This window comes from Aquarana catesbeiana, linkage group LG05, assembly GCF_042186555.1.
Source record: "Aquarana catesbeiana isolate 2022-GZ linkage group LG05, ASM4218655v1, whole genome shotgun sequence".
Classification (NCBI taxonomy): Eukaryota; Metazoa; Chordata; class Amphibia; order Anura; family Ranidae; genus Aquarana; species Aquarana catesbeiana.
Window position 1 is genome coordinate 236,398,848 of NC_133328.1, and position 144,179 is coordinate 236,543,026.

At 44.5% G+C, this 144,179-nt stretch overlaps 1 protein-coding gene across 1 annotated transcript; it reads right to left on the reverse strand.

Moving 5' to 3' along the window:
• Positions 1 to 21,692: 21,692 nt before the first annotated feature.
• Positions 21,693 to 100,962, reverse strand: LG05H7orf57 (linkage group 05 C7orf57 homolog). Its single transcript, XM_073630630.1, has 8 exons — positions 100,748 to 100,962; positions 76,200 to 76,268; positions 53,470 to 53,658; positions 52,393 to 52,501; positions 37,294 to 37,459; positions 33,342 to 33,454; positions 30,065 to 30,189; positions 21,693 to 23,019 (listed from the first exon to the last, which is right to left on the reverse strand). The coding sequence occupies exons 2-8, from the start codon at positions 76,246 to 76,248 to the stop codon at positions 23,009 to 23,011; spliced, it is 762 nt and encodes a 253-aa protein (XP_073486731.1). The 5' UTR covers positions 76,249 to 76,268; positions 100,748 to 100,962; the 3' UTR covers positions 21,693 to 23,008.
• Between the last annotated feature and the right edge of the window lie 43,217 nt (positions 100,963 to 144,179).

Consider the following 144,179-nt stretch of genomic DNA (forward strand, 5'->3'; position numbering starts at 1 on the left):
AAGAACTGGACATCCCTCCAAAATTGATAAAAAGACGAGAAGAAAATTGGTCAGGGAGGCTGACAAGAGGCCTACAGCAACATTTAAGGAGCTGCAGGAAAATCTGACGAGTACTGGCTGTGTGGTACATGTGACAACAATCTCCCGTATTCTTCATATGTCTGGGCTATGGGGTAGAGTGGCAAGACTTTTCTTATGAAGAAAAAAACAAAACCTGGCTAAATATTGCAAAAACACATTTGCAGTCTCCCAAAAGCATGTGGGAAAATGTGTTATGGTTTGATGAAACCAAGGTTAAACTTTTTGGCCATAATTCCAAAAGTTATGTTTGGTGCAAAAACAACACTGCACATCACCAAAAGAACACCATACCCACCGTGAAGCATGGTGGTGCCAGCATCATGCTTTGGGGCTGTTTTTCTTCAGCTGGAAAAGGAGCCTTAGTCAAAGTAGAGGGAATTATGAACAGTTCCAAATACCAGTCAATATTGACACAAAACCTTCAGGCTTTTGCTAGAAAGCTGAACATGAAGAGGAACTTCATCCTTTAGCATGACAATGACCCAAAGCATACATCCAAATCAACAAAAGAAATGGCTTCACCAGAAGAAGATTAAAGTTAATGGCCCAGCCAGAGCCCAGACCTGAATCCAATTGAAAATCTGTGGGGTGATCTGAAGAGGGCTGTGCACAGGAGATGCCCTTGAGTGCCGGTTCACACAGGGGCGACTTGTCAGGCGACCTAGTTGCCTGACAAGTCGCCTCCCGTTCTGTACAATGGAACCATTCTAATAGGAGCGACGCAAGTCGCTCCGACTTAGAAAAAGGTTCCTGTACTTCTTTTGGGGCGACTTGAGGCGACTTGCATAGACTTCTATACAGAAGTCGTTTTGCAAGTCGCCGTGGATGTCGTGTGCAGGTCGCCTCGGTGAGGCGACCTGCAAGTCGTGCCGCCCCTAGTGTGAACCGAGCCTAAGTGCTGTAATAAAATCAAAAGGTGCTTTAACAAAGTGTTAGTTTAGGGTGTGCACACTTATGCAACCATATTATTTTAGTTTTTTTTATTTTAACTTCCCTCCACCTAAAAGATTTCAATTTGTTGTTCAATTGAGTTGTACAGTTTATAGATCACATTAAAGATGGAAAAAGTTCTGAAATTATTTATCTTTGTCTCATTTTTTTACATCACAGAAACCTGACATATTAACAGGGGTGTGTACACTTTTTATATCCACTGTACATACAATGTAAAACCAGGTATGATCAGCAAAGGGCTGGGTATGAGTCCTGGTGGAATTGTGCACATATACCCGGCTATTTATAGTTATTGTAGAGATACCTCCATATGAATTTTGCAGAAAACCCCACTTGTAGGGGCCCCCGAGAATGACTGCAATGCAGCATTTAGCAAGACTAGATCTGCAGTGATAGGGAGACCCTCCAGCCACTGTCTAACCAGCCTGAAACTGGTGTGGCACTGGAACACAGAGTCAGCCTATCTACTCTTGGCTCAAATCCTTAGTAGTTTCTAATCTGCTATGCAACTGGATTTCTAACTACCAGAAGTGGCCATCGGATGCCTAACCTGGCTCGAGCCTATGCCGGTTATTAGAATCCCAGACCAGAATGAACAGGGTTAACTAAAATAGCAGGGGCCGTACATAAACGCTACTGCAATAAACGGGTCACCCACCAATACACTGGAAGGTGACCACTACACACATGCAGTGGCACAGACCTAGCTATCTGGCATTGTACATGTAAGATAATAACAATTGTACAGAAATAAGTCTGCCACAAGGATTTAGATACACACTCAAGATGCTAGGGGCAGATGTAGTTAAACAATTAGAAGACAAGAATACCTGCCTAATGGCCTTTGCTTCTGGTCTAGGTAAAAATACAGCAGCAGTAGCAGCCCCTGTGTGTATAAGGTCACATGGCTCAGTTCTCTGTCTCTATTTCTCTACTTCTTCCTTCTGGGGTTTCTGACCCAGACACCACAGACAGGAAATTATGTACATAAATAATCTCTGTAAACATTAAGCAGCAAAGCCACTTACATAATTGCCTGGCAGGGGCACACTAGTGTGGGCAGTGTACAGTGACTTGGGTAGCAGGGCCATGCTAGCGTGGGCACCAATACCACCTGCCCCGCAGCTTGTGCCAGCTGTCTGGGATCTCACACATGTGGCAGCTGGCATCTCACCCCACTGGGTGCCTGTCACACTAACTCACTGCAGAGAGGATTGAATCCACCTTCTCCTCCTAGGCTCCAATATTTTTATGTACACAGACAGGAGGAGGAGCTGGGGAGGAGGGGCACCACTCTGAACATGCCGTGCTGATCTGAGGCATGTAGTAAGTACAATTTAGATAGAGACTTGCAGTGGGGGGGGGGGGATGCTGGGTGTGGGGAGGTAAATTAACAAAGATGTATACTCAGTGTGATTTGGGAGGGGGGTAAGATGACATGTGCTGGGGGGGTGCTTTGGGAGGGGACAGGACATGTGCTTGAAGCAGGAGTTGAATATGAAATCTGACCCCCTACCCCCCCTTCTTCTAGCACAAGCTCTCTCCCTTCCCAAAGCCCCTAGAAAATATCCTCTTACCTTCCTCTCCCCCAAAGCAAAGACAAGCCAGCTGCCACAGAGGGGATAATTGTGGCGTTTGGGACTCCAGCCACCCCGCAAGAAAATTGGGACAATTTCCCTAGGTGCCCACGCTAGTCCCCCCTGCCAGGCAAGTTAATGGAGCCCAGTGCTGAATCTTGGGCTCCAAGATTTATGGGATACTGGAAATTTGTTCAAATCTCAAGAAGTTCCCACCAAAACCAGGACAGTTGTTGAAGTATTGATTTATATTAGAAGGGGGAGAAGATTTTCATTTTGAAGGGGGATTTGGGGAAAAGAAGGACATCCTGCAGAGAATAGGGGGGGATTGTTCCAGGATGAAGGGGAGGGGTAGTGCTGAAAGGAGGGATTTTGGGGAAAGGATTTGTGCTAGAAGTGGGGAGAGGATTTGTGCTGGAAGGGGTCAGGACCGGACTGGCCTACTGGGATAACTGGAAATTTCCCGGTAGGCCGCCTGCCCTGGGGCCGCTTTGTGCTGCGGCACTCTGCTCCCCTCTGTCCTCCTCCTCTTGCGGAGCTGGGTCTGTGTGTACGGCGGTGATGTAACAAGGTCCCGCCCCCCTAGACTGGCTCGTGTGATAGCCTTCTATGGAACACTGATTGAATCAGTGTTTCACGTATCACACGAGCCGGTCTAGGGGGGCGGGACCTTGTTACAGCACTGCTGTACACACACAGACTCAGCTCCACGACATACAGCGGGAGATGGCCGATGTGTATTCAATCCAGGAAATGGTGAGGCTGCAATCATGGGCACAGAGAGGATCCAGTGGTCGGCACACAGAGGCTGCAATTGGTGGGCACAGGGGCTGCAATTGGTGGGCACAGAGAGGCTCCAGTGGTCGGCACACAGAGGCAGCAATTGGTGGGCACAGAGGTCGCAATTGTTGGGCACAGAGGCTGCAATTGGTGGGCACACAGAGGCTGCAATTTTTGGGCATACAGAGGCTGCAATTGGTGGGCACACAGAGGCTGCTTAATGATTATGTGTGAAAGCTGCGCTTAGGACAAAAAATTGAGGTATGCAGCCCCCCTAAAGGAGCTTCCCTAAGGATCCTCCACAGAATACTTAAAATTTATAATGGGGTATGGCGCTTCCTGTAGGATTATATGGGTGGTATAGTGGTGGTGGTGTGGGGGGGGGGGGGGGGGGGGGGTTTGATCCCTTAGTATCCTAGTGTGGACTATACTAAATATCTACAAGCAGTTTATACCCCCACCGTAACCCCTGTTGTTGGTGCACGCTACCACCAAAAAATGTTATTATGCAAATAAGAGCGATCTTAAGTGGTATAGTTATACAAGATCATAAAAAATCATGAATGTGAACACAATAAATAAGGAGGTGTAGACTGAACACCTAAAGTTGTGATAGATCTTCACAGAGAAAACCAGTATAAATAATAGTGGCTTAGCATAAGACAAAACCATAAAAGTGCAACTCTGCCTAATTAGTGCAAATATATACAAATTAATTTATAATATATAATTAGTGATCATAGTCCATAAGATGCTAAATCATTAGCATTAGACAAAAAACATAAAAGTGCACCTCTGCCTAATTAGTGCAAATATATACAAATTAATTAATAATTAGTGATCATAGTCCATAGGGTGATGAATCTCTTCAGAAACCAGTGTTCAAAATTTCCTTCAAGAAAAACCGTGACTGGGGTGCTCTCAGATGATCTCAGTGACTTTTGTGCTCCCCCTCAAGGGTCCCCACTCACCGAATCCAGCAACCCCAGAAGGGGCAAACAGCATAGGATATCTCGACCACAATCTCCTCTCCACCACGATCATATAAGGCATCCAGGGTAGTCTTCGCTCTCCGTATTGGTGGTTAAAATATATTCATAGTAGCTCCCTTGATCAGTTATGAAGCAATAGCTGCTGCTTTCTCCATGGCCTTTCCACTCTGAATCCTGATTGAGGGCTCATCTGAGATCATCTGAGAGCAACCCAGTCATGGTTTTTCTTGAAGGAAATTTTGAACACTGGTTTCTGAAGAGATTCATCACCCTATGGACTATGATCACTAATTATTAATTAATTTGTATATATTTGCACTAATTAGGCAGAGGTGCACTTTTATGTTTTTTGTCTAATGCTAATGATTTAGCACCTTATGGACTATGATCACTAATTATATATTATAAATTAATTTGTATATATTTGCACTAATTAGGCAGAGGTGCACTTTTATGTTTTTTGTCTAATGCTAATGATTTAGCACCTTATGGACTATGATCACTAATTATATATTATAAATTAATTTGTATATATTTGCACTAATTAGGCAGAGTTGCACTTTTATGGTTTTGTCTTATGCTAAGCCACTATTATTTATGCTGGTTTTCTCTGTGAAGATCTATCACAACTTTAGGTGTTCAGTCTACACCTCCTTATTTATTGTGTTCACATTCATGATTTTTTATGATCTTGTATAACTATACCACTTAAGATCGCTCTTATTTGCATAATAACATTTTTTGGTGGTAGCGTGCACCAATAGGGGTTACGGTGGGGGTATAAACTGCTTGTAGATATTTGGTATAGTCCACATTAGGATACTAAGGGATCAACCCCCCCCCCCACTATACCATCCCATATAATCCTACAGGAAGCGCCATACCCCATTATAAATTTTAAGTAACAGAGGCTGCAATTGGTGAGCACAGAGAGGTTGCATTCACAGGCACAGAGGTTGCATTCACGGGCACAGTGAGGCTGCATTCACGGGCACAATGAGGCTGCATTGATGGGCACTGTAAAGCTGCATTTGATGGGCATAGTGAGGCTGCAATGATGGGCACAGTGAGGCTGCATTGGTGGGCACAGCGAGGCTGCATTCATGGGTGCCGTAAAGCTGCATTTGATGGGCACAGTGAGGCTGCAATGATGGGCACTGTAAAGCTGCATTTGATGGGCACAGTGAGGCTGCAATGATGGGCACTGTAAGGTTGCATTGGTGGGCACAGTGAGGCTGTATTCACAGGCACAGAGAGGGTGCATTGATGGGCACAGAGAGTGTGCATTTGACGGTCACTGGTGAGGCTGCATTAATCTCTTATATTATGTCTGCAGTCTCTGGCCATCACTTGTACTATGTCTGCAGTCTCTGGCCAACTCTTGTACCATGTCTGCAGTCTCTGACCATCTTTAGTATGATGTCCTCAGCCTCTAACCATCGCCTGTACCATGCCCGCAGCCTCTGACCATCTCTTGTATCATGTCCACAACCTCTGACCATCTCTTGTATCATGTCCTCAGTCTCTAACCATCTCTTGTACCATGTCTGAAACCTCTGACCATCTCTTGTCTTATATCATGTCTGCAGTCTCTGAGGGGGGAGTCTGGAGAGGAGTCAAGAGTGGGAGTGCCGCCAGGATGGGGATCATGGCAGAAGTCAGACATGTGTGGACTGTGGAGAGCAGACTATAGGATAAAACCAGAGCCACCAACCTGGAGCCATCTAACTGAGCCCTGCACAGTGTACTTGAGAGGAGGTCAGTGACAGCGCCGCCAGGCAAGTCTGAGGGTGGTCACTGATGTAAGGGGGAGTAAATACAATAATATTTTAAAATACACTCTTCAAATGTGCTTTAAAATGCATGGTTTTCCCTTTCATGAACAAGGAAATAATGATGTTATGATGTTGGGCTGGTATAATAATGCTATGGGGCTGGTAGACATTTTTTCCAGGGCTGGCCTTTATTCCCAGTCCTGGATGGGGGGGGGGGGGGTACTGGGAGTTTAAAGGATTTGTACTAGAAGTGGGGAAAGGATCGATGCTGGGAGAAGGATCTGTGCTAGAAGGGGGATGGGGGAGAGATTTGTGCTTGCTGGGAGAAGAAATGTGGGGGTTTTGTTGGACTGGGAAAGGGGATGGAGGGGAAGAGTATATGTGCTTGGGGGATTTGGGTGTGAGAGAATATGTACTGGAATGGAGGATTTGGAGGTGGGAGAGGATATATTATAATAGGGGTATGGGGGGGGGGGGGATTTGTGCTAGGAGGGGGAAGAGGATTTGTGTTGGGAGGGGGAATTGAGAGTAGTGGGGATAAGTGCTGGGATGGGAGGAAGGAGGGAGAAGATTTAGGTTGGCAGGGTGGATTTGGGGGAACAAGATGATTTTTGCACACGGGGGGGGGGGGGGGGGGGGCACTCTAATTACCCCTACACTGTGCACTACAAACCCCTGTCCCCTGCATTCTGTGCATTACACATTCCTTGCCCCTGCATTCGGTGCATTACATACTCCTGACCCCTGCATTCTATGCATTACGTAATCCTGGACCCTGCGTGTATCATGTGCTCCTATTCCCAGCACTGACTACAGTACTCTGTGTGCTACATGCTCCTGATCCTTGAACACATTGCAGAACAGACCCTGGACCACTGCACTCTGCATTATGTATCATAAACGTGACACATACTGCAGCACTCCAACCCCTGTGCTCTGCCTTACAGACTCCCACACTATATACACAATACTGTACACGATATACTTTTCACCAACGTGTTCATTGTCTTAACAGTTGCTGGGTGCTAAGCAGTCCCTGACTATTTAAATGAAGTTCTTCTTTAACCATGTGACGGGAGTCACTTTTAGGCACAGGGTGACTGAGAAAATATATCTTGGGTTACTTAAAATGGGACAGTAATATTTATCCACAATAACTCCCAGGATTTATGTAAAGACTATTCTTGGTTTGTTTGATTCTGAACTCAACATGTTAGTTGAGAGAGCTGATCACATTGGCCTCTAGAACTGGGTAGGAGCCGGACAGTCTACTCCTACTATAGTTTGTTGCCTACTAGGCTGAGGGGGGGGGGGGAATCACTGTTTGTATTGTTAATTGTAATTAGCTCCTGCTATTGTGAGAAGGTGTCCTGTGTTTATACTAATGTGTGAAGCTCGGTGACAACAAGTCTGACCTGTAGTGAAATCCTGATTAATCATACAATGCCCAGGAGGGCACGGAGTCACATCGGCTGCTTTAAGGGATTAGTTAATTAGTTCATGTTAATTCCGTTTCTGGTTACAGTTGTATTGTTAGAGTAATATGAGGAGGGGGGACCTCCTCTTCTACTGTATATGAGACTGTATTCTGGTTCTAATAAGAAAGAGTCTGATTCCTGTTTGACCCTCCGTACAGAGCCTCGTCTCGTACTGGGGGGGGGGGGAATTATTCGTATGTAAGCTGCCTTTGTGTTCGGAAATGGAATATCCTAAATGGCTTTAACCCCTTTCATACTCGGGGTGTCGTTACAAACCACTTTAATCCAGGGCACTTTCCCCCCTTCCTGCCCAGGCTAATTTTCAGCTTTTAGCGCTGTCACATTTTAAATGACAATTGCGCGCTCATGCAACACTGTACCCAAACAAAATTTTTATCATTTTGTTCCCACAAACAGAGCTTTCTTTTGGTGGTGTTTTATCACCACTGGGGTTTTTTTTTTGCTAAACAAATAGAAAAAAAAGACCAAAAATTGGCAAAAAAACCCCAGTTTTTCTTTATTTCTATTATAAAATTGATAGGCAACACTGATAGGCACTTATAGGTGGCACTGATAGGCAGAACTGATGAGGAGGCACTGGCAGGCATTACTGATGAGCACTGATTGGCACCTAATGGGCACTGATTGCCAACCCTGGTGGCCATCCTCAGGGGGGTTGTGCTAATAATCGATCAGCGCAGACCCCCCGTCAGGAGAGCAGCCGATCGGCTCTCCTCTACTCGCGTCTATCAGCTTGAGTGGAGGAAAAGCCGATACACGGCTCTTCCTGTTTACGCTGTGATTGGACAAAGCTGATCCCATGGTAAAGAAGGCTCTTTACCGATATCAGTGATGCTTTGTGTCAGGCTGACACACCAATGATCACTGATCTGCGGGGCCCCCCCCCCGCGGGCAAGCAATCGCGGCTTATCCTGCTGGACGTCATATGACGTCCAGTCAGAATAACTTAACCACTTTGCACACGTCATTCTGTTATATGGTGGGCATGAAGTGGTTAAGGTAGGGTCAGACAAACTGTTAGTTCTCTGTATATTTTCAGTGTGTGCAAATTCATATATAATGGAAGTTTCCCCCCCCCCCCCACTTTAAATGATTGTGCTGGAGTTTATAAATGTCCATGAGACTCTTGCTTGCTAAAGTTTTGTTTAACTATGCCCCTTAACAGAGGGAGGGGCTTAAGAGTTTGGTTACACCCACTTTTTGCCACAGCACACTGTGTGCTACAAGTCACTTCCTCTCTCAAGTGTCCCTTATTCTGAAGTTCAAAAGTTGGGAAGTATCTCATGTATGGCAGCATGGATCTGAAAAGATGTTTGCATAACACCAGGAAAACATTTAAAACTCAGCTGTTAGAACTGCACAGCACCATACAGGTCCATAATAGCCTGAGGAGACCATCACCACACATTAGTTAATGTGTTTCAACCCTGTTATATGCCTTCCTTAGAGGGCATGGTGTAATATACATAGTACTCTTCTTGGCTTCTATGTGCAGCCCAGACAAAGATATCACTCAAAGAGAAGAAAAAGAGAACTTTAATAAAATTATTACCTATCCTTCTCCCACACTAACCTCCCAGCAAAGATGTTAATTCTACAATTTATGTTATAGAAAACAACCAATGTTATTAGGTTTATTGAGGTCTGAAAATGGGGTACTAAGAAGTTGTTGAATCCATCTAAAATTCTTGCTGAAGTAATGTCTGATCCCAAACGTTTCCCTGTGGCCTTTTATGTACTTGATCTAGGACATAGAATTTGGTTCCTGAAAAGTTGCCTTTATGACACCACACTATGGGGTTGACGTACTAAAACTTGAGAGTGCAAAATCTGGTGCAGCTGTGCATAGTAGCCAATCAGCTTTTAACTTCAGCTTTTTCAATTAAGCTTCGACAAAAAAAAAAAACCTGGAAGCTGATAGGTTTCTTTGCAGAGATACACTGTGGTGTCATAAAGGCAACTTTTCAGTTAATCACCAATCCTTATTTTTTAACCTTCTAGTATGCTCTACATACGAAGCAGTCCTTTTAACATCATTCCAACATTTTCTTTTATTCCAAAGATACTGACCATATAGAATATTCCTAATCAAAATGCATAAAGAACAACTACTTGCTTCAAAAATGGTGTCAGGTCCTTATAGCTCTTGTCTATATCCCCACTGCACACTTTCCTGGAACAGGGCTTGTCAGCAGCAAGTGCTGCAGCGACTACCAGCTGGATACACCACAGATAAATGCACATATTTGCCAGCACACCATGGATCTTCAAATATTGTCCAAAGCTTTTATTGCAGAAAGATCACATCACAAAAGAACAACTGTAACGTTTTGGAGCCATGCTGGATTCCTTTGTCAGACCCTATACACACACTATTTGATTTTCTGCTGATTTTTGTCTTCAGATTTACCAAAACAATGTAATGCAAGGGCCTGCCTGATTGCAAACAAATTGAAAATCTTAAGCTCTGACCTCATATTATATGGTTTTGGTAAATCTGAAGACAAAAAGCTGCAGAAAAATCTACTAGTGTGTATGGGGTCTAAGTCATGTGGTCCTTATAGCTGTGTTTCCAACTAGATTTCTATTCACTTCTTTTTTCAGGGAAACCTGTCACAACCAAACACACTGATACAGGAATTAAGGTCCCTATTTATGATAGCAATAACAACCTCAAACCAGCTGTTGACAGACTTTTCTCTTCATCAAAATACTAATTATGTACTCGGTCCAGTATCCATCACCTCTCAATTCCATTCCCCATGAAGGGATGCTCTAGTGGGGTGCTAGCACCTGCCAGTCATGACCCATTCAAGTAAATGGGGCCACTCTGCAAGCACCCCGCAACTGCATGCTTCTGCGGGGTCCAAGCAGGTGGTAAGAAAGAAACACAACGCTGCCTGCCTTAACCCCTTGTTTGCAAGGGCCCTGCAACCTTGTACAGTAGAGTGGCCTCATTCACTTGAATGGGGCAGGTGCTTCGCCCACCCTCAATGACAGGGCGTATAACTTCTGCTGCGGATGCAACATGTGTACACCCCTGGCCACTGCAGCTAAAGAGTGAGAGTGTGCAGTTGGGGCGGGGGTGATAAAACCTGTCTTAACTATGGGGTTTTACCCCCCCCCCCCCATCTGCAAAAGGTACTGTTCTGATCCCCCGATAAGGCTGCTTTCACACTGATATTCTGCAGTTAACCTGCAACACGGGTGCAGCACAGTGCATCTGTAACGTTCCTGGGCTAGCTGTGCTTTGCCATAACTTCTATTATGTACTACAGGTGCACTGCACCAGCAGTGTGTTTAAAATGCAGCAGATCAGTGTAAAAGCAGCCCTATATTATTATACCCAGTGTATTACTTCACACTGACCTGAAGATATCCTCTTTCCTGCTGCTGGCACCACTCTGGAGTCCGCCAGCTGGAATAAGAGGTGGAGTGCAGTTGTTATCACTCCGCATGGGACAGGAGCGAGCCCTTAAGTGGAGGCATCTGCTTATGTGGTTCCTGCTCTGTACTACACCTCCAACCTTACAAGTAGTCCCTCTGTATCGCACTCGGTTTGATGCTCTGAGAGGGTGGGTCAGCAAGCCCAGGCCGTGATCTACCAGTCACCTGTCCACTATTTACTGGTAGATCACGATCTACAGGTTGCTGACCCCCCATGATAGAGGTTCTAAGATTTGCCCTCACTGTATGCCCCAGTAACAGGAAAACAGAAAGCTAAGAGAAAGTTCATAAAAATGGACAGACAGCTTAAAAAAACAAAACAAAAAAAAAAAAAAAAAAAAAGAGAAGAAGTAGTCCTACAGATCATTTACTCTCCAAGATGGTGGCCACGGGTGTACTGAGCATGCGCGATCAGAAGTGACCCAAATGAAGGGAGCTGCTGCCAGTCTCCAAGATGGCGCTGAATGCAGCAGGAATGAATTGCGCATGTGCGGCAATGACGTCACTTCCACAGCAACAGATTTAACTGCTTCAGATCCGTGCTATAGCCGAATGATGGAGGCCGTCAATAGACATCCTCCCCTTTGCAGGCTCACCACGCCCCCTTGAAGTGGGTGCACGTGGCGATCACCAGAGAAAAATGAGACTCGGGTGATCACAGATCCGAGTAAGAGGCCAAACCCGGCCCCTTACCACGTGAACAGCCGTCAGCCAATGACAGCTGATCACATGATGTAAACAGAAGATTGGTAATTGTGTTTTTTTTTTTTCTTCTCACGCTGACAGCTTGAGGAGAAAAAAAAGCCGACCACAGGCTTCTGTTTGAGGGGACATCGGTCCCAAAGAGGAAGAGCCTCATATGTGCCACCAGTACCGCCTGCCAGTGCCACCCATCAGTGCCCATCAATGCACATCAGTGTTTTGTATTTTTTTTTATTTTTTAAAGATGGTCTTTAATTTTTTTTAAACAAAAAAATAAAACAAAACGCAGCAGTGGATCAAATTCCACCAAACGAAAGCTCTGTTTGTGGGGAAAAAAAAAAAAGATAAAAATTGAATTTGGGTACAGTGTTGTATGACCACGCAATTGTCATGCAAAGAGTGACAGGGCTAAAAGCTGAAAATTGGTCTGGGTAGGAGGGGGGGTTTAGGTGCCCAGTAAGCAAGTGGTTAAAAACCACACTGTCTTTTTATTAAAAAAAAAAAAAAAAAAAAAAAAAAAAAAAGGAAGGACAGATCATTGCAGGAGTAAAACAGGCTCCCTGCGGCTGCTGGTTCCTGGTTTTTCATCTCTTCTTGCTGCTCAGTTGTCTCATTGTCCCTCTGCTGGTGAGTTGTTTTATAGTTTTTATATTTTTCCCTCACAGGCTTATTTGGACTGTTTGTTTCTCACTTCTGTTAAATCTTATTAAAATACTTTAGGGGGTTTCTGCCCTTTGCTTCTCTCATGGATGCCGCTGCCCAAGCAGACCATCCCAAGTCCCTAAGGTAAGGGGTGTTTGGCAAGTAGTGAAGATGAGAAAAAGAGAATTACCACTAATATCTTATCTGAAACAGCCCTGCCAGGTCATCAAGATCTCCCCACTCTAAACACAGTGAACGTTCATCACATCACTCCTCTTCAGGAAGTAGACGGTTCAGAAGAAGTCGGTCAAGAGCTCCCTCCCATAGGCATCAGTTGCATCAGAGAAAGCCATCTTCAAAACACAGCAGTCATTGCTGTCGCCCATCGGCCAATGCCTGCTGGGTATGTGGAGCTCCCAGCTCTCCCTGAAAAACTGGCATGCCGCAAAATGCTTTGAAGAAGCAACATGAGAAAAAGATACAGACGCAAGGGAAGTAACTAATATTATATGAGAGTCAGTTAGAGAATCAATTATGCAAGTGGCTGCTCCAGAAATGGACTGACCGGGTCCAAGCACATCTTCAGCCACTTCACATTTAACCCAAAAGATCAGACAATTCCTCTGACGATGAGGAATTAGAAACCTCCACAGGTTTTGACTTTGCTTTGATAGACTTATTTGCAAATCTGTAAAAGAAGCGATCGGATAGGAGGAGTCAAAAGAAAGTACGGTACAAGACTCTGAAATATTTTCTGAATTTGAAAAAAGAGCGAGAGACCTTTCCTGTTGAGTTGGAGGATCTAATTAAAGACTAATGGCAGAAGCCAGAAAAGAAATCTAGCCTTAACAGACTAGCAAAAGTTATATCCATTAAAGGAACCAAAGGTTAACCCACGCATATCAGCAGCAGTTGTTGACACATCCCTAGTGCGCCTGACACTTGGCCTTGCCTACTGAAGACGCGGTAACTTTCAGAGACGTACTTAATCGCCCAATCGACCTAGACCTGAAAAGAGCTTACTCAGCAGCAGGGGGTGCCTGTAGGCCAGCTATCACACTGGCGGGAGTAGGAAGAGAAATCACTAGTTGGTCCTCAAAACACGGAGAAGCTACTCCTGGAGGAAGCGATCAGTTAAAAAAAAAAAAAAAAAAAGTGTCCGCCCTGCACAGGAACTCACTTTAGCTGGAGATTTTGTGGTAGAAGCTTCAGTAGACATAATCAGGACATCAGCAAGAGCTATGCTGGCTTTTGCGACATCAAAAAGGGCTCTCTGGTTAGAGCCATGGGTGACGGACCCAGCCTCCAGAACAAACTGGTGTAAAATCCCCAATGATGGAACAAATCTTTTTGGCGAGAAACTGAACTCGGCCATCTCAAAAGTCACAGGTGGTAAAATCCCATTCGACAGAAGGCCAAAAACAACAAAATAAAAACTACAGCACCATACAGATGCAATCTATCTGAAAAGGTATAAATAAGCGAGGCAATATAGATCAGGCAAGGAGTTCAAGTGCAATTGGAGGAATACCCACTCTTCCTTTCTGAGACTACAAAAATCAAAAACCACTAAGGCTATGTTTCCACTAGTGCGTCCCCAAAGTCGCGCGATTTTGCCGCGATTTTTTACCGCGATTTTACCGCGACTTTTTACCGCGATTTGAAGCAATGCCTGTATCTATGGACCTCAAGTCGCATCAAAGTGGGACCAAAGTAGTGCAGGGACTACTTTGAAGTCGCTGCGACTTGAAGTCGCACAGATATGAACGGTACTCATTGGAAATCATGGGAAACAATTTGTCATGCGACTTTTCAGTCCCAAGTCGCATGAAAAGTCGCACTAGTGGAAACAGAGCCTTACACTGGAGATCAACAGAAATCCTTTTGAAACTCATTTTTTTCGCAGGTTTGGATGGATTGCATAAAAGAGCAATGGGCAATATCCACTATCCGCAAAGGCCACAAGTGGAGGTTCAAGAACAGTCCTCCCAGGCACCAATTTTCAGCCTACCAGACTTCCATCTTCTCCGGAAAAGAGAAAAGTGTTGATCAAGTATGTGTTTGAATTACTTCAGAAGCGTGCAATTGTACAAGTTCCCCTCAGAGAGGAAGAGGTTTCTATTCTCTTTTTCTCATTAAAAAGAAAAAAAAAAAAAAAAAAAAAACACAGGAGACCTACTCCCAGTCTTGGACCTAAAAAGGCTTAACAGGAAGATTTGTGTCGACTTATTCAAAATGGAGAGCCTCCAATCTATGCTGATGGCAGTAAACACTGGAGATTGGATGCTATCAATTTGTCAAATGCTTACTTGCACGTCCCCATACATCCAGCTTTCCAAAAATTCCTGAGATTTGTGGTTAATCAACAAACACTTTCAGTTCCAAAGCCTACCATTCTGGAGATCAACTGCTCCCAGTACATTCACAAAGGAGGGAGAGAGACCCTATGATTGCACATGAGAACATTACAAAATTCATTCTTGAAGCAGTGGGATGAAGTCCCAATGCGTCAGCCGATATATATTCAAGAGATGGTGAAACAGTCGATATGGTGGTGAACTCGGACCTACAACATAAAAAGGTTAAAAGTCGCCAAATTATTCCCCCTCAGATCAAGATAATTACGTTGGATGCCAGTCTAGACGGATGGGGATCCCACTGCCGGGACCAAGCGGTACAGGGACGTTGGCACTTCAGAACACTAGGGGTGGTTTCAAATATTTTGGAACTGAGGGCTGCCTTCCAAACTCTTCTAGTATTCAGTCCACTGATCAGGGGAAAGAGTGTCTTACTACGTATAGACAACAGAGTGGCAGTAGCCTACATTCAAAGACAAGGTGGAACCAGAAGTCACACACTCATGAGGGAGGTACGACCGATTTTCGAACGGGCTCAGTTGAACTTGACAGATCTGAGAGCAGTTTATGTCCCAGCAGCCCAGAACTGTTTGGCAGATGACCTGAGCAGAACTTTAATTTCAAACAATGAATGGAGCCTGAGTTCCCAAGCCTTCTCTCTTACAACAGACCTGGGGAGTTCCTGACCTAGATCTGGCAACACCACCAATGAATGCCAATCATCTGAAATTCCTGGCAAGAACCATATATCCAACAGCAGCAGGAGTAGACTGTACACCAACCATGGAACTTCAGCCTGGGATACATTTTCCCTCCAGTTCCATTAATAGCGAGATTTCTAAGCAGACTTCTGGCCAAGAGGTTCATGGTTCATAACCATCCTGCAGTTGAGCATTGAGGAACCTTTTCCCTTACCAGTAACACCAGATCTACTCTCACAAGGTCAATTCCTAAATCCGACTCCGGAAAAACTCCATCTGACAGCATGAAAATTGAAAAGGGAAAGGCTGCTAAAGTCAAGATCAATCAAGGTGGTTGCTGCCTTACAACAGGCTAGGAAGAATTCAACTAATAACACCTACAAGAGAGTATGGGAAAGAATGAGAAGGAATAATACTGCGCAAATATCAACTAAATGTGACAGCTGCTACAAAAAAATGTGACAAAATTATTCATATGAAAAGTGTAAAAAATGTAGCGCCAACATAATATGTGCTCTGAATTACAGTGAAAAAAAAAGGGGAACAAATAAACCTCAAACACATGAAAAATTAACCTAAAATTGGGACGGTCAATCCCTAGGTGAAAAGTCCAAAACGGAATGGATAAAACCAACAAAGTCCAAAGAAAAATATGGCAGTGAAGTGTCAATCTTCTAACGTGGGAACGACCTTATAGGGCTGGAACAGGGGTGAATCCAAAGGGTGAAACAGATGAGGTACTCTTACCGGATAAGGTGGACCTAAGTGTCAGCGACATAGGGTCAAGAAAGCTTAGATGATCGAATCTGTGGCTCCCTTCGATGGAGATGGAAATCCAGGGTCTCCACGGATGTCATCAAACAGCCTCCTATAACTCTGCAGGACTGGAGGTATAATGTATCCAAGGAAACACACCACATCAACTCTCCTCAAAATGAATATGTATAAAAAGAAGAGAAGGGGGGACTCCGATAGTGCAGGTCAAAAATATAAAGGTTTATTAAAACCAATAATGTATAAAAAGGTGATCACAATAATAAAAGCAATGTGGGGAGCAGATAGCGTGACCCACATGGGAAAGATTCATCATATTTGCACAGCGGCAAGACTGGGATCCGCTAGTACCCACAGTTTCACAAATTCCTTCAAATCAGGCCTAGATAAGGGTCTAAACTCTAGTACACTGAAAGTTCAGGTATCTGCCTGACGACGATGACGGGAATAAAATAGACCTTAGATCCCCTCATCACTCAGTTTCTGAAGGGATACCTAAAGAGAAGACCACCAAAGAAGCTAAAAACTTTCCCACTTGGAACCTTGCCACAGTGTTAGAGACACTATCAAACTGTCCTTTCTAGTCTCCCTTTGGGATTTAACGCTTAAAACAACTTTTCTTATTGCCATAACATCGGGCAAAAGAGTTTCTGAGATGCAAGCCTAAGTGCCGGTTCACACAGGGGCGACTTGTCAGGCGACCTAGTTGCCTGACAAGTCGCCTCCCGTTCTGTACAATGGAACCGTTCTAATAGGAGCGACGCAAGTCGCTCCGACTTAGAAAAAGATTCCTGTACTTCTTTTGGGGCGACTTGCATAGATTTCTATACAGAAGTCGTTTTGCAAGTCACCGTGGATGTCGTGTGCAGGTCGCCTCGGTGAAGCGACCTGCAAGTCGTGCCGCCCCTAGTGTGAACCGAGCCTTATGGATGAAGGAACCTCATCTGATATTCTACCCAGATAGAGTAGTTTTAGGACCATCAGATCAGTTCATTCCAAAAGTATCATCCGCTTTTCATTTCCATGAGGAAATCAGCCTACCTCAATTCCTCACTAGTCAAGGTGATCCACATCCTTTGGACATCAAAACCACTATTGCTTCATACCCAACAGTTACCAGTCCAATTAGGAAGAATGAGAATCTTCTGATGATCCTGCATGGTCCAAAAGGACAAGCAGCATTATCACACACAATAGCCCAATTGTGAACAGCGGTACATCTCCTCCCCAGTCAGTTCCATCCCCCCATAGGTTAGAAACACTAACGAGAGAACACATTTAACCCCTTGATTGCCCCCTAGTTTTAACCCCTTCCCTGACAGTGACATTCACAGTAATCAGTGCATTTTTATAGCACTGATCGCTGTATAAATGTCAATGGTCACAAAAAAAAAAAAAAAAAAAAAGTGTCAAAAGTATCTGATCGGTCAGCCACAATGTTGCAGTCATGCTAAATATCAGAGACCACTATTACTAGTAAAAAATAAATAAATAATAATGCCATAAATCTATCCCCTATTTTGTAGACGCTATAGCTTTTGTGCAAACCAATCAATATACGCTTATTGGGATTTTTTTTACCAAAAATATTTAGAAGAATACATATTGGTCTTAATTGATGAAGAAATTTGTTTAAAAAAATTTTTTGGGGGATATCTATATAGCAAAAAAGTATTTCAAAATTGTCACTCTTTTTTTGTTTATAGCCCAAAAAACAAAAACGCAGAGACAAGTAAAATATCACCAAAAGAAAGCTCTATTTGTGGGGGAAAGAAAGGGTCAATTTTGTTTGGGTACAACGTCGCACGACCACGCAATTGTCAGTTAAAGCAATGCAGAGCCGTATTGCAAAAAATTGCCTGGTCATTAAGGGGGCAAACCCTTCCAGGGCTGAATTGGTTAATCAATTCCCGATTACATCATTTTTCTATTCTAATCTGACAGGAGTGGAATCTACTATTGTATTGGCTGCTGTAGCTCATTAATTTTAAGGGTAAACCTGTTGTGCATTTAAATATACCCATTTGTATTCCACATTTGTAAAGAGAGTGGTTATATAAAACAGTTACAGACCAGTGTTAGCTTGATCAAAGCTGATCATTCTCCCAAAGAGGTTTTCAGCCATAGAACTGCTGCTAATGTTTTGTTTCCCCCCCCCCAAAGCGCTGCATACCAGAACTTAACACCATTAAACATGATTAACTTTACATATTTTTTTCACGCAAACATTACTGACTGTGTTATTTGGTGTACTCTTGGTATTTCCCCTTCAGGTAAAATTTTTTTTTTTTTTATGCAGGAGAGCAACATTTTGCAGCAAAACACTCTGTTTTATAAATGGTATAGGAACAGACTTCAGTACTACCTTTTGTACAATAATCTGAGCTTAAGGTGCATTTTATAACCAAATGTTTGTCTTTTAAAATTAGTTTTGGATAGAGTAGTAGAAAAGTAAGTACCTCTATTGCAGTTTTTGTCCAAGCTGGTAACATTTCCCCCCTTCTAGAGAGCATTGTAATTGAGCAAAAAGTCACAGGAAATCCAACATTTTTCGGTCATTAGCAGAACAAAAAGGTGAGGTGAAATCTTCTATTAGGGACACTTGTTTCTGTGACCATTGTCCAAGGTGAATTCTGTGCACTTTAGGTTCCTTACACAGAGGGCCGTGTAGCTGCTGTGAATTTTGAGATGTTTTTGATAAGCTTATCTTGACACTTCCTAACAGTGCTCCTTTCCACGTTCCAATTCTTCCTAGTGGCCAGTAAGGCTTTCCATCATAGTGATTGGTCAATAAGAAAGTACTGGAAGAGGACAGGTCTCAGCTCAGCTATAAGGTTTTAAAATTAGCAAATTTCAGGGATACGTACACTGATCAGTTATAACTTTATGACCACTAACAGGTTAAATGAATAACATTGATTGTCTCGTTACAATGGGGCCTGAAAATTAGTGGTATATATGAGGCAGCAAGGAAACATGTTGCCTATGAAGTTTATGCGTTAAAAGTAGAAACCATGAGCATTGCAGTTTGTTTTGTATGGGGCTCCTTAGCTGGCGACTGGTTAGGGTCCCCATCCTGACCAGTGTCCACAGCCAAAAACACCTACAATACGCAAGCGTCAGAACTGGACCATGGAGCAATGAAGAAAGGAGGCCTGGTCCAAAGAATCACATTTTCTTTTACCCCATGTGGATGGCTGGGTGTGTGTGCATTACTTACTTGGGAAAGAGATGGCACCAGGATGCTGTATGGAAAGAAGGCAAGCTGGCAGAGGTAGTGTGATTCTTTGGGCAATCTTCTGTTAGAAAACCTTGGTCCTGCCATTCATGTGGATGTTACTTTGACATATACTGTATCACCTACCTAAACATTGTTGCTGACCAAGTACACCCCTTCCAGGAAATGGTATTCCCTGATAGCAGTGACCTCTTAGCAGGATAATGCACCCTGCAAAAATGTTTCAAGAATGGTTTGAAGAACACAACAGTGAGTGAGGTGTTGGCCTCCAGATCTCTATCAAACTGACCATCCGTGAGACATGGTGAAACAACAAGTCTGATTCATTGAAGCCCCACTTCGTAATCCTTAAAAATATAAAAGTCACTACTTGTGATAAAGGATCTGACATTGTGTGGCTGGCTAGTGTAAATGTTTCACTAAGGCTACTTTCACACTGGGGCGGGGGGGGGGGGGGGGGAGTTGGTGGTAAAGTGCTGCTAATTTTAGCGGCTCTTTACTGCTGTTATAGCGGCACTTTTCAGCTGCTTTTAGCCCCCACTAGCGGCCAAATAAAGGGTTAAAAGCGCCCCGCTGCCGAATCGCTTTGTAGGCGCTTCGGCACTGGTGCCCATCGATTTCAATGGCAGGGGTGGTGGAGGAGCAGTGTATACAGCACTCCCGCACTGCCCGAAAGATGCTGATTGCAGGACTTTTGCTAACGTCCTGTCATCGCACCGCCCCAGTGTGAAAGCACTCAGGCTCTCACACTGGGGCTGCAGGAGAGGTGCTTTACAGGCTCTATTTTTAGCCCAAAAGCGCCTGAAAAACGGCTCAGTGTGTAAGGGGTCTTAAGGGAAAATCTTAAACTCTTCTGCAAAGAAGCAGGAGGACTTGAAAAAGTTGTAGTAAGCAAATTCTTTTTTTGTGATGTGAAGTAATTCTCGCTCATTGAATGTGGAGATTCTAACATGCTATATGCCTGCATCACTTATTTCTAGAAGAGTGAATAATCTTTGCTTTAGTTCTGTGCTGTGACTTTAGAATAGATTTTCTTTCCTTCCATAGTTTGTGTTGATGGGAGAATACCTCCCGCAGTGCTACTGTATTCTCTGTCCAGGGGGGTATGGGGGGGTTAGGGGAGCCTTCCCAGCTGGCAGAATATAATGGTTACTGCCAACAGCTATAGCCACTGGCAATAGTTGCATGCAGAAAAATCCAACAAGTTGGTTGTACCCAAGTCGATCAATGGATCGACTGCGGTACAATCAGCCTGCCCATACATGGATCAAAATTCATCCAGTCAAATTACAATCCATGTATGGCTGGTTTTTCAGAACAGGTGATCACTCCAGCAGAATGGTAGTATCAACAACATTATTCATAGATAATAACACAAGGGATAGAGGATCCAGGGAATATCCGGTTGACTCCCTGGGGATCAGGAAGGATTTTTTTTCTTCCACTGGAGCAAACTGGACCATGCATTCTTTGATTATTTTTTTTTGCTTTCAAAGATTATTTGTTTGTTTTCTTCTATTGGTTGAACTAGATGAACTTGTGTCTTCTTTCAGCATATGTAACAATATACTATGTAACACAAACTGCATTTAGGCCCATGTCAAACTATTGTTCCTGTTGCTGAAAGTAACATGACAGCAACAAGATCACTAGGAGAGCCATAGGTGTGTGCAGCCTGTTGCATTAGGGTGTGCACCTCAAACAAGCCCTTCCTCTGCAGTGAATGAATGGATAGTGCTCTGTGTTGAGCGGCTTCCTGTTCATTTATAAACTGAATCATAGTAAACTGTTTACTATGCTCCATTTATGAACACTGAGTGTGTTCATTTAGAACAGGAAGGGGCTGGTAAATTACATATCTACTAGCCCCTTCCTCCACTCTCCATACTGAAACACAGGGGAATGCCCAGGCAATAGGGAGAATTTGCGCCACATGCAATGATTAGGGTGTGTCCAGGAACACCTGGCACGCCTATGAGGAGAGCAAAGAAACCACTCAACTGCTTCTATTCATGCTATTCCTTCACTGGAAAGCAAGAGCCTGAAGCTTTTGGACCAGGAAGGAAGCAACACCATAGAAATACAGTAAATGTATCATTCCTGTGGCTGACAAGGTGCCACCACTAATAGGATTGCTAGTCTGAGAAGGACACTAAAAGCAAAACACAGGAAGTATTTTTTTTCTATATCTATTATTCGCATAAATATTAATGTAACCACACACATTTTAAGTAAATAACCATACAGGTCTTGTGATGTAGACAGTCAAACTAGAATTTCTTGGATATACACACACAATCTTGTGAGTCATCTAGCTCTATACCTGATGTCACAAAATTTCCTAAAGCTTAACTCCAGTCCAGATACACAGCTCAAATACATATGTGAACGGTTTTATCTTCCAACTAATTTGAATTATGATAATCAGTGATCCAGGCAATTAGCAGGCTATACCAGACAGCATAACCAGGTCCTGTCCTTCCTGCAGACAACAATGCATGTAAGCAATGCAGCCTGCCCCAGGATAAATTCTAGTCTGTGATTGGAGAATAAAACAGAACATTGTTAAAATATATTGGTTCCCTCCCTTACTCTCAGCTCGTATTAGACTGGCAGCATCGTGTACAGCAATAAATACCTCACTGGTGGGAAATGACAACATACACGTTACAACCAGACTATACAATCCACTTTACATATACCAAAACAATACTTTTCCTTTATTAACTTCCTAAATTATTCAATCAATTTGTATCCAATCAGGCGGGCCCTCACATTACATACTTGTGAGTAGATTTAAAGGAGATTGTACAGATTGTAATGTGCGTAATGAGTTATAATGTGCAGGAAATTACAGGCAGATATCAAGTATGGGTAACGCAGTGGCTACGTGGTTAGCACTTTTGCTTAGCAGTACTTGTGGTCCCAACCACAGTACTACCTGCATGGAGTTTGCATGAATTAGGGACCTTAGCTTGTAAGTGCCTTGAAAACAGACTGCTGTGAATGAGAGATAGCCATCTATCTATGTAAATTGACAGTGCTATACAAGTACCTGTAATAAATGGGTTTGATTTAGGGGTAAAGGCCAATTCTATGTAAAAATACACTTATTTAAATACATTTGTAACTGGATTAAATAGCGATTTCTAGATCTGCCTGGAGTTCAGCTTCAAAATATACAGTGGCAGTATCCTTTTATGGTTAACCAACCACATCTGTCAATTATGCTGATGAATAATAATTAGCTGGCATGTTACTAGTTTGAGTGACATGCTGTTAATATATTATATCACTGTTGCTAGTGCAGTCTAGCTGTCGGTCATGAGTTATTTCTCATTTCCTACTGAAATTGCTAAAGAGAAATAAATATAGTGCTTCTAGATGAATTATTAAGAAATGTTCCAAATATGCTATTATTTGTGCTTTTGTAGCAATGCAGTCAGCAAACTATGAAACAGGAGGGTTGTTGATTCTTCACACATTCTTTCAGCCAAAATCTGAAAAACACAAAATATCAAAAGATATGACTAGATGATAAAATGAAAGTCATTAATCTGATTTGTAGACTTAAATGTTGTGCCTGTTTGTTATATTAAAAGAGACAGTGACAGAGTCACTATGTAGTACAGCTTCCTCGGGGGATGTTCCTCTACAGTTCTAACCCTATATAAGCTCTGTGTGGGATGGTGTCAGAGCTTGATGATGTTACCCCTCCCTCTCATGACATTTCTCAGGCCTGTGCTCATGAGAGGACTTTACATCCTGCAATATTTCACAAGCATAAAGTATGTAGCAGTGGCCTTAATCTGAGGAGAAGGCAAGTATATCTTGGTTTGAGGGATGGGCATTAAAGAGATTCTGTCACTTTGCCCTAAAATGTGCAAACCTTTCATGTAGGGCTAACCCCAGCTTACCTAAAGCCAAAAAAAAAAAAAAAAAAAAAACAAAACCAAACACACTCTTGACTTAACGGTTGATTTGGAAAATTTGCCTTAATTTTTTTTTCTGTTTAGATCCTCTGATTTTCAGCTTTGATCAAATTTAAAAAGAAAAAAAAAAAAACATAAACAAAACAAAAAAAAACCCCACTATAATAATATCAAAAGTTAGTTATAGAATCCATAGAATAATTTACTGAATAGCTATACTGGTATTATGCTGGATAGCTAAGGGATGCGACCACTATGCAAGATTCGGCAGTTATGGCCCATGTGGTCCTTATGAACTCATGTGTTTGGCGATTGGAAAGATTTAATAAAAAGGACATCTGGTATTTATGAACACTATGGGGCTGTTACAATTACTTCTGTATAAGAATCATGGTGGACCCTCACCCCTGAGGAAGAATAAAAAAAGAGAAATTTGAAAAAAAAAAAAAAAAAAAAAGGCGTAGCGTTACCCAGCACACAGACTTTTGGTTTAAGAGCCTAGTGACTATAGGCTAGAAGTCTGATCTGGGTTTGAGTGTAAACCCCACAAATGTAAACCGTGTGTTCAGCCATTCATGATTTGATAGTTATTGTTACATAGTAGGCGAGGTTGAAAAAAGACACAAGTCCAACCTACGTGTGATTATGTGTCAGTATTACATTGTATATCCCTGTATGTTGCGGTCATTCAGGTGCTTATCTAATAGTTTCTTGAAGCTATCGATGCTGCCCGCTGAGGCCACCGCCTGTGGAAGGGAATTCCACATCCTTGCCGCTCTTATAGTAAAGAGCCCGCTACGTAGTTTAAGGTTAAACCTCTTTTCTTCTAATTTTAACGAGTGGCCATGAGTCTTGTTAAACTCTCTTCTGCGAAAAAGTTTTATTTCTATTGTAGGGTCACCAGTACAGTATTTGTATATTGAAATCATATCCCCTATCAAGCGTCTCTTCTCCAGAGAGAATAATGTTCAGTGCTCGCAACCTTTCCTCATAAGCAAGGTCCTTCAGACCCTTTATTAGCTTTGTTGCCCTTCTTTGTACTCGCTCCATTTCCAGTACATCCTTCCTGAGGACTGGTGCCCAGAACTGGACAGCATACTCCAGGTGCGGCCGGACCAGAGCCTTGTAGAGAGAATTATCGTTTTATCTCTGGAGTTGATCCCCTTTTTAATGCATGCCAATATTCTGTTTGCTTTGTTAGCAGCAGCTTGGCATTGCATGCCATTGCTGAGCCTATCATCTACTAGGACCCCCAGGTCCTTTTCCATCCTAGATTCCCCCAGAGGTTCTCCCCCAGTGTATAGATTGCATTCATATTTTTGCCACCCAAGTGCATTATTTTACAGTTTTCTACATTGAACCTCATCTGCCATGTAGCTGCCCACCCCATTAATTTGTTCAGATCTTTTTGCAAGGTTTCCACATCCTGCAGAGAAGTTATTGCCCTGCTTAGCTTAGTATCGTCTGCAAATACAGAGATTGAACTGTTTGAATTGTTTATCCCATCCTCCAGGTCGTTTATGAACAAATTAAATAGGATTGGTCCCAGCACAGAACCCTGGGGAACCACACTACCCACCCCTGACCATTCCAAGTATTCCCCATTTATCACCACCCTCCCCATTTATAGCCCTTGTAGCCAGTTTTCAATCCATGTACTCACCCTATGGTCCATGCCAACGGACCTTATTTTGTATAGTAAACGTTTAAGGGGAACTGTGTCAAATGCTTTTGCAAAATCCAGATACACCACGTCTACGGGCCTTCCTTTATCTAGATGGCAACTCACCTCCTCATAGAAGGTTAGTAGATTGGTTTGGCAAGAACGATTCTTCATGAATCCATGCTGATTACTGCTAATGATACTGTTCTCATTACTAAAATCTTGTATATAGTCTCTTATCCCCTCCAAGAGTTACATACTATTGATGTTAGGCTAACTGGTCTTGTAAAAAAAAAAAAAAAGAAGTGCTATGGTTGTTTATCACTATATTTTGGTTTTCAACACTAATAAACATTATCATATGCTCTCCTTGGACGAATCCCAGATACTTCATAAAGGCCCGGAGTTCTGTCCGACTGAGAACGTCGACAAGTTTGAATTTGTAAAAGATCCTCAACTCTTTGCCCGCAGACTTATGCTTAAAAATATGTACCAAAAACCTGGAGGACGGACGGACCTCACACCCAGTGAGAACAAGGCAATTGACCAGCTAGTTTCCCTCTTAGAGGAAAGTGATATGGCCGATCTAATCGACCATATCGATCTACCTCAGGTGCTCTCCCTATCCCAGGAAGCTATAGCAGGGACCAAAGACACTCCCTCAGGATCTAAATTAAAGAAAAAATCCTCATTATTTCCACCTCCCAGCTCCAATCCGAATATTGCTGCATTTTTATGGTTGGTCAATGGCGACATTGATAAACTTCACGTAAACCCTCTCAGGGTAACCAATATCAATTCCTCTAAAAAGCAAGCTTTAAAATCTCTCAGTGACAATGCTTCTGTCACAATTAAACCTGCAGATAAAAAAGGGGGAAATATTGTCCTTATGGACAATACACAATCTTAAAAAATAAAAACTGGTATAGCAAGATAACTCCTGATATAGTCCAAAAATATAATCTGGAGTTCTATCAACTAGTGGACCAAGCTTATTCCAACAATATTATCAAACAAAACTACCTGGGACTACATCAGAACGACTTTTCCTAAAGTACCAACTTCATAATCGTTGCCCAAGGTCCATAAGGATGTACACAATCCTACAGGCAGACCAATCATTTCCGGTAGGGGGTCCATCAGTGAGAACACCAGCCATCTCATTGACGAACACCTCAAATCATATGTAGCTGCTCTACAGTCTTATGTTAAGGACACGATCCACTTCCTTAGAATCAATCGAAAATCTAGTGATGCCAGATGGGGCCCATCTTGTCACCATAGATGTGGAGGCGCTCTACAGCTCCATCCCCCATCACAAGGGGATGGTGGCTGTAAGGCATACCATTTTTCAAAGCAGTGATGTGGACTGGGGATATAATGAATGCATCTTGTCACTCCTTGAATACATCCTTTACCATAATGTCTTCACATTCAACAGCTCCCACTACCTCCAGGTGCAGGGGGTAGCGATGGGGACTTGTTGTGCCCCGTCCTATGCCAACCTGTACCTGGGGGAGTGGGAGAACATGTTTTTGAATGATGAAGCTTTGTTAATGTACACAGACCACCTTTTAGTGTGGTTTAGGTACAGCGACGATATCTTTACCATCTGGGACAGCCCTCTTGAATTGCTTAATCAATGTCTGGCACGTATGAACTGCAATGAATTCAACCTTGCCTTTACCATGTCTTCTGACACTAACACCATTTCATTTCTCGATGTGCAGGTTTTGAGGAACACTGACAGTACACTCAGCACCAGCCTTTACTGCAAAACCACCGCAGGCAACAATATCCTGCATGCCTCCAGCTTCCACCCGGAGACCTTGATTAGGTCTATACCATACAGTCAATATTTAAGGGTGAGACACAATTGTACTAATGATGAGGTCTTTCGTCTTGAAGCAGGTAAATTATGTGATAGGCTGCTGCTGAGGGGTTACTCCATTACGTCATTGAAAAAAGGCATTCCGACAGGCCACCACCCGAAGCAGACAGGATCTCCTTTATTCCCAGCAGCCCACCAAATCAGACAACTCTGAGAATTATAACCAAATATTGTAACCAACACGCAGAAATTTGGAAAATGGTTTCCAAATATTGGCACGTTCTCACGATGGACCCTAACTTAAGATGTTTGCTGCCAGAGGCCCCCCTTTTTACCTTTAGAAAAGCAACCTCAATTGCCTCCAAAATTGGTTAGAAGTGAATATAGGGAAGAAAACAAGGTCGTTCACTGCAAGTATAGGGGCACCTATATGTGCGGGGCATGTGGCTACTGTAGCTACATGGATACCAGCAGAAGTCCAATCCTACCCAATGGGCAAATCCTCAAACCCCGTCATTTTGCGAACTGTCAAACTTTTGGGGTTGTCTACCTTCTGAAATGTGACTGTGGATGCTTTTACATTGGGAAGACCAAGCTTCCCTTTTGGAAAAGAGCATACCGACATATTCATAGTATGCAAACCTGTAACCCAGACTTGCCTCTGGGGAGACATACCACTTTGGTCCATTCAGGGGTTTTCCCCAAGATTAAATTTTTGATTTTGGACCGTATCCACCCCAGTTCGAGAGGAGGAGACTGGAAAAAAAGTCTCCTCCAGCTCAAAGTGCGGTGGATAAACAACTTGAAGGCTACCCGTCCACATGGGTTAAATGATGCTATGCGTTTCAGGCCCTTTTTGGATGGTTTCAATTCGGGAGGTATGGAAAAGTAATAGAATTACCAGTCTCATGTCCCCTTCCCTTTCTATTCTTCTTGTCCTTTGCCAGCTTTGATTTGATATGTTTGTTCCCTGTATATTATTCGTCATCATTTTTGCTTGATTTTCCCTTTGTATTTTATATTTGCCATCTCAAAACATGCCCTAGTTGTTTATACTATCTACACACCATCAGCCCTTATCTGGTATCTGGCTGGTTCTTCTCTGGCTGTGGTTCCCCCCCTCTTTTCTTTGCCATTTCTTGTGTCCATACACTGAGGATTTTGGCATGGAGTCTCCTGTTGGTCCCTTCCTTGTGGCATAATACACTACTGGGCTTATGTATTTGCCCCATGTGTTCATACATTTTTAATTTTTTCTAATTACATATTTTTTTTCTCTTTAGGCCCTTTTTCACACTTGCACCCATTTTCACGTGCACCCGGCGCGGCGGGGAGGACTCTATGAGTGCCTCCAGGGATCGAGTTTCCGCTTTTCCTTGCAGACACCCCCCTCCCATTGGTATCCATGATGACCTCTGTCATGAGGTATCTCTGCCGCGCTGGTGGGACGTCACTGCACCGTGCCCCTCCGCGCCGCTTTTGCATGAAGTCAGCATGCGTACGCCATGGGGGCGGCTCGGTCGCCGTGCTGTCCATGCGGCGTCCTCTGCGCCTGCACCTTGGGGAGGCGCGGCGCAGTGGCGACTCGGGGGCCCGCCTTTGGAGGTGTGGTCCAGGGGAGATCATACCCAGCTGTTCGGCATTCAGCTGAACACAGGGGATCTATTTATACCAGCTCTCAGTGCAGTTTAGGTAGGGCCTGGGGTATGACGCTCTTTGGATGAATCTTTGTTTGGGTAAGTTACAGCATATATTCCTTTTTCTTACACTGTATGGCTGTTTTTTGGTGGTACACCAGCCTGCTTAGCTACAAGTTCCCTCCTGACACACGTTTTGTTGGGCGCTTTTTATAGTTTCACAGTATTCTCAATAGACAGCGGTTCCTCTCAAATGTGCGTCCTTCCAACTACCTCCCCCACTTTTTCACTGGCCTGTGAGTGCTACCACCTGTCAACCCGGGTAAGTTTTATGCAATCCTGAATGTTTGTAATGGTTGGAGGATCTACAGTATCTCCACCTGCCCATGCATATACTCACCCTCCTTTTTAGATACTTTGCCACTCTGATTTTTCTCATTTTTGTCCCGTGCTTTTCTCTCTCCTTTCCAGATCCTCCTTTCTCTTTGGGCCCCAGTGCACGTCAGCCCGCTTATGGTCTGAATATTCGGAACTTGGTGAGGCTGTTCGGGTATGAGGAGGTGGACATCACTTCTCCCCCTCTACAAATTGGCCTTGTTTTTGTTCTTATTTTTGATTGCCATTCAGTGGAGGGGATCTGTGGGAGACTCCATGCCTCAATTTTTTTCATTTTTTTTAAATATTTGGATGCATACATGTACTTCCTTAGCGATTATGATGTGAGTATTATTAATGTCTGTTGGATTCAGTATATATGCAGTTTCATGTGTTACGATCTGTTTGTTGATCATTATATATTATTTGAATCTCATAGACACTGTACTTCCTGTGAAAACCCCTGTTGAAGGAGACCACAGTTCATCTCTGAAACGTCGTTGGGTTTGGGATTATATACCTTGTCATTTTGCTGAAATGTTTGTACTACATGATGCATCCTCGTTTTTATCATATTTTCATTATGTTTTTCATGTCCTTAATAAACTTTATATTTTGATATACATGTCCTATGCTTTGGTAGTGCCTTTAAAAGTCCCACCCCTAGGGGGATTCTCCATTTTTATTATATATTATACACACACTAAGGTTTTTAGACAACTATTACTTGGTTGCCTTAAAAGTCCCAGTAGAGGTTATTTAGTTGGGGTTATTTGCACCTGGTAATTCTGCAAGCAATACACTTCCTGTCCTAGGGGCGAACAACATTGTCTGCACTGTATCATCCATGGGAGGAGTAGCCTTGTTACCTCAGGCTGCTCTCCTGGTCTGTACTGCAAGCACCTCCCCCTCCGTTTCATAGGGAGAAGGTGCTCTGTATTTCACATAAGATAGCTGGGAAAGCAAATTCTGCACTTGCAGAAAATATACTTAGCCTGAAAAAGGAAAAACAAATACAGCCACCAATGTCTAAGGAATGGTAAGCTTCAAAATGTTAGAACTTTTTTTTCTTCAGTTTAGACATAATTTAAGTTCTATGACACTTACTTTTGAATGTCTTGGACTTCTGTGTAGTCTTCGTCTCTTGTTCATCGTGATGACGATGCCAATCATCTCCATAACCATTGCTAAGCAACTTGCTAAAATTAACTGCATCATTTCCATTTCCTGGCCTTTAGCGTGTGGGAGAGAAAGAGATAAAACAAAGATAAAGTCACTGCTCTGTGCTCAGAGTGGACCCAAGAACTGAGGGATCAGAGGTCGTTTGATTGCTCAGTTCTTGGGCTTACAGCCGGCAGGGAACATCTGCAGCATCGGACTGATGCTGCAGTAGGTAGATGGGTATGTATTTTTTTTAGAATTCCTGCACTTTTCCCCTTTAGGTGGTAACATCCAGTTGGCTGTGCTGTATGAGGTGGGTGTGAATCTCAGACATGGATGGACAGAAAGAGAACCTTTGGCAGGTAAAACATCTCCCTTGCATGTGTTTTATTTATCATGAGTCAGCCATGATGTATAGATTACATCTTTAACAGCTAAAGGGTTAAAATGTGCTCCAGTGATTTGCCAATCTGTTCTCAGTATCGGCTTTTACAGGGTATTTTTTCCACACACAATTTGGAATTATCACCATTTAGTTCCCACACATCTCCCATTTCCTGTACACAAATCTACAGCGGTATATGCAATAAAATATAATATTGTAAAATGTATTTTGGTAAGGGCATTTATTGTCAGTTATCAGAAAGGGTCCCATCAGTGGAAAAAAAAAAAAAAGTTTGGCATGTTGCTATACCACAAGAATGTACTCGACTCACAATCATAAAGCTTCCTACATTTTAGAATACATGATTATTATATATTGTGAGCTACTGGCTGGCAGGACTGTGGATGGTGTTTCACCTACACATAGTGAGGGGCTCCAGGGTTTATGAATGATGTGGAGAAAACAAACTTTCTTAGAATCTTATGAAGTCATGCCTGGTGACTTTGTAGCGCTTTGGGTGGGAATACACCTCCATTCCTAGCCCTTCATCTCACCTGGTAGCCAGACTTCATCATTATATTTATTCAGTGGGTGGCCCTGCCAAATGACTTGTTGGAGGAGCCTGCTGGAATATTTTTGACAGAAGTGCAGCTTTATCCAATCAGATGCAGCCACTGTTCGGGTATTCTGGGAGCTGCTGCCAACAGCTGTCAAAGTATGATAACGCAGCAGGGGGATTCATCTGAGCGGTTTAGTTTAAAAGAAAGAAATCCAAGATTGTATGTCCAGCTTGAACCCTGGTTCACATTGGTGCGATTTGACATGTCAAATTGGCGGCAATGGCACCGTCCTAAAATCGGTGCGATGCCGCACCGATTTCAAAAAGTAGTTTTACATTGACATCTGTCCAGAAACCCGCACAGATGTCTGTGAAACCATAGCCGAAATCGGAACTGACATGCGGGAGAAATGTTGTGCGAGTTCAGCTGAACTCGCACGGCTTCATTCCTGCAGCTCAGTGTGAACCTGGGCTTAGTCTCAGTTCTAAGCAGGTCTTTATGTATGCGAGCTGACTGATGCTCTATCTCTTGCTCTCTGCTGTGAGAGCTTGCTGCTGGTTGAAAAGGCTGAGCACTGACAGAATACAAAAAAGGAAGGAGTACTAATGCTGCCCGTTTGTTTTGGGGAACTTAGAGTTGAGTTAGTTGTAATGGTTTTATGCTATGAATTTTGCTGTACAAATCCTAACTGCATTGAAACATATACAGTATAATATCTACAAAGTTTGAAAAGCCTGACTCGAATCCAGCTCAAATACTATTAGGCTCCATTCACACCTGTGCGTTCCGAGAGATGGTTTCTTTTTTTCCATGTGAGTGTGCTTGAAACCCATCCCTAGACAAGTTTTTCTGGATTGGAATAGAGCAGGGAACACCTAAAACTTCTGTTAATTTTTAATACTGTTAACCCTACTGGGGAGATTTTACTTCTCCTTTACCTCTTTTTCCCCCACTGTGAAAACCAGAAGAAGATGTTATCGTTTAACTTTTTTCCAGTCCAACTAACACATGGGAGTTCTGGAATCACAGGCTATTCTGCCTGTGATTCCAGAATCGCAGCAAAACGTGGGACGTGTTTGCAATGCCATTACTTCGAATATTACCCCAATTGCAGTGCGATTTTGCCGTGGTCATTGCATGATAAATTGTGCTGCAATCATGGCAAAATCGCATTGCTTGTCGCTCAAAAAGGAGCAGGAGCTTTTTTTTGGCGACAGCAGCACGCATTGGGATTTTCCACAATTGCAACGCGATTTATCGTGCGACAACAGCGCACCGCGATTGAGGTGCCATTAGAAGTATTGCCATCTCAAAACGCGTCCCGCATTTTGCCACAATTCTGGAATCACGGGCATAATCGCCTGAGATTCCAAAACTCCCAGTTGTGAATGAAGCCTTATAGTTAGAATGGAAACAAGTTAAACAAGAATATGTTTTTATTCCGGTTGTCACACAGTGGGAAGAGGGGTAAAGGAGAGGAAAAATCTCCCCAATAGGGCTAACAGTATTAAAAATTAACAGGCGTTTTAGGTGTTCCCTGCTCTATTCCAATCTAGAAAAATTTATCTAGGGTTGGGTTTCAAGCATACATACAAGGCAAAAAAGAAACCATCTCTGTTCCTATTACATAAATTATGTAAATTGTAGGTGCTCTACACGTACCAGTAATAAATAAAATATCCCTATGACTATCCCAATGCCACAATCCTTGTCCTTAACTAATCTAGCCAATCCCAAAACCTGCTGCATCTGTATGTCACACTGGCCAAATGGTCCTGAACAAGTCAGGAGAACTGAATACTTTGTAACTACTTGCACTATTGCATTCACTGGATGAATATCATACCAAGATTAGTTAATTTCTGTCTCTAGTTAGGGCTCATTCACACTAGCCCACACACAAACAATGCGGGGCTGGTGTCTGTTGTGTAGGGGAGACGTGATGTGTTATTGCAGAAAGTATAGCTCAGCAGACAGGAAAGACACAAAGATGACCAGTACCCAGTCCTGACACATGGCCCATTTCAGGCCCCATTTATAATTTCAACAAATAATAAAGAAGGTTAGGGTATAGTTCCACACAAAAGAAAGGATTACATTTTAACATTACTTAATTACACAATAACACATCATCTATTGTTAAATGCGCTTCATGTTAATGTGCTTTTTCCATATCTACAGTATTATTATTTAGCTTGTACCCCCCAACATTTTGGCAATTCTGTACATCAAGTAAAAGCTAGTTAATCCAACACTGTAATGCTTCTAGAATACTTACATTGGTGGAAAGAAACATTTTTTCCCAGGCCTAGCATGTCCTGTCTTTGTGGGAGGAGGTCCTTTACCAGATGCAGTCACATTGTTGTCTTGCTTTATTGCAGGAAGCTTCACCTAAAGAATGACATTTATAAAAAGTAAAAAGTGAGTTGAATGGCTAGGATTACATTTTCAAATGTATGCATCGTCTGACTTTCATGCAATATTCATAGCAACCTCCAGTAGAAGCAACCAAGATGTGCTGATGAGGAGGGAGTCCTTACATGCACAAAAGCAAATTTCTGATCTCAGGATAATTAAAACCTTTGTAACTAGACCTACACAATTTGACATATTGGTACACAGTGGTTTGCTCAACAATAACACTAATTAAACCACTTTCTACAACACATTTCATATTTTTTTTTTATTTATTAACAAAAAAGGGAAGAAAGTTTTAATATATGTACATTTAAATATGTTGCATAAGTGTTTTTTGGTAGAATTCGATTTTCAAAAAATTGTTAGTACCAGGACCCCAAATATATGTAAGTTTTAATAAATTGGCTGCAATTTACTAACTAGTCCGGGAAGGTGTTCGGGTTAAGACAAGATTTTTGTCAAAAAAATAAAAATAAAAAATCTACGGTAGGTTAAAAATTGTGCAGTAAAAAAACAAATACCCAAAATAATAGAAGATGCATAAAAAAAAAAAAAGAAAAAAAAAAAAAGTTACTGCCCATCAATTTAGTGTTAAATTAAAAATGACAGCCCATCAGGTAGGCATTATGGGGCCCCCATAAATTTCTAACAGCAGCCCTGACAGCCACTAATTGCAGCCACTGGCCAGTGAATGGGTTAACCAAGCAGAGAGTTAGACCAGTAAACAACCAGAGTGGTGGATGAATAAAAAATGTCCGAGGCCCCCCTCCTTCCCAACGCTTTCTGCAGCCCCCACCTGGAGGGCACAGTGATTCCCTTGGAGTGCTGCAACTGTAAAACACAGGACTGTAATTAAATAGCCTACAGGCACCAAGTTCTTGTTGGAGGTACATTTACAGTGGGGGTCAGGATTGGGTTAAGCGGATATGGCAGAGCAGCGCCAGGATCTGCAAGGAGCGGACAATATTCTCGGGTTCCCCCCAGATGCCTGATCAGCAGTTAGCTCAGCCTCTCAGCTCATCACTGAAAACTGGAGCCAGCTGCTCCTTCCCCTCTTCAGCCTGGCTTCTGTAAGCACTGAAGAAGCAGGGCAAAGCGTGGTGAATGGCATTCACCCTCTCGACTCAAAGCAGACTGAGAATCAAGCAAAAATCGTCAGTCATGTGGTCGCTCAGTTCTTGGCGCTAGAGCCAAAACATGGGACAGATGCTGCAGCATGGAGGGGAGTACGCAGATTTGTTATTTTTTCAAATCCCACAATTCTCTTTTTTTTTCTCGTTAAAAAAAAAAAAAAAAAAAAAAAAAGAAGAAGAAGGGGAAAAGGGTTTTACAGAGTAATTGTTACGGTTAAATAATATATATATATATATATATATATATATATATATATATATATATATATATATATATATATATATATATATATATATATATATATATATATATATTATATTTTATTTACAACTTTTTTTTTTCTTTTAAAAAGAGAAAGCGCATACTGGTGGAAGAATAATTTAAGGAGAATCTTCAGTTTAAAGAAAAGGGTTTAGAATTAACTCAAGTCAACACTGCATATCCATATTACAGACTGTCAGCCAAGCTGTCCACCCACACGATTTACTGTGTAAAACACGGTTCGTTAAACCCTGACACTGATGATTTTGTAGAACAAGCCTGAGCTTATTACCTGACAGGAACAAAAAAAAAAAAAAAAAAACAGCCCTTTGTTATGAATATTTGTACCTAGAATTATGCAGTAAAGATGTCAATGGTACACTGTAGCATGCAAATATCACCACCAGTATAAGAATAAGTTTGTCTATTCATTCTTGAGATTTACATAACGCTGCCTCACAGCACACCTCTGTTTTGCAGGGGACAGGATTTTAATCTACCGCAGCTTGGGGCATTGCTAAGAGTGTGAAAGACCGATGTAAATGGACCCCAACTTACTTCCACATGGCTGTCATGTGTGGGTGGGCTCCTCCTATACATTCACAATGCACAGCGTCACAGGTTGTTAAATTCAAACCATATACTGTCACATGCACAAATGAAAGCCCTAGACCTCTCTCTCCATCCTCCTGGTCACTTCACTATTAACCCCTTCCCACATGGAGTACCCACACATAGGCTTAGGTTTGACAGAAGCTCCAGAAATGCAGCAGACAACCTGGGGCACATAACGTTACCTGATGTGTGCTGCATAAGGGGGTTCTCTCTCTCACATTCAGGTGGAAGACTCCTTTTCCTCCACCCCCACCCACTCCAGATCCAGCCAGGCTTGCACCAGTAAAAAAAGGACATTACTCTCCTTTCTCTCCCCAGGTATTGACTGAACTTCACCCTCCCCCCATTTAGTCTTTAATCTTTGCAAGGGCCCAGGAGGGCTTAACGCAGAGAGGTCAGGAGTACGTAATGCAAAGAGCGTAGGGCTCTGGAGTATGTAACACGAAGAGGGCAGTGGTAAGAAGTTTGCAATTCATAGACAGCAGGGTTCAGAAGTGCATAATGCACAGTGTCCAGGGGTCAGTAGTGTGTAATACAGAGTGCAGAGGTAAAGAGTGCATAATGCAGAGTGTAGAGGTCAAAAGTATTTACCACACAGGCCAATGTACAACTCCCAGTACAAAGCAACTAACCACCCCCTCCCAATCTATTCTAGTATAGATCTCCCCTCCCCCATGTTTTTGCCCAGTACACATCTGTACTCTTTCCCCCCCCTTAATTTCTCCACAGTACAATGCCCACTTAGTACATTTTATCCCCCCCCCCCATATCAAGATCTACCCTACCTCCCCAGTATAGAGATCTATGCCATGCACATCAGAGTGAAGGATGAGCTTAGGAGAGCCTTCCATGGCTTTGTACTGCCACAGTATCTGAGGTCCGACAGGCAGAAGCAGGCAACTGTAATGCAAAAGCCACTGGAGTGAAGAAAAAAAAAAAAAAAAAAAAAAAAAGGCTGTGGCATCCACAAGAAATGTGAGACTTGTGCCCTTGGTGGCCAGCACCAGTAACACCCATGGCTGCAGTGTAAACTCTTACAGATCTACTCTCCTCTACCCAGCAAGTGACTAGACAGAAATAGAACTCTGATGAGTGCATCTGTCATTCTGCCTTCTCCTTTCTCCTATTAGCATGCTCCTTTTACTGCAGAAAAACCTGACCAGTTCCTTTTCCTGGGCTCTCCCAGTCTGAGCTCTGCTATACAGGGGACTGAAAGAGGTTGATATCAAGCCAAACTAAAGTTTTTAATGATATATAATGTGTAAATTACTACAATATATCTGCCTGGAATTCAGCATTGGGAGGTTTGTTCCCTTTTTTCTCTGGAAACGTGAAAATTCTTAAGGTATTCTCTGTTTAAAAAAAGCTGCAGATTTCACTGCACATGTGTTTTTAGTTTTCAGTCTTTTGTCATCTACCATCACTACTAGTGCTAGGAATCTGTTGAATGACTAGCAGAAAAGCATTATTAACTTGATATACATTTTAACCAGCCGTTCTAGCACAGTATGCATATTTGTAAATGGTATTTAATTTTTCTTTGTGTCATATTTTTATGTTTTTAGGCAATCATACCTCTGCTATGACAAGACAGAAGCTCCAGGAGTTCTGCTCAGTGAATCTTCATAGTACTTACAGTACACTGTTTCAACTTCTTTACAAAGGCGAACCAAAGCAAAGTTGCAAGGAAGGAGCAAACTTGCAAAGAAGTTTAATATCCATCAGATTTTTAACACTTTTCTTACTTTATAGCTATTTTTGTTTTACTTCAACTAATCAGGCCTATTTTTAAAATGAAGCACCTTTTTGTCATGAGGATTCTCTTTTTCATATTCTTCAGATTCACGCTGCCAAATGGTTTTCTGATCAAAATCAAATGGGCCTTTTCTTGCTTCATAGGTCTGCTCACTTTCTTCCTTGTCAAATTCTTCATGGATCATGTAGTCTGGCACATTTCTCAGGGGCGCACTGTCAAGACAAGATGAAATATAAAATACAACGATATTGATATACATTTAAAAAATAAATATTCATGCAATCACAAACGACATCTAACGTATTTGACTTTTTTTTGACAAAAGAACAATCGGCATTACTACTTTTTAGGGTAAAGCCCCTATCAGATTTTTATTGCAGTTTTTTTTCACATTTGAGAGTCCTCCCTTCCTGTCCTAGCGAGGTCAGTGGAGCAGAAAAAGCCCAAACTTTTCAGGATGAACTGTCTGGTGGATCCTACAAGGTTACCATTCCGTTCTAGTAACCATGTCACTTTGACCTAGTATTGTAGAATATAAGGCACAGGACAGAAATCAAAGTGAAACTTTCTATGCTGAACAATGAGCACAGAAATTTAAGGTGAACTTTACATGGTCTAAATAGTGCAAGTACCCATATTAATCTTCAAACCAGTCTTTGTGTAACTATGTAGTTACCTGGGTCCTAAGCAAAGAGTGTACACAGAACTTCATCTTTTCTCCAGGTGATTATTAACACCTCCCCTCTGACATCAACCCTACCTCCTTTTCTTATACTGTAAAATTCTAGTGCCTCTAATACTTACTGAGGGTCTTGCATGTGATAGCTGATGACAGGAGGTAAAGCTTAGTGTTTGTATAGGGCAGTGCCTAACCTTAACTTGGTGAAAATGTAAGGCCCTAATTATTGCCTCGGTCTGGGATCCATGGGGTTCCCTAAAAAAATAAAAAAAAAAGAGATTGAAGACCAACACGGGTGTTTACAGGCTGTAGTGCTTGTTCTATTGTTACTTTATGCACTTTAGGCCAGGCGATGTTCACTTTAAAACATAACTATAGTTATCAATATATTAACCCTCATAATACCATTTGTAGCCCCATCTACAAACCTGAAAATCGACAAGCACCCTAGACAGAGTTTAGGTCTACTCCAGATCAGGCAGATTCTACTTCAGGGGTATTGAATTAAAATTTACGGAGGTCCAATCAGAAAAATGTTCTTCCAGTGGAGTTCTGAATCGCATATTTGTGCGATGACTCAAATCCTTAAAGTGTTAATTAAACCTAGGAACCTGCATTCACTGTATCTGGTCTCCGACAGTACACAGAACATGGAAGTGCAATTATTTTAGTAAACAAACTGCTATATACTGGGTATTTAGCAGTCTTGTGACTTCTATCAGTTCCTAGTAAGGCTTGTAGGAGGAGTTTATTTCTCCCACGATTGTTCGATCAGGATCCAGGACCACTGACCTTGTGTCTGGACAGTGCTGATTGGCCGTGTGCTGATGACATGCACCCTTCCAAGAGAAGAAAAAAAAAAAAAAAAATTTATACCTCAGACTCTATAGACTAGTTTAGGTTATTTTTTTGAGTCAGTGAAAGGAGATGATCAGAGAAGCCAGGATCAAACAGCCTTTTTACACAATGCAGAGGATTAACTCCATAGGTTACACAGTGAGTATAACAAGCATGCTTTACTGCATATACAGACCGATTTTACTGCTGTAGGTTTAGTAACACTTTACCCATCACAGCCCCCTTCCTCTTAGATCACAATCCTGTTCTTACATCAGTGTACTCAGTTCCCCTGCGCATCACAAGAAAGTTCCCTCCCCCTCACATCAAGATGCTCCCTTTACATCACAGCCCCCCCCCCCCCCCTCTTAACAGCAGTGTCCTCAGCCCCCCTTCAAAGTAGTGTTCTCAGCGCCCATTCATATCATTCTCCTTCCATCCCATTCACAGTAGTGTTCTTAACCCCCCCTCCACATCACCCCCCCCCCCCCAACAGTTGTATTCTCAGACCCCCTTCACAGTAGTGTCCTCAGCTCCCCTCATCACTACCCCCAAACACACACACACACACACACACACACATAGTGTCCTCAGCACCCCTTTACATAAACCCTTGGCCCCCTTCCTTCATAATAGTGTCCTCAGTCGCCCATCACATCTCCCATCCTTCACAGTAGTCCTTCACTTATCTACCTTACAAAAAGGTACACAGGGCGGGAGAGGCACAGCAGGTCTGGATGGAGGGTGAGCACTGCACAACTTTTCACAAGTTAACAAGCTGGTGATTGGTTGCCAAGCCTGCCCTGCATCCTACCAGTCACCTACTGGTTAACTTGAAAAGTAAACTCAGGGAGCTCCACTATAACAGAACAGAAACTCACTAAAACACCACCACCAGGTAAACAAAGGAGACCAGTGAATACAGAATAGGGTGGGAATATAGACGCTGTCCTGCAAGAGTCATGGAAATACCGCTACCGGTAAGTCTAACGGGCGTTTTCCCCCCTCATCTTCCAGGGCAGCTACTTGAGAGGATAAGCAAGATTCTATACCTTAGGGAGGGACGACAGCCTGAAGTACTCTCCTACCAAAGGAGAGGTCCTGCCTGGAGAGCATCTGGACTCTATAAATGCTTGATAAACGCATGAGAGGAGGACCAGACAGCAGCTTTAGAAACTTCTTCTCATGATGCTCCCGCTCTTTCTGTCCATGGATCGCATTGATTGAGCTCTAATTCTGGAAGGAGGGTTGTGACCTGACACTCTGCAAGCTTCGCAAATAGCTTCCCTAATCCATCTGGAAATGGAACTTCTAGACGCTTTGGTCCCCTTCTTGGGGCCACTGAACAACACTATAAGTTGGGAGGATCTCCTAAACTCACTAGACCTTTCTAGATAAAGCAAAAGGCATCTTTTCACGTCCAAAAAAACGAAATATTTTCTCTTCCACATTCTTGGGGGAGGAACGAAAACTAGGAAGAACTACCTCCTGGGACCTGTGAAAGCTGGAAGAAACTTTGGGAAAGTACAAAGGATCGGGCCTAAATCACTACCCTGTCCTCTAAAATCCTCAGGAAGGGGTCCTTACAGGAAACACTCTAGATCAGAAATCCTTCTCCCCGACATTATAGCCAAACAAAAAGGAAATCTTTAAGGAAATTAGTTTCAGAGAAGCCTCATGCAAAGACTCAAAAGGAGCCCTAGTCAAAGCATTTAATACCAACGACAGATCCCAGGGAGGAATCGGTTTAACAGCCCTGGGTTTACACCTAGATCTGGCTGAAAGGAACCTCCTGATCAAAGGGTTCTCAGCTAGTCTTTTTTCTGTAAGCAAAGATAGGGTAGCAATCTGAACCCTAATGGTGCTGACAAAGTCCTTTCCCTACTGCCCTCTTTAAAAAAAAACCTAATATACAGTATCTCACAAAAGTGAGTACACCACTCACATGTTTTGTAAATATTTTATTCTATCTTTTCATGTGACAACACTGAAGACATTACACTTTGCTACAATGTAAAGTAGGGAGTTTACAGCTTGTAAAACAGTGTAAATTTGCTGTCCCCTCAAAATAACTCAACACAGCCATTAATGTCTAAAGCGCTGGCAACAAAAGTGAGTACACCCCTAAGTGAAAATGTCCAAATTGGGCCCAATTAGCAATTTTCCCTCCCCAGTGTCATGTGACTCGTTAGTGTTACAAGGTCTCAGGTGTGAATGGGGACAGGCGTTTTAAATTTGGTTTTAACCGCTCTCACTCTATCATACTGGTCTCTGGAAGTTCAACATGGCACCTCATGGCAAAGAACTCTCTGAGGATCTGAAAAAAAGAATTGTTGCTCTATATAAAGATGGCCTAGGCTACAATAAGATTGCCAAGACCCTGAAACTGAGCTGCAGCACGGTGGCCAAGACCATACAGAAGTTTAACAGCACAGATTCCACCCAGAACAGGCCTCGCCATAGTCGACCAAAGAAGTTGAGTGCTCAGCGTCATATCCAGAGGTTGTCATTGGGAAATAGACATATGAGTGTTGCCAGCATTGCTGCAGAGGTTGAAGGGGTGGGGGTGGGGTGGGGGTGGGTCAGCCTGTCAGTGCTCAGACCATACGCCACACACTGCATCAAATTGGTCTGCATTTCTGTCGTCCCAGAAGGAAGCCTCTTCTAAAGATGATGCACAAGAAAGCCCGCAAACAGTTTGCTAAAGACAAGCAGACTAAGGACATGGATTACTGAAACCATGTCCTGTGGTCTGAGACCAAGATAAACTTATTGGGTTCAGATGGTGTCAACCATGTGTGGCAGCAACTAGGTGAGGAGTACAAAGAAGTGTGCCTTGCCTACAGTCAAGCATGGTGGTGGGAGTGTCATGGTCTGGGGCTGCATGAGTGCTGCCGACACTGGGGAGGTACAGTTCATTGAGGGAACCATGAATTGCTAACATGTACTGTGACATACTGAAGCAGAGCATGATCCCCTCCCTTCAGAGACTGGGCCACAGGACAGTATTCCAACATGATAACGACCCCAAACACACCTCCAAGATGACCACTGCCTTGCTAAAGTAGCTGAGGGTAAAGGTGATGGACTGGCCAAGCATGTCTCCAGACTTAAACCCTATTGAGCATCTGTGGGACATCCTCAAAATGGAAGGTGGAGGAGCGCAAGGTCTCTAACATCCACCAGTTCTGTGATGTTGTCATGGAGGAGTCCAGTGGCAACCTGTGAAGCTCTGGTGAACTCCATGCCCAAGAGGGTTAAGGCAGTGCTAGAAAATAATGATGGCCACACAAAATATTGACACTTTTGGGCCCAATTTGGACATTTTCACTCAGGGGTGTACTCACTTTTGTTGCCAGCGGTTTAGACATTAATGACTGTGTTGAATTATTTTGAGGAGACAGCAAATTTACACTGTTATACAAGCTGTACACTCACTACTTTACATTGTAGCAAGCAACGTATCATTTCTTCAGTGTGAAAACAAAAGTTTTCCAAACGTTCCCATAGATCTTTGTGACTTACAGCTGTCCAGGATAGTCTCAATAACCCTCCCTGAACACCCTCTTAGTTGTAGGATGCACCGCTCAGCCTCCAGGCCATCAAACGGAAGGTCTGAGGGTTTGGATGGAGCACCGGCCCCAGACAGAGAAGATCCCTCCGTTCCAGCAGGGGCCGGGGCTCTATTGAGAGAGCTCTCAGCGAGGAGAACAAACTCCTCCTGGGCCACCAAGGGGCAAGCAGGATAGCTTCTGCTTAGTCCTGAATAATCTGCTGAACTGCCAGCAGTAAGAGGGGAAATGGAGAAGGCTAAGGCCAGAGTGAAATCCCACAGGAAGGAGGGCGCATCTGTCCCTAAGGACTTAGTCTCTCCTTCCAGTGAGAAGAAAGCCGGTAGTTTTTTGTTGAGACTGGATGCAAAAAGATCCAGTGGGAACACCCCACTTCAGCACGATCTCCTGGAACGGGACTTGGATTCAGTTCCCAACTGCTGGCACTAATGTTTACTCTACTCAGATAGTCCGCCAGAAGATTCACTGTCCCACTGATGTGCACCGCCCTGACTAAAGAGACATCAGGAGAGAATCTGCTGGGTTAACAATAGGATAGTATCCGAGCGAGTGCCCCCTTGCTTGTTTAGGTACGCCACGGTCGTGGCATTGTCCGAAAAAAAAATTCAACAGGTCCTTTGACTTTACCCTCTCCTCCAGAGCAATTAAAGCCTTCCCCACTGCTACCAGTTCTCTGAAATTCGATGAGCGGCATGCCTCCTCTGGCAACCAGGCTCCCTGGGCCTGCCAGTCCCCTGAGTGAGCACCCGAGCCCCACAGACTGGCATCTGTAGCAATTTTCATTGGGGAATGCTGTGCCCAGTCCTTCCCTCCCTGCAGATGTTCTCGCTGCTCCCACCAGGACAGATTGAGAAAATACTCTCTTGGAAGCTGCACAAGCTGATTCAAAAAAGTAGTTGAGCTACCAGTATGCTCATCCTCTGATGCAGACTCCTCATCAGATGAAGATAACGGATTCTCACCTTCTTCCAGGTCAGAAACATTATGTGAACTAATGGTCTTTGATACTAAAAGGTAGAGACTTAGCTGATGGTGCAGGCTCCTGAGTCACAGGTTTAGAAGTAGAAGGCCCTAGCCTGGCTACGAGAAAGGACGAAGGACAAGAAGAAGAAAGACACCCTTGTACCAACCCCACTGCTGCAGTAGCTCTTTATCCACAGACAAGGGCTTACCTTGGGGGCAGAGTTGGACCGGGATGCTACCGCTGGCTCAATTCTCAGTCCTGTCCTCAAGTTCCATAGAGGAGAATGAAGACCGACTGGAGATACTCCTCTGACTGCCGCTGCACCGCTAAAGCAGTGAGACCCCTGCATAGTACCACACTCAGACCCTTTAGAAAAGGGCGTCCCAGAAGTGCGTCATGTGACGCGGCAAGATGGCGCCGGAAGTCCTCCGACGCCATTTTGGTACACCCAACGTGGGGAAGACGCCTCTCTACACAGCTAGAAGCTGGAAATGAAAGGGAGTAGCCACTGCTAAACCACCAGGGAAGCAAGTAACCCAAAACATACAGAGGGCCCTTCTTGGTCTATAAATACAGAAAAACACCCCAGACATGTTCACAACCAGTACCAGACCTATGAAAAACAACAAACATTACGGTATGCTCCTGGAGGACGGTCTGGAAACACAAAACAACTGAGGGTCAGAGGAGAGGGAGGGGCCTTTTAAATTGTATCTGTTTTGCGTTTCCTGTAAAGGGCGGAGCCAATCATCTCAAGTAGCTGTCCTGGAAGATGACATTTTAAAAAAAGGGGAAGAAGAAGTAGTTGTTATGCTTCCCATTAGCTGATGTAGGTTTGGACACTGGCATGCATACACTATGGCAAACCGCAATGGTTCGCAAATGAAATACACATTAGTAAACATGGTGTAGCACCCTCTAGCTAAGTGTGCTAGTGTCAGTTGTAGTGTAGGTAAATTTGGCCTGGCTGAGAGCCAGGCTAGGTTGAATCTGGGCCAGTGAATCAGGTAGGCTGGATAACTCATCAGGCAGCGCCTCTGGTGCCTCCCCCCTACTTGCTGAAATCTTGTAGAAGCTTCCAGAAGAATGGGAGGGAGTTTAGGAGGTGCTGCCTGGAGTACTGAGGAGGGCTCTAGCCAATCCCCAGCAAATGGGCTTTCAAGGGGGTAGGCCCCTCATAAATACTCAGGGTCAGGCCAGTAGGGGCAGTGGAGTTCGGGTGGAAGCTGAAGATGAGGAGGCCGTCAGTGGCTCGAGGGTAACCCCCTAGTCGGTTGGGCGCTGGACCTCCTGCCTGGGGCTCAGGTGCTGGAGGGATCCTCTTAGAATACACGGAGGAGTCTTGTCCAGAGGCACGGAAGCAAGGTCGAGGACAGCAGGAGCCAGCGAGAATGTTCAGGTCTATATATTTGAAGTGACCCTGAGGAAGTTTCTTCCAGTCAAGTGGGCATCCCATTCCCATCCATGTTTATTAACCCCTAAATAAAAAACAAAAAAAACAAAAAAACAAAAAAAAACAAAAAAAAAACAAAAACACAAGAACAAAGTTGCTGGACTGTTTGTCTCAAGTGTGCCTGGCTGTGCAGGGTGGGGAAAACCGATTTACCAGCAGCTGCTTTGGGGGATGCACTACAATTATAAGTATATAATATGGTTGTCCACACACACTTGATGCACCGCTATAGACTCATCTTTAATAATTCAAGCACATTGTCTCCACGATCATAGTTCGCTATCAATTCATGTTCTCAAACTACTACTTTCCTCTGATCTGACATCGCTAACAGGAGCATTGATGGAATCATCTGCTGAATATTAGCTTGATATGTAAGGAGTTCTGTGCCAAAAACAATATGGAGGCTGCTTTTGCTGGCATCATTCCAGAAATGCTAAAGGTCTGCTTGCCTCTGGCGGGAATAGCTTTTGAGTTACCTATCCAACAGCATGCAGCTAGGAAAGTCAGAACTTATGATGCACATACTTACTGTGTGTTAAAAGAGAAAAGTTAAAAAAAAAAAAAAAAAAAAAAAAAAAAAAACCCCACACACACACACACAGTCATACTCACATAGATGGCTGCAAAACCGATCCCAGCTGCAGCTGTCCCGACACCTCCAAGACCGAGAACTGTACGATCAAAACACAGCTGAACGCTCAGTTTTCGGTCTTCAGCCTGCAGAGAGCTGGTAACTGTCAGTCATTTGCTCCCCCCCCCCCCCCAGTGCTCACTGAAGTACCCAGCTGGGCAGGGGGTGGGAGTAGCTTGCTCAGGCTCTCGGCGTCTTTCTGCAAGGCTGATCCAGCTGCTGGTACAGGCATCTGGGTGGATCCCAACTGTAAAGTCGGGATCTTTCCCATGCCTGGACCAGGTCACAGAACGAACTGCACTCCTGTGATCCATAGGAGAAATATAGCCACAATTGCTTTGGTTATGCTTCTCCTTTAACCATTTCCCGCCCAGCCTATAACAGAATGATGGCCGGGAAGTGGTTCTGTTATCCTGACTGGGTGTTATATGACGTTCAGCAGGATAACATGCCAGCGCATGCCCCTGGGGGGCGCGCAGCATGGCGATCATAAGTGCAGCGTATCAGCCTGACACGCCGCATCTCTGATCGTGATAAGAAGCCTCCGATAGAGGCTTCCTACCACGTGATCAGCTATGACCACGTGAGCAGCTATAATCAGCACATTGATTATCAGCACAGCCCCATCAGATGTGCCAATCAGCTGCCAATCAGTGCCCCAATAATAAAGTCTGCCAGTACCCACCACAATGCCAATCAGAGCCCAGCATAACTGTCAGTACCTGCCCAATCAGTGCCATCTATTAGTGTCCATCAATGCCACCTGTCAGTGCCCATCAATTCTACATATCAGTGCCAACTCAGTGAAGGAGAAAACAAAATTTTATTCAGTGGGGCAAAAAAGAATTTTGTCAGCCACCAATTGTGCAAGTTCTCCCACTTAAAAAGATGAGAGGCCTGTAATTGTCATCATAGGTATACCTCAACTATGAGAGACAAAATGTGGAAACAAATCCAGACAATCACATTGTCTGATTTTTGAAAGAATTTATTTGCTAATTATGGTGGAAAATAAGTATTTGGTCACCTACAAACAAGCAAGATTTCTGGCTCTCACAGACCTGTATCTTCTTTTTTAAGAGGCTCCTCTGTCCTCCACTCATTACCTGTATTAATGGCACCTGTTTGAACTTGTTATCAGTATAAAAGACACCTGTCCACAACCTCAAACAGTCACACGCCAAACTCCACTATGGTGAAGATCAAAGAGCCAAAGAAGGACACCAGAAACAAAATCGTAGACCTGCACCAGGCTGGAAAGACTGAATCTGCAATAGGCAAGCAGCTTGGTGTAAAGAAATCAACTGTGGGAGCAATAATTAGAAAATGGAAGACATACAAGACCACTGATAATCTCCCTCGATCTGGGGCTCCACGCAAGATCTCACCCCGTGGGGTCAAAATGATCACAAGAACAGTGAGCAAAAATCCCAGAACCACACGGGGGGGGACCTAGTAAAGGACCTGCAAAGAGCTGGGACCAACGTAACAAAGGCTACCATCAGTAACACACTATGCCGCCAGGGACTCAGATCCTGCAGTGCCAGACGTGTCCCCCTGCTTAAGCCAGTACATGTCCGGGCCAGTCTGAGGTTTGCTAGAGAGCATTTGGATGATCCAGAAGAGGATTGGGAGAATGTCATATGGTCTGATAAAACCAAAGTAGAACTGTTTGGTAGAAACAACTCGTCGTGTTTGGAGGAGAGAGAATGCTGAGTTGCAACCAAAGAACACCATACCTACTGTGAAGCATGGCGGTGGCAACATCATGCTTTGGGGCTGTTACTCTGCAAAGGGAACAGGATGACTGATCCGTGTACATGAAAGAATGAATGGGGCCATGTATCGTGAGATTGAGTGCAAACCTCCTCCCATCAGCAAGGGCACTGAAGATGAAACGTGGCTGGGTCTTTTAGCATGACAATGATCCCAAACACACTGCCTGGGCAATGAAGGAGTGGCTTCGTAAGAAGCATTTCAAGGTCCTGGACTGGCCTAGCCAGTCTCCAGATCTCAACCCCATAGAAAACCTTTGGAGGGAGTTGAAAGTCCGTGTTGCCCAGCGACAGCCCCAAAACATCACTACTCTAGGAGATCTGCATGGAGGAATGGGCCAACGTACCAGCAACAGTGTGTGACAACCTTGTGAAGACTTACAGAAAACGTTTGACCTCTGTCATTGCCAACAAAGGATATATAACAAAGTATTGAGATGAACTTTTGATATTGACCAAATACTTATTTTCCACCATAATTTGCAAATAAATTCTTTAAAAAAAAATCAGACAATGTGATTGTCTGGATTTGTTTCCACATTTTGTCTCTCATAGTTGAGGTATACCTATGATGACAATTACAGGCCTCTCATCTTTTTAAGTGGGAGAACTTGCACAATTGGTGGCTGACTAAATACTTTTTTGCCCCACTGTAACAGAAAAGAAAAACTTTTTTTTTCTTCAAAAAAATGACGGTCTTTTTTAGTTTGTTTAGCAAAAAATAAAAACCGCAGAGGTGATCAAATACCACCAAAAGAAAGCTCTATTTGTGGAAGAAAATGATAAAAAAAAAAAATTAGTTTGGGTACAGTGTTGTATGACCGCGCAATTGTCATTAAAAATGCGACAGCACCGAAAGCTCATCCCCCCCTCCCGCCCCGCTCTGGTGCCCTCCGCTGCTTACCGGAGCCGTCGGCAGCGGCGATCGGATCCTCTTCCTTGCTGGGTATGGAGACGAGTAAGGGGAAGATGGCCCCCACCCGTCTCCATACCATTGCAAGGCGGAAGCGACATCAAAACGTCACTTTCGCCCATAGCTCTTAAAAAGGGGCAATTTTTTTAAATGACAATAAATGTATGGCAATAAGTGTAAAAAAAAAAAAAAAGTTTCTTTTTTTTTTTTGTTTTAAAACGCACCCGTCCTGCTGAGCTCGTAGGCAGAAGCGAACGCATACGTGAGCAGCGCCCGCATATGAAAACAGTGTTCAAACCACACGTGAGGTAATCGCCGCGATCGGTAGAGTGAGAGCAATAATTCTAGCCCTAGACCTCCTCTAACTCAAAACATGCAAGCTGTAGAATTTTTTAAAACGTCGCCTATGGAGATTTTTAAGGGTAAAAGTTTGTCGCCATTCCAAAAGCGGGCGCAATTTTGAAGCGTGACATGTTGGGTATCAATATACTCGGTGTAACAATCTTTCACAATATAAATGTGTATTTTTTCCAAAAAAAGTGCGTTTGTAAGACCACTGCGCAAATACGGTGTGACAAAGTATTGCAACGACTGCCATTTTATTCTCTAGGGTGTTAGGAAAGGAAGAAAAAAAAAAAAAAAAAAAGTGTATAATGTTTGGGGATTCTAAGTAATTTTCTAGCAAAAAAACCTGTTTAACTTGTAAACAACAAATCTCAAAAAGAGGCTCGGTCCTTAACTGAATATTAACCACTTTTGCTGGCATGCACAGGGAACATACATGTAGTTTTGCAGGGCCAATAGCTCAGCAAATGTGTTATAAAAAGGCATCCCTTATTGTAGATCAGCCTTTTTCAACCAGGGTTCCTTCAGGAGGTTGCTAGAAGTTTCTTGAGCACTTTCTGACCCTTAAGTAACCACTGACACCAAATGATATTTTTAGCTGGAGGGCATTCTTTCCACTTCCTTCCAATGTAAGGAGCATTTTCTAGCCAATTCTGCTAATAACCATTGATGGAAGGGAATCCTTCACCCACTGATCACCATATTAAAGCTAGCCATACACCAGCAGAATTTTGATTGAAAGTTTCCATTATAAGAAAGTTTAAGATTTGTTGGCTTTTCTAATCATTGCAGTCAAATCAATGTTAGTTTTCAACCGCTATGTGACACGAAAATACGAAGCAGGAGGATGGAAAGGAGTAAGCAAGTAATTTCTCCACTGACCATCAATTTTCACTACATGTACTTTTATCCCTAATATAAGTTTCCTTTCGTTTTCAATGGAAAAAGAAAAAAAGAAAGAAGAAGAAAGAAGAAGGAAGAAGAAAGAAGAAGGAAGAAGAAAGAAGAAAGAAGGAAGAAGGAAGAAGGAAGAAGGAAGAAGGAAGAAGGAAGAAGGAAGAAGGAAGAAGGAAGAAGGAAGAAGGAAGAAGGAAGAAGGAAGAAGGAAGAAGGAAGAAGGAAGAAGGAAGAAGGAAGAAGGAAGAAGGAAGAAGGAAGAAGGAAGAAGGAAGAAGGAAGAAGGAAGAAGGAAGAAGGAAGAAGGAAGAAGGAAGAAGGAAGAAGGAAGAAGGAAGAAGGAAGAACTTTTCAAAAATGCGGGCACAGGGAAATCACATGGTCTTTTTGACCATGCGATTTCCCTGCAGTTCCCACACATGCACTGCGATTTTACATGTGTGGGGGGTGCTATTCAGAATGAATGGCAGCCCTGCGAGTTTCCACAGAGCAGTGCATTTTCACTGCGGCGGAGGCTCTTTACCATGTGATCAGGCAGTGTCCAATCACGGCTGATCACAATGTCAATAGGAAGAGCCATTGATCGGCTTTTCCTCAATTGCATCCAACAGACGCGAGTAGAGGAGAGCCGATCGGCAGCTCTCCTGACAGGGGGGTCTGCGCTGATTGTTTATCAGCGCAGCCCCCCCCCCCAGATGACCACACTGGACCACCAGGGATCACCACCAGGGAGAGGGGGCAACATGTAGATGGCCAGGCATGTACCCCATGGCCATCCACATGTGCCCAATCTGTGCCAGTCAGTGCCCACAAATGGGCACTGATTGGCACCAGTATATTGCAGTGATGCCCAGCAATGCCCCCCCCCCTTAGGGGCATCAGTGCCACCAGTGTCCATCGGTGCCACCTGTCAGTGTCCATCGGTGCCCACCTATCAGTGCCCATCAATGCCACCTACGAGTGCCACCTCATCAGTGCCCAGTGCCACAGTATCAGTGCCCGTCATTGAAGAAAATGTACTTATTTACAAAAATTTTTAACAAAAGAAAAACTTGGGGTTTTTTTTTTTCAAAATTTTCGGTCTTTTTTTATTTGTTGCGCAAAAAATAAAAACTGCAGAGGTGATCAAATACCACCAAAAGAAAGCTCTATTTGTGGGAACAAAATGATAAAAAAATTGTTTGGGTACAGTGTTGTATCACCGCGCAATTGTCATTCAAATTGCGACAGCACTGAAAGCTGAAAATTGGTCTGGGCGGGAAGGTGTCCAAGTGCCTGGTATTGAAGTGGTTAAAGTGGTTGCAAACCCCATCCGTGAAATCTGACCTGGACACATATCTGTAGTGTTTACTTATCTCTCTCCCCAAAGCTCTAAGTGTTGTGTCTTTCCGCTGCTCCATTCCTCCTTCATCAGCTTAACTTCTGATAAGTTCTCCAACACACACGAGATAACAGTAGCTAAAAATTTGTGTCGGGGAGGGTGCTTAGAAACAGATAAAGCAGAAGAGCTCATCTATTCAGAGTACAGCTCTGCATGTTCCTTTGTACTTCTGCCTATGTGGAGGTGGGGTGTGTGCCTTTCCTGCAATCAGCCGTCACACAGGGTAAGCCCAGACTCCCCTCCCACTGCTGAAACATTTCTAACACATTGGGGGTTATTTACGAAAGGCAAATCCACTTTGCACTACAAGTGCAAACTACAAGTGCAAAGTGCACTTGAAATTGCACTTGGAAGTGCAGTCGCTGTAAATCTGAGGGGTAGATCTGAAATTAGGGGAAGCTCTGCTGATTTTATCATCCAATCATGTGCAAGCTAAAATGCTGTTTTTTTATTTTCCTTGCATGTCCCCCTCGGATCTACAGCCACTGCACTTCCAAGTGTACTTTCAACTGCACTTTTAGTGCAAAGTGGATTTGCCTTTCGTAAAGAACCTCCAATGTGCACTGTCATGGGCCCCTTTCACACGAGGCGGACTCCGCTTCCACGGAGTCCGCCGTCTCAAGGGGAGATCTCTCCGTTGATCTCCGCTGAGCTGGTGGATGACAGGTCCCTCTCTGCTCACTGAGCGGGGAGGGGCTTGTCAGGCGCCGCTGCCGCCTATGGAGGGATCGGATGAAAACAGACAGCATGTCCGTTTTCATCAGATCTCACACGATCCGATAGCGACGGACCTGGACTTAGGGCCACCCGTCTGCTTTTAGCGGATCGGACCGGGCTGGATGTCAGCGGACATGTCTCCGCTGACATCCGTTGCTCCATAGGCTAACATGGAGTGCCCGTTCAGGTCCACCGTCAAAACTGACAGGCGGACCTGAACGGTCCGATCGTGTGAAAGGGGCCTAAAAGGAGTATAGAAAGCTGAAGACAGAAGATATTACATGTAAAACTTATTCAGGGAGATTTGTTTAATCTCCGTGGATCATCTGACCATCTAATTTTACTGGGTATAGGCGAGGGTTTACAACCGCTTTAACATTTTTTTTTTTTTTTTAAATTCCAAATGTAAATTCTTCTGCCTAGATTCAAAAAGTAAGTCAACTTTAACACAGCATCTACTAAAACAATACACCATGGTGTGGACTTACCCATTTCTTCTGCCACTAGGCACAGAAGAGAAGGTAATGTACGATGAAACCCACAAATTTATCATAACAGACCCATGTCTGTTATTCCCATGTTAAATAATAACACTATTGCACCTGCAGGTTTGGAATAACGACACTGAGACTTAGTTTACACTTGTGGTTGGGAGGAGTTAAAATATACATATGTACATATGTTGCAGCTGCAATACTTTGCAGAACGGCAATAATTATCCTTACTGCATTTGTAAACAGTACTGAATGGGGCTACGCTGCAACCCAAACGCTAGGCTTGCAGTTGTACTGCGGTATTCCTATTCAAAAACCCTATTCAGTAGCATCGTCTCCTGAATAACTGTCAGCCATGCCTGCAAAGCAATCCCTTCTGGGTTGCTCTTCAGAGAGCAATGCATATGTATGCAAGCCTTGACTTCACATTGTAATTGTAAAATTTCAATACAAATCTAATAAAAGAAAAAATAAGATAACTTACACAGCTGATTCAGGTGGGGGAGTTAAATCCTCATAGGTGTACCAGTCAGGTGGTGCATGGGACGTGGAGGGAGTCTTCTTTGGTACAGGTGCCATATGCTTTAACAAGTCTTAAAGATTTATAAAATATTTGTCAAAAAACAAACAAAAAAAAAACACCCCACACAACACCACACTATTTACACAGTTTTATAATGTTTTAAATTCAGAAGCTGATATGCATACACACTGTAGTTACCCGATCGCTTTCAATATTGAAAGCAATTCAAGGTTTCAAATGTCTCAGCCTCTTCTATCAAAAAGTTGCATAATATGTAATTGACAGTGGACTATAGACCCATCTGTATACAGCCTGGACTTGGAAAAGATCCATCTTATTCATACACACAATTCAGAAATACACTATCATTATCAGATATCTTACAGACCTTTTACTCACAGCAGAAAACAAGGGCTTTCCACACTGATTGGCAGACTTTCTGACTTTGATAACCTTACTCTTATGTTTATGTCAGCGTTTCTCAACTTTTTCCCTCCTATTATATCAGAGTCCTCTATGACATCAGAGGCCCCCCATCTAAGAATCCTTTCATCAGATGCCCCACCCTTCCCATCAGAGTACAACCTATACATCAGAGCCCCCCCCCCCCCCATACAGGATTCCCTCATTTTATCAGACTCCCCTGTTCTCATCAGAGCTCTACCTTGTGGCTCCAATAGCATGGCAGAGTTTTGGAAACAGAGAAGGTCTGGTTGGAGGTGCACTTCCGTCCTCTCCCGATTGCCATCTGCCTTTGATCAGTTTCATTTTTGCCATGGTTCGGGTGGGATGCTGTGCATCCAGGCCCTGGGCCCAGAGCTTCATTGTTATTGTTCATTGCAATGCATGATGCTGATCCTAGACCAACTGTGTCCCATATTTGTGGCAACCCGAGGGAACCCAAACAGCACCACAGGGTGCCATGCCTACTGATTTATGTGATATTCCTAACACATGCACTGTATAAAGACTAAACTATGTGATTAGATATTTTTCTCATGTTCATACCATGGCTATAAGCCCAAATGTGGTCCTTACCTGGTCGACCTCCTTGCTTGGATAGTTTGACATAATCAGAGTCTGTATCTCGGATCCATTTTTTGCGGCTTCCAGCCATAAAATCATTATGAGGTTCCACGAGGTCACTCAAACCGGGTATTTGGGAAGTAGGGGGGTGTGAAACTTCACTTTTCGTCTCAGGTTTCAAAGGCACTTGGTAATACCAATCTGTGAACATGAATCATGTGAGGTGTTAAGTCAGATTCTACATACGAACAATTTTCAGACACAGACACACACACACACACACACACACACACACACACACACACACACACACACATTTTTTCAAATGCAAATTTTTGTAATGGCGATTAGGGAATAGTTTATGCAAAAGATCACTTTTATATTAAAACCCAACAATGGCCCCACCTTGGCCTCAGCATGGTCAATTGTAATATTCTAGTAAAGAGCTGACCGGGAAAAAAAAAAAAAAAAAAAAAAAAAAAAAACTCTATGACGACTGGGTCATCGAGAGCTATTGCCAGTGGGAAACTGGGCACTCTGCTGTCAGTGTCACTTTTGGGAGCTCCTAATGCTCATCTTGCTTTCCATGACACTGTCCTGGCCCTCTGCACTGTGGGGATGTGCAGCATGATGTGAAGTAAGCACACAGGGGTTAATTTACTAAAACCGGAGAGTGCAAAATCTGGGAGAAGCTCTGCATAGAAACCAATTAGCTTCCAGGTTTTTTTGTCAAGGTTTAATTGAACAAGCTGATCGGCTACCATGCAGGCGTTGCACTCTTCAGTTTTAGTAAACCATTTCCACAGAATCCGATTGCAGAGAACAGAACTTAATGCAGAATCCAGAAGTTCACAACAAAACCAGTGGGTAGGCACCCAACCAGGAACATTCATATCAGAACAGGTCTGGATGTCCTCACTGCATCTGCCTTGAGGGACAAAATGCAGCCTTGCCGGTCCTAGCACAAATAGGGAGGTCGCCAGAAAGATAGCATGTCCCTATCCTTTCCCTACTCGTCTGAAACTTCTCCCTGCCGCTATCACTGTCCCTGTCAGACAGGTGACCTGTCCCTACACTGTCTACATGCAAAAAGCAAGCCAAGCCTGGGAGACAGGGCCTTAAATAGCCTCTGCCTAAATCAAGATGGCTGCTAGGGTCACATGGGACAACAGCATCCAATCAGATAGCTTCCCCAGTGACTCGGGAAACTAGAGAGAAGGTGTTCTCAACTCCTGTCCTCCGGACCCACTAACCGGCCAGGTTTGCACGATAACTGAAATACATCACAGGTGATATAATTTGCTGCTCAGTGATTGCAGTATTTTAGTCTACAGCTCCCCAAGTTAATACTTCAAATCTGGCCTGTTAGTGGGTCCTGAAGACAGGAGTTGAGAACCACTGCTAAAAAAAAAAAAAAAAAAAAAAAAAAACACACACCATCGCTTCCCATTTCCTCCATATCAGCCCTCTTCTTCCTTACTATGTCTTTCAATGTCCAAGTACCTGGCAAACATACCTTACATCCAAGATGTATCCCTTTTGGTCTGTACATATCCAACATGAAAGGTGGTGGCGGCGCCAGTGAAGCCAAAAATAATTGACCTGAGAAGGAGCATCAGCATTCTGATGAAGTTTTCCAGGTCTGTGCTCTATCACAAGCTAGAGCTTCTAGAGGGCCAGGAACCACCAGGTTATCTGGGCATTTGTTCCCTTATTCTGTTGCATTGATGTCAACATTGCATGGTTGGAAATCTGCAGAACTTCCTTCCCAGTAGGTAGTATTGTAGAGATTCCAAGGCTCACTTATTGGCCAAACATTCCTATTGTACCACTGTGTATTTTTTTCCCCAGCTGAAGTTAAAAGGATAAGTCCACCTTTTTATTTATTTATTTTTTTTTAAATGCAAATTTTTTTGCAGGAAAAAAATAAATGTACTTTTTAAAAATGTTTCTAAAAGGAGTCTGCAGAGCATTGCATCAGCAGATCGCAGGTGCAATCTCAGGCTCCTGCAGACTCTCAGCATAGCTGCATGGCCACACCTTGTATTTGCAGGCAGTTACCTGAGAGCAGGAAGATCAGTGGATTACGAGGATGCTCACTAGCATCCTCGCAGCTCATTGAAAACTACAAGCTATCAGCCGCAATGACTGATATTACTTGTAGGCTTTAATTCACAGGAAACTGTAAATGAATGAATCCGTGTGGGTAGAGCCTCGCATGGTCGTGCCCTTTTCAACTAGTGACAGCAGATGCGGGGAGAAGATCCCTGGCCCTCTGTTATAGGGAGAGGGGGTAGCTGCAAAATGTTACCTGTTTAAAAATTAACTTATCCTTACATTTTTGACTGAGAAATACCATAGGTTGCTCCTTACCATGGATGATCCGTGATAAAACAGCTCCAAGTCCCACATGGAAGGCATCCGTTTGAACAACATAATCCTTTGAGAAATTGGGAGCTATAAGCACAGGATGATGGCACAGTGCCGTCTTGAATTTCAGGGAGGTCTTTTTTGCATCTGTGTTTCACTCAACCAAAGACACTGGTAAAAGCTTCTGGAAGCCTTACCCAATTTAAACCAAATCAGACTGGCTCATCCAAAATAGGATGCTGGTCCATAATCACTGAACACTCACAAAAAACTTCAATAGCCACAGATAAAGTCACAAGAAAGCTATATAGGGGCCAATGTGCGGTATATTAAAAATGAATACTCCAATATACGAAATATAGTAGTAGGAAAATAGAATAAACATCCACTAGACCACCACAATATAAAATGATGTTGTCACTCTAAAAACACCATGGAAGTCCAGACCACACACACTAACAAACAGGCTTTCCAGATTGCACCATTATGCTAATATGAAATCAAGATGCCCAGAGATAACTGCCATTAAAATGCCTAATGTTTGATCTCATATCCTCACAATCACATTAATGTTTTAAAGGCAACCTTGGGTTCCATGCATTTACATGTCTATACAAAATACACACAGCTACATACAATATACATTGTATATGCAGCACTTTACCTCCAGGGACCACACAGTATGCAGATTCAATTTAACACATACACACACACACCTTCTGTCACCATAGCTGTTTTATTGCACGAGTTCTAATATGCAGTAATAATACAGCTCTGGTGATGAACTGTGACAGGAGGTAGTGGATTTTAATCTACATGCTGGGTGATCCCTGCAGTTGAACTGCTGCATATACAGTATATAGGCATGAAAACACATGGAACCTAGGGTTACCACCTCATCACTTTAAAACCAAAACACATTACACAGGTTCTGTGGCGGATTAAGGTGGCAATTAAATTCACTTAGTGCCTTACCTGCATTAAATTAGCTCCAGATAATGTGTAATTAATATGTGATCAGTTTTAAAGGGGATGAGGTGGCAACCCTAATGGAACCCAAGGTTGCCTGTAAAACCTGCAAGGGGATGAACAGAATATTCTATGTGGCTATGAGATCAACCATTACCCAGATTTTGAAAACAGGCCAATATGGACTATGGATGCAGTCTTGGGTTTATCATTTTGTGCCTCCGGGATTTGCCATCTGCCAAATCCATACAGTGGAAGTACTGCACCTTAGGCAGCTAACAATTCCTTAATTTATTGCAGCGTATATAGAGCCTACATTCAAATTGAAGTAATCCACTGGTAATCATGGAGAAACCTACATTTCTTTTAATATAGGATTCGTTTGCATGGAAAGTACCAAAGGCCTCCCTTCTTAATACTAAGCTAAAAACTGTACAATGGTTGGGAGGGGTAACTACAGATCATATTTCTGCGCCTATTAACTTTTTTAATGATGGGGTGGAAGAACCCCTTGCAGCAATTTAAAAACCCTACTCCAGTCACAGACAAACATGTAACATAATTCAGCACTTACCTCCCATAGCAAAAGACATTTAGACCTCATTGACGCAAATTAAAAAAAAAAACCCTCCTGTGGCTATTATATGGAGAAAACCTGTGACCAGAATCCCAGGTGTTTCAATCATCATCATTCAGTTGTACAGGCTTAGTGGCAGCCAATGATCAGAGCACTTAGGATCCTGACTGCAGATATCTCAGTATGCAAAAAACCCATAAAAGTAAAAATCCTGGGATTGTTATGAAGAGGTGATCATACCCTATACCAGTGGTTCTCCACTCCTGTCCTCAGGACCCACAAACAGGCCAGGTTTGCAATATAACTGAAATACATCACAGATGATATCATTTGCTGCTCAGTGATTGCAGTATTCTAGTCCACCTCTCCCCATGTTAATACTTAAAAACTGGCCTGTTAGTGGGTCCTGAGAACAAGAGTTGAGAACCGCTGCCCTATTCAATAAGGGGAGGTGCTTCCAAAATATACTTACAGAAAACAACCACCAAGGGAATACACACCTACAAGGGATACCAATTTCAATACCAAATATATTTTATTGGACATATAATTATATCAAAAAGCATTGGCAAGGGTGAGGAACCCCTCCTCACAAAATCCACTAGGGGGACATCCCATGAACTTCACCCTAACCACTGTAGTGGCTAATACGTTGAAAGCCTATGATTGTTGTAGTGTCTGCCTGCTGATTCACCTTATAAACCTGCATGTGGAATCAATTGTATTCAATTTGCTCTGTTATGTATCAATATTGTACTGACAAAAGAGAGCATTAAATGAGCTACAATGTAGCAGCAGCATGCTTCAAAGGTGATATTGGCAGACTGTGGACTGGTGTGTGTGATGAGCGGTATAAAAATATAAATGCATGGACATGTAACAAGGCAGGTTGTAGTCATATGGGAAATTGTATGTCCCCAAAGATGCCCTTATGATGCTAAGGAACCTGCCATGACAGGCTGGTCTGTGGTACATTAGACATATAGCTCCTGTTAACTCCCATCAGGTCCCATTTGCTATGCACTGAAAGCTGGTGTTCACATAACACTTAGCAGCTGATTGACTTCTGCTGGGAGATTGTGAGAGATCTATAATCACTGACCATCTGCATGTGTATGTCTATAATAGATGATTCAAAGTTGGTGACTTGACAGTTCAAGTGGCTTGGACATAGAGTTGCCACCTCATCCCTTTAAACATGAACACATATGAATTACACAGGTTCTGTGGCTGATTAAGGTGGTAATTAAACTCACTTGGTGCCTTATCTGCATTTAATTAGCCTCAGAACCTGTGCAATTCATATGTATTCGGGTTTAAAGGGATGAGGTGGCAACCCTACTTGGACAATAACTTGAAGATAATTACTCCCACTAAAATGAGTCCACATACCATGTTAGCCCGATGGTCCGAATTATAACATATCTCTCAATTGACCCTTTTGGGTCCAGCCTGCTATGTAATTGTATCTTGTGCCATGAAAGACATTCAGCAGCTGACTGACCTCAAATAGGGGGTGGTGCTTATGAGGGATCGAAATTGGCCAGCTTACTACATGTGTTTGGGTGCCAAATGCATTGAATGGAACACAGTTCTTATATTGGCCAAGTCCAGGTATACAAGGGTATGAATGATGATCTATGGCAGCCTCTAGACAGTTACAATGATATAATCCACTTCTTCCTGTGACTGGCCAGCATTTAGGTAGGGAAAAATTCTATCCTGACTTAAATGTAACGTGCCGGAAATGTAACACTACCATTAGTTGTGCTCTCAACCAAACTGTCAAACCATCCAATGGCTGGTGTCATAAATGATCACATGTGCAGCATCATGGTAGTTGTAGATTAAACAGAGGCAAAGATGGCAGCTTCCTTGGCTGAAAATAATAGGGGGGTTTACTTACACTTTAACCACATGCCGACCAGCGCATGATGATATACGTTGGCACAATGGCATGGCTGGGCAAATAGGCGTACAGATACGTCCCTTTTAAATCATGGCATTGTGAGCGTGTGCACGCCCGCCGCATACTCCATGACCGTGCCCACGGGTCCCGCGATTGTGTCACGAGCGGCAGAACAGGGAGATGCCAATGTAAATAAGGCATTTCCCTGTTCTGCCCTGCAACATGACAGAGATCTACTGCTCCCTGTCATCTTTGTCATGTTGTAGTGAGGCAATCCCCCCACAGTTAGAATCACTCCCTGGGACACACTTAACCCCTTGATTGCCCCCTAGTGTTCAACCCCTTCCCTGCCAGTGTCATTTACACAGTAATCAGTGCATTTTTATAGCACTGATCGCTGTATAAAAGACAATGGTCCCAAAATAGTGTCAAAAGTGTCTGATGTGTCCGCCATAATGTCGCAGTCATGATAAAAATCGCAGATCGCCGCCATTACTAATAAAAAAAATTAATAATAAAAATGGCATAAATCAATAAAAGCTTACTGCGATGTTTTTTACCAAAAATATGTAGAAGAATACATATCGGTCTAAACTGAGAAAGAAATTTGTTTTTTTTATATATTTTTTTGGGGATATTTATTATAGCAAAAAGTAAAAAATATTGCTTTTTCAACATTGTCGCTCATTTTTTGTTTATAGCACAAAAAATAAAAACCGCAGAGGTGATCAAATACCACCAAAAGAAAGCTCTATCTGTGGGTAAAAAAGGACGTCAATTTTGTTTGGGTGCAACGTTGCACGCAATTGTCAGTTAAAGCGACTCATTGCCGTATCGCAAAAAGTGCTCTGGTCAGGAAGGGGGTAAATCCTTCCGGGGCTGAAGTGGTTAACAACACAAAAACGAATGTCCTGACAGATATTCAGCAATGTTTATGCATAAAAAAAAATAAATTATCGGCTTACCGCTCCAAACAATCGATCATGACTCCAGCTGAGCCTGTATGATAGTAGAAATGTCGAGTTTTTGCCAATGAAAGCTTATAGTTGTATTTCAAGCCATCTGCTCTCTTATGCTATATGCTGCTGATTGCAAACCTTGGACCTTCTCTGAGGTTTTGGAGCATGCCTACATCGATTTCACTGATACCGGCAATTCGGCTGGTATAGACACAAGCTGTGGACCATGTGGGGGTTGTACCACTCTTCCTACGTGTTTCACCCCTTGCCTGGTCTTCGTATGGACAAAGCCAAGAACAAGCTCCAGTCAGTGGGAGGGGTGAAACGCTTAAGCAGAGGAGTACGCATGCCCCCCTCATGGTCCACAGCTTGACCCTGGGATCCTCCCACGATCTCTTAACAATAAACAAAATACAGGAGGAGAAGCAGAGTACTCTAATGGGACCTGGAGGGGGGTCTCTCTAATGGACACAGAGAGGGGCTCTGTTAAAGAGTCTGTTAGAAAGAGCCCCCACCAGACCCCATTAGAGACTACACTGGGGTCTAATGGATCCTGGAGGGGGTCTCTCTAACAGAGGTCCTCTCTGTGTCCATTTGAGAGTCTATGTTAGAAAGAGCCCCCACCAGGCCCCATGAGAGCCTACATTAGTTTGTCACTGAACACTAGTAAAAATAAACAATATTATATTAACTAATAGCACTTTGATGCCCAGGCCCAGCCCTAGAAGACTTCACTTACTTTAACCACTTCAATACCAGGCACTTAAAAACCTTACCGCCCAGGCCAATTTTCACCTTTCAGTGCTGTCGCAATTTGAATGACAATTGCGTGGTCATGCTACACTGTACCCAAACAAATTTTTTGTCATTTTGTTCCCACAAATAGAGCTTTCTTTTGGTGGTATTTGATCACCTCTGCGGTTTTTATTTTTTGCGCAACAAATAAAAAAAGACCGAAAATTTCGAAAAAAAACAAGTTTTTCTTTGTTTCTGTTCAAATTTTTTGTAAATAAGTACGTTTTCTCCTTCAATGATGGGCACTGATATGGCTGCACTGATGGGCACTGATACGGCGGCACTGATGGGCACCGATGAGGTGGCACCAATGAGGTGGCACTGACGGGCACTGATGATGGGCACTGATAGGCGGCACTGATGGGCACTGATAGGTGGCACTGATAGGTGGCACTGGTATGCGGCACTGATGGGCACTCATAGGTGGCACCGATGGGCACTCATAGGCGGCACTGATGGGCACTTGTAGGTAGCATTGATTGGTACATATGGGTGGCACTTATGAGTACTTATGGGTGGCACTGATGTGTGGCACTGATGGGCACTGATAAGTGGGCACAGATGGGCACTGACAGGTGGCACCGATGGGCAATGACAGGTGGCACCGATGGGCAATGACAGGTGGCACTGATAAAACATTGCTGGGCAGATCTGGGCATTGCTGGGCAGATCAGTGACATAATGGTGCCAATCAGTGCCCATTTGTGGGCACTGATTGGCACAGATTGGGCACATGTGGATGGCCATGGGGTACATACCTGGCCATCCATGTTGCCCCTTCCCTGGTGGTCCTAGTGGCGATCCCTGGTGGTTCAGTGTGGTGATCTGAGGGGGGGCTGCGCTGATAAACAATCAGCGCAGACCCCCCCTGCCAGGAGAGCCGCCGATCGGCTCTCCTCTACTCGCGTCTGTCAGACGCGAGTGAGGAAGAGCCGATCAATGGCTCTTCCCATTGACAGCGTGATCAGCCGTGATTGGACACGGCTGATCACGTGGTAAAGAGCCTCCGCCGGAGGCTCTTTACCAAGATCGGTGTAGCGGTGTGTCAGGCTGACACACCGCTCCACCGATCGCCGCGATGCACGCCCCCGGGGGCGCGCTGCAGCATGTTATCCTGCTGGATGTCATGCTGGTCCTCCTCGGGCTGACTGCTGGTCCTGATTCCTGGCTGCTGGTCTCGGGGCCTGGCTTCTGGGGCTGGTTCCTGGCTTCTGGGGCTGGGCTGCTGGTCCTGGGGTCTGGCTGATGGGGCCTGGCTTCTGGGGCCTGGCCTTGGCTGCTGGGGCTGGAGCTGAGGCCTGGCTGGCCCTTTTTGCTGCTGGCACTTTGGGAGGAGAAAGGGCAAACAGAACGAAACCTTCCACGGACTGTTTGCCCTAAAGTAAAGGGCCCGTGCAGGAGGTGCACATCATGAATGTCATGTGACATTAAGACGTTGCATGCCTCCGTGCACTGTTTGGACCTCATCCCCCTCCCTGGCTCCACTACTACCTCCTGGCTAGAATTAAAGCGCCGTGGTGCCAGGCCCATGTAGGTCTCCCAGCAGAGGTCAATCAGCTGCTAAGTGTTATGGGGACACCAGTTTTCAGTGCAAACTGGACCTGATGGGAGTTAACAGGAGCTATATGTGAGTTAGGAATCTACTGTACCACAGACCAGCATATTATGGCAGGTTCCTTAGCAACATAGGGGCGTCTTTGGGGACATATAATTTCCCACCATATGACTGCAATCTGCCTTGTTACATGTCCATGCATTTATATTTTTATATCACTCATCACACACACCAGTCCACAGTCCTGCCAATATCACCTTTAGAACATGCTGCTGCTACATTGTAGCTTCTTCAATGCTCAATTTTGTCAGTACAATATTGATACATAACAGAACAAATTGGATACAATTGACTCCACATGCAGCTTTATAAGGTGAATCAACAGGCAGACTACAACGTTCATACGCTTTCAGCCTATTAGCCCATATCAAATCATTTACACACAGATCACTGACACCATTTGGATCATTCAACCATTGAGGGGGGAGTCCAGGTTTTTACTGTAGTCAGTCACAAGGGGAAGGCTCTGGGCAGAGTGGGACTGCTCTGAGGCAGCCAGAATGGGGTGGGAGAGGAGGGGGGAGGAGTGTCAGGGTAAGGGTGATGGGATGCCCCCGGGTGGATTTTGTGAGGAGGGGTTCCTTACTCTTGCCAATGCTTTTTGATATAATTATATGTCCAATAAATTATATTTGGTATTGAAATTGGTAGTCCTTGTGGGTGTGTATTCCTTTGGTGGTTGTTTTCTGTAGGTATTCTGTGTAGGCCTGCTGCATGAATCCTCAGCAGGGCACATTTTGCCCAAATGAATGAGACCTTAGTGGTTTTTGTGCAGGTTGTCTATGTAGCCTGTAATCCATTGTTTAATACTGCCTTGACACTTATACAGAGAGCTTAATTCCTGTTTAGGGGACCAGTCTCCCCTGACAGCTACCTGTGAGCAGGATGACCAGTCACCATAATACCCCCACTGTCGGAGCTAGGAGGAGAGCTACTTTCATAAAAGTAAAGTCTCTCCTATCCCTCCTCAGTTGCTCCCTATAATTTATGCTGTAGAAGTGTGAGTGGGCAGTAGGTGCAGAAGCATGAGAAGAACATGACTTAATCTGAGCTTCAGAAAGCAAAAAGCTATAGCAATTTGGGGCCTGAACAGAAAAGGTCAATGAAAAAAAGACATTGTATGTCTATGGAGAACTTTTGTAACAGCAGAGGAGGGATGCAGTTGATCCACCTCATCAGCAAATCTCCTATGGTGGGGAGGTGTAAAGAAATGCTTACCAATAGACAATTCCCTGAATGGACTTCTGTGAACAGGCTAAAACATGTTCCTTTTTCATGCTTGCAAGAATTAGCCACTGGCTAATGAATATGTGCATGCACAAACTCACGCGCACACACGTGCCCTCATGCATTCTTGTGTGCGCCGGCGCGCGCACCTGTGACAGATGTTGGCACCAAACAGGCTATTTAAACTCGGCTAGTGATCAGGATCAGTGCTGCTTTGTCGTCAGCCTCCTGTGTGTATCCTGTGACCCTGTGATTCTGTATCCTGATTCCAGTTGCTGACCCAGCTTGTCTTGACCACTCTCTGAGCTCCATCTGCACTGACTTTGGCTTGTCCCCTGACCTCCGCTTCTGTCTGCTCCATTGGCTACTGATTTGACCCGGCTTGTTTCCTGACCACACATCTGCCTGTACCCGATCCATCCTATCTGTGTATGACCTGGCCTGCCTAAATCTGCTACTCTGCCTGCTGTTGCCAGTATCAGCTGCACACGTGTTACTGGAGTCGTCTGACGACGTCTCCTCCCCAGTGTGCATATCTGCCCTACTGCTAGCAAGACTTACAGGCACTCGAGCCACTCTGTACTCCTGCACCTCCTGTCTACTCTATCAGAGTCAGAGGTGTAAGAGAGACCTTCCTCACCATATCAGGCTCTGCTACCAGGTACATGATAGGAGGATGTACACTCTGAGCTTCAGAGAGAAAAAAAAACCTTTAAAGGGAGAGCAAATGAATGCACCTTCCCAGGCATCATCACCTTCCCAAGTACAGTAATTCTGCATGCGATTCTGAGTTCCAAAAGATAAAAATGTATTCTTCCATTAGCAAACAGTAAGTAGAAACCGGTGGTCAATAAATTCCCCTTTTCAAAGAGAAAACACTCCTCTAGATCAGGGGGTCTCCAAACTTTCTAAGCAACGGGTCAGTTTGCTGTCCTTCAGAGTTTAGGGGGGCTGCATTATTGCCAATGGAAGTAGAAAATGCCCCGGCATCAGTGGGTGTAGACAATTCCTCAGGCTTGATGGTGAGTAGGAGTAAAAAAATGTGCATGTTGTTAGTAGGAAGAGGGATAATGCCCTATCATTGGTGTTAGTGGAAGAAAGTGCCCCATTCTTGGTGTCAGTGGGATGAATAATGCCCTACCACTGGGAGTCAGTGGAAGGCTTGTGCCTTAACCTAGTTGACAGTGGGAGGAATAGTGACTCAAGGGTCTGATAAAGGCAAGCAAAGGGCCACATCTGGCCAGCCGGCCACAGTTTGGAGACCACTGCTCTAGATTACCCACTTGAGTATCAGTGTGCATTACCCCTTCTTTACTAGACCATTGTTCAGTTTTCAATTCTATGATACTTTGACTTAGGCCCCTTTCACACTGGGGCGGTGGGGGCGTCGGCGGTAAAACGGTGCTATTTTTAGCGCCGCTTTACCGTCGTTTTAGCGGCGGTATTCGGCCGCTAGCGGTGCAGTTTTAACCTCCGCTGTCGGCTGAAAAAAGGGTTAAAACCGCTCACATAGCGCCGCTACAGCGGCGGTATAGCCGCGCTGCCCCATTGATTTCAATGGGCAGGAGCGGATTAGGAGCGGTGAATACACTGCTCCTTCACCGCTCCAAAGATGCTGTTTACAGGAGTTTTTTTTCCTCTCCTGCCAGCGCACCGCTTCAGTGTGAAAGCCCACGGGATTTCACACTGGAGAAACAGCAGCGGCAGCTTTAGGTCGGTTTGCAGGCGCTATTTTTAGTGCACTAACGCCTGCAAACCGCCCCAGTGTGAAAGGGCCCTTACAATTACTATATGATGCAACACCTTTGTGTTAATTTTGACAACAAAAATATTTTTCATTGACAAAATAAACACTATTTTAGTCGACTAAAATATGACTAAAACTATTCAGATGACTAAAATGGCATTTTAGGCAAAAGACTAAAATACGACTACAACTAAAATGGCATTTTAGTCAAGTCTATGGCTAAAACTAAATCGAAATTTGATGGCAAAGTTAATACTGTGCCCTCTTATGACTCACCCCCCTCCCTTCCTGGCAAACTCTCACAAGAGTGAGAGAAAGAGCTGTGCATGATGTTATAAGCCTAGGCTTTTTACAAGGCAAGAAACAGGAAGTGGGCTGTATAAGGTATTTACTGGCAGAAAAAAATGTTGTAGTATACAAAGTTAAAAACAACAAGGGCAGAAGATTTAGGAAGGTTGAAAAAAAGTTCTGCATTAATAACCACTTATTTTATTTAATTTTTTTACTATAAATAGGAAAAAAAAAAAGTTAGAGCCCTTTCACACGGAGCCGCCCTGGGCGTTGGCGGTAAAACGCTGCTAAAAGCTTTTAGCGGTGCTTTACCGCCATTTTTGCGGCTCTATTCGGCCACTAGCTTTTAACCCCCGCTAGCGGCTCAAGGGCTAAAGCTGCCCGCAAAGCGCTGCTACAGCGGCGCTTTGCCGGTAGTGCTGCCCATTGATTTCATGTGAGTTCACTGCTCCTAATGCGTTCCAAAGAAGCTGCTGGCACAACTTTTTCTGATGCCCTGCCAGCGCACCGGTCCAGCGCCTCAGTGTGAAAGGGGTCTTAAAAAAATAGTTTTACACCAGCAGATGTGACATTGCTCTGGATTTGGAGACTATGCTTTGCGGACACAGAAATTAAGGTACTGTATGAATAGCGCCACAATGCAGAGCTCAGTGTCAAAGATGCATTACCAGGTATATCTTCGTTACACCCAAAGTTTCAATCACAAAGCGAGATTTGTAGGGACCGGGCACACCAGCAGTCATGCCACTGTGCTGGAGTGGGACACTATGCTCCGTGGCTAAACCACAAATCTGGAAAGCTCCACAATGCAAATCACCAAGGGCAGCAGCAAAATAGTTTAAAATCCCTCAACTGACTATAAAAAAAAAAATTGCATTTACAATAAGGCCAAACATACTTTTCCTACATATGAGGAATTAAAAATATACTGTAGGTTAAGGTAAAAGTAAAATTAGCTTTTTTGAACCAAACTGGTGACTTCTGATAAACCCCTCTTATGCCGCGTACACACGATCGGAAATTTTGGCCCGCAAAAGACCGATGAAAGTTTCCGACGAGAAATCCGCTCGTGTGTACAAGGAATTACACTGAAATCCCTCAGTAAAAAATACCTGTCTGTCCATAAGACAGACAAGGAAGAGTTAAAAAATGAATGTAAGAAATTTTGAAAGTAAGATCACACTATAAATAAAAAATACATGTGAATTATGAAGCCGGAAAAAAAGGCATTTAATGATGTGAAAGGAAACCCAGTAATCAGGCAGAAAGGGAACGATACAGCGAGTGTATTAATTCATTGAAGATAATGAACTGTGCAAACTTAAGTCATCTTAATTATTTATGCCTGTGAAATAATTGTGCAGTATGCATCAAGCTATATTTAGCTGTAAAATTTCAAATTCCCACACTAACTGGCTAGTTGCTAGAGACGGATATTTATATTCTATGGCGAGTTTTCCCTGTACATGATATCTCTAGAGAATGGCCTATTCTGTTTACCACATTGGAATCCAGGCAACCGAGAATCCCTACTTTTTTATATTTCTGTACGTATTTTTCCATTGCAGATATTCTTTATTTCCAGGTTATTCCTTCTTTAAAATATATATTTTGTAGTGTAAAATTGTACAATGAATGCATCTGAAGAAAAAGAATTGATGGGCTTAATAAGATCACTGTATTATTTTTTCTTGCTGCGATAAAAATATGAAAAACATGTCCACAGCACAGTCTGTTAAGTTCAATCAAAGATTGCTGTTTCGCATACCCAAATCCTGGATGACACTCTTATCCTTAATGTCAATATGGCCATACATCAAAAAAGCCATAGGCGTGTTTACAGTGCGTTTTCTGTACGCTTGTGGTACGCTTCAATAGAAGTGAATGGAGGCAGTTGCAAAGCATCAATGCCTGCCAAACTGCGGAGGCAATGTTATTTTTGCCTCACCCCAATGCATGGCAATTTGGACGCTGCAGTGTGAACACCTCCATCTACTCCCTATTTTACCAATTTTGAGCGGCATTTAGAGGTGTTCAGGAAGCATTAGAAATGCAACCCAACTGCCTATTGTCAATGCCAGTGTGAAAGAGTCTTGAACCTCCCTCGTGGTATTCCCGAGTGTGGCTCGGGGTTAAATTTAAGTACCATTAGCGTTAACCCCGAGCCACAGTCGGGATTGCATCTCAGGATCCTGGTCCAGGTTACTTACCTTGTCCCCAGGATCCTGTGATGTCCCCCCGCTGTGTCTGTGGGCTGTGTCCTCTGCCCGATGCCTCTGTGTGCCAGGCTCCGTTCCCTGCGAGCGTCGCGACGCATGGGGATAGAGCCTGGCGGCAAATTTAAAAAGTACACAAAACATAACACATACAGTACACTGTAATCGTATAGATTACATTACATCTATACGATTACATTACTGTATGAAATCATTTCACCTCCCTTGTGTCCCTAGTGCTTTGGCCAATGCCCTGCATGCAGTTTTATATTATATATACTGTTCTTTCTACCTGGAAACTTGAGATTGTCCATAGCAACCAAAAAGCGTCTCTTTGCGTCAAAAGTGATTTTAGACCAGCTAGAAAACAGCGATACTAAATTAGAACACATGCAGAATTGAGCGATAGTGAATCGTGAGGAAATTAATTTTATTATTATATTATTATTTTTTATAATTATTTATAGTTATTTATTATATTATAATTTATGATTTTGTGTTTCAAACTTTATCATACCCGGGATGTCTAGTAGACTCTTCTTTGGACAGATTTAAGTGTGTTATTACTAAGAATTACAGGCCTACAATTAAAAACACCATATTTCTATGCAAAAGAATGTATGGCTTTGAGACGCAAAAATCTGACATAATCATACCGCCAGGGTGGTTAAACCTAGAAGCTGATTGGTTACTATGCACAGCTGCACCAGATTCTCTGTGCAAAAGTTTTAGTAAATCTCTCCATTGTCTCTGGACTGGAATACCTCTGCTATGTGCTGTTGTGGTTTGGATGACAGCCCCCAGTGGTTAAAGTTCATAAGACAGGAGCTTTACTCCTTATCAAATGTGAGTTTTTTTACTCCACTTAGATGCACCATCTTGTGTTCCTTTTTGTTGCTATAGAGATTTCTTCAGTCTCTTGAGGAGCTGCACTGAGTGTTGGAAGCCAGCTGAGCTAATCTCTGATGCCACACATGGACTTTATGAACTCTTCTTTTTTAGAGTTACCGTTTGACAGCTTGCACCACAATGTAGTGTGTTTAACCAACGCTAATCTGACAGAGCACTCAAGTAGTTCTTGGTGAAATCCAAACCTTAACCAGGACACCTGATTGCTATATCTTCTCCAGAATGCCATCATGGAGGAGTGGAAGAGGACTCCAGTGGCAAACTGTGACGTTTTGGTGAACTCCATGCCCAAGAGGGTTAAGGCAATGCTGGAAAATAATGGTGGCCACACAAAATATTGGGCCCAATTTGGATATTTTCACTTAGGGGTGTACCCTCTTTTGCTGCCAGTGGTTTAGACATTAATGGCTGTGTGTTGAGTTATTTTGAGGGGACAGCAAATTTACACTGTTATACAAGCTGTACACTCACTTCTTTACATTATAGCAAAGTGTAATTTCTTCAGTGTTGTCACATGAAAAGATATAATAAAATATTTACAAAAATGTGAAGGGTGTACTCACTTTTGTGAGATACTGTATATGCAGAAAAAGATGCATAAAAATGTTCATGGAAACGCGCCTAAACAAACCAAAATACAATGCACTGCAAGTGTATATTTATGTGCATTGTAGTGTGACTGGGCACTTACACTGTCAAACATTGAGTATGTTGTGTTCCCTAGAGCTAGTGTGAACAATTGATCAAATATAACATTGCTACAGGAAAAACTGCTTTGGATAGAGTGGTGAAGGGATAGAAGCCCCTGTCAGGATTTATTGCTGTCTGTGTCTCCACTGGGGAGGTTCAACCACTCTATTTGTCCCTGTCACTATTGCGACTGGGAATGAAAGTGATGGGAAATCCAAAATCTTGAGTTGCCTCCAGAACAGGACGGTGAAAACTTCCACTGGGGTCATTTATTTTTGTTGACAGCTGTCAGAGGGGATACAACTCACACTGGAGGTTTCTTCTCACTTTATGTCCAAAGGTCAGGAAGCGAATGAAAATCCCCCCCCCCCCCCCCGTGGGACACAGACAGCAAGAAAAAAAAAGGGGGGGGGGGTTAACCATTCCATATTCTATCCAATTACAAAAAGAATGGCTTTAGATTTACAGTACTTTAATCCAATATATGAAAATGAAGAACTGTGCATAATAAAAGGTAAAAAGAAATCCTGAATTATACTTATATTACTTATTATTACTTATACAGTTTTGAAAGTTTGGCCAACAGATAGTTGAAGATGTGATTTAAGCAATTTCTTGTCTGCCTTAAATGGAAAGTATAGGGTAATTTCAGGGAGTGCATCTTGCGTTATCGCTGCAGTATTTTGTATACCTTTTTTTGGTTGACTGTGCCCTGTTAGCAAGGATTCACTATATTCCCTGTCCCAGAGGCACAACAGGAGTTGAAGGAAAAATTTCTCTTGGTTGTCGCTGGGACAAGTGACCCCCAATGGAAACTTGCCCTTTATGCTTGTTCTGGTAACAACTTTAAAATGATTTCCCATAACTTTCTGTTCCAATGTCCATAAGCAAATAAAGAGGAGGGATCCCCCCTGCTGGGACACAGACAACAATAAAAATCTATTATCTTTCTTTAGCAGTAAAAACCTGACAGGGGTTTCAACACTTCCCCTACACTGTCCAAAACTAGAAGAGAAAATGTTTTGGCTTTAGATATATTTCAAAGTTTATGCTCATAAGGCTTTCACATTTGAAATGCTTGATCTCTCATGTTGTCATTTTTTTACATTTTAGAGGTGTGTAGATAAGCTGCGTCAGGGAGCAAATATTACATGCTCAGGTTCTTAAGCTTTCTTGATTAAAAATTGTTGAGATATGATTTCAGCCACACAGAGAGTACATTGTTTTTAATGAGTCATCTGGCACGCAGACTGCATTGTAAAGGATGACCTGTGTGGCAGAGAAAATTAGGAAACAGAAGTTGCATTTGTAGTGAGCAAATATGGATGCACCCATATACCAGGGGTGTAGCTACTGGGGTTGCAATTGCGCCCTGGCCCCATGCTCCAGGGGGCCCATGCGGCCCCCCCTGTACACCTGGATAGCCTATAGAGCAACCAATCCCCTCCATCTTTCTCCAGCCGCTGAATGCCTGATTCTCCTCCTCTGTCTCCTGCAGGCGGAAGATGGAGGGGATTGGTTACTCTATAGGCTGCCGCCCCTCCTATACAGGTGTACAGTGGGGGGCCGCATGGGCCGCCTGGAGCATGGGCGCAATGGAAGATGGAGGGGATCGGTTCTTCTTTAGGCTGCCGGCCCTTGTATTCAGCTTCCATCTGCTACCCCCGGGACCCTGCATTCTCTCCCGGCCTCCTGTGCTCTCTCCGCCGGGGTTGGATCTCGGGGGGTGCTGTGCTGGGTTGTGCTCTTCCCACTCCTGTCAAAACAGTGATCCTCAAACAGCAGATGGCATGGGTACATTCACATCGGACTGTGCACAGACTGTACCCACCCCCTACTCATATTTTCTGCTGCGGGGAGGTGAGCAGATAGAGAAGATGGGGGGCATTCAAGCCGTGTATAGTACGATCTGAGAGCGAGTTGTGTCACTGCTGTATGGACTATGGGGGATCGCTATTCTGACAAAAGTGGAAAGAGCACGGCCAAGCACACCTCCTCCTGACTGTGATTCCCCACCTATAAGTTTGAGTTGGGTAACTATTTGTGCTGGGACAGGTAACTGGGGAGAAAACGAACTAAGAGGGGGATTTTGGGGGGGGGGGGGGGGATTTATGCTATAATGGATGCTAAGAGGGGGGATTTGGGGGGGGGGAGGATTTATGCTAAGTGGGAGGATTTGGGGGTGGGGCTCTGGGCAGGTTGTGCTGTAAAGGAGGATTTGTGCTGCTAGGAGGGGGTGGGAGGATTAAGGCTAAGAAGGGGGATTTGGGGGGGCGGGGCTCAGAGGGGGATTTGTTCTAGGATAAGAAATTTAAGGGGAAAGAGGATGTGTGCTGGGGGCAGGGGATCATTTTTTGGGTGGGGCAAATTTGTGCTAGGAGGGGGGGGTGCTGAGGGGGATTTGAGCTCGAAGGTGGGATTGGGGGGGGGCAAAGATTTGTGCTCAGGGGGGAATTTGGACTGGGAGGAGGGGAATTTTTGCATTCAGGATAAAGAGAGAGGGGGAAGGGACTGGTAAATATGTCATTCCCTGGCACCTTCCTTATCTTAATGAATAGAGTCATAACGATCACTGACTCTGCCCATTCATAAGCCCATTCATAACTAAAGCATAGTAAACTGTGTTTGCTATGCTTCAGTTTGTGAATGAACAGGAAACTCTGTACAGAGCTATTCCTCTCCATACATTCTGTGCAGCTCAGGCTGCAGAGATGGAGATTGAAGGCTGTGTCCTTAATCTTCTTTCTTTGTCTCAAAAGTCTGTTTAAACCCCTGATATTTCACCAACCCCCCCCCCCCCCTCCAATGGGGCTCTTGACAAAATTGTAATAAAAACTAATATTGTAAAAAAAAAAAAAAAAGGTAAAAAATAAAATAACAAAAATAAAGAACTACTGACACCAGTGGCTGAACTACAAGGGTCGTAAAGGTCGCACTTGAGACAGGGCCCTGGCGTTCCGCCACTGGGCCCGGAGGAAAGGGCCCCCGGCCACGGGTTAGGGGGCACTTCATGGTTTCTTGCACTGGGGCCCTGAAGGTTCTAGTTACGCCTCTGCCATACAGTACATATACATCGATCAACCATAACTTTATGACCACCCACCTAATACTAAGTGGGTCCCTTTTTGCTGGCAAAACAGCGCTGACTCTTCAAGGCACGGACTCCACTAGACCTCCGAAGGTATGCAGTGGTATCTAGCACCAAGCCTTCAGTAGCAGATCCTTTGGGCCCATTCACACCTATTAGCTTTTGCTGCGCTAGAAGGTATATTTCCAGCGTGACACAAGCGCATCAAGAGTATTTCCCCTTAAATCTTATGTGACGTTTCACACTGCTGGTTGAAAAGTCCTGCATGCAGCATCTTTGGTGCACTTTTCAAAAATGCATTAAACCTGAATCTTCCATTTCAGTCAATGAGAAATGAACTAAAAATGCTTCAAAAATGGACCAGAGTGTTTTTAGGTGCTTTTTTGGTTTTACATGGCACAAAGATGCTGGTTGTTAAAGAGAGGCAAACGCCAGTGTCCTTAACAACCAGTGAATAGCTAATTGTTAAGGAGCCGGCACATGCCAGCTTCCTTAATAATCAGCTATGTTTTTTTAATACGCATATTGCTTTTTAGAAGTGAAAGCAACTGAGCTGTAGTGTGAAAAGGCCCTTAACGTCTTGAAGGTTGCAATCAGGCTTTTTTTCCCCAAAACATCCCCGGGATACTTGATTAGATTGAGATCTGAAGAATTTGGAGACCAACTCAACACCTCAAACTCCTTGGTGTGTTCTTCGAACCATTCTTGCAGTGTGGCAGGGTGCATTATCCTGCTAAAAGAGGCCACTGCCATCAGGAAATTCTGTTTCCATGAAAGCGTGTTTTTAGTCAGCAACAATGTTTAGGTACAGTGCCTTGAAAAAGTATTCATACCCCTTGAAATGTTCCACATTTTGTCACGTTACAGCTAAAAACGTAAATGTATTTTATTGTGATTTTATGTGATAGACCAACACAAAGTGGCACATAATTGTGAAGCGGAAGGAAAATGATAAATGGTTTTCAAAATTTTTATCAAATAAATATCTGATAAGTGTGGCATGCATTTGTATTCAGCCCCCTTTACTCTGATACTCCTAACTAAAATCTAGTGGAACTAATTGCTTTCAGAAGTCAGCTAATTAGTAAATAGAGTCCATCTTTGTGTAATTTAATCTCAGTATAAATACAGCTGTTCCGTGAAGCCCTCAGAGGTTTGTTAGAGAATCTTAGTGAACAAACAGCATCACGAAGGCCAAGGAACACACCAGACAGGTCAGGGATAAAGAGAGGTTTAAAGCAAGTTTAGGTTATAAAAAAAATATCCCAAACTTTGAACATCTTACGGAGCACTGTTCAATCCATCATCTGAAAATGGAAAGAGTATGGTAAAACTGCAAGTCCATGGCCGTCCACATAAACTGACAGGCCAGACAAGTAGAGCATTAATTGGAGAAGCAGCCAAGAGGCCCATGGTAACTATGAAGGAGCTGCAGAGATCCACAGCCATAAGAAGTCTCATTTGCAGTTTGCGAGAAGCCATGTGGGGGACTCAGCAAACATGTGGAAGAAGGTGCTCTAGTCAGATGAGGTCAAAATTGAACTTTTTGGCCTAAAAGCAAAACGATGTGGTGGAAAACTTATGCCGTGTACACACGATCGGAATTTCGGCCCGCAAAAGACCGATGAGAGTTTTGCGTCGGAAAATGCGACCGTGTGTATGCTTCATCGGACTTTTGCAGCCCGAATTCCAGCCAGCAAAAGATTGTAAGCATGTTCTCAATTTTTCGGTCGTGAAAAGTTCCTATCCAAAAATGCGATCGTCTGTGGCAATTGCGACGCGCAAAATTCCTACGCATCCTCGGAAACAATTCGACGCATGCTCGGAAGCATTGAAATTCATTTTCTCGACTTGTCGTAGTGTTGTACGTCACCACATTCTGGATGGTTGTAATTTCAGCAAACTTTTGCGTGACTGTGTGTATGCAAGGCAAACTTGAGCGGAATCCCGTTGGAAAAGCCGTCATATCTTTTTCCGACGAGAAATCCGCTAGTGTGTACGCGGCATAACACTGCACATCATCCTGTACACACCATTCCCACCATGAAACATGGTGGTGGCAGCATCATGTTGTGGGGATGCTTTTCTTCAGCAGGGACAGGGAAGCTGGTCAGAGTTGATGGGAAGATGGATGGAGCCAGATACAGGGCAATCTTAGAAGAAAACCTTTTCAAGTCTGCAAAAGACTTGAGACTGGGGCGAAGATTCGACTTCCAGCAGGACAACAACCCTAAACATACAGCCAGAGCTACAATAGAATGGTTTAGATCAAAGCATATTAATGTGTTAGAATGGCCCAGTCAAAGTGCAGACCTAAATCCAATTGAGAATCTGTAGCAAGACTTGAAAATTGCTGTTCACAGACGCTCTTCATCCAATCTGACAGAGCTTGAGCTATTTTGCAACAAAGAATGGGCAAAAATGTCACTCTCTAGATGTGCCAAGCTGGTAGAGACATACCCAAAAAGATTTGCAACCATAATTGCAGCAAAAGTTGGTACTACAAAGTATTGACTCGGGGGGGGGGGGGGGGGGTGAATATAAATGCATACCACACTTTTCAGATATATTTTTTTTTATTTGAAAACCATTTATCATTTTCCTTCCACTTCACAATTATGTGTCACTTTTTGTTGGTCTATCACATAAAATCCCATTAAAATACATTTCAGTTTTTAGTTAGAACATGACAAAATGAGAAAAATTTCAAGGGGTATGAATACTTTTTCAAGGCATTGTAGGTGGTACATGTCAAGTAGCATTAACATGAATGGCAGGACCCAAGGTTTCCCAGCAGAACATTGCCCAAAGCATCACACTGCCTCTGTCGGCTTGCTTTCTTCCCATCCTGCATCATGGTGCCATCTCTTCCCCAGGTAAGCAATGCATATGCACCTGGTCAGCCACATGATGTAAACGAAAATGTGGTTTATCAGACCAGGCCACCTTCTTTTATTGCTCAGTGGTTCACTTCTAATACTCACACGTTCATTATGTCACTTTTAGCTATTGACACGGGTCAGCATGGGCACCCTGACCGGTCTGTGGCTATGCAACAAACTGTAATGCCCATTTTATCTGTTTTCAGTACACCAACTTTAGGTACAACATGTTTACTTGCTGCCATATATATCCCACCCACTTTTAGATGCCATTGTAACAAGCTCATCAATGTTATTCACTTTACCTGTCAATTGCCATAATGTTAAGGCTGATCTGTGTATATTCCTAATGGGGAAACAGTATCTCTGCAAAGAAGATCACTCTCTCTACAAGAGCTGTTGCTTCTACTCAGCGGGACGAAGATATCATCAATGCTGACCTCTACTTGCTAGTTTTTGTTGTAGATTAAACAAGACTTTTCTCTTGAAAGGACTTACCACAAGTAGCAAATCTGCTGGTGGGAGCAGATGGATCCTTTGGTCGCATTGTGTCTTTTCCTGAACAAACTAGATAAAAAAACAGAAAATTAAATAGGGTAAATAAGAGGACAAGACTGGAGAAAGCGTACAAAATATAATGAAAAAACAAGCATAGAAAACAGGAAAAATCAACTGGGTCAATCCACACTTGCACTGAGATCAGATGGCCAGGGGGTGGAGTTGTGGAGGGCTCATAATTGATTACCCTAGGTATGTGTGAACCTTTAGGCTGGCTACAGATGGACAGATACAGCTTTACATAGTTAGTAAGGTTGAATAAAGACACCAGTCCATCCAGTTCAACCTGAGTGAGTGTGGGTGCGTGTCTACAATTATCCCTATTCTTATTTAAAGTACCCATATAGCGCCGTCAATTTACGCAGCGCTCCACACATACATTGCACACTCACATCGGTCCCTACTCTCAAGGAGCCCACAATCCGAAGGTCCCCAACTCACATTCATACAAACTAGGGCCAATTTTGGACAGAAGCCAATTAACCTATCAGCATGTCTTTGGAGTGTGGGAGGACACCCGGTGGAAACCCACGGAGGCACAGGTAGAACATGCAAACTCCACGCAGGTGGTGTCGTGGTTGGGATTCAAACCAGCGACCCTTTTTACTGCTAAGTGAGAGTGCTAACCACTACACCACTGTGCTGCCCTTTTAAAAGCCTTTAGTTCTATTTTAAATATAACATGTTTAGGAAAGATCTTTGGAACGTCTGCGCATGGGGTTTCCCACAGGCATGCGTAAAGACGGTACAGATTTGGAAGCAGCGTCTCTATAATAGGGATCTCCAAGCTTTCTAAACAATGGGCCAGTTTACTGACCTTCAGATTTTGAGGGGGTCGAACAGTGGCCAGTGTAAGTAGAAAATGCCCTGGCGTCAATGGGGGTAAACTATGCCCCATCATTGGCATTGATGGGAAGAATAATGCCTCATTGTTGGTCTCAGGGGAAGTAATAGTGTCCCATCATTGGTGTCAGTAAAAGGAATAGTCCTATCATTGGTGTCAGTGGCAGGAATAGTTACAAACAAATGGCCACTGCCCTCGCCTATAACTGACCTTTGCAGCAGGTTGCACATGGAAGGGCAACGCATGCAAAACAAAATTCCCAGCTCAACTTACTGACCAGCCTGCTAACTAACCAAATTGTCCTGTCTAAGGCTGGGTTCACACTAGTGCGAATTGGATGCGAATCCCAGCATCCAATTCACACAGCAGGAGATTGTGACCGGCTCTCTATGGAGCCGGTCACAGGAGCCCTGTGCGTCTTTTGGTCTGTTTCAGGTCCGAATTCAGCTAAAAATTTGGGCTGAAATCGGACCTGAAACGGTAAACGAGGATGCACCGGACTCCTGCTGTGAACCACTCCGTGCTCATATGTGAACCCAGCCTAACAGTATATGTTAAAAACGGGTTTAGTTTGCACACATTTGCAAATACATGCGTAAGCTACAGAGCCCCATCAAGGCACCCCAGTATTTTTTGTAGTCTTAACTCTAAATTTTTAGAGCCTCCACAGTGGAAGCACATGCATTATAATGGATAGGCAGAGGGCAGGTGAGCCTGGAGGGAGCTCGCCCCTCTTTAATAGCACAGGGGCACACTGGACACCCAGCATATAGCACCATGGCAGCAAAGGTGTTCAGACCAGTACGTCCCCTCATCAATATTTCAATATTTTCATTGGTGAGGGGATGTACTGGACACCTTTGCTGCATTGGTGCTATATGCTGGGTGTCCAGTATGCACCTGTGCCTTTAAGAAGGGGTGAGCTCCCTCCAGGCTCACCTGCCCACTTCCTATTCATTTTATCAGGAATAGACTGATGAGAATTGCCCCTCTTTTACTGTTTAGAAACTTTCCTAATGTTTCTCTACTTTCCTAGCCTAGTTTCATCCAGGTCAGCCCACAAGGTCTGGCACTTAAAGTCTGCCAAAGTCACTAAAACATTCCCTGGTATGCAGGTGTGGCCCCACTTTCCAGAAAAAACTTGCTTCTTCAATTTATGGGGGCAGGAGGGTTGCAAACTAGAGTTTTACTTCCTGCCCTCACCTGATTTTTCCTACATCCAGTGTCACTGCACAGATAAACAGATCTCCATCGAACTCCTATATGTCTTCTGGATCAGGGTGTTATCATTTTCCTGTAGTTCCTGTGGCAGAACGGTTTAAGGGTTTTAACTAACTTGTTAACCATTTCCATAAACTAAGGGGCATGTTCCCCCATTTTGATCTCAAAGTTTTGACTGTCCTCATTTGAATCCAGGAATTCTACATGGAATCTATCTGTCATCTCCTCCCTATACCAGGGAGATTTTCTGACTTTTTCGGACATCAATGAGGCATACCAGATTGTCCTCATCTTCCTCTACATTTTCTACATTTTATTGTATCAGTTGTACCAGTTCGTGGCCATGACCTTTTGTCTGCATCTTGGGTGTTCACCAAAGTGCTATCCCTTTTATTAGCCTTGCTGCTCTTCTCTTCCATGGCATCCCCATTGTGGGACACATTGTTTGGAGTATCAGGGTCTAGCCCTGGACACGGTTCAGGCCAGAGTATTTTTTCACACACGGTCGGACATTGATCGGACATTCCGACAACAAAATCCTAGGATTTTTTCCAATGGATGTTGGCTCAAACTTGTCTTGCATACACACGGTCACACAAAGTTGTCGGAAAATCCGATCGTTCTGAACGCGGTGACGTAAAACACGTAAGTCGGGACTATAAATGGGGCAGTAGCTAATAGCTTTCATCTCTTTATTTATTCTGAGCATGCGTGGCACTTTGTGCGTCGGATTTGTGTACACACGATCGGAAATTCTGACAACGGATTTTGTTGTCGGAAAATTTTATAGCCTGCTCTCAAACTTTGTGTGTTGGAAAATCCGATGGAAAATGTGTGATGAAGCCTACACACGGTCGAATTTCCGACAACAAGGTCCTATCACACATTTTCCGTCGGAAAATCCGACCGTGTGTACAGGGCATAAGACTTCTCAGTCCCAGTTTAGAGCTTTCCCATTTAGGACTCGCTGGACACTCTTCTTTTGTAAAAGAGTCCTGGGCCTTATGGTAGTCTCCTTTGACGCAGTTCCATTTATGCAGTTTCTCTCCATACCTCTAAAATGCAATGTTCTATTAATTAGGTCCCCTGCCTGTTGGCTCATGACAAATGCCAGCCTATTGTGCCAGGGAGGAGTCCATGCAGAAGCTGTAGTTGTTAGAAGAGTCTTGTTTCCTGATTGACATACTGAAATTTTGGGTGATTTGTCTCTCTCTGCAGCATTGGGCTATTCTGCTGAAAGGTGATCCGAACATCTCCCATCTTGGAGGAAGCTCAAGGCATTTAGAATGGATCCTGTCCTGAGCAGAACGTCACATTCCTGCTTTTTATGCCACTTACATCCCAAGAATAGATAATTATTAGGCAGATTTCCTCGGCCAGCAGCTCCTCTAACTGGTGGAGTAGTCCCTATACCCTGGGGTATTCCAGGATCTGTGTCACAGGTAGGGGACACCATATGTGGACCTCCTGGCTTCCAGGGTCAAGAACAAACTGGACAGGTTTGTGTCCAGGCAAATATATCCTCTAGGGGAAGCAGTGGAAGCTTTGGTGGCTTTGTGGGACCAGTACACCCAGATCTATGCTTTTTCTCTCCTAAAATGTTATCCTCATAACCTTCGAAAACTATACATTAACCTACAAGCTACACACGAGGAGGTTGGTTCACGGGTTGTTGTGACCTTGGACACAGTGAAAGCCTTCGACTCGGTAGAGTGGAGGTATCTCTGGAGATGCTTGGAGGGCTACGGATTTGGCCCAAAATTTATTAAATGGGTCCAACTCCTATACCAGGCACCCAGGGCCAAAGTGGTGGCTAATGGATGGTCGTCACAGTTATTCGACCTCAGTAGAGGCACGAGACAGGGCTGCCCCCTATCCCCATTACTATATGCCCTGGCAGCAGAACCCCTGGCAATATCCATTCGAACAAACCCAGAAATTAAGGGACTTGGTGTGGGCTCCCTGACTGAAAAAATTTGCATGTATGCAGATGACACGCTACTGTACCTGGCAGACTCGGGCCCATCATTATGCAATGCACTCCGTACGATAGAACAATTTGGAATATTTTCAGGTCTCAAAATTAATTGGGACAAATCCCAAATTTTACCAATTGACAGTTTCCCACCCCCAGAATCCCAAACCAGGCTCCCACTTCAGAGAGTAGATGTTATTAAATATCTGGGGATTTACATAACCAGATCTCCTACGGACTATATATCCCTAAATATAGCTCCTCTTATTACCTTAGTTAAAAATAAAATACGGGTTTGGTCCAAATTACCATTAGGAGTCTGGGGCCGTATACATTTAATCAAAATGATTCTACTACCCAAAATACTTTATGTTTTATGGCACACCCCAGTTTACTTACCCTTGAAACATTTTAAATCTCTAGAGTCCCTCTTAAAGACATTTGTGTGGGGTAACAATAGGCACAAATTAGCATGGCAAGCCCTCAAAAATCCAACTGATCTAGGTGGTACTGCCCTACCTGACTTTAACCTATATTACATCGCAGCACAGCTATCACAGCTTTTCCATTTAGACAAAACTGACAGCGAAAGATTCCTCAAGCTCCTATGTCCGAAGTGGGCAGAATACACCAAAGACCCGATATATGCAATGGCGGCGGATATGGGAGGGATGGAACTAGGAGACAGCCGACACACCATGCTATACCACTACAGAAAAATATGGCTTCTAGACTCGACATTTTAAAATTTAACGATTACACGCCGTTATGGCATAACAAAAACCTTCAGGAACTCAATAAAATACATTCATATGGTCCATACAGGGAATATTTTACCTACATCATATATTAAAAGATGGACAGCTTAAAACCTTTGACATGCTTAAAGAGGAATTCACAATCCAGGACCAGATGTTCTTCAGATTCTTACAAATCCGACATGCACTACAATCACAATTCCCTGACTCTTATCCTAATCCTGCACCCAATGTACTTATTGCTATAATTAAGAGCACAGACTCTCATAAATTGATCTCAGCTTTCTATAACTTGCTTTTAACCCCTGTAGCTGCTAAAATAGCATATGGCCTTAAACCAAGATGGGAGAGGGAGGTGGGACCGGTGGAGGACGAGGAATGGGGGGAGGCATTGGAGGCCTGCAAAACGGTATCTCCTAAACTCTCAGATCGATTGACGCAACTTTACATAATCCACAGGGCATATCTCACACCCCTTAGAGTGGCAAGATACAAGCATACACAAACCACTACATGTCAGATGTGTGGGATAGAAACAGGCACTTTTTTCCACCTAATCTGGACATGCCCTAAGATAAAAGGCTTTTGGGAACAAATTGTGGCATTTTTGCATGACACGATGGGTTCACCTCTAGCTCTAGACCCTAAACAGTGCCTCTTGGGTATAGTTCCAGACACAGCTGACAAATATACTAAAACTTTTTTGCACGAAACACTCTTTGCAGCAAGAAAGGTTATAGCCAAAAAATGGATGAGGCAGGAATCTCCTAAAGTAGTGGAATGGAAGGTGGAGATAAATAGTACATTACCATACAAGAAATGTATATATATTAATAGAGGTTGCCCAGCAAAATACAACAAGATATGGGATAGATGGCTCCAGGAATCTTCTACCTGTGTCTAATGTAGTCACACGATCACAGAGTGACAAAATAGTTATAAGTATGGATGGATAGTCTATAAAAAACAAATATTTATACCCTGAATGCTATTACACGTCAGAGATATTTGTACTTAATGTTATATTTTTATTTAAACGATAACAATTGTAGTACTGTTACAATGTTAACATGATAACGTAAACATTTTATGTATGCACCAATTATTCAATAAAACCTTGTTTGATAAAAAAAAAAAAAAAAAAAAAATGTTATCCTCATCTGCTTCGCAGGATTTATATGGAGGGGCATTCTGCTAATCTTCATTGTTCTGGACTGGCCCAGGAAGATGTGGCATACAGACAGTCTTCTGTCCAAAAGACCTTTTGGCCATCCTTCTTCACAATTTCTGGCTTTAATAACATGACTGTTGAAGCTCTTTTTTTTCATTCAGGGACATATCTGAATCTGTGTTTCCTAACATGTTAGTGAGGAAGGTTTTTCTTGCAAGGTCAGTTACTGGACGTGGAAGGCATACTTCACTTGTGAGTTTGTGCTTGAGCTTCCACCTGTGGGATGAATCATCTCCTTCCTGCAGCTGGGCCTGGACCACCAAAGGCCAGGTTTCTATCTGGTCCTTTTTATTTCAGCGAGACCACTGATCATTCACTCCTTGATTAAAACCTTTATAAAGGGAGTCTCCCATGTAGCTCCCCCTGTTTTTCCCGTGACTTCATGTGATTTAAAGCTAAGCTTCAAAGAGAGCCATATGAACCCATTAGAGAAATTCCTCTTTCTCCACTCCCACCCAACAGGGTGCTGTTTCTTGTATCTGTCACCTCTTTGTGAAATGGCCAACTTATCCCCATTTTGCGAAGGGACAAGCTAGTGTTGAGGACTTCATTTTTACCTATCTGACTTCAGTTCACCAAAAGGAATGTCCCCTCCATTGTCTGAATGTGCTTCAGACTGCGAGATTCTATCTCTTAGCCACTGATTTTCCAGGAAGATAGATTTGTTTTGTATTTTTGCTGGAACCCATAAGGGTACATCAGCTTTTGTTCCATCCTCTCTAGGCTGACCTTCAGTCAAATATGGGTCTTTAGGATCAAGAACCATGCTTTCCATGCTTTTCTACTAGATCTACGAGTCCTAGATAGTTACATAGTTACATAGTTACATAGTAGGTGAGGTTGAAAAAAGACACAAGTCCATCAAGTCCAACCTATGTGTTTGATTATTCGTCAGTATTACATTATATATCCCTGTATGTTGCGGTCATTCAGGTGATTATCTAATAGTTTCTTGAAGCTATCAATGCTCCCCGCTGAGACCACTGCCTGTGGAAGGGAATTCTACATCCTTGCCGCTCTTACAGTAAAGAACCCTCTACGTAGTTTAAGGTTAAACCTCTTTTCTTCTAATTGTAATGAGTGGCCACGCGTCTTATTAAACTCTCTTCTGCGAAAAAGTTTTATCCCTATTGTGGGGTCACCAGTACAGTATTTGTAAATTGAAATCATATCCCCTCTCAAGCGTCTCTTCTCCAGAGAGAATACGTTCAGTGCTTGCAACCTTTCCTCATAACTAAGATCCTCCAGACCCTTTATTAGCTTTGTTGCCCTTCTTTGTACTCGCTCCATTTCCAGTACATCCTTCCTGAGGACTGGTGCCCAGAACTGGACAGCATACTCCAGGTGCGGCCGGACCAGAGCCTTGTAGTGCGGGAGAATTATCGTTTTATCTCTTGCATTGATCCCCCTTTTAATGCATGACAATATTCTGTTTGCTTTATTAGCAGCAGCTTGGCATTGCATGCCATTGCTGAGCCTATCATCTACTAGGACCCCCAGGTCCTTTTCCATCCTAGATTCCCCCAGAGGTTCTCCCCCAGTGTATAGATTGCATTCATATTTTTGCCACCCAAATGCATTATTTTACATTTTTCTACACTGAACCTCATTTGCCATGTAGTCGCCCACCCCATTAATTTGTTCTATGATCTATGAGTCCTTTCTTGTTTTTTGGCACTAAGTATCTTTTCTAATTTGCAAAGCTACCACCTGGTCTTCTGTTTGTTTCTAAATTATACCAGGTGAATAGTCAGACCTCATCTGATGCTAAATATATAAATCCCCAACTCTGCGCTTATACTATATATGTGATAAAACAATGTATATACAAAAAAAAAAAAATTACAATTCAACTGCTGCTGTGTTATAAAGCCTAAATACATACAAACATAATAGGAAAATAACATAACTATGCAATGATAGCATCTACACTTAAAGTGACACTAAAGGTAATTTTTTTTTTGAAATAACAAACATATCATACTTACCTCCACCGTGCAGCTTGTTTTGCAGAGTGGCCCCGATCCTGGTCTTCTGGGCCCCCTGGTGTCTCTCTCGGCTCCTCCCCGCATCAGATAACCCCCTGGGAGAAGCGTTCTCCTAGGGGGTTACCTTGCGGGCACGCTCCCGAGTCCAGCATTCGGCGTCTATGCAGGACTCGGCCCCACCCCCCCGTCGGCCGCATCATTGGATTTGATTGACAGCAGCGGGAGCCAATGGCTGCGCTGCTGTCAATCTATCCAATCAACAGCCGAGAACCCCCTAGCAGAAAGAAGGCACGTCCTTGTGGGACAAGTTAGAGGGTTCCGGTAAGGTGGAAAAATACGAACCTTTACAACCCCTTTAAGTCTCTAAAAAGGTAGACAAATAAAGTGAAAAAAATGGCACAGCCATACAGTAATGCAAAATGTAACATTATATAAATAAAAACGTGCCATAGAACATAAATCTTGCCAGTCTTCCAAATAAGGAGGAATCCAAAAGCCACAACACCAGTGTGTCCCCCTTGCTAAGCACACAGCCACACTTCCCGACGCTGCCTGACTATACCCTGAGTCGTTTTATGAGAAGACCTTTTTCAAGCGGATTCAAAACACTTTGGGACAGAGTCAGGCAGTGTGGCTGTGTGCTTAGCAAGTTCAGAAGAAGTGTTGATTACAGCTGGCTTTATTCTGTTAAGAGGTATGTGGCTGCACATGAAGTGTGTTTTACATGTTCTGTATGATTATTTCAGGTACTTATATAGCGCCATCAATTTACGCAGCGCATTACATATATATTATACATTTATGTATGTAAACTCTTGGAGGGGATGATAAGGGACTATATACAAGATTTTAGTAATAAGAACGGTATCATTAGCAGTAATCAGCATGGATTCATGAAGAATCGTTCTTGCCAAACCAATCTATTAATCTTCTATGAGGAGGTGAGTTGCCATCTAGATAAAGGAAGGCCCGTAGATGTGGTGTATCTGGATTTTGCAAAAGCATTTGACACAGTTCCCCATAAACGTTTACTGTACAAAATAAGGTCCGTTGGCATGGACCATAGGGTGAGTACATGGATTGAAAACTGGCTACAAGGGCGAGTTCAGAGGGTGGTGATAAATGGGGAGTACTCAGAATGGTCAGGGGTGGGTAGTGGGGTTCCCCAGGGTTCTGTGCTGGGACCAATCCTATTTAATTTGTTCATAAACGACCTGGAGGATGGAATAAACAGTTCAATCTCTGTATTTGCAGACGATACTAAGCTAAGCAGGGCAATAACTTCTCTGCAGGATGTGGAAACCTTGCAAAAAGATCTGAACAAATTAATGGGATGGGCGACTACATGGCAAATGAGGTTCAATGTAGAAAAATGTAAAATAATGCATTTGGGTGGCAAAAATATGAATGCAATCTATACACTGGGGGGAGAACCTCTGGGGGAATCTAGGATGGAAAAGGACCTGGGGGTCCTAGTAGATGATAGGCTCAGCAATGGCATGTAATGCCAAGCTGCTGCTAACAAAGCAAACAGAATATTGACATGCATTAAAAAGGGGATCAATTCCAGAGATAAAACGATAATTCTTCCTCTCTACAAGGCTCTGGTCCGGCCGCACCTGGAGTATGCTGTCCAGTTTTGGGCACCAGTCCTCAGGAGGGACGTACTGGAAATGGAGCGAGTACAAAGAAGGGCAACAAAGCTAATAAAGGGTCTGGAGGATCTTAGTTATGAGGAAAGGTTGCGAGCACTGAACTTATTCTCTCTGGAGAAGAGACGCTTGAGAGGGGATATGATTTCAATATACAAATACCGTACTGGTGACCCCACAATAGGGATAAAACTTTTTCGCAGAAGAAGAGAGTTTAACCTCCCTGGCGGTATGATTCTGTCTGGAATTTTGTGCTGAAAGCGGTACAATTATTTTGCATGGAAATTTGATGCTATGTATTATAGGCCTGCAATTCTTAGTAATTACTTACTTAAACCTGACTAAACAAGACTCTAGTAGACATCCCAGATGTGATAAAGTTTGAAACACAAAATCATGATTTTAAATTTTTAAATAATATAATTTTATTCAATAATGTAATACAAACTAAAGAAATTTGTCAGACAAAGAAAATTCAATAAACATCCTGAGTGTGATAAATTTTAAAGCAAGGTACAGCACACAGTCCCACGTCACAATCCGGACAATAGAACCTGCTTTCTTTTCTGATTTTTTTTCCCTTGTCATCTCTGTGTGAACAGCAAACCACACACATCCTGGTAGGTGCTGCCTTTTTTGCGGTTGGCGGTATATAGTCCATAAAGTGCCGACCTGTTAGGCGTTCTGGGTTGGCAACACCAACAGCACGTCGTCCAGGTCTGTTCGCATCAACTGATGGCATCTGGTGTTTGGCAAAAATCTGCTCAGCCACCTTCCAGATAAAATCTGAATGAACAAGAGGCCTGTCACTCCCTGCTCGGTACAAGATGTAAGCGTTCCAAAGGCATTGTTCCAGAAGATGCCTGAAAATCTTTTTATAATATTTTTTCTGTTGTTTCCGCATAGTCGGGTAAAAGGTCATTGCCTGATCGGCTCGGTCGACACCTCCCATAGTGCAATTATAGTCTATGACGACTTGCGGCTTCAGCACATCTTTCCCACCTTTTGTGTGGACCGTGGCAGTGGAGGTATTGTGCACAGTGCTCATGAGACACACGTCCTTCTTGTCTCGCCAACGTATTGCCATCATCTTACCCTTCTGCCAGGCAACCATTTCTCCGGGTTTTAGTTTTTTCTTTCCAAACATAGATGGCATGTCACGTCTGTTAGGCCTAACTGTACCATAGGCATCCGTCTTGTTTTGGATCAAAACCTCAAACAGTTCCGGCGACGTATAGAAATTGTCCATGGTCACACAATATCCCTGGTTCAGTAATGGCTCCAGCAGTGTAAGGACAGATGATGTGGCCATCCCATAATTGCTGTACCTGGGGTTGAACTTCGTGCCTTTACCGGTGTAAATGACCGAGTTCCATATGTACCCGGTGGATGACTCGCAGAGCATGTATGATTTGATGCCAAACCGCGCTCTTTTGGATGCAATATACTGGATCCAGCTTAGGCGTCCTTTGTAGGCCATCAAACTCTCATCCACGCTGACGTCCCTTTCTGGCACGTAGGCCCGCTGGAAATTGTTCCCAATAATTTGGCATACCTCCCAGATTTTTTTTAGCTTGGGCGCAGGATGCGTGGCCTCATCAAACTCTTCATTGTTAGTGAAGTGAAAATATTTCATGATGAGGGAAAAACGGTATTCGGACATCACAGTACCAAAAAACGGAGTGGCTAATAACTTGTTGGTGGTCCAGTACCATTTCTGGCGTGGTTTCCCCACCACCCCCTGAAGAATAATGAGTCCGAGAAACAGCCAGATGTCCTCTTTAGTCACCGGTTCCCACCTTCTGCTTCGGGAAAACCTGGCATGCAGCGTAGCGGATTGCTGCTGTTGGTAGCGATTTGTCTCTATGACAATTTTTTCAATTACCTCCTCTGTGAGAAATAATTGCAGGTATGCCAGAGGGTTGCCACGCTCAACTTCGACCTTCATCCCAGGTGATCCAGTGAAGGGAAATCTTGGCGGCGCTACCTGGTCCGTATCGCACTCAATAGGGCACCAAGTGCGCACATCGCTGATGTCAGGTGCAGGATCATCACCGCTGTCATCGCTGTCACTTGTCAGCTCAGTGTCAGACGACAAATCTCCCCACGACTCACTATCGCTGAGTTCTGGGAGCAACTCCATGTCGCTGTCACTGTCGCTGTCATTCAACTGCTCCAAAGGCGATTTTGTAGCGAAATGGCGCTTTTTGGATTCCATCTTATTATATTTTATTGGAGGCAAGGGGCACTGGGGCAACGGGCACTGTATCAGTGAGATCTGAGATGATACAATGTAATCCTCTCAGATTACACTGTATCACCTCTTTTTATATGTGTGTTATTGTGTTGTGAACTTTTGAACTTTTTGAATTTCCCGCCTAGTTCCGCTCCCGTGCGCCGCTGCTGCTCGCAGGGAACGGAACTAGGAAGTGAGATGCTGTGATCGCGCTGGCGATCACAGCGGAGCACAGCCGAGGACAGTGGAGGACAGTGGAGGGCATCGCTGGAACCCAGGAGAAGGTAAGGGCTCCGCTGGATGCTCTGCACTGTTACCCCGAGCGTGACTCGGGGTTACCGCTCCTGACAGTAAAAGTCAGACCCGAGTCACGCTCGGGATTACCGCCAAGGAGGTTAACAAGAAAGAGGTTTAACCTTAAACTACTTAGAGGGTTCTTTACTGTAAGAGCGGCAAGGATGTGGAATTCCCTTCCACAGGCGGTGGTCTCAGCTAGGAGCATTGATAGCTTCAAGAAACTATTAGATAAGCACCTGAATGACCGCAACATACAGGGATATATAATGTAATACTGACACATTATCACACACATAGGTTGGACTTGATGGACTTGTGTCTTTTATCAACCTCACCTACTATGTAACTATGTAACTATGTCAGTCCCTACCCTCAAGGAGCTTACAATCTAAGGTCCCTAACTCACATTCATACATAGTAGGGCCAATTTAGACAGGATCCAATTAACCTACCAGCATGTCTTTGGAGTGTGGAAGAAAACTGGAGTACCCCGAAGAAACCCACACAGGCACAGGGAAATCAGGATATGGGAAGAGCTTTTAAAAGAGAAGTATGGGTTTGGCTTTTTTTATCCAATCATACTTACCTAGGTGGATACTTACCGATGCTGCATCTGTACCCCCGGTGTCTCTGCACTGAGAACTGAGCCATCGAACACCGCCGATGGCTCGGTTCTCTCGGCTCCCCGAGAGGAGTGCTGCTGACTGTCAATCAGCAGCTCTCCTGCTCTTCTCCTCCACGCTCATTGGTGCGCTGAGCTATGGGGGGACAGGATGCAGCTGTCTCAGCGGCTCACTGAGAGGCTGAGACGGTCATCAGTCCAGGCACCTGGTGAATCCAGACTTCCAGAGTCGGGATGACGCGGTGCCTAGTCTGATCTGTGTGACGTCAGCAGAGAGCGAACTTCAGACCGCTCTCTGCTGAAAATGGGTCACAGGAGCGCAAAATGCATTGCACTCCTTTGACCCTTAGGAGAGCCAGCTGGACTTCTCCTTTAAGTGCAATTCCTTTTTTTTAAAATATATGGTTTTAGCAGTATTATGTTATGCAATCTGTCATTCCTTTCATGTTCCCTGAATGGTTTGACGGCTGAGAGAAATGATCGGCTGTGAGGAGTTCACTATTGTGAAGCAGCTGATTCTCACCAGGAGAGTTCGGAGCAGTGGCGGCAGGGTGCTGGACGCATGAATTTCAATGAGGTTTTTTTTTTTTTTTTTTTTTTTTTTTTGAAGCACTGCGCCCTGAGCTCACCCAGTTGTGTGACAATAGCGAATTAATACTTGCTATTGTCTTCCTGATTTTCCTTCCGGCCAATCAGGAAGCGAGTCTTAAGTTAGTTGAAAATACTCGCCAATAAATCTGGGGAGGCTTGCTTTTCAGAGGCATTTGATAGACGATAAGGAGGCAATATGTTGCCTCCACACTGCCTGTTTTAACCTTGTAATGCCTGCACCGCTGCAACTTTGTTCATTGCATGCATTTGCAGGGTGGCCCCATTCACTTGAATGGGTTTCGTATAGCGACGGTGTTGCTGCTAAATGCATCACAGGGGAAAATATTTGCTGTGGAAAGGAAGCAAAGTATTATGATTGCGCCATGTGTAAAACCACACTCAGCTGCCTTTGCAGCTTAAAGTGGAACTTTAGTCAGATCACGTATGTATAGCTATGTAAAACATTTAAAATGACTGCCTATACTGTTTAAAATCCAGGAATACACTGTCTCACCCTGTTTTGCACATGCTCAGTTTCGCTCTGCCTAAAATCAAAGTTACTAGAGGCCGATCTGCTGACCGCCTAAAGATTTCCTGCTGCTCAGTGGCTCTGGGCTTCAGCAAAATGGCAGCCTCCAGCAAGAAGAAACAGGATCAATGCTGGAGGAAATTTATGGCACACACTAATTTTGAATTTTGGTAGCATAATTATTAATGTGGAATGTATGCTGCTTGCTAAAGAACATTATATTTTAGCAAGTTGTTATAAGTAAGGCTCCACCTTTAAGGGGGCAGTTGGGGGTTTGGTACACTACAGCTCAGCTGATTATTTTTATAACACCCTCTGATCGCAAGTGTAAACAAGCTCTAAAGAAAATGTTAAACACTAAGACAAATTATGTTTTTTTTTTTTTTTTTAAAGAATCGATGTGAATCATACACACAGATGGGGAGGTTGTGTCTTTCTGTACATGCACATACGTTCATACAGCACATGCTGGTGATGAGTATTGAGGTTCCAATAATAAATACCCAAACATACCTAACTTTTTCTGCTCTGCAAGGTATATAGATTTTTTTATTAAAAACCTGCTGCTTCGCATAGTGAATGCAACATCACATACATTTTTAAATTTTTTTAAATAATACGTTAACACATGCATGCCACAGTGCACTATATTGGAAAAGAGGGCACAAAAGCAGCATTATTTGCATGCATTGAATGGTAAGCTAGATAGGTTCAGGGATTGTGAATGCTGTGCTTGAAAACGAGCATGCATGCTCAAGGCAATGCAAGTGTATCGCAGCAACTTTACCCTGCTGTTTAGTAAATCAGGCCCACTGTGCTAAAACCCCGACTTGTTAATAAGTACAAAAGGGGACTGATACAATAAAACCGGAGGAAATGAGAACAAAAGTGGTGTATTGCAAACAATCAGCGTTTAATTCATACATTTAAAAATAAAACGGAACAATTAAATAATGGTTATGGGCAACAACTCCACTTTTGCACCTAATTTCATGTCTGCAGTTTTAATGAATCTACCCCCAATAGCTATCTTTTAATAAGTGACATATGCTACCGATTACAAAAGGTTCTGTTACTGATTAAAATGAGAATGTGCACAGAACATGAAATAGGGTAGCGTCAGTTTCTCAATCAGCTTTCTTTGCTGCCTGCCCCCCCTTGAGTGGATATCCCCTCACCTGTAGTCTCAGTGACTCCCAGGGACATTGCAGTAAACTGATCCCCCCCCCCCCCCCCCTGTTTCCCTGCTTTGAAGTCTATATATTGCTATGTAGAATCCACTAGGATGACAGTGACACTGTTACGGGTCCCTAGTGAACATACAGTACCCCAGAGGAAGCTCAGTTCATAACAATGTCTTGGTTGTCACAGGAACAGGAAGTAAGAGGCAGGCATGGGGCATCCAGAAATAAACCAGCTGAAAGATCTAATGGAGGATCCACTTTAAGATCAGAGACCTTGACTAAATCAGGTTTACTATGGATTCTCTGTAATTTTCAGATGTCAGTACATAATGGGGTTTGGTGGCAACCCTTGTTGTAAACAATGAAATCATTTTTACTAAACAATACAGCTGGGATTTTTAACAATGTTTTCTAGTTCATCCCCTGTGTCTTCCTAAATACATATCTTTGTTGTTTATGTGTAGCGATAACTCTCGGCGGAGCTGCTGGTTTAAGCGGGCTGTTACCTTCACTCTCCTTCTCTCTGTTTCACCGACACCGGGTCTAGGGTTCCGTTGAGTTTACCTCTGGACGATACAAGCATCAGCTCTTGAGTGCGTTTTCAATGCTTTATTTAAACAATTAACGAAGGAAGTAGCAGGAAAGAGGCAGAAGGGAAACTGCAGGGAAGCTCAAATACCTCTCTGTAGGATTCTTGACAAATGTCCTTTAGAGTTGAATATTACAGTAGAATGCGCTCCCCTTGTGAGACACACTCCTTGTTCGCCTGGATAGGCCTCTCTCACTTGCCTAGCAGCCAGTACGTAGCATGAACAAAAGTCTCTGCCACAGACTTGCTTGGGATAAACCCGTATAATCCTCTGCCACAGAATGTATTGGTTTTGCGGGGAATGTCATTCACAGTGCTTGAACCTTTAAGCCAACCCGACAACACTATGCTGTAAAGTTACTTTAGGATACGTCCTCCAACCGAGTCACCAGGCCCCTCTCCAGACCAGCACTCTGCATGATCCTTCCATGACGGGTCCTCCCCTGGGATCTCCTCGGTTGTCCAGCTTCTTCACTCTGGATAGACAGCTCAGGACCATTCCTCCGCTGCTGTGGTAGGCCCCAGACAAGCTTCTGGGCCCACCCATGCGCCGCAGCGACGTGGGCCTCCGGAACAGAGGACCACGAGGTAGCACTCTAACACATACCTGTCGGCCAGGAGGGCCAGCAGGTGGCTGAAAAACGACCCTAGAACATGGTGTCTGTCCCATAAATACCCTCTCCCAGAATGCAACTTGGAGGACCACCTCCACCGAGTTGTCTCCGGGACAGAAGAGCATCCATACGCTTTGACACGTTGCCTTTCCAACACTAGCCGTTAGTAACAACGACACCCACCGGCTCAGTATGGAAACACATGCAACGTCAGCCAAGCTGGAACAGAGGAAAATTTAACTTCCCCTAACGAACAATTTACTAAATTTACCTATCAGATGGTGGATCGCAAATCTACCAGCGCTACATATGTATTATGTTGTTTGTGCTAGCCTAGATCAACAAAGCAAAATGACAAAAAATTTACGTATATTTAACTGCAGCAGGTTTCAGAAGCAGATCACAAAACACATTCCAAACTAAGGCTTCAGTCCATAAGTCTAAAGTAAGAGGATTTCAATTTGAAAGATTGATCAACTCAGAAAAACCCTTTGTAAAAAAAATCTTTTTTTTAAAGCAAAGTTCTCCTTTGGCTTGCCTTTTCTATTAAAATGACCATGCACCTGTAGGCCATTTTCTGTCCCCCCTGGTCCAAATCATTGGGTGGAGGGGGGATTATGGTGTGGGGTTGTTTTTCAGGGGTTGGGCTTGGCCCTTTTCAGTGAAGGGAACTCTTAAGGCATCAGCATACCAAGACATTTTAAACAATTTCATGCTCCCAACTTTGTGGGAACAGTTTGAGGATGGCACCTTCCTGTTCCAACATGACTGTGCATCAGTGCACAAAGCTGGGTCCATAAAGACATGAATGAGTGAGTTTGGGGTGGAAGAACATGACTGGCCTGTACAGAGTCCTGACCTCAACCCAATAGAACACCTTTGGGATGAATTAGAGCAGAGACTGCAAGCCAGGCCTTCTCATCCAACATCAGTGCCTGACCTCACAAATGTGCTTCTGGAAGAATGGTCAGACATTCCCATAGACACACTCCTAAACCTTGTGGACAGCCTTCCCAGAAGAGTTGAATCTGTTATAGCTGCAAAGGGTGGGCCAACTCAATAATGAACCCTACGGACTAAGACTGTGAAGCCATTAAAGTTCACGTGCGTGTAAAAGTAGGTGTTCCAATATTTTTGGTAATATAGTGTACATTCCCACCCTGGCTAGTTTTTGAATTGGATGCTTGCCCCCAAATTCATAGGAATAAGTGTCTCCCTATTTAAAAATTGCACATGTGAAGTGCACACGTTTTTGCCTAAGAGCCCATTCACACAGGGACGACTTGTCAGGCGACCTAGTTGCCTGACAAGTCGCCTCCCGTTCTGTGCTATGGAAACGTTCTAAGGGGAGCTCCGACTTAGAAAAAGGTTCCTGTACGACTTCGGGGGCGACTTGGGGCGACTTGCATAGACTTCTATACAGAAGTCGTTTTGCAAGTCGCCCGGGCAGTCGTTTGCAGGTCGCCTCGCTGAGGTGACCTGCAAGTCGTGTTGCCCCTGTGTGAATGGGGTCTTATTGTAGCAGGGGGATTTGCATATGAATGAGTCTGCTTATGTTTTGCATATAAATGAGATAGCATTAGGATTTGCATATGAATGAGCTTCACCAACTCATTCATATGCACAGCAAAAGGAAGCTGTTTCTGGTTCCTGTAACATTGCACAGCCAAATAGGGAAACTTCCTGCTGCTCTTGCATCTCTCCACTGCATCTGGCAAGTGAGCTTAAAGGGGTTGTAAACCACGTGTTTTTCACCCTAATGCATCCTATGCATTAAGCTGAAAAAACACCTGGCAATGACCGGCCCCCCAGCCCCCCCATTTTACTTACCCGAGCCCTGGAATTTTCAATGGCGAGGACGCGCTGTCCCTCTGCCTGGAGTTCTCAGCACTTGATTGGATAGATTGATAGCAGTGCAACCATTGGCTCCCGCTGCTGTCAATGAAATCCAATGTTGGGGGTGAGTCATACATTTTTTTTTTAATTTTTGAAGCTTTACAATCACTTTTTAAAGTGGGTGTAAAGTCTAAATTTGTATACCTTACTGCAAATTTGCCCACTATTTGTCCTACCCACTCCCATTTCTAAACACTCACCTGATTCCTCTCACCACTCCAGTGCTTTCCCAGCTGCAGCACTGTTCCCCTCAATTCCTGGTCTCACAGGAGACACTAAGAGCAGCGGGAGCCATAGACTCTGCTGTCAGTCAAACTCTTGTGAGGAGGGACAGGGGGGGATGTGTACCAGAACAGTGTTTGTCTATGTACGCACACAGCCCAGCTTGTGAACATGTGTGTCTCCTCTGCTGAGGAGGCGCCCAGAGGAGGAAGGAGTGGATAGCTCTGGTGGGGGAGGTAAAGGACCTTTCTGTGCAATATCGTTGCAAAAAGAAGGTAGATATAGCCCCTTTTTTATTTAAATAACAACAAAAAAACAGCCTTTAGCCTAGGTTCACATTGGAGCAATTTGACATGCCAAATCGGCAGTAATTGCCAGCAATAGCACCATGTCCCAAAAGTAGTTTCTGTACTACTTTTGGCGACTTCAGGGTGCGATTTCCATAGACATCTGTGCAACAACCCGCACAGATGTCTCTGAAATCACCCCCGAAGTTGGGACTGACATGCGGGAATGAAATTGTGCGAGTTCAGCTGAACTCGCATGATTTCATTCACGCTATCAGTGTGAACCTGGGCTTAATATCACTTTAAGGAGGAGGGGTCGATACTGGAAGGAATTGTCTGTACTTGGGGGGGGGGGGGGGGGGTATGTTTTAAACCATTGCATATAAGCCGGGGCTGGATCTAGGAGGGTACTGCCTTTCAGGCTGCTACTTAACACTATGCTTGGTGCTCTGAGCTTCTCCTCCCTGCACTGACACACAGGGCTCCCTGGGTCCTCACACATGCAGCCTGCTCTGCACACTTCTGAGCCCCAGCACTAAGCCGGCTACTGCAACTGGGAAATTGCTCACAGGTTAGACTCCGCTCTAATTGTAGGATGTTGCTCCGCTCATCAGCTATCTGCTGTGTATGGAGGATTAGCTCTGCTAAGTGTGCTGCCAGCAGTGTCAGTGCCTGCTATGAATGCCAGGGATCAGAGGCATCTGTTACACAGTGACAATGAGAGATGAAAGAGGAAGAAATGGAGGGGCAAGGCTGGAGTTATTCCGGTTGGACTTGTGACTATAGGTAGAGAAATGCAGTCAGAGCAGTTTGAATTTTTTGCTGCTTTTGACAGCGTTAACCCTGTCCATAAACATGGCCTGCCTCTCTACTAGCGATCACCACTGCACTTGCAAATACAGCAGCCGGGATCTACTTTCGCAGGCTGTAATGTGCAGTGTGTTTATACAGCACACTCCTCCTCCCAGGCTGCAATGTACAGTGTGTTTACACAGCAGGCTGTTCCTCCCAGGCTGTAATGTGCAGTGTGTTTATACAGCAGACTCCACCTCCCAGGCTGCAATGTGCAGTGTGTTTACACAGCAGGCTCCTCCACCTGGGCTGTAATGTGCAGTGTGTTTACACAGCAGGCTCCCACTCCCGGGCTGTAATGTGCAGTGTGTTTACACAGAAGGCTCCTCCATCTGGGCTGTAATGTGCAGCGTGTTTACACAACAGGCTCCCCCTCCAGGGCTGTAATGTGCAGTGTGTTTACACAGCAGGCTCCTCTTCCTGGGCTGTAATGTGCAGTGTGTTTACACAGCAGGCTCCTCCTCCCATCTGTAATGTGCAGTGTGTTTACACAGCAGGCTCCTCCTCCCTGTCTACAGTGTGTTTACACAGCATGCTTCTCCTCCTGGGCTGTAATGTGCAGTGTGTTTACACAGCAGGCTCCTCCTCCCCATCTGCAATGTGCAGTGTGCTTACACAGCAGGCTCCTCCTCCCTGTGTGCAGTATGTTTACATTGCATGTTTCTCCTCCTGGGTTATAATGTGCAGTGTGTTTACACAGCAGGCTCCTCCTCCCCGTGTGCAGTGTGTTTACGCAGCATGCTTCTCCTCCTGGGCTATAATGTGCAGTGTGTTTACACAGCAGGCTCCTCCTCCTGGGCTGTAATGTGCAGTGTGTTTACACAACAGGCCCATCCTCCCAGGCCTGCAATGTGCAGTGTGTTTACACAACAGGCTCCTCCTCCAGGACTGCAATGTGCAGTGTGTTTACACAGCAGGCTCCCCCTCCTGGGCTGTAATGTGCAGTGTGTTTACACAGAAGGCTCCTCTGCCTGGGCTGTAATGTGCAGTGTGTTTACACAACAGACTCATCCTCCCAGGCTTGCAGTGTGCAGTGTGTTTACACAACAGACTCCTCCTCCTGGGCTGTAATGTGCAGTGTGTTTACACAGCAGGCTCCTCCTCCCTGTCTGCAGTGTGTTTACACAGCATGCTTCTCCTCCTGAGCTGTAATGTGCAGTGTGCTTACACAGCAGGCTCCTCCTCCCCGTGTGCAGCATGTTTACACAGAATGCTTCTCCTCCTGGGTTATAATGTGCAGTGTGTTTACACAGCAGGCTCCTCCTCGAACACTCTGCATTGGCATGGCTTAGGACAGTATTGTGAAACAAACTTCCTACTCACCTACTTTTCCTGATATACATAGAAATGGCCCTGGAAACAGGTGAGTCAAAGCAGACTACCCTCTCCCACCACACATTTTATTGCAGGTAAACATACTATGGACTACTGTGCTCTGTTAACCCTGGCAGTAATGGTGACCTCTGTGTACTATACACAGAAAAAGGATTCATAAAGGATGCTACAGAAACAAGAAACTACGTACACCTTTTTTGGCTTAAAAAATATTAGTATTATGATTCATTCACATATGCAGTGCACTCTGAAGAGCAATCTGCGGTGGATCATTTTTCAGGTGACATTTGACAGGCAGAGAGAAGGCGGTTGCAGGTGGTTGTGGCGTGGCCCCATATAATTGCATTACTCGTGTTCAGTGGGAGCAAAGTCCGCCTAAAGTGACATGCTGTATAATTTTTGCCTTGGCCGCGAAGCACAGTATCGCGGCTATGGTATATGTACAGCCATGAGCTACTGCATGTCAATGTACGGGAGGGTGGTTGGAGGATGGTAAAACTGTGGCTCAAGCACTAGGTTTTACCACACGTGTGAATGAGGCCCTGTTGTTTTTTTTCTCTTTGGAGTTAACTTTTAGCGACTGTAAACATAGCTCTTAATTGTCCCTTATTTGGAACCAAATTGTTCTGATCCTCTTTTCCTCCTCATATGTCCCTCTTGTTTATTTTATGTATGGACCTCTGCACAATTAAATATTATTCAACTATTAAAAGCATTATTTTACACTAAGGGCTAAGGACTCATGTGTTACCATAGGGAACTTTAACACACATTATGTGCATAGTGTGTTGCGGTTCCCTTCATTTGAAACGGCAGCACAACACACTTAGTGCTGGTTCACACTACAGCGACTTGGGATCCGACTTGTCAGACCTCAAGTCGCCGCACATAAGAAATTCCATCGAAGTGAATGAGAGCCGTCTTAATGTACACTACTGAAGTTGCTCCGACTTCAGAAAAGGTTCCTGTACTACTTCAAGGTGACTTCTAGGTGACTTGTACCCATAGATTTCAATGGAAGTTGCCTCCAAGTTGGATCTCCATCTATAATGAAGCGACTTTACAGGAAAAAGAAAATAATTTACCCAGGTACTTCCCACGTTTACCCAGGCAACCCCCTCCCTCCCACAGAGCTGATTATTCTGTGATCAGCCACAGCCAATGTCGCCTGTCCTGGAGGCAACTTTAAGTCGCGTTGTAAAGTACTCAAAGTCGCCCTGAAGTCGCCTCCAAATCACCTTGCAAAGTCGCGCTGTAAGTCGAGTTGCCCCTGTGTGAACCGGCACTAAGGCTATGCAGCTCTGCAGCACACCACAACAGCATACTACCCTGTGTTGTGGTACACAGTGTTGGGAAAAATACTGGCCACCCATTTCTGTGCATTGGCAACTCGTTCAAAATCATTGAATGATTAGCTGCCTTAATGAAACGCACATGTCCCCAGGAAAAAAAAATATCTATGGGCCTAGACAGAACTGGACTTAAAATGGGGGTGCCGGACATTGAGGAGATAGAAAAATGAGGGGAAGGAGGACTGGAATTTGCGGAGACATAAAAATAGAAGTTGTAATTTTGGGAGATGAAAAAAATGGGGGGGGGGCTGGACACTGGTGTGACATAAAAACAAGGAGAAGGAGGACTGGAATTTGGGGAGACAGAAAAGTGTATGGAGGGGGACTGGACTTTGGAGAGACAAAAAATAATGGGGAGGGGGCTGGACTTTGGGGAGATAGAAAGATTGATAAGTAGGGGGCTGCACTTTCAGAAAAAAGGGAGGGGGGCTTGACATTGGAGAGACAGAAAAATGAGGGGACGGAGGACTGAAATTTGGGGAGACAAAAAAAAGAGTCCTGCATGAGTTTAGTACAAATGCAGTGCGATTTGAGCCATACAAATCCATAGCTCAAATCGCACCCAAGACACAGCGCATGTAATTTGCACAGGAATGTGCTGCGATTCCTGTGCCAATTACATGCGGTGTCCTGCACCGCTTCAGTGTGAACCCGGGCTTACCATGCAATAGAAAACTCCCTTAAATGGGTAAATGATTAAAACGGGAGCAGACAGAATCTGAAGCAGTTGTGCATAGTAACCAATTAGCTTCTAGCCTCAGCTTGTTCAGTTGGCCATACACTATACAATCTGATTGTACAATCACCTTTAGATTTACCAGAACTATGTAATATGAAGTACAACTGCAACAATCCTTTTAACTAATTATTCCAAAATATAAAAGGCGCCAACCCTATGTAAATGTGCGTGACAGCTACCCCATTAAGTGTGAATCACACTAATAAATATGTTTTTTGTTTTCGACATTGCACAATAGTGATTATCACATTATTTCAATTGTTGAATGTATAATGCACTAAGTTATCACTGATAGAACACTGGTGTTAACGAAAAAGTTTTTTTTTCACAGCATCTTTGTGAATTTTTTTGTGCAACCTTTTTGTGCAATTTTTTGTGTGCATTTTTTGTTGTTTTTGGTATTGCACAATAGTGATTATCACAGTGGGTGTAATCTTTATTACTTAGCACATGTCAATTTTAGGATGCATGTAGTTTAATAAGCGTCTACTTTATAATTTTTTTGTATGAATCCTTTTAACTGGTATCGAACCAGGCAGGTCCTTATACTACATAGTTAATGGTAGATCTAAAGGAGATTGTACAGTCTGATTGCTTAGTATATGGTCAACCCTAAGCTTTGAAATTGAAACCCAGAAGCTGATTGGTTGCCATTCACAGCTCCTCCAGATTCTGTCTGCTCCAATAATAAGTTGGCAACACACTAGCAGAATTTTGTTCCACATGTTGTTAGTTTTCGACTGCAGTGAAAGAAAATTCAAAGGAACAGGATAGAAATTTTTTCATAGGCTGAACACATTTCTTACAGTGTATGTGGTTTTTATTCGGTAAAGTACATTGTGCCCTTCACTGGTAAAAGCAATCAAAGGGCCGGATAAAAGCAAGCAAAGGGCCACATCTGGTCCACGGGCCGCAGTTTGAAGACTACTGTCCTAGTAATATGGTCAGCTTTAGCTTTGATGTCATACTTTGATGTCGTAAGACTTCACTTACGACTTCAAAGCTGCATGTCACTTCAGGTGCGACTTGGCTGACATCTGTACGCTTGCATGAACAGATGTCTATGTAAGTCGCACCTGAAATCGGCAAAAGTAGTGCAGCCGATTGTGACCGAGGGCTTAGTAAAAAAAAAAAAGTATAAGTAATACGTGAAACAGGGTCTATTTATCAATGTTTTCACACAAAATTCACCCAGCTTTTATCAAAGATTCGCTCATTTTTCTTATACAATTCCATTAAAAAATATGTGAATCTTGGGTGAAAGTGTTGTGACTCTTGGGTGAAAAAAAAAAACATAAATAAACTCCAAGTATCCTGTATCTATTTTTATAGAAGCGACTTTTTTTGTTGTCCTTTAGATACAACAACACCATTTAGTAATATAAGATAAACAATAATCTTTACCAATAAGTAGGTGGTTACAGCATATTATAATATAAACAGATGTAACAGAGTGTTATTGAGGCCTATTTACCTGGAGGTGAATATCTTGCCTACTTCCTGCAGCCGCTCGCTCGTTGGAAGTGAAGTACACAGATCGTTGACTGTAACAGTTCCTGGTTCCCATAGCAACTCCCAACACACACACACACACACACAACACACACACACACATGGCTCTGGGGCAGCCAGTGACGTTTGGAATGCTGCTATGAAGCTACACGACTGCAAACAGTCTGCTGCACTGGGGAATGGCAGCCATTTTTCTGACTACCAATAGCAATTTCTACAGAGGAATGACATTTTTAGCAAATGCAGAGGTTTCTGGGTTTCCTAGCTTTGTGGCTGAATGGAGTAAATCTGTCTATACATGCTTACTATTACTGAATGTAGGGCAGTCCTTACAAGTCCCCATGTTTTCCCCCTAAAAAACAAACAAAACCCACCCACCACGCATGTTACAATCTGATCGTACAATCTTTACACATACCTCCCAACTGTCCCTGATTTGGAGAAATGTCCCTCTGTCCCTCATTCCTCCTCATTTGTCTGTCATTTTGGTCTGATCTATATAGATGTATATAAAATGCACTTTTTATCTTTCCAAAAGTGTTTTCCAGCCCTAAACCTTTCATCTGATTTTTAAATTGCTGCATTTGTAAATTCCAAAAGCCAATATAAAGGAATAGTAGTGGTAAAAAAAAGCACTTGTGGGTTTAACCTTGTTTTTTTGTACAATTCTCCTTTAAGGGGGCGTGACATGGGGTGTGTCCTGTGGCCTGAATACTGTTGCTGATAGGTGTCCCTCATTCCTATCTCAAAAAGTGGGGAGATATGCGCATCTAGTGTGAACCGAGCCTAAATAGCACTGACCTGTGTAAACAAATAGTGCTACATTACATCTACAGTATGTGAAAATAATCATAAACATAAAGTGTTAATAAATGCAAACAAAAATGTAGTCTACAGTGAGCATAAAAGTTCAATTCTTATAATCTTCCACAACAAAAGTGCCAGCGTGCTGTGCAATAGATTTTAGTATCAAAATCTTCTACAATAAGGGCTGATTTACACTGCTGTGATGCGGGAACCCTGCAAATCCACTGCAGGTTCCCGCATCGCATGTCTCCCGGCGCCAGTTCACACTGCTCTATGCAGACTACTGGAAGTGTCAATTAAAAGTTAATGACACCCTAAAATCAGTTCTCATATCGCAGTGCGATCTGCAAATTCGGACAGGAATCGGATTGCATGGGTGTGAACAACCATGTGATCCGATTCTGCTGCGGACCAAAAAAAGGGTCTTGTGTGAGTTTGGTCCGAATGGGATGCGAATTTAGCCATACTATCTGTATCGCTGAAATTGCATCGCACAGGGATCACGTGATTTGCACTGCAGTGCGGAGCGAATCACATGCAATGTCAGACATCGCACCAGTGGAAACCAGCCCTAAGTGCAAAATTCAACTCCACAGACCTAAAAAAAAAGTGCCAACGTGCTGTGCAAATGAAAGTGCTATCCAACATGATACGAAAAGTGCTGCAGTGCTGGAATCAAGCTGGAAAACTCACCAGATAGCCATGACCACCTGTTACAGATGAGTCATGGAAGGCATATTTTAGGGCGTTTATACATCTGTTTTAACCAATTGCTGACTGCCCCACATACATTTACTGTGGGGTGGCGGCACCTGTGCGCAGAATCACGTACAGGCAGGGGCGTTGCTAGGGGGTGGCTATTGGGGCTATAGCCCCAAATCTGGGGCCCATAGCCCCGAGTCTCTTGCCGCAGGGTCCCTGCCTAACCAGTGGGTCGTGGCTGCTGCAGCAGGTGAGCTGGCTGCATGAGAGAGGCGGAGGAGAGGAGAGAAGCGAGTGGGGGGGCGAGCAGAGAATACATCATTCTCCGCCCGCTCCACAGCATCGTTCTTCACAGCCGGGCCTCTTCAATTTGGGAGTGAGGTGCAGCGAGCAGCAGAGAGATGACATCATCTCTCACTGCTCGCCACACATCAGCGCTCTTCTGCCCTCACAGCACGGTGGAGTGCAGGTCACGTGCTTCCTGTCATCGGTGGAGCTCCACTTTGCAGCCAGACCCCCTTGCTGCAATGTCAGAGGTGCGGTGGGGAGCAGCAAGATGACATCATCTCTCACTGCCCGTCCTGCTCTCACTAAATGGACCAGTGCTGCCAGCCTGCCACCAATGCAGCGTCAATGCACATTTGGTGGCACTGGCTGGCATGGGAAGTGACAATCTACTTCAGTTGGCAAGTGACAACCCACATCTGGTGGCCAGTGACATGGCAAGTGTCAATCTGAAAATGGTGGCAGGAGATGTGGCAATATGCAAATGGTGCCAGGAGATGTGGCATGTGACAATCTGCAAATGGTGGCAGGTGACGTAGCAAGTGACAATCTGCAAATGGTGGAAGGAGACGTGGAAAGTGACAATCTGCAAATGGTGCCAGGAGACATGGCAATCTGCAAATGGTGGCAGGTGACGTGGCAAGTGACAATCCACATCTGCTGCCAGGTGAAAGTGGCAAGTGACAATCCACATCTGGTGGCAGGCGACATGGCAAGTGACAATCCACATCTGGTGGCAGGTGACGGTGGCAAGTAACACACTGCATCTGGTGGCAGGAGATGTGGCAAGTGACACGCCCAGGGCTCCCACTGATTCTGCATTATGGTGAGGTGAACCACTTCATTATATATTGGAATGTAATAATAGAAATAATGCACTTCAATCACCCTGACACCATATCAACCATGGTGCCCCGATGATTGAAGCACCAACACCAGCCATCACCCACAAAAAATCGCTTAGCACCGGTCCCCCCCCCACGCGGGCATGCAAAAAGGTTGGTGACCGCTTCGATGGGCTCTAGCCCCAGATCTTTTGCAGACCTAGCAACGCCCCTGCATACAGGTATGTAATCCTGTACATTTCCGGGTCTGGGACACGCATGCACAGCATAGGGGGGTCGTAGGTGGCGTGTGTGCACGTCCCAGACCTGGAAGTGCAGGATTATGTACCTGTATGTGATACTGCGCACAAGAGCCGCCGCCCCACAGTAAATGTACACAATTGGACACAGGGCGAGTCAATCAGCGGGTCTGGCAGACCTAATGTCTGCTGGGACCCATCAATCGTTCCCCGTGAGGCTGAACGGCAGTCTGCCTAGGTAAAAACAAGGCAGATCACCGTTCTGCTAGTAGAGAAGATAGAGATCCTGTGTTTCTGCTAAGCAGTAACACCGATCTCTGTCTTCCCACAGTTAAAGCACCCCCCAAACAGTTAAAGCACTCCCTAGGGACACATTTAACCCTTTAATCGCCCCTGATATTAACCCCTTCCCCTTCACTGTATTAGTGTTACTGGTCCCCAAAAAAGTGTCAAAAGTGTTACTTAGTTGTCTGCCGCAATTTTGCAGTCCCGCTATAAGTCGCTGATCGCCACCATTACTAGTAAAAAAATTTAAAAAATAAAAATTCCATAAAATTTCCCATAGTTTGTAGATTCTATAACGTTTGCACAAACCAGATACGCTTATTAGGATTTTTTTACCAAAAACATGTAGCAGAATATATATTGGCCTAAATTGATGAAGAAATTCGATTTTTTTTAGGTAGCACCCTCTATTGTGCTAGAAGTAGTATGGCTAGAGTTTTGTGAGAGTAGGTAAATTTCCAGGCTTGGATGTGTTTTGATCTGGGTTGGGTGTAACTCAGAGCAGAGCTGGTGACCACAGACAGCATCACCAAGATCTCCCACTTCTTTCTAGAATATTCTAGTATCTTCTGGAAAGGAAGGGGGAGAGGAAAGTGGAGCTGCCTGGGGTATTCTGAGGAGCCCTGACCAATCCCCAACTTGGATTGGCAGGGGGCAGGCCTCCTTTTTTTGGAAAATTATTTTTATTCACAGTTTTCAATACAAGAACAACAATAACATACACCCACAACCCCCCCCCCATTGTGCAATATTCAAGTATAACAGACATTAAAACATAAATCACATGCTTTTCCGGCCTACTCGAGTCATTCTAAGCATACATGCTTATATGAAATCTAAGGCAATGACTACAACCATCTGAAATCGATAAGCCCCATCTCGTTTCCTCCATTAGTGCATGATCCCTTCCATATAACATGTAACCCATCATTTACACAGTAACTCACACAGTATCATCAGAAGAAAGCCAGCTCTGCCATATCTTCTCAAATTTTTTTGGGCACCCTCTACTTAAGTAAGTGGCTTTATATAGGGGTAACGCCTTATTTACCAGGCCTTTCCAGAAAGCTAAGGATGGGGCCTCAGGTTTTTTCCAGCATAAAAGGATGGCTTTGCGTGCATAAAACAGGGCGAGAGAAAGCATAGTTCTTTGTGCCCTAAGTGGTGCTACCTCCTCCACCAGGCCCAGGATACATACCGATATTGTCATGGGGACAGGTAGCAAAACCAACCCTTGAATGACCCCCGTAACCCCCATCCAGAATACCTGTATTAATGGACACTGCCAGAATATATGATCGAAATCTGCCCCTGCCGCGGTACAGCGCCAGCAGGAGGCATCATCCAAACCATAGATGCTGGCCAATCTCGCTGGTGTATAATATATCCTGTGGAGTATCTTGAATTGTATGTACCTGTCACAGGCTGATACCAGGACCTGAAAGGGGTGGTTCCACATATTGTCCCAGGCATCCCCTTGAAAGTTAGGGACTAATGAGCTCCATTTCTCTTTACATTTACTAAGTGCCGGAGGCCTTTCGGCAAACCACTCTTTATATGTTTCTGAGAGCGTTCCCCGTACAGACTCATCACAGAGCAACTGCTCTAAAGGTGAGGAATGAAGTATCACCGCGTCTGTGTCAAACTATGCAACAAACGCATGCCTTAGCTGTAAGTAGCAAAAAAGATACCAATTTGGTAGATCATGTCTATCCTTCAGTTGATTAAAGGAGAGCAACTTCCCCTCCTCTATTATGTTCTTTAATTGTTTGATGCCAACTCTGGCCCATATTACTGGATCTGGAATTTCGCTGAAATGGGATAGCCTGGGATTAAGCCATAACGGTGTGTCCGGTGACCATGCTGCCGCATCAGACTGCATGAGCACCCCTGGCTTATCCCACGCATGAATTGTAACGCGCATGGAACCAGTCAGCGGCGCCGCTACCCGTGGCCCTCTGTACACTAAATAGGAAAGACTCTCATAAGATCCCATTAAAGCTGCCTCTAGTACTGTCGCCGCATCTCCACTGTCTCTTGCTAACCAACGTCTGGCAAATACCATCTGCCCCGCAATAAAATACTTGAACAGGTCAGGAAGTGCTAGTCCTCCCTGTCCATATGGTTCCTGTAATGTACGTAGGCCCACTCTGGGATGCCCGGAACCCCACAGAAATGAACTAAACAAGCTGTTTACGCGCTGAAAGAAAGAACAGGGAACCCAAATGGGGGTATTACGTAAAAAATAGAGGAACACTGGTAGTATCTTCATTTTAAGCAGGTTCACCCTACCAATTAGGGAGAGTGGTAGGTGTTTCCAGGCCTCAAGTTGTGTTTTAGTCTTCGTGAGCAGTGGCATTAAGTTAAGTGTCAAGTAATCTGTAACTTTAGGGGACACACAGAAACCCAAATATTTTATTTCGTGGACCCAGGCGATAGGCACCAAGTTTGATGCCCGCGCCTGTGCTCCATCATCAATAGCCATGATACTGGACTTCTCCCAATTCACCCGTAGACCTGAAAAATTTGCAAATATGTTTAGTATCTCAAATGCTGCCTCTAAGGATGGTCCTGGGTCCTCTAGGAAAAGGAGCATATCATCTGCGTATAGGGCCGTGCATTCTCTAATGCCGCCCACCTGAAGGGCTTTAACTTCTGTGGATGCTCTTAGAGCAATAGCTATCGGTTCTATGGCCAGAGCAAACAGAGCTGGGGAAAATGGGCAGCCTTGCCGCGTTCCTCTCCCCACCGAAAACTGTGCTGAGACCTGAGTGCCTATCTTTATTGTTGCCTTGGGTGAGCTATAGAGGAGCGAAATCCAAGTAAGGAATACTTCTCCAAACCCCACATGCCTTAACACAGTGGACATGTAATGCCAGTCCACTGAATCGAAGGCTTTAGCCATGTCCAAGGACACAATCACCCTGGCTCCGGGGTTAGTATGATCAATCTGTAGGTGCGCAAACAGCCTGCGGAGATTCGTATCAGTGGACTTCTTGGGTATGAACCCAGTTTGGTCTATGTCTACCCAGGCCTGTACTGGCCATAGGGACTACCAGGAGATTCCTGGTGGGCTGATGGCTCAGTGGGCCAGTCAGGTGCAGTCCTGGAGCCGCTCCTCTCTGACAGTGAGTGATCGCAATTTCACTCCTGTCAGGAGGAGAAGCTTCCTTCCATTAGGCATTATGCTCCCTCCAGCCTGCAGGGGGAGATAGACCAACGGCAGACTTTCTTCCTCTCTCCCCTATCACTTGTTATCACATGACTGGAGAGAGGAATGAGAAGCTGTCTTCAAAACGGTAAGTACATGTGGGAGGGGGAGGAGAGGGAGGACACTGATGTGAAGGGCTGCTGATGGGGGCTCTCTGATGGGGACTGTGATGTGAAGGGAGCTGCTGGTGGGGACTCTGATGTGAAGTGGGCTGCTGGTGGGGACTGCTATGTGAAGTGGGCTGCTGGTGGGGACTCTGATGTGAAGGGAGCTGCTGGTAGGGACTCTGATGTGAAGTGAGCTGCTGGTGGAGACTCTTATGTGAAGTGGGCTGCTGGTGGGGACTCTCTGTGAAGGGAGCTGCTGATTGGGACACTCTGATGTAAGGGGGACGCTGTTGGGGACACTCTGATGTAAGGGAGATGCTGTTGGGGACACTGTAATGTAAGGGGGACGCTGTTGGGGACACTCTGATGTAAGGGGGACGCTGTTGGGGACACTCTGATGTAAGGGGGATGCTGTTGGGGACACTCTGATGTAAGGGGGACGCTGTTGGGGACACTCTGATGTAAGGGGGACACTGTTGGGGACACTCTGATGTAAGGGGGACGCTGTTGGGGACACTCTGATGTAAGGGGGATGCTGTTGGGGACACTCTGATGTAAGGGGGATGCTGTTGGGGACACTCTGATGTAAGGGGGGCGCTGTTGGGGACACTCTGATGTAAGGGGGGCGCTGTTGGGGACACTCAAAATTAAAGTGGGCCAGTCATGAGGAAGTCCAGGGCCAAATTTTTGTCCCAGTCCAGCCCTGTGTCTACCAGTGTAGTTATTACCTTCGATAATCTCGTGGCCAATATTTTAGTAATAATTTTAAGATCCTGATTGAGGAGAGCTATAGGTCTGTATGAGGAGCAGCTCAGGGGGTCCTTGCCCGGTTTCGGCAGCAGGACCACCTGAGCTTCCAGGAGGGGGTCCAGCATTGTGCTATGTTCTAAGCATAAATTAAATAATGTCTTAAGTCTAGGCACAAGAGTCTCGAGGTGTGGCCTGTACCATTCAACGCAAAAACTATCTGGCCCTGGTGATTTGTGTGGTGGGAAAGATCTAATAGCAGTTTCTATTTCCTTTTTGGTGATCTCTACTTCAAGACTATTTTGATCTGACTCTGACAGTTTTGGTATTGATATGGAAGTAAGCAGTGATTCAAGATCCTGTTTATTATATGTCTGGATGGGCGAGTAGAGAGTACTGTAATAGTCTACAAAGATATCAAGAATATCACATGGGTCCGTCACTAAGGCACCTTGAGAGTTACTGACACAAGGTATACTGGTCTGAACTCGCTGCTCCGCAACCAGCATAGCTAAAAATTTCCCATTTTTATCTCCCTGTTCAAAGAGGGACTCAGCCCTCCTCGCCCAGGAAGTGTGGGTTAATTCTGTAAAATGCAACGTCAGAAGACGGCGGGCCTCAAGCAATGCAGCATATGTAACTTCTGACTGGTCAGCCTCATGGGCCGCCTCACACCCTCTCTCTTTATCCTGTAGTTCTTGGGATTTGAGGTTAAATTGTTTACGTGCCTGTTTGATTGCTGAGATGTACTGACCTCTCATACACGCCTTAAAGGCGACATACCACCGGCAGTGGGGCTGACTGTAAATTCTCCTCCCAATAACTGGTAAAAGTTGGTGCCACTTGGGAAGAAACTGATTCTACTTCCAACAAACCCGGGTTTAATCGCCATGCACCCCCTCTAATCTGCAAGGGTATACCAATATGAACCCGTAGGGGGGTATGATCTGACAGGCCCCCGGCAATGTAATTAGCTCCCCTCACCAACTGCAACATGGGGGCATTGGCAAACGCTAGATCAATCCTAGATGAGGATTTATGTGTTTTAGATAAATGTGAGTAACTTTTTGTGGTGGGATTTTTCCACCTCCATAACTCTGTGAGAGCAGCCGTCTCCGCCCATGCTGCTAATTCTACCGACGCCCCTCTCCTAGAGTTAGAGGAGTCCAGATCAGCGTTTAATATAGCGTTAATGTCGCCTGCCACAATGAGAGGCAAGTGCATGAAGGGAGTCGGGGGCAGGCCTCCTTAAATACCCAGGGTCAGCCCAGCTAGGAAGGAGGTGTTCGGGAGGAAGCTGGAGATGGGGTACTAGGCTGTGGTGGCCTTTGATGCAGCTCCTAGTTTGGGGGGGGGAGGTGACCTTAGGCCTAGGCTCGGGTGCGGACAGGACTTTCTAAGAACATGTGGAGGTGTCCTGGACAGGAGGCACAGGAGGAGCAAGAGAGGACAGTAGGGGAGAACACTGTCAGGCAAGTCTCCAGGGAGGAGCAACACAGCCAAGAGGGCTGGTAACACAGTCAGGAGAGGGCGGGGGCGACACGCCTGAGAGGACTGGGAGATTGCAGTCTTGGATGGATGCAGAGCCAGTGCAGTGGACTGTGGTGGCATGGGCAGTGGAGAGGGGCAGCTGCAGCCAGGAGGGCTGGCAGGCCCTGAAGATGTGGTACTGAGCTCAGTAGCCACGTGGACAGCTAGCACCAGGACCACCTACTTACTTTTTGCTACACTAAAGGGGCCCGTGGTTCCTGTCTATAAAGGGCATTTGCTGAGGCCTGGCTGAGCCAGTGTCAGGTCTAAATCTCAGTACTAGCTGGTCCTGGAAGAACAAGCAAGTGATGTGCTGGAGATGTTAAGAAGATATAGTCTGCAAGCAAGTGTTGTGCTGGAGCTGAAGTGTGGAGTTGTATATACTGGAGGTATATATAGTTGGTCCCATACATTTTTCTGCCATCAGTTGGGTATCTCATGATTATCCCATCCCTATCCAAGTTAAATTCCCTTAATAAAAATACAAACAAAGTTCAAGGACTGGTTTTCTGCCTGAGGGTGAATGAGAACTGTGCGCCTGGCCGGGCAGGGTGTCGGACGGACCACAGTACTCAGCAGCTCCTACGGGGGTATCGCTACACTTACATTTTTTTAATGGATATGTTTAAGGCTGCTTTCACACTGGGGTGGCGGGTCCGTTAGTGGTAAAACGCCGCTAGTTTTACTGGTACTGTTGTTTTAGTGGTGCTTTTCGGCTGCTTTTAACCACCGCTAGCGGCTGAAGAAGGGGTTAATGGTGCCCGTGTTTCGGCACTTCTGAAGCACTTTTCAGGTGCTTCAGGAGCACTGCCTATTCATTCCAATGGGCAGGGGCAGTGTAGGAGCGCTGTATACATACCCCCCCCCCAAAGATGCGGCTTGCAGGACTTTTTTTCCTTTCCCGCAAATGCACCACCCCAGTGGGAAAGCACTCAGGCTTTCACACTGGGGAGGCATAAAAGGGCAGTTTTCAGACGCTTTACGGGCACTATTTTTAGCGCTAAACGCCTGAAAACTGCCTCAGTGTGAACGTAGCCTAATAGCAGAAAGTAAAAAAAAATTTTTTTTTTTTTTTAAATTGTCTGTCTTTTTTTTTTTTTTATAGCGCAGAAATAAAAAAACACAGAGGTGATCAAATACCACCAAAAGAAAGCTCTATTTGTGAGAAAAAAGGACATCAATTTTACTTGGGTACAGCGTCACACAACTGCGCAATTGTCAGTTAAAGTAACACGTGCCGTATCACAAAAAATGGCCTGGTCATGAAGGGGGGTAAACTTTCTGGAGCTAAAGTGGTTAACCTGCTATTCATTTATCCAAAGTGCTGGCGATTTTTAATCCAAAAGTTGATTGTACAAAGATTGTACAGTCAGATTGCAATGTAGGTAATGATCAAGGCTGGACCAATCTTTGTAACGCAATATGCAGAGAGAAGAAAGATGGGCTTTAACTCACAGCCATTGCAAATATACGTTCATGCTGGCAAAAGAGTCAATCACAGCGGTTCCATCATACAGAAGGCACAACACTTCCCGGGTGTTAAGTCCCACGTAAGGGGTTGGTTCACCTTTAACAAGCTGCCTATGCAAATAAGGGGCATCTGTAGATGAAAACAAGCTTTGACCAAAATTGAATAATGCTCTTGCTATAGGTGTAGGCCATTTACATGCTGTCACGCTTACCACTAATGCAGGTGGTCAGACACTATAGCTGGCTTCTGTGTTCTTCACCAATAGCAGCCCCCTTTCCCATAAGGCAAGCAGGTCTACCAGTACTCAGTTGCCACCAGGGCAGGGGCGAACTGAGCAAAGCAAAGAGGTACTTGTGGTTGGCAGACAGGCAGAGGGGTTCAATGACAGTCCAGGTACAAGGCAAGCAAGGTGTCAGGAGCCAGGGAGCGTCTCCGCTCGCCGGGCTACGGTGCGCATGCGCACGGGACGAGCGCTTCGCCGCACACCCGTCCGCGGCCTGATGGTGCGGCGCGCGCGGGTGCACGGCGGTCCCCGTGTGCGCGCCGTAGCCCGTGCGGGTGCCCGGTAGCGCGTCACACTGACGCGCTCGCCGGGCAGGGGGGCTATATCTGACAGCTCCAGCACCCAGTCGGGTTGCTGGTTTGTCGTCAGCTCTCCCCTGTTCTCTGAGCCTGTGTTCCCTAAGTACCTTGCCTGATCTGTGTACCAAACCTCTGCTGCCTGATTAACCACTACTCTCCCGGATTGTCCCTAAGTACCTTTGCCTGATCTGTGTACCAAACCTCTGCTGCCTGATTAACCACTACTCTCCCGGATTGTCCCTAAGTACCTTTGCCTGATCTGTGTACCAAACCTCTGCTGACTGTTAACCACTACTCTCCCGGATTGTCCCTTGTACTTCTGCCTGATCTGTGTACCGAACCCTGGCTTGTTTAACCACTACTCTGCTGGACAATCCTATCAATAACCTGCCTGATCTGTGTACCAAACCCCTGGCCTGTTTAACCACTACTCTGCTGGACTATCCTGATTATACCTGCCAGATCTGTGCACCGAATCCTGGTCTGCTTAACCACCGCGCTGCTGGGTCTCGTGACACCCTGATTATTACCTGCCTGTTCCCTAACCTCTGCTTGTGTTTTCAGCCCTGCTCCCTGCGGATCCCAGGACACCCGCTTCCAGCTTCTGAACCTACTATCCGTCCGGAAGCCCGTGCCTCCGCGTGCCCTCAGCCTCCTGTACCCATTTCGGGGGTCTGGGTGCGCGTGGTCGTAAGGGCGAGCCGCTCTCGGCATCTCGGCCTCGGTGAGTACGTGTTCGTGACACAAGGTTCAGAATAGTTGGGATCATTCCATAGTCAAAAGGCAGACAGAGTTCAAAGAATAGTTAATATCCGATCTGAGGTCGTCAACGAGGGAATCCAATCTAGCAGAGCAGGGCAGACAAACATAGAGACTGAAACAAGTATTAATTACACATGCATGAAACTGCAGGCTTGTCTGGCTTGAATCAGGTTTGGTCTACACCCAGAGACTGACTACATTAATCACCTCGCAGGTGGACAAATGGGGTTGCATCATAGTCAAAACCAGAATACTGTAATGAGACAAGCAGCCTGTCAAAGAACAGGAGCATTTACATGCTCCTGACACATACCTCATGATTCCTGACCTGAAAACTCTCAGTACATTGCTAGGACACTAGTAAGCAAGGCCTAGCTATGACTGTTCATCTTCACCATCACAGGAGCTTTTTTCCTCTGATTCAAATTTGTGCGCTTTCTCTCCCTGATGCTGTAGCTCTAAACTCAGAGTCTGAGAGCTCACTCCTGTGATGGTGAAAAAGAGCAGTCATAGCTAGGCCTCGCTTAGCAACATCCTAACAACCTCCTGGGAGCTTGCAGGTCAGTAGTGTTGGGCAAACAGTTAGGACCGACGATGAGTTTGGGCCAAGCACTGGTTGTTCAGCCCATTCGTCTAACACTTGAATTTGAAGAGTGTTCGCCCCACCAAATGCCCTGCAATGCACTGAGAGCTGCACAGTGCATTCTACGCCATGATTGGGCAAAGCGTTATAAGTGTAAGCTGGTTGTTAAGTAAGGGGGCCAGGAAGCCGGCTTTGGCATCCTTAACAACCGATGAGTCATCAGTTGTCAATAGGCTTCCCCGCACAGCTGAATAAAAATAAATAAATTGGCTGTTAAAAAAAAACAGCCCCCAGATCCTGCACCCCCCCCCCACACTCGTGTGAATGAGTATCGGGTACATACCCCTACCCATTGACCAAAAAAGTGTCAAAAAGTAATAAAAACACACACACAGTTTTTGACAATTTCTTTATTAAAAAAATAATAGTGCCCCCTGATATAAATCCATCCTGCTGCGGGCTCCGCCGCTTGACAGTTCCTATATAGGTAAGGGGCGAGGCCACCTGGCTATGTCACCTGGTGGCACTGCCCTTTTTGACATCACAGATCGGTGCATGCCGGGTCAGTGATGTCAGAAGGGGGCGGTACCACAGGTGACGTAGCCAGGTGGCTCTGCCTCTTACCTATATAATATATACCTGTCAAACGACGGAGCCTGCAGTATGCAGCCATCCCACATGTTGGCGGGAGCGTTTTTTTATTTTTTGGATGCAGTGGGTGGCGTGATTGAAGATGGCGTTACATTAGGGGGACACTATTTATTTTTATTTTTTATTAATAAAGGAATTGTCAAAAATTGTGTGTGTGTTTTGATTACTTTTTGACACATTTTTGGTGAATAGGTAGGGGTGCTATGTACACGATACTCATTCACATGTGGCCTGGTATGGTTCAGGAGGGGAGGGGGGGGCGCTCGCTGACCTACCAGGCTGCATGCCCATATAAGGGTCTGGTATGGATTTTGGGAGGGACCCCACGCCGTTTGTTTTTTACATTTTTTTCAATAGCCAGGTGCTGGCATTTTTGTTGCAGCATGTAACATTTTTTTACACTTTTTTGGGAACCAGTGACATTATTACAGTGATCAGTGCTAAAAATATGCACTGACACTGTACTAATGACACTGGCAGGGAAGGGGTTAATATCAGGGGCGATCAAAGGGTTAACTGTGTTCCCTCAGTGTGTTTACTAACTGTATGGGGGATAGGTGTCAGGGCTGGCTCAGCCCTTCCTTCTCTGAGCTGCTTGCTCAGCTGTCGGTTAATTGCCAGCTCTTATCTCTCTCCACAGTTAACCAGCTGTTGTGGATCTGCTTGTCAGTCCCGCCTACTTAAAGATCTCCAGCTCACTTCATTCCTGCCTTCGCCTTGGTCACATCACAAGAAACCATCTCCTGTGTTCCTGTTTAAGGACTGGCTTTGCTGACATCCCTTCTGGCTCCTTATCCTGCCTGCTGTTCCTCTACTTGGATCCCTGACTTCTGGCCTGGTTGATTACCCGATCTGGTTACTGAACTCTGGCTTGGCTGATTACCCGATCTGGTTACTGAACTCTGGCTTGGCTGACTACCCGATCTGGTTACTGGACTCTGGCTAAGCTTTGACTACGCTTAATCTATTTACCTTTTTTTTTTTTTATTAATAAACAAGTGTGATTTTACTGTACTTCTGTCTCGATCTGGTTCATGGTTTCTGACAGTAGGCGAAGGCCATGAATTCAGAAGATACAGTCAATCCACTTGTTGGTGATATTTTTTCCAGATTGGATGAGCAAGATCACCGCATGGATCAGTTTGCCATGGTGTACAAATGCTCCTGAGTCGCACGGCTCACCTGGAATCCCCCACTGTGGCTGCTCCGGTACAACCTGAGTTGCAGGCCGTCCCTGATGCGGTGCAGGCACCCGCCTTGAGTATTACCTCTATAAGAGGTATGTCTGGTTCTGCCCCGCTTCCCTAGCGATTTGAGGGCAATCCAGTCTAATGCATAGGGTTTCTCAACCAAGTTGAGATATACTTTGAGATGCTGCCCCAGGCATTTCCCACGGACAGAAGCAAAGTAGGGTTTGTGATATATTTGCTTTCTGAGAAAGCCTTGGCCTGGACTAACCCTCTATGGGAGACGCAAATACCTGTTGTCTTGAGTTATCCTGAGTTTGTGGTCTCCTTTAAAAAGGTATTTGACGTTCCCGCACGCTCCGCTTCTGCTGCCAAGTGCCTCATGTCCATCAAACAGTACGAGAACTGTTGCCAACTACGCCATTGAGTTCCGTACTCTGGCAGCAGAGGTTGTTTGGAACAATGAGGCCCTCCTTGCTGCTTTTTCTCATGGTCTCTCGGATTCCATCAAGGATGAGATAGCAGCCCGAGATATACCCACTGAGCTGGAGAGCTTGATCTCATTTGCCATCCTCATTGACACCAGACTCAGAAAAAGACTTTCTTTAAAAGAGCGCTTGAGGAAGCCTCCTGTACGTTTGCCTCCAAGCTTTACAGTCCCACCCGTGCCTTCCTCACCTCCCATGCCTCCTGCTACTGAGTTGGTCAGTGAAGCTGAACCCATGCACTTGGGCTTCACGCGTCTCTCTGCGGATGAGAGAGCCTTTAGGAGGAGGGAGAGATTGTGCCATTATTGTGGCCAGGCAGGTCACTTTTTGAAGTCTTTTCCTACCCATCCTGGGAACACCCGAACCTTGATGTCCTGTCATGGACAGACCTTAGGTGGTGTTGTGTCGTCCCCAGTTATCCAAAAGGATAAGCCCCTGGTTTCGGTCACCCTTTCTTGGGCTAATCGAGATACAGGCTCTAATCGACTCTGGGGCTTGAGGCCAGTTCATTGATGCTGCCTTTGTATCAAAGCACTCGATTCCACTGCAGCTGCGTGACACTCCACTTGCCATTGAGGCTCTTGACGGGAGACCTCTACAGCCTGCCCATGTGACTCATGAGATGGTTCCGTTTTTCCATGGCGGTAGGGGCTCTTCACCATGAGATAATCCAATTCCCAGTGATTACCTCTCCTAAGTTTCCGCTGGTTATTGGTTATCCTTGGTTACAGAGGCACAACCCCTCTTTTGATTGGCTCCATGCTGAGGTTTTCTCCTGGTCACCACAATGCAGTAAAACATGTTTCCGGAAGGTAGCCAAGGTCCTGTGTACCTCTTCACTCTCCTCCCTGCCAGAGGAGTACCGTGATTTTAGCGATGTCTTTGACAAAGGTCAAGCCGGTAGTTTGCCTCCACACCGGCCGTATGATTGCGCAATTGACCTTCAACCTGGTGCCACTCCCCTTCGTGGCCGGGTTTACCCTTTGTCGGTCTTGGAGGATAAAGTCATGGAGGAGTATGTTGAAGACGCACTTTCTCAGGGTTTCATCCGCAAATCCTCGTCTCCTGCTGGTGCTGGTTTCTTCTTTGTGACGAAGAGGAGTGGTGAACTGTGACACAGCTTGTATTGATTATAGGGGTCTCAATCGTTTCACAATTAAGAATGCCTACCCGATGCCGTTGATTACAGAGTTATTTGACCACCTCAAGGGAGCAATAGTTTTCACTAAGCTTGATCTGACAGGGGCTTACAATCTTAAGGAGGCGACAAGTGGAAAACTGCGCTTAATACCAGAACAGGCCATTATGAGTATCTCGTAGTGCTTTTCGGCCTTTGTAACGCCCTGGCAGTTTTCCAGGAATTTATTAACGATGTCCTCTGAGATTTGTTGCAGGTATGTGTGGTGGTTTATCTAGATGATATCTTCTCATCTCTGTTCAAGTCCCTGACTGATATGACCAGAGAGAACGGTAACCCACAGAGTTGGTCTCCGGAGTCCATTAAGGCCTTTGAAAGTCTCAAGGTTGCCTTTGTTTCTGCTCCTGTGTTGGCACATCCTAAACCTACGTTACCTTTTATCCTTGAGGTTGATGCTTCTGAGACTGGTGTTGGCACCCTTCTGTCTCAACGTCCTACCTCTGAGAGTGCTATGCATCTTTGTGGCTAATTTTCCAAGAAATTGTCACCTGCCGAGTGCAATTACGAGATTGGTGACAGAGAGCTGTTGGCAATCATTTGAGCCCTGAAAGAATGGAGACATCTCCTCGAAGGTACCACTGTGCCGGTTCTCATTCTTATTGACCATAAGGATCTCACATTTCTGTCTGAGGCTAAGCACCTCTCTCCCAGAAGGGCGCGATGGGCTCTTTTCTTGTCAAGTTTCAATTACATTGTCTCATTCTTACTCAGTAATAAGAATGTAAGGGCTGACGTATTTCACGACAATTTTCCTCCACTTCCAAGTTGGAGTCGGTTCCGGTTCTTATGATTCTTCCTGATCGTATTCTAGCTACAGTTCGCACCAGTCTTACTTCTCCTTTGGGTGACAAAATTCTTGCTGCTCAGGTCGATGCTCCTCCTGAGAAACCTTGTGACCGCTGCTTTGTCCCAGAGTGTCTCCGTACTGCCGTGCTCCAGACTTACCATTCTCTCAAGGCAGCTGGCCACCCTGGTAAGAATCAACTCGTTTGGGCCATTTCTCAACAATTCTGGTGGCCTAGTCTACGTGCTGATATAACTGCCTTTGTAGCTGCCTGTTCCGTGTGTTCTCAGAGTAAGACTCCACAACACCTTCCAGTGGGCCTCTTGCAACCCATACCCAATGGAGAGAGGCCCTGGACCCACCTGTCTATTGATTTTATTGTGGAGTTGCCCAAGGTAACACAGTTATCCTTATGGTGGTTGACCGGTTCTCAATGATGTGTCATTGTATTCCACTTAAGAAGTTGCCCACTTCTAAGGAACTGGCTTCCATTTTTGCTCGGGAGATCTTTCGCTTACATGGGCTACCAAAGGTGATTGTCTCGGACAGGGGTAGTCAGTTTATGTCCCGGTTCTGGCGAGCCTTTTGTACACAGCTGGGAATTCAGCTTGCTTTCTCCTCTGTGTATCACCCGCAGTCTAATGGGGCCGCAGAACAAGCCAATCAGTCCTTGGAGCAATTCCTACATTGCTATATTTCTGACCATCACAACAATGGTCAGACCTATTACCATGGGCAAAGTTTGCTCACAACAGTGCCTTGTATTCTGCTTCCCGATTGTCTCTGTTTATGGCGAATTATGGTTTCCAACCTTTCATGTTGCCTGACTCGTTTGTTCCGCAGAGTATTCCTGCACTAGAGGAGCATTTCCGTGGTCTTTATTCCACTTGGGCACAAGTCCCGGAGGCTTTGCGTTTTGCTAATGATAGGTACAGACTCCATGCTGACAGCAGACGCCTGCCTGCACCTTCCTACCAGCTTGGGGACAGGGTCTGGCTGTCATGTCGCAACCTCCGACTTCATGTTCCCTCACTGAAGTTCGCACCTCGGTTTATTGGGCCTTTTCCGTATCCTTCGCAGGATTAACCCAGTGGCTTACGCATTGGACCTTCCTCCTAGTATGCGCATCTCAAATTGGTTTCATGTCTCCTAATTGAAACCATTGGTCTGCAACCGCTTTACCACCTCGGTGCAACATCCTCACCCTATACAGGTTGAGAACCATGAGTATGAGGTACAAGCCATTGCTGACTCCCATAGGTTACATGGGCACATACAGTACCTGGTGCATTGGAAGGGGTACAGTCCGAAGGAACGCTCCTGGGTCTCATCCTCGGACGTACATGCTCCTGCCCTCCTCTGTGATTTCCATAGACGTTTTCCCCTTAAGCCCGGTGGTCCTCCAAGGGGGAGGGGTCGTTGAGGAGGAGGAGGGGTACTTTCAGGGCTGGCTCAGCCCTTCCTTCTCTGAGCTGGCCGCTCAGCTGTTGGCTAATTGCCAGCTCTCATCTCTCTCCATAGTTAACCAGCTTTTGTGGATCTGCTCGTCAGTCCCGCCTACTTAAAGATCTCCAGTTCACTTCATTCCCGCCTTCCTCTTGGTCACATCACAAGAAACTATCTCCTGTGTTCCTGTTTAAAGACTGGCCTTGCTGACATCCCTTCTGACTCCTTATCCTACTTGCTGTTCTTCTATTTGGATCCCTGACTTCTGGCCTGGCTGATTACCCGATCTGGTTACTGAACTCTGGCTTGGATGATTACCCGATCTGGTTACTGAACTCTGGCTTGGCTGACCCGATTCGGTTACTGGACTCTGGCTATGTTTTGACAAGCTTACTCTATTTACCTTTTTATTTTTATTAATAAACAAGTGTGATTTTACTGTACTTCTGTCTCGGTCTCTCCTGCATAGCAGAAAGACAGGATCTCAGTGTAATCCCCTGTCAGAACAGAGATCTGCCTTGATCCCCGTTCTGTCTCTGCGGGAAACGATTGCGGGCAGCCAGCGGACACGGAAGCTAGTACATGAACCGCTGTACCGGTACGGTGATTTGCGCAGCCGAGCCACTTTGCCACAGTATAACTGCAGCGGCTGGTCAGTAAGTGCTTAAAGGGGTGTGGCAGGGGGTGTGTCCTAGGCCTACATACTTTTGCCCCCAGTCAGAACACACTAATCAGCATTCACAGCCATTGGCTGCAAGCACTGATCAGATTCTGGTTTGCCAAAATGTTCCTTTGAAAAAAAAAATGGTCGTTAGACAGCTGTACACAGAGCTTAGTGAATGTGGAAAAGCTTCACTTTGTAAGGAATAACCAATCAGGTGCAAGGAATTTTTTTAAAAATAGCATTTTTACTTGCACATGATTGAATGATGGAAAATCAGCAGAGCTTTACCACATTCACTGGAGAGAATGATTGCAACTGCATTTGCAAACTATATAGTCTGTTTGGCTTTAGTAAATCAACACTATAGTCCTAAAGTGATTGTAAAGTCTTGGGTTTTTGCTATAAAAATAACAAACATGTTATACTTACCTGCTCTGTGCAGTGGTTTTGCACAGAGCAGCATGGATCCTCCTCTTCTCGGGTCCCTCTTCTGTGCTCCTGGCCCCTCCCTCCTGTCGAGTGCCCCCACAGCAAGCAGCTTGCTATGGGGGCACCTGAGCTGAGTCACAGCTCCCTCTGTCAATTTAGACACAGAGCTGTGAACCAGCCCCACCCCCTCTCTCTCCTGATTGGCTAACTGACTTTGATTGACAGCAGCAGGAGCCAATGGCGCAGCTACTGTGTCTCAGCCAATAAGGAGGGAGAGTCTCGGACAGACGAGACACTTATGGATAGGGATGAGCCGAACACCCCCCCGGTTCGGTTCGCACCAGAACCTGTGAACGGACCGAAACTTTGCACGAACGTTAGAACTCCATTGAAGTCTATGGGACTCGAACGTTCAAAATCAAAAGTGCTAATTTTAAAGGCTAATTTGCATGGTATTGTCCTAAAAAGGGTTTGGTGACCCGGGTCCTGCCCCAGTGGACATGTTTCAATGCAAAAAAAAGTTTTAAAAACGGCCGTTTTTTCGGGAGCAGTGATTTCAATGATGCTTAAAGTTAAAAAAAGTGAAATATTCCTTTAAATATCGTACCTAGGGGGTGTCTATAGTATGCCTGTAAAGTGGCACGTGTTTCCCGTGCTTAGAACAGTCCCTGCACAAAATGACATTTTTAAAGGAATAAAAGTCATTTAAAACTGCTTGCAGCTTTAATTGTAATGTCGGGTCCCGACAATATGAATGAAAATCAGTGAGACAAACGGCATGGGTACCCCTCCAGTCCATTACCAGGCCCTTTGGGTTTTGTATGGATATTAAGGGGAACCCCGCACCCAAATTAAAAAAAGGAAAGGCGTGGGGCCCCTAGGCCCTATATACTCTGAACAGCAGTATACAGGCGGTGCAAACAAGACAGGGACCTTAGGTTTGTTGTTAAGTAGAATCTGTTTGTAATTTTGAACTGGTACATTTTTAAAGTGTAGCTCCAGCCAAAAAATCTATTTTTAAGCTTTTTGGAAAACATAGGGAAGGGTTATCACTCCTGTGACATTTGTTTTGCTGTCTGTGCTCCTCTTCAGAAGATTTCACCTCACTTTCTGTCACAATGACAAATGTTTTTAGAAAACTTGGGGTTTTTAGTGAAACAAGGATTGGTGATAAAGCATCAGTGGAAAGGAGAAACGTTTTTTCCCATATTAATATTAATATTATTACAGGAGAGAATTTCCCTTCCTAGGGGTAGATTTCATCTTACTTCCTGTTGTCTCCTTCCGTTTGCAAGTAGGAGTCGTTTGTAAGTTGGATGTTTGAAAGTAGGGGTCTGCCCTATATACTTTGCAGAAATTGTGGCCTTAGGTGTTGGTGTTGCCACAACACTGTAAGCCCTCACAGGGCCCTGCTGTGAAATATTAGATCAAGAACTGTAATTACATGCCCCTGTTAAACAGGGGCAGAAAAATCGGGCCTTTGGGGATGGTGGTGGTGCTGGTGCCACAACACTGTAAGTCCTCACAGTTACTCTTGGTGGGCGCTGGAACGGGCCCTGCTTTGAAATATTAGATCCAGAATTATAATTACATGCACCTGTTGAACAGGGGCAGAAAAATTGGGCCTTTGGTGGTGGTGATTTTGCTGGTGCCACAACACTATAAGTCCTAACAGTTACTCTTGGTGGGCCCTGGAACAGGCCCTGCTGTGAAATATTAGATCAAGAATTGTAATTACATGTCCCTTTTGAACAGGGACAGAAAAATTGGGCCTTAGGCACTGGTGCCACAACACTGCAACCCCTCACAGATACTCTAGTTGGAGTGCAGGAACCAGCCCTGCTGCAAAGAATTGCATCAAAAATTGTAATTACACGCCCCTGTTAAACAGGGGCCAAAAAATTGGGCCTTAGGCACTAGTGCCACAACACTGCAACCCCTCACGGATACTCTAGTTGGAGCACAGGAACGAGCCCTGCTGTAAAGAATTACATCAAAAATTGTAATTGCATGCCCCTGTTAAACAGGGGCTGAAAAATTGGGTCTTAGGCACTGGTGCCACAACACTGCAAGCCCTCACAAATACTCTAGTTGGAGCGCAGGAACGAGCCCTGCTGCAAAGAATTGCATCAAAAATTGTAATTACACGCCCCTGTAAAACAGGGGCTGAAAAATCGGGCCTTAGCCACTGGTGGTGGCGCCCAGAAACAAAAATATTCTAACAAGCTATCAGCATGATCATTGAGGAGGAAGAGGATAGTCACTCAGCATAACAGGATAGTCACTCAGCATTAGCATAGGCAGTCTTGAAGGGATCTGACATTTAAAAAAAAAAAATTATTCGGTTACATCATCATCAGGTGCTTGGTATCTGGTGGTGATCCAAGACTGATTCATTTTTATGAAGGTCAGTCGATCGACCGAGACAGTGGACAGGCGCACCCTGTGATCGGTTACAAAGCCTCCAGCAGCACTGAATGTGCGTTCCGAAAGAACGCTGAATGCAGGACAGGCCAGTAGCTCAATTGCATACTGTGCAAGCTCTGGCCAGTGATCCATCCTCAAGACCCAGTAACCCAGAGGATTTTCGGTGGGAAAGGTGTCCAAGTCAGATCTTGCCCCTAGGTATTCCTGCACAATGTAAAACGCTGCCGATGGTTGCTGGAACCGATCATACCTTGGGGCTGTGGACTAAAAAAATTGTCTGAACGCATCGGTCAGACAGCCACCTTCTCCACCGCTCCTTCTTTGACTGACTGAAGCCTTGGCAACACGTTGTCCAGGAACAGGAGTTTGTAACCTCCCAGTCTCTGGGAACGCGTTGCACAGACCTTTCTGCAAGGCCTCCCGAAGATGTTTCATCCTCTGCTCCCTCTGCGACGGCAAGATAAGGTCTGCAACCTTACTCTTGTAACGTGGATCAAGGAGGGTTGCCAGCCAGTATTGATCCCTCTCCTTGATACCACGAATACGAGGATCCTTACACAGGCTTTGCAGGATCAGAGAGGCCATGCAGCGTAGGTTTGCTGAGGCATTCGGTCCAGGTTCCTCTGGGTCACTAAGGAAGACATGATCCGCAGCCACCTCCTCCCAGCCGCGTACAAGTCCATGGGTTTCTTGGGACTATAAATGATCCCTTAAAGACTGCTGCTGATGCTGAGTGCCAGGCTCCACCTCCATGCTGACACAATCCTCCTCCTCGTCCTCTTCCTCTCTTCCTGTGTGATCGGTGGGCACGCAGGAACACTGTCTGGATAAAGAGAGCCTTGAGAGCTAAGGAAGTCCTCCCCTTCCTGCCTCTGTTCTGCCTCAAGTGCCCTGTCCATTATTCCATGCAGCGTGTGCTCCAACAGGTGGACAAGGGGGACAGTGTCACTGATGCATGCACTGTCACTGCTCACCATCCTCATGGCCTCCTCAAATGGTGACAGGACAGTGCATGCATCCCTGATCATGGCCCACTGGCATGGGGAAAAAAAACAAGCTCCCCTGACACTGACCTGGTGCCATAGTCACACAGGTACTCATTGATGGCCCTCTGCTGCGTGTGCAGCCACTGCAGCATGTGCAACGTGGAGTTCCACCTGGTGGGCATGTCACAGATTAGGCGGTTCTTGAGCAGGATAAATTCCTTTTGGAGGTCTGCCAACCGAGCACTGATGTTATATGAAATGCACACAGAATTTCCTGGCCTGCCTCAGGACATCCTGTAAGCCCAGGTACCTGCCCAAGAATTGCTGCACCACCAAGTTAAGGACGTGAGCCAAACAGGGCACATGGGTCAGTTGTCCCTGTTGGAGGGCGGAGAGGAGGTTGGTGCCATTGTCGCAAACCACCATTCCTGGCTTAAGTTGGTGTACCGTCAACCACCTCTGAACCTGCCCCTGCAGAGCTGACATAATCTCTGCCCCAGTGTGGCTCCTGTCCCCCAAGCACACCAGCTCAAGTACCGCATGGCATCTTTTGGCCTGCGTGCTTGCGTAGCCCCTTGAACGCCTACGGAGCACCGCTGGTTCTGAGGACAAAGCACGGGAAGAGGCCATGGAGGAAGAAGAAGAGGAGGGGGTGGAGGAGAGAGGTGTGTCAGAATCACCAGTAGTGCCATTTTGGAGGCGTGGTGGCGGAACAACCTCCAACACTACTGCACCTTGTCCTGCATCCTTCCCAGCTGCCAGCAGAGTCACCCAATGAGCCGTGAAACTTAGGTAACGTCCCTGTCCATGCCTGCTGGACCATGAGTCAGTGGTAATATGCACCTTACCGCTGACCGCCCTGTCCAGCAAGGCCAAGACATTGCCTTCCACATGCCGGTAGAGAGCCGGAATCACCTTCCGTGAGAAAAAGTGGCATTTGGGAACCTGCCACTGAGGAACCGCACATTCCACAAACTCACGGAAGGGGGCAGAGTCTACCAACTGAAAAGGTAGCAGTTGAAGTGCTAGCAAAGAACTTCTTTCTGCGGTACAGCAGCTGGGGCAGGGAAATTTGCCTGGTACAATCTGATGTCGGTGTACCGATAGCAGATTGCCCGCAAGTACTTGGCTGTGATACACCTAATTCTAAACCTTCATTCCTCTCAGTGGAAGTCTCAGAGAGTACTGAAGGTATAGTGGGGTCGGAGATCCCAGCTGATGAGTAGCAAGGAGAGGTCCTCTTTGTTCTTTGGTGTGGGTCTTTTAGGTACGCTTGCCAACGAACTGCATGGCAGGTCAACATATGTCTGGTTAAGCATGTGGTGCCCAAGCAGGAGATGTTTTGGCCACGTGAGATACGCTTGAGACATATGTTGCAAATAGCAGCGGTGGGATCTGATGCACTCGTCTCAAAAAAGGCCCACACCAAGGAACTTTTGGAATAACACGCAGAGACAGCAGTCAGTGTGCTGCCCTTAGGCTTGCCCCTGGAGGGCATCCAGCCTCGTTGGTGATGTGCCTCTTCCTCCTCTCTCCTATCAGGCACCCACATGGAGTCAGTGACCTCATCATCCCCTTCCTCCTCAACACTGGAGCAAACCTGGCAGTATGCTGCAGCAGGGGGAACATGACTGCCAGATTGTTGTCCTTCTTGGGCACCCCCTCTGTCTGGGCACATGTTACTGCCCTCCTCTAGCTGAGTACCATCATCGGAGCCTTCAAAACGCTGATCATCCTCCTGGAGCATGTACTCAACACTGTGGTCAAACAGTTCGGGGGACTCCTCCGAGGGAAGAGGCCGCATTGGCAGCTGCTTTGCCAGACAAAGTACCCTGAGCCTGGGTGAGAGAGGATGAGGAGGATGAGGACGGCTTGGTCATCCACTCTACCAAGTCTTCCGCATGTTGCGGCTCAACACGGCCAGCTGCCGAAAAAAAAGGCCAAGCATGTCCCATGGCCACGTGCTGATGAGGATGCACTGTGTCCACGACCAGCACTGTTGCCTCTAGACACAGAGCCTGCTTGCCCTCTTTTATTGGCTTGTGACTGACTGCCTCTCCTTGTTGGCCTTCTGTTTTGGACCGAACCAGAACCGTTCGGTACTTTTGTTTCTGTCCCCCTGGCCAAATTAACCTTCAATATAAACGTGTGCACACTTGAAGCAAATTACTGACACATACAAGAGTTCAGTAGATTGATACTTCTGCTTTTATTACTTCCTGGACCCCGGCTAATATACAAATCAGATATCAAATAAGACAAGCATATGCAGACCACAAGATATACATATTCATTATTGTGACAAAGTATAAGCTTTTAGCTGGGTTATATCTATATAAGGGAATAGCAGACTATCATAGCTAAATAGGGTGTCTTGTTTCCAGTTCTTGAAAACAGGCGCATTCTTCTTTTAACTTGTTCTTAACTCTTGCAATTCTGTTCCACATGAAGGGGGGGGGGGGGGGTAAGCTGGCAGACATCTAATTGAATATGGTTAAGGCTGATAGCTGAGAGAGAGATAAGCACTTATATCTATATGGTTATATTTGAAATAGGCATTTCACCATAACACTCAAAATCACATCCATCACAGTTCCCCCCTTGAAATGCTTATTTAAAAAAACTGTCCCTCACACTGAAAGGCCTACACCACTCAGCCCATCCCCCTCTGCAACTCTTTTAAGCTGTATGTAGAGAAAGAGCAGTGGCTAGTTCAGTACCCCCCTCGATACAGCTGGGGGAGTGCGGCCAAATGCTATCTGTCCCTATAGCCCTACGGTGTTGCATCTCGGGGGAGGGTGACTGTAACGGAGTGTAACACATCATTATCATCATAATTTTCATCAAGCTTTACATAGACATTGTCATCATCATCTGGTATCTCTTGGTTCATGAACGTAATGGGTAGTTTGATCGACAGCTTTTTCTACACACTTCCTAATACAGGGGAGAACACAGCAGATTATGGCAGCCATTACCAGGATAGCTATTCCTATCTGGGTCAACAATCCCTGCCATCCTCCCTTTATCCAGGTAAAGTACTGATCCCAGGGGTTGGTGAGCTCTGAATTCTGTTTTAATTCTTTGGACAGGTCCTCTAGTTTCTGGATGGCTAAAGTCACTTTACCATTTGGGCCGGTGTTGTCTGGGATGTAAGTGCAGCATGTACTTGTCTCGGGGATCATCTTACATACACCCCCTTTTCAGCTAGGAGCTTGTCTAAGACCATACGGTTTTGGAAAGTCATGTGCGAAGTTGCTTCTAACTGTTCGGCTAAACCTTGGAGTGCATCTCTGGTGTAGTTAACAAATCTTTGTTGGTTATAGTAGATGTAGTTTACCCAGTCTACATTTTTATTTACAGTGATAATGGGAATCAGTGACTCAAAACCCGCTGCTACTTGGTCTCTTGCTTTGAACTCATCCGGGACCCCCCTTGGGACCCCTATGGCATTTATGTATACGTGGGGGTCAAAACTTCCTGCTGGGGCACTCCTGCGTCTTCTGTTGGGTTTGGGTACATCGCTTGCTTCTGGCTCTGGGTTCTCTGAGAGAATATGCAGGGGCATTATGGTTTTAGCCTTTGCACATTCTCCTGTTCACTGTCCTGTCATTCTACTTCTAATTTTCATGGCTCCACAGATCCAGTATACGTCCCCTAAGGACTGAACTTGATTTTGCGCTAGATCTGCAGACACCTCGCTGTAAGACTCTTATGCCCCGTACACACAGTCAGATTTTCCGATGGAAAATGTCCGATCGAAGCGTGTTGTCGGACATTCCGACCGTGTGTGGGCTCCATCGGACATTTTCCATCGGATTTTCCGACACACAAAGTTTGAGAGCAGGCTATAAAATTTTCCGACAACAAAATCCGATCGCGTCAATTCCGACCGTGTGTGGCCAGTTCCGACGCACAAAGTGCCACGAATGCTCAGAAGAAATTCCGAGACGGAACAGCTCGGTCTGGTAAAATTAGCGTTCGCAATAGATACAGCACTTTTGTCATGGTGCAATGTCACAGCACTCTCTTCTTCTTTATAGTGTGAGAAGAATTAAGTAGTTTTGCTGCTCATATTCACACAGACTTCTCACAAACTTCTTTCTTTATTATTTATCGGGACTCCCTCAATATATTTGGATTTGTCACATCTGATAAAATTATTTTTGAGTTTTTTTTTTCTTTTTTTTTTTAAAGGCTTTTTTTGTTGTTTTTTTAGGTTTGCATTTTTTTCAAGTCTGATCTTTGTTCTATTTTATTTTTAGTTTTACTTAATATTTACATAATATTTTTGTGTGTGTTTTGTGTGTCAAGTTGCCACAACACCATTGATATCTTATATTATTTAATCTCAAGGAGATTGTTTGGTGTTGGTGTCCCTTGTTAATTTCACATTGTACTTTAGAAATGTACCTGAATCCTCACAAACAAACTGTCCTTTTTGAAGGAAAAAACACATAGGAGAGTATAACTGAAACAAAAAATCCTTTATTAAGGGCTCAGAACCAAACAAAGAGGGAGGCAACACTGGAGAAACAGCTGAAATTAGCAAAGCCTTGGACCCCCAGGGCAGACATCAATTCTTTAACATCAAAATTGGTGACCTGAGGAGTCCTTATCTAAGGGAGTGCAGTCTGGTCCAGAAGTCCCAGAGATCTGGAAAGCAGCAGATGACATCTGTGTCCCCAGGCTGTGGTACTACAAGAGCCTGCATCTTTTGCCAGACCAGACTGCACCCAGGGTCATCACTTTCTGGTCTTCTTTCCATGCTTCCTTCCTGGCTGTGGCTCAGGTGTTGGAGATGTGGCATGAGGAGGAGTAGGACCTGGAGGAGGAGGAGGACTAGTAGGACCTGGAGGAGGAGGAGGAGGAGGAGTAGGACCTGGAGGAGGAGGAGGAGGAGTAGTAGGACCTGGAGGACCATGTGTGAGGTCAGAAATGTGGGTAGCAGATGTTATTTGGCCCCTCAACCCATTGAGAGCTTCCAACATTAAGGACTCACACAGGAGTTGTTGGCCCTCCTCCATCTGCCTCATTTTTCAGGCAGTTATGCAAGCAAAGTCCTCCTCCACAGTGTGGGGGGTTCTCAGGGCCTCAGTAGCCTTCCAAAAGAGGCTTATGGCAGCCTCCTCCAGGGTACTCCTCTTCCTGCCACTTTGTTTTTGCGGTTGTAGGGGAGGGACCTGCATATCAGGCAGCCTGCTTGGCCCGGCCACCTCCTGGCTGAGACTTCCCTGTGTATGAAAAAGGGACATGGTTTAAGTGTTTGCTTCATCAATCACAATCATAAATTAGTACTCCAAACTAACATCTAGTTAACATCATTGATTGGACAAGCAGAAATATTTAGAAGAATGCTATACCTGGCTCAAGCTGGGCACCTCCACATGTTGCTGCCTGGAAGGCCCAAGCTGGGCGTCAGAAGCCTCAGCTGGGGTGGAAGGAAGCGTGGAAGGAAGACTGGAGAGTGATGACCTGGGTTCAGTCTGATCTGCCAGAAAATGCAGCCTGTCATAGTACCACAGCCTGGGGACATAGATGTCATCTGCTGCTCCGGATCTCTGGGAATCCTGGACCTTCTTGTGCTCCCTTAGATAAGTGCTCCTCAGGCCACCAATTAGGATCTTCAAATAGGTCATGTCTGCCATGGGGACCACCGTCTTCACAAATTCCAGCAATTGATCCAGTGCTGACTTCCTCTTTGTTTGGTTCTTATATTCAGGGTGTTTTATCTCCCACAGGGCAGCTCCCTGAACATATCAATGAAGCTTGCCATAAAGTCGTTATCTTTCAAGATATCCATTTTCACTGCAAGACACAACACAAGACAAACCCTAATGTCAGCCTAAAGTCTTCTAAACTTGTGCAAATACAGACCTCAATCTAGAAGCAGTATAGGCCCAATGTTAAATCTTACCTTCGTTATCATGATCGGCGTCTCCGATACTCCTTCCTCCGCTCACAGATCGTACGTACTACGCACGCATGTTACGCTTTATACACACTGCGCATGCGTGTAACTCCGCCCGCCCCTGACGTTCTTTCTAGTCTATTCCCCGCTCCTTTTTATTTGGCGCAGTGGGGGAAGAGCACATGGCGGAGACACAGCAAGTGCGTGCTAATTACAGCAACGAGGAGGAGGGGGAGGAAAGCCCGGAGCCAGAAACGTCTGGATCAAGAAGAAGAAGATTTAAGGCCTCAAATATTTGGGGAGATGTTGGAGATGGTCGACATCATGAAGAAGGCCGACTATGATGGAAAGTATGGACCTTACCCCAACCCCAATGTCAGAAAGGCCAAGATCATGGCGAAAGTGGTCAAAAGTCTGCACCGGAATTTCGGGGTACGACGATCGAAAGATCAGCTCAGGAAGCGGTGGTCGGACCTGAAATTAAGAGAACACAAGCAGTACAGAAAGATCCGGAGAGTGCTGCAAAAAAGTAAGTAGTTGTCCAGTGTGCCTATTCTTTTTGTGTTTCTTACGTTCGTGCTGCTCCATGTGCTTTTAGGAACTGTTGTTACAGTTTAAAATGGCAACTTTCATGTTCATGGGCACATTATTCGTTCGTATCAAACATTTTTCTTTCGGCCTATAAAACGCCATTGTTTTTGCCATATGCATTTGACCACATTTTTTAGGGCCTACTTGTATGAAACTAATTTGGTTGTATAGATGTGTTTGTCACTAGAATGAAATGCAAACTAGATTCTGTGTAAGGAGAGGACACTCAGCAGCAGTTTTCACATCTGGATACTGGAGCACTAGTGTGGGACACAAGAACACCCTTTTTATTAGGGGGCCCACACAGGTGCTCCAGTGTATACTATAGGGGTGTCTCCATCTGTGAAGCTTGTACAAGACAGGTAAAGTATTGAAGTTTGACAAAGGACAATAAAAATTCTACTTCTTGGAACTCTGCCAAAATAGACAATTGTACCCCACTTCCAAGCAATGTTTCATATTCCTATTTCTGCCATCAAATATCTGTGTGCTAAGTACACCTTTTTTGTTTCACATAGGGGAGAAAAGACTCGGAGGACACCCCTCATCCGAGGAGACCAGAGACCCCCCACCTCTGGAAGAAGGGGAAATCCCCCCAAGGAACGCAGAGCAGGAGGAGGAAGACGTGGTGGAACTAGTCACCACAACAGGTGAGTGTCTGCGACCACAGGCTCAGGTAAGAGATGGATGCCGGCATATTTATAATACATGTTTTTTTTTGGTTTCTCTCTTTTTAGGTGATCGTGATGTTGTGGATCCTGATCCTTTCACCTCGGAAAGTGCCCAGACCCTGATCGGGGAGATCATGGGGTGTAATGATGCCTTGGAAAACATCACGAAAAACATCAATGATGTTATTAAAAAAAAATAAGAACATCATTGATGTTTTGGGGAGAGATTAAAACCCCTCCAAAGCCCTTTCTTTTATGGTGTACTACAATTTTAAATTTTTTTCGCGAATTGTAGAAAAGCCACATTTTGAGGATGCACACAGTGTGCCAACATGTGCTATCTGCCATCACGGGAGATCAGTGGACACGTTTTGGGGGTGCAACCCCTTCCTCAATAATAAAGTAGCTGTGAGGAAGGGGTTGCACCCCCAAAACACGTCCCTTGATCCCCCCGTGATGGCAGCTAGCAAATGTTGACATTCGTAAATTGGTGTGCATCTTCAAAATTTGGCTTTTCCTGGGGTGACTTCACCCCATCTGAACGCAATATCAAACACAGTTCCTAAATACTCATGTATGATATTGCCTTCAAGTTCTACCAAATGTGAACTTTCTAAGTTCAAGATTTGTGTCTTTCTTGTTGGTTTGAAACATGCCTGTTTTAAATGGACATTTGTACTTTTTCGAATGCCACCCCAAAAATTGTTATACAACAAACATGTTGGTTTGTTTTAAAAACCTTTTCTAAATGCACATGTGATTGTGCAGGTATTAAAAAGATTGTTAATCAAGAATGTGTGGATAATTGTCTCAACGCTACAACACTTTTGTGGTGCTCCAATTGCTGCTTTATGTGACAATGGATGGTATTTAATAAGGGCCAATCCACTTTGCACTACAAGTGCAGTTTCAGTGCAGTTTCAAGTGCACTTGTAGTGCAAAGTATCTTTGCCTTTAGTAAATAACACCCAACAGTGCTTTTTAAGGTTACACAATCACGCCATTTTCAGGACTCACCACATTTCTGTCAGGGTCAGCTAAAACAAACACAAGCAGTAAATGTCAACAAAGATTTGCTTAATTTTTTTTTATTTGATAAAGGTTTCACACATTGTCTGGCATATTAATGGCCCCCCTACCCACAAAGAACTGAAGGTATCTTAGCCGGACATCACGGGCACTCATCAGGGAGGGCAAGCCAGGATGGCCACTTTCAAGCGCCGTCAGGGTTGTTTCATTTAGAATTCCGGCCTCAGGCCCAACTGAGCCAGCATAGTTGGCAGAATGTTGACGTAAAAAGTTATGTAGAACACAGTACGCCAGGATAATATGATTCAGTTTATACTCCACCATATGTATGGGTGTAAGAAATAGGCGGAACCGGCTGGCCATGATTCCAAACGATTCCAGCCGGTAATTAAAAACCCTCTGGTCCGGGGTGAGGGTCCTCTTCGGGAATGGCCGCATAAGATGGTCCCCCAGCGCAAATGCTTCATCCGCAACAAAGACGAATGGGAGTCCTTCCACATTGTCTTCTGGAGGTGGCAAGTCCAAGCTGCCATTCTGGAGATGCCTGTAAAACTCTGTCTAGGCGATGACTCCACCATCGGACATCCGGCCATTCTTCCCCACGTCCACATACAGGAACTCATAATTAGCTGAAGTGTGATAATATAAAGATATAAATACACACTGTACACATTTGAGCACATTTGGACATTCTGCTATTACCTATCAAGATAATAATAGGATACAAAACTTGAAACAGTACCATTTGAAAGTATACAGGCAGGCCCTTGCACTATATGCTTTGGGGAATTCATCCATACATCTGACCACAAAAGAGGTGGGTATAGTGTGTATGGGTTTGGCAAAGTTAGCAGATAGATGATTGAGGATAGATAGAGAATTGTTATCAGCTGACTTAGCAATTGGGGGAAGGGAGGGTTCCAAATGATTTGGGGACCCCCCAAAAAAAGCCTCTGGAACTCTGCCTGAATTTAAAGCACAAATCACATTTGAAAACATTTTAGGGGGTGTTTGGGGTAAAGCACTACTATGGAGCTGATAAAATACATTGTTAAGTGACTACATGAGGTGAATATAGGGCCAGGAGACCATGCTGGGGAGGTAAGTGAAGGCAAATATGTATAAAGGACAAAAGAAATAATTACATAAAAATGCAGCATGAATGAGGACAAAGGGGACATTCACAGCATATTCCAATCGTGGTAATTAGGGAATGAGGAAAGAAATACAACATATTATCAAACATTAAATACAATAAAATGTGATATTAAAGGATAAAAATCTTACCTTAATATACTCCTTCTGCAGGACCTGGATGATGGCAGAACAGGTCTCTGGGATAATGATTCCCAGAGCCTGGGGGGAGATGCCTGTCGAGAACTTCAAGTCCTGCAGGCTTCTCCCCGTCACCAAGTACCGCAGGGTGGCGATGAGCCTCTGCTCTGGAGTGATGGCTTGCCTCATGCAGGTATCCTGCCTGCTGATATAGGGGGTCAGCGAAGCCAACAAACCGTGAAATACGGGGTCCGTCATCCGGAGAAAGTTCCTGAAATCATCAGGATTATTCTCTCGGATCTCACGGAGCAAAGGCATATGACAGAACTGGTCACGCTGAAGCAACCAATTCTTGGTCTATGAACTCCTCCCCACCCTGTTCATGGACTGGACTTGTGTCAAGGTCAGGACCCCAACACCAAGCCCCCACACAGCACGAACTCTACGAGGAGTACGTATACGCAACATGGCTAGAAAACGGTCGGCTGCTCAGAACGAAGTAACATAACGCACTGAAGAACAGCAAGGCCTGTGAAGAGCGACCTGAAAAACAGTAACGAACGAACAAGAACACAATGACTAATCAAAGTCACGCGTAGCTTGCTGCATGCACTGAAGAGCAGATACAAACCCACAAGCACAAACTGAACAGCAGAACGATCTGAAAACCACGAGTCTGAAAAAGCGCGAATCGTCTCTCACCAAACTTTTACTAACACGAGATTAGCAAAAGGAGCCCAAAGGGTGCCGCGCTTGGTTCTGAACTGGCCTTTTCTAGTCTCATCGTACGTGGTTTACGCCACCCCGTTCTTGGCGATCAGAAATTCCGACAACTTTGTGCGACCGTGTGTACGCAAAACAAGTTTGAGCCAATATCCGTCGGAAAAAATCCTAGGATTGTGTTGTCGGAATGTCCGATCATGTGTACGGGGCATAAGAGTGACTTCAATATGTGTCAGTGACACATACATACACAGTCATGGGACCTATTGCTCTTTCATTCTCTTCCATATCTTACTATAAGGGGATATGAAAGTGGCAACATGTGTGTTGGATGAATTATACCAGAATTGGGTTATGCCATCTTTCTGTTTGATGGCTACTTCTTGTGCCTGAACAATAATCACAATAAAAAGGATAAACAGGATCATGGCTTGGTCTCCTCAGCCTCTTCCTCGGGCACAGGACTTGCGGTGAGAGGCGTGTATCCACGAGTTCCTTCTGGCCACTTTTACTGATGTGGTAGTTGTCAGAAGGACTTGGAAAGGACCATCATATCTGGGTTCAAGGGTGTGTTTCCTCACAAACTTCTTTACCATGACCCAGTCACCGGGAACCAGCTTGTGCATTCCTGTATCCAGCTCAGGATCTGGAATGGAAGAAAACACTACCGAATAGATACGGGTTAATTCTCGAGATAAAATAGTCACATACACAGTTAATATATCAGATTAGAGCTGCAACTGTTGTGGGAAATAACAACCTAGACTGAGGACTGAACCAAACAATATCCCTTAGGATGACAAACCAAGATTTCCCCTTGGAGTGTACCTAACACTGAACAAGGCAATGGCAAAGGCAATGGGTAGGCTGTCTGGCCAACTCATTCCCGTTTCTTGAAACATTTTCAGCATTCTAGACTTTATTGTGCCATTCAGTCTTTCTACCTTCCCACTACTCTGAGGATGGTATGGGGTGTGGAAAGCTAGTGTGACCCCTACCATATCTCCTTGGTTACTGAGGCCATGAAAGCTGGCCCCTGATCACTCTCTATAACCTCTGGGACACCATATCTGCACACTATTTCTGTTAAAAGTCTTTTAGTTGTGGTCTTCGCCGTCATGTTGGTAACGGGATAGGCTTCCGGCCTACGTGGCAGACACAGTCTCTCGTTTAATTTCGTGATTCCTTCAACTTCTGTGGCTCCTTTTTTGATTCACACTTCTTTTTCTTCTTTGTCAGCTGTCTCTTGTTGCTCCTTGAGGTGAGTCCTGTTTACAGGAAGGTTTTGTAGAATCATAGTGGTTTGTACAGTCTCTTTAGGGGTGTCTATTGGGTCATCCAGGATAGGTGTATTCACTCTGCTGACCAGTTCTCGTGTTCGATCTGCAGCTTGTTTCCCAGCAGAGTTAGGGCATCCATTAAGTCCTTGATAGCTGCACTGTGTTTTACAGGTGTTCCTGCTGCTGTCAGGAACCCTCTGGTTTTCCGGATGATCCCAAAATTTCCTTCTGCCAGTTTGCATGCTGTTTCACTGACTGTCGGTAAGTGTGATGTCTCCATCTTCATCACTTCAAAGCAGTCATGGGTGGTGTAGTGAGGATCATCTTCCAAAGAGGTTCCCCCCTCGAGAAGGGGAAGGAGAGTGGATGGATTGAGGGTATCACATCGGAGGATGGTGATATTGTCGGGGAGAGGTAAGGCACACTGGAGTCTGAGGTGCCTCTGTGAAGACAGGTGTCTGGCTGTACTTGGTTCAGTATGGCAGTTATGTCATGCAGGGCATTGGGCTGCACAGACGGCTTTAAGGCAGGAGGGTCCCCCCCTGGCCACTGAGTCCAGTTGACAGGAGTGATACCCTGAGTCTGTTATCATGGGCCTGAGCCAAAACTCCTGTGGCATGTCCTTGCCTCTCTGAGACAAACAGTTTGAAAGTCTTTTAGCAGAGGCTGTTGAGAGGATCTCCTTCAGAGTTTCAAAATTGTCCACAGCTTCTGGAGAAAGCAGGAAAGGGTCAGATTTCAGGGCATCATAAACGGATTGCTTGACCTTGAGGCAAAGGGATGCCCTTGATTGCAGCAACTCTTTCTTCAGTGAGATGTCAGGTGCCTTGGGAGATGCAGAGGCCTGGGAAAATCACCTTCTTTCTGGACTTTTTGCTTTTTAAGGCCTTGCAACCTTGCTCAACCAGGTAGTGGAGGAGGCTTTCAGAGAAGATTGAGGCAATCACAAGCAGGAGGTCATCTACATGAAGGAGTACAATGTCTGAGTGTAACTTCAACCAGGTCTCCAGAATGAGGGCCGTTGCCTTGGCGAATTGGGAGGGGGAGTTCTGGGCACCTTGTGGCATAACAGTCCAGGTGTAGCTGGCAGGTGAAACAGGCTTGCCTGAATCCTTGTGAAGAAGATCCATGTGATCCGGAGAGGTAGGCGAGGTGAGGTGTCATGTCCCTGGTACTGGGCGCTTTCATGTGGACCACGGTTGGGGCTTGGTTGACTGTGGGTGAATTTCCATGGGCTTCGGTATTCCCTTCTGGAGTGGCTGGGTCTTTTGCAGTTGTAGCAGACACGTGGAGTTGGTACTGGTGGGCGCAGATAGGGTGTGTCAGAGGCCATCATGAGAGGAGCTACTCTCTACTGTTCTGTGAGGATTCTGGATCTAATAACTACTAATAAAAATGTCTCAAGCTCCAAGGTTGTGGGTTCTCTATACTCAGACCCTTTTGGATTGACTCTTTAAGACCTGAAATAAATGCGGCAGCTAACATGTGTCTATGCACTCTGTTCAGCACGCTAAAACCCAAATCAGTAAACTTCTTGTACACATATTGACTTCAGGCGTTTTAGAATAGAGATGTGAACCATCTCCATACAGAATAATTTTTTATAGGGAGCCTCGGTCCAACCGATCTCCACAACATACATATTTATTTTTCTTTCTAAACATTCTAATTAGATACTGAGTCACTTAGAACAGAGGGGCGGTAGACGAAGGGCAGTGTCTACTTCCTGGGGACCAGATGCCATTATAGGGCGGTGGCTGACTACTTAGCTTCCTCTTTTCTAGCTTTCTCTGCTTCCTCGTAATCTTCTGGCTGCTGAGGTTGTAGGGGACATCTCTTACTTCCCTGTCCTCTTATCCTTGCCTCAATAACTTGCAATGTCTTACCAACTGAAAATTTCACTGGATAATGTACATTCAATCTGAATACCATCACTTGCGGGGCCTCTGGTATTAGAGGTTTGTAACCGAGAATAGATCTCTTATAAACTGGTCCTACTTTTGTGACCAGGCCCCAAGTCTCCTCATTAATGCCAAATAACAGTCCACAGACACATCTAGGACATGACATTACCAACAACAATTAATGTGACAATTGAAATGAAATATGGGATTAATCAGATCCTCACGGGATCCCTACACCACCGCTGGGCGTATTACTGACGCCCCCTCCTGGTAACCCGTGCTTCACCGCACAATTATTTCCCCCAGGAGGAGTTTACCGCGTCCCGACGCCCTATCCTGACTTAAATCCTCAGTTTAACCACGTCAATTATTCCATCCATGACTATATAATCAATCCCTCATTCACAACGGCCGTCACAAAACACAAGATCGATCGATAAAACAAAACACAAAACACACCAAATACAGGCGGGTCAGAAACAATTACAGGTTCGTATAAATGGACTCCAGACATACTATTGGCCTGCAGTGAGATGTAGCTGCACAAAACTGGGATGTATATATATTTACCGATTATACTGCAGCTAGCAGAATCAACTGCCTGCCAGTAGTATTATTAGTATGAGAACACCTGCACTTGTCTTCAGGTAGCTATACTGTAGGTGCAACTGTGCAGGGTACACAGTACAGTAACCGGAAATACGTCAAGAGCCTACACAAGTACCTGGCTTCAGGTAGTTATACTGTAGGTGCAACTGTGTAGGGTACACAGTACAGTAACTGGAAATACGTCAAGAGCCTACACAAGCACCTGGCTTCAGGTAGTTATACTGTAGGTGCAACTGTGCAGGGTACACAGTACAGTAACTGGAAATACGTCAAGAGCCTACACAAACACCTGGCTTCAGGTAGTTATACTGTAGGTGCAACTGTACAGGGTACACAGTACAGTAACTGGAAATACGTCAAGAGCCTACACAAGCAACTAGCTTCAGGTAGTTATACTGTAGGTGCAACTGTGCAGGGTACACAGTACAGTAACTGGAAAATACTTCAAGAGCCTACACAAGCACTTGGCTTCAGGTAGTTATACTGTAGGTGCAACTGTGCAGGGTACACAGTACAGTAACTGGAAATACGTCAAGAGCCCACACAAGCACCTGGCTTCAGGTAGCTATACTGTAGGTGCAACTGTGCAGGGTACACAGTACAGTAACTATAAATACGTCAAGAGCCTACACAAGCACCTGGCTTTAGGTAGTTATACTGTAGGTGCAACTTAGCAGGGTACACAGTACAGTAACTGGAAATGACAATAGAAATGGGCGGGGGGCAGGCCACAGCTCCATGTCTGAATTAATACACAGAGCTGTGACTCGGCTTGGGAGCCACCATAGAAAGCTACTTGCTGTGGGGGCACCCAGCAGGAGGGATGGGCCAGGAGAGCCAAAGAGGGACCCGAGAAGAGGAGGTTCTGGGCTGCTCTATGCAAATCCACTACACTAGAGGAGTATAAAATGTTTATTTTTAATTAAAAAAAACGAGACTTTACAATCACTTTAATGCATAGAATGCATTAAGATAAAAAAACTGACTTTACAACCCCTTTAAGCCTAGTACACAGAATGTCAGGAAGCACTGGCTGGTTTAATAGAAACCGGGCGACATTTGACCCATGTGTACTGCAGTCAGTCTGACAGAACCTGACTGGAGGTTCTGACCCCCTGTCAGAACACACTAGAACATGATTGACAACGTGAGCCCACTGTTGCCTCTCTGTCTTGTGAGGAGGGGAACAGAGACCAGCACTGCTACAGACGGGCACAGTGCTGGATCGAGATAGGACTCATGTACTATATGTATATAATAAACAAAAAGAGTGCGCAAAACCTCTGACCGTAAAAATCACAATGAAAGCAAACAATAGTGAAAATATAAGCATCAATAAATAAAGGCATATTCAATATAAATCAAACAATGATATAAAAGAAATGAAAGTTAATTCCCAAAGGAAAATACAGGGCTACACCAATATATTTTTATGCAAATATACTCACAGGCATCTCTGTAATAAAAGATCACAGACACCATGCTGCAGTACACCAGTACACCAGCATGTGTGTTGATGTCATGGGCCGCTAGCCCCTCCCTACATGTTTCGTCTATGCAAGGAACATCCTCAGGGGACATAAAGAGGATGCCATTTACAAAGATGAAATGCATAGGGAGGAGCTAGTGGCCTATAACATCATCACATTTGCTGGTGTACCACAGCGTGGTGTCTGTGAGCTTTTGTTACCCTGAGATGCTTGTGAGTATATTTGTATGAAATAAATTGGTGTTTTTTCAGGTGCTAAAGGGCTAAAAATAGCACCTGTAAAGCACCTCCCCTGCCACTCGAGTGCTTTCACACTGGAGCAGTGCGCTTGCAGGACAGGAAAAAAAGTCCTGCAAGCAGCATCTTTAGGGCGTTGCGGGAGTGGTGAATACACCGCTCCTAAAATGCCCCTGCCATTGAAATCAATGGCCAACGCTGCCAAAGCTTTTAACCCTTTTTCGGCTACTAAAACAATGGTAAAGCGCCGCTAAAAATAGCAGTGCCCTTACTGCAGAGAATTGTGCTTTCCAGACCGCCAGCAGAGGACCTGATGGGCATGGTGGTTGTTACCATACCCTAGTGTGATTCATATTTGGTGTATCCTGTGCTAGTGTTCTCTTATAATCTGGAAATCCTGGTTATCTGGTAAGGGAATTCATATATCTATGACCGTGGTGGTTGGGACTAAAACGTGGAACTATGGCATTTCATTTTCACACAAGATTCTACACTAGCCTGAAATATTCTTTTGTGAGTGAACTTTCATTTTCACACAAGATTGTTTATATTGGCCCCCTAGTGGAGTCTTGTATTTTCCTTTGGGAATGGACTTTCATTTTTATTATATCATTGTTTGATTTATATTGAATATGCCTTTATTTTTCCACTTTATTGGTGGTTTTTCTATTAATGCTGATGTTATTTGTATCACTTTATTGTTTGCTTTCTTTATGATTTTTATGGTCAGAGGTTTTGCGCACTCTTTTTGTTTATTATTTTGTTTATTTTCCTGTATTGAACATAGTGTGCAGCATTACCCTCTGGCACCAAGCGCATAATTATTTGGTGGTTTACTACTGCAAGTATAAAGGGAGGTGGGGGGAGGTGGGCATACAACTAAGGAAACATTTTTAACCCTAATGTAGGGAATGCATTAAGGTAAAAAATTTCTTGGCTATAATCACTTTAAGAGATGCCTATTTTCGTATCCAAATACATCCCAAATTTGAAATATATATTCGCTTCTCCATCGCTCAGCTACCAGTTTGTTTGCCTTCCTTTTGGAAGGACAACACTCCCCAGAATGTTTGCAAAGATCCTTCTCATGGTAATAGCCTTCTTGCGAGAGAAAAGCAAGTGAATTTACCACTACTCAGATGACATCCTTCTACTGTCACTTTCTAGTATCTCTTGCTTGTCTATCGAATTAAGGTCCTGATGACTTTAGGGGAGTTTGGATGGTTGAATGGTGGTGAGTCTGAATGAAGAGTCATCTCTTCACCTCACAGGACATGGTTACCTGGGTACCTGAATAAATATCTGTTTCAGCACCATCTCACTTCCTTAAGAAAAAATTCCTGTATATGTAGAGAATCTCAAGGGCCTTAGATGAAGCCTGCAGCCGAATCCTTGACAATAGTATTAACAATGGTTTCCACAATACCAATGGTGACATAAATGTTGTGGCCCTTCCAGAAGGGTTTCTTGGACCAATGGTGGTCGGAAGGTCTGACACAAGGGTTATGATCTCTCCATATGTGAGAAGGAGCCTTTAGTGGTGGAGGAACAGATGGAAACTCCTGAAATGTTATTCACTCATTCCCACACAGTTGATTATAAGCAAGTCAGGTGCTATTGAGTCCTCTTTGGGGAAATCAGTTCAAGGAGTTTGGTCCCTTTCCTTGAGGAGACTTGTGTCAAATTTTCTAGAACTGAAGGCAGCACCTCAGCCTTGCTAGTTTTTCAACAATTGATTTGAGGCAAGTTAGTGCTGCTGACAATGGACAACACCACAGCAATGTCTTATATAAGTCAAGGTAATAACACTGGCCTACAAATATAAGGGCTTGGAGATGGAAGAAGATGTTACGTCTGATTCCACATGTAGTGAGTCAACATCTTGGGTAGTGGCAGGTAGAATGTCTCCAGAGATAATATGCCAGGTGACATCCTAGTCTTTGATTCATACACTCATGCCCCACTGAACCAACCACTCATACAAATGCAACCTTTATTCAGAAGGTACTTTCATCTGCTACGTCTTTCAATTAATTTATTAAACACCTGTGTATCCTTTAGTTATCCCCCCACACACCCAATATGCTGACATGTAGCTGTCAGGAAAATTGGAAAATATTGTTGCATACGTATCGTAATTTTTTGGATGGAGGGGGAGATGAGGTTAATGTGCAGGATAAGGGAGGTGAAGGGTTAATATACAGCTGACAGAGACAGGCTGGAAATCATTTGTATAGAAAAGTAGGTTGGCATGAAAGGGTTAAAAACTGTCAAGGAATATTAATGAATGGATCAGCAGTTGCTGCTGCAGTTCCATTTATTCATTTCTCATTCATTCAACTTACTACGATTCTTCTCCTTCCTTTGTTGTATGAGGTAGAGGAGAGATCTCCACTGGAGGTAATAGCGCGTGATTAGATATTTAAATACACAGGCACTGCCACAGTAGTTAGTGGAATTGTTGCCTGAGCTGTTATCTCCATCGGTGTTTATAGACTATGATGGCGAAATTACAGACAAACAATCCACTATTTATAAACGTACGATGGTAAAAAAACAGGTTAATAACAGTATTTATATTTTCTTTCTGAGGGAATGAGAGTAGGGAAGAGGCCCTTGACCCCCAACATTGGAACAAGTTGATTTGCAAGGGGTGTGGGGGCTTTACTGCCTCTCCCTACAAGGTACCCTTCCAATCTTAAAAGCCACGTAGCCTGGTATGGTGCAGAAAGTCAGGCCTCATTCTTGCTGCTTTCCCTTTCCTGGCCACAGGAAAGGGAGGACAGCAATTGTGTGGCCCCCATGCCAATTGCCTTTCAGGCAGAGAAAGCCCCAGGGGTGGTGAAAAGTCTTGCCTAGACAAGCAGAGCAGAAGTGCAGCTTTTCAGGACAAATAGATTCCTTTAAAAAAAAAAAAGGAATGTCCATTAGTAAAAGATTTCCACAGTGTTTTTCTACTACACATCTTCAGAGATCACCAACTGTTTGTTTATAGGTGGTCAAACTGGCAAATTTGGACCAAACATTTCACCCAGTCTGTGAATGGCGTACGTGGGTTCAACCTGAACCTCATCTATTGTAACTGGCCAGTAGACTACCTAAAAACAGTAAGTATGAAAAAAAACCATACTGGGACCTCCAGAGGGTACAAAGTAGGGGCATGGGGGCTTAACACTTTTCTTTTTTAAAGCTGGCAATACATGATTCTTTTTTTTTGTTCAAGCAGCGCTTTGAATGAAAAAAATTGAGCCAATTTGCCACTGGAAATCTTTATTTTAGCCTCTGTATTCTGACAGGGAGCCTTCAGAATACAATGATGAGTTATGTCAGCTACTGATTATTCAGGAAAAACCCAACAGCCTGCTTGTACACAGTTCAATAGACAGATTGACTTGGGTACAACCAGCCTGCCCATACATGGATAGATTGAATTTCGAATCAAGTATGGCTGGCTTAGGTATTAATCTTCCGTGCTCTTTTTTTGTAAATTTATTTTGGCAGGCAACTGCAAAGAAATGAAAGACACAAATCTATAACCATACCGGTTAAAATGATGTTGTTTTAAACTATACAGTACTTTCCAATCGTTTTAAACATTTGTCCACTAGATAGCGATATCATCCAGCTTTTGACTATAACAGATAACTAAGGTTTTAAACTAAGTTTAGGACAGTGACATTCCTTTCATTTTTAGCAATATAAATGTTATTATGATAAATAATTGTGTAATTTCAGAACAAGTTTTCTTTTTTTTTTTTTTGCAATGCTCTTTCCAAGCTTTCCAAAATGTAGTTACTAGTGGTTTGTAAAAAAATGTTCCTTCCTTTTCTTTTTTCATATCATGTGTCATATGCCAAAATGCCTTATTCATATCTGACTTTAATCAAGCCAAACAATTATATTCACAGTTGAATTATGTACATTACCTGTCAAAATATTTGTAATTTGGTTAAGCTAGTCTTGAGAGTCATACCTGGTACACTTAACAGCCAAAATGGTGATACCTCTTTTTTACTATCACAGCTTTTTTTGTCTGGCTATTGGATTATGAAAGGATATCATTGCTCTGCTAAAATCCTCCTTTCCCCCTTCTTCATATGTCCCAACTTTTTGAGATGGAAATGAGAATTTAGAAATGGGATGAAAGATTTAGCACTTTTTAAAAGATAAATAGTGCATTTTATATACAACTATATAGATCAGACCAAAATGAGGGATAAATGAGGAGGAAAGAGGGACAGAGTTCCAAATCAGGGACAGTCCCTCAAAATCAGGTACAGTTGGGAGCAATGCCCTTGTTATCTAACTATATCAGTATACATATATATTGGCAGCACTGTGCAGTGTAATAAAGCCAGACTGGATCACATTTCATAATTTTCAAAACTAATTCTTGCTTTACATTTCAGATTATTTTGTAAAGGGATTTCTGTGCAGATTTTGTGGCACCTATAATTAGGTACAATTAAAAATACCCAAAAGGTTTAATTGCTTGACACTATGAACATAATCGTTCTAAAAACTAATCATAGTGATAATAAGGCAGCACAGTGTTCACTATAAACTTTAAAGTTGTATGAAACCTAAAAGGAAACATTTATTATATTGCAGCCACCCACTTCTCATGCCGCGTACACATGATCGGAAATGCCACCAGCAAAACTCTGATGAGAGCTTTTTGTCGGAAAATGCGACCCTGTGTATGCTCCATCTGTCTTTTGCTGGTGGAATTCCAGCCAGCAAAAGATTGGGAGCATGTTCTCTATTTTTCAGTCGGTAAAAGTTCCTATACAAAAATGCGTTCGTCTGTATGCAATTCGGACGCGCAAAATATCACGCATGCTCGGAAACAATTTGACGCATGCTCGGAAGCATTGAACTTCATTTTCTTGGCTCATCATAGTGTTGTACATCACCGCGTTCTTGACGGTTGAAAGTACAGGGAACTTTTGTGTGACCGTGTGTATGCAAGGCAAGCTTGAGCGGAATTCCGTCGGAAAAACCATCCAAGTTTTTTCTGACGGAAATTCCGATCGTGCGTACATGGCATTAGATGTGATGGCTGCATTCGTTTTCCTTTTGACGCTTTCTTTCTTCTATTTTCATTTTATTATCCAGCCAGTAAGTACCGTATATATTCGAGTATAAGCCAAGTTTTTCAGCACATTTTTTTGTGTTGTGTTTTTCTGCAGCAGAGATTGACAGACAGACTTTGGGGCCCCATATCTCGGGGCCCAAAAGTTGCTTTGGAAAATGTCA

Excerpts from the sequence above, each read along its gene's own strand:
- LG05H7orf57 (XM_073630630.1), bottom strand. The coding sequence starts at position 76,248 with ATGCGACCAAAGGATCCATCTGCTCCCACCAGCAGATTTGCTACTTGT. Across the intron at positions 37,460-52,392 it reads CCCCCACCTGAATCAGCTGT|TGCGCCCCTGAGAAATGTGC; the intron begins GTAAGTTATCTT and ends TTGTCTTGACAG. Across the intron at positions 30,190-33,341 it reads AAATGTTTCTTTCCACCAAT|GCCAGGAAATGGAAATGATG; the intron begins GTAAGTATTCTA and ends CACACGCTAAAG.